The sequence below is a fragment of the Apus apus genome, chromosome 3 (genome assembly GCF_020740795.1).
Source record: "Apus apus isolate bApuApu2 chromosome 3, bApuApu2.pri.cur, whole genome shotgun sequence".
Lineage (NCBI taxonomy): Eukaryota > Metazoa > Chordata > Aves > Apodiformes > Apodidae > Apus > Apus apus.
Window position 1 is genome coordinate 85803839 of NC_067284.1, and position 144179 is coordinate 85948017.

General features: G+C 42.2%; 1 protein-coding gene across 2 annotated transcripts; it reads right to left on the reverse strand.

Moving 5' to 3' along the window:
- Nucleotides 1-7937: 7937 nt before the first annotated feature.
- On the reverse strand, nt 7938-77223 carry SLC35F3 (solute carrier family 35 member F3). 2 transcript variants are annotated; one of them, XM_051614225.1, is made up of 7 exons: nt 77204-77223; nt 58334-58658; nt 21938-22157; nt 15853-15978; nt 12379-12571; nt 10750-10839; nt 7938-9612 (listed from the first exon to the last, which is right to left on the reverse strand). In XM_051614225.1, exons 2-7 carry the CDS (start codon nt 58612-58614, stop codon nt 9368-9370), a joined length of 1155 nt encoding a protein of 384 aa, XP_051470185.1. In that variant the 5' UTR covers nt 58615-58658; nt 77204-77223; the 3' UTR covers nt 7938-9367. The 2 variants fall into 2 exon arrangements, with proteins under 2 accessions (XP_051470185.1, XP_051470184.1); XM_051614224.1 differs by lacking the exon at nt 77204-77223 and adding an exon at nt 75633-75778.
- Nucleotides 77224-144179: the final 66956 nt, after the last annotated feature.

The window sequence follows — 144179 nt, forward strand, 5'->3', positions numbered from 1 at the left end:
ACACCTGACCAGCCTCTTGGGACAGGTGCCTTTTTGGAGAAAAGTGAATGCGACTGCTGGTGTGCACTGTACAGTAAATAACACAGCCTGTCTTCTCCTCCCTGCCTTTTTGCTTAACCACCTCCTGTTTGTTGGGTTGTCATAGGTGAGACAGAAATACCGTAATTTGATTTCCAACAGAACAGGGATCTTAAGATGAGTGGAAGTCACTACAAAAGTGGAATTTCAATTATGTTTTTCTCTTGAAAAGAAATACAGAAGTAAAGTCATTTTACATTTTAAGACCCTTTTGTGCTCAAGCTTTTCTGAAGGACACTTTTACGAGCATGAATATTTGAAAGAAAATGTTAAGTCTCAGGACTGAAATAGGATGATAGGGAATGTTAGTTGTGTTTTAGATGTCAACATTTATGGGTTTTGTAATGTTGTTTAGTTACTGCATTTGTGAAACAGAGGGGATAATGTGGTTATATATAATTAATCATAAAACCCAAATAGCACATCTGGGATATTCGTGATAAATCGTTTATTCTTTAATGACCTGTAGCCCAAGAAACAGTCACTGGAGACAATTGTAAATAACTCTGTGTAATGGATACTATGGAAATTTAGTGATCTGGTTTTTGAAAGTTCATTAATAGAAAAAAAGATGGATTTATCTAATACATTTTTGACAGCAAGATTTCCATTTGGTTAAACTGCCATAAGTGTATTTTTGGTGTTGTTGTTAGTTAGCCAGTTCTAAGCATCTCTCTTTAGTCTTTTACTGTTTGGGAAATGTGCCCAGTAGGTAATAAATGGGATATCTACAATAGCCAGGCAGAGGCAAATGTTCTAGAAAGAGAGAAAGCTGAAAAATACCAGATTTGTTAGGTGCACTGGTTGCCACAGCTGAAGCCTTTGAATTGCATTTCCACTTAGTGGTTAGTGAGATAGATGTTAAAGAAATATATGCTCGTTATCTACTGAAAGTCTTGCCAGCAGCATGTTGAAGTGAACTGCATGGAGCTTATACAACAGCTCAGTTCTCAAATTCTTTTGTGCCTGTTCTCATTAATTGGGATACAGCTGTGCTTGTGCTTTACCTTCCAGTTAATGTCTCAGCAGATCTCACCTACAGCCTTGCTTACCCCATATTTAATTGAAATTTGCCCAGCAGACTCTGGATTGGCAACCATAATGATTTCTCCTTTCATTTTGGAAGCAATTAGCATGTTGCACGTATCCCTAGGAGTGCAAGCACTCCTTGATTTACTGTAGCTGTATTCACCTTTGTGCTTATACCAGGAGCTCAATTAATATGTTTTTCTTGCAGTGAAAGATTCTGATGTATGATCCTTATCCATAATAGATTTTCAGGGAACTGAATTTTTTTAAAAGTTATTTAAGCAGTATAGCCCTCTGTCCAATTATTTATTTTTCTGAAAATAATAACAAAATCTTACCTGAGGTAGTCTGGGGCATTCTTCCATTGTTGAGCACCAAGCAGCTTTTAAAAATATATATTTTTTTTAAATATGCAGTGTGAAAGAAAAATATATTTACTTTTTCTCTTTCTTGCTTCTCAGATGTCTGATGAGGATGTAACCCTTTGCTCCTTTGGTCTTAGAGTGTTTCTTGCTATGCCTGGTGAAAGAAAATAAACAAAAGAAAGCAAAAGAAAATTATTAATTGTGCCTGGTTTTACTATTTAAAAAAGGAAAAAAATAAACAAAGAATCACACCATTAACTGCAAACAGTAGCTTCTTTCTGCTCCTCTTTGAAAATGTTTTAACAGAGGTTACTTAAATAGTTCAACATCAAGCAACTCTCTGGGTGGATCTCTTGAGATCACCTGTGCCCAGATACCAGATTTCAGCTTCTATCCTTTTACTGGCTAAAGACCCTCATGGATTACTCTTGGCAGTAGAATCAGCTTGGAAGATGCAGTCTGCAAAGGTGAGTGTAGAAACTCTGGTGTTGTGGAGGGGAACCATTTATACATTTTCATTGTTTAAAGTCTTCCTTAAATTGCTTTCTGAGGTTATTTTTGTGGTTTATTAGGATTTGATGAGACTTAAGTTCTCTTTCGAGTAGGTCTTTCTTTAACAGGATAGGTAATTTTTATCTTCAAAATAGCTTTTCAAAATTCTTTTTGAGCGATAATTTTCTGAGCTTTGTAAGAGAATTGCTTAAGAACTGGCAGACAGTGAAGTCCTTAGTTAATCATTAATGAGATCATTATTTAGTAGCCACTGATAATACTAAATGATCTGTCCATGTTTATAAAGAAAACTTCTTTCTCTTTACATAACCTTGTGATTAATAACAAACATTGGCAACTAAAGATCTGAAATAGGTAAATTAGATTCTAAAAGTTTAAGAAATGTATACTGTCCTTTCTAGGGCCTTATCCAAAGCACTCTTCTTAATTATTTCATGAAGACTTCATGTTTAATTTTATTAATTTCCTTTTAACAAAAACATGCTTAAGCTGATTTGGATGAGTCAGCAAAAAGTTCCTTTTTTGAATGAATAAAGGAGGGGTGAATCATGGAATTACAGAATTGTCAAGAGTTGGAAGGAACCTCTAGAGATCCTGTAGTCCAACTCCCCTGCTAAAGCAGGATCCCCTAGAGCACATTACTCAGGACTGCATCCAGTTGGGATTTTAATATTTCCAGAGAAGGGGACTCCACAACCCCCTGGGCAGCCTGTCCCAGTGCTCTGTCACCCTCACCGTAAAGAACTTTGTCCTCGTATTTCAATGGAACTTCCTATGTTCCAGCTTGTGCCCATTGCCCCTCGTCCTGTCACTGGGAACTTCTGAAGAGAGTCTGGCTCCATTTCCCTTGCACCCACCCTATGGATACTTACAGGCATTAAGAAGGTCTCCCCTCAGTCTTCTCTTATCCAGGCTAGAGTCCCAGGTTTTGTTTGGCAGCTGTAGCAAATCCATTTTCTTAATCCCTAAGAAAATGTGCATTACCATTATCACAACTCAATGTATCTTGGAGCTCTTACCTTGATTTTCTCATAATGCTGTCTTGGTTGGGTGTTATGGTGAGGATCCCTGCACTAGAGAGTGCCAGTGTGACATGAACATGGAGAATTGAGCACCTGGCCTGGAACACTGAGGGAGAGACAGACACAGAGGTTACCAGAGCTTTCTGCATTAGTTCTGTGTGTGGGAGGGCTGGGGGTGTGGGTCCTTCAGCTAGCACTGGAGGGGATTTGTCTAGGAAGGACTAAGCTGTCTGTGCAGGCTGGTGTGGAGACAGAAGGAGAAAGACTAGACAGAACAATGTTTTTCGCCTTCTCCACATCTCTGTGTATCTGAAGCGTGCTGGAAAAAAGCTTTCTTCTTCTTGTGACCTCTCATGGCCATCAGTGGAGTACTCTGTGGAACACAGTGAGAGCTACTAGGCTACCTAGAGGAGTGGTGATTAGGATGAAAAAAGCAACTAGAGATTTAAGATTCTTTTCAGGTGATGAAGCCATTTGCATTAATTATAGGCACTTGTTTTTAATGCCAACATTCCATTTTTGTTCAGTTGTTAGGAAAGAAGACAACAGGAAAAGGAGTGTTTTGGGGAAAGAATGCCATGGTAAGGTGGGAAGAATGACTAATTCTTACTCTTCTCTTGGCTCCCAGTTGGCGAGTCTCCAAGCTTACCAAGGATGAGAAAAGCTTGCTTTGCAGCAGTGTTGATGCTCAGATTTTTTGCAAGAAAGCTAGATGGGAAACTGGGAATCTTCCTGTTTGACAGCCAGACTCCAATTTTCGAAACTATATAAATGGAAGAAGAAAACTAATCTTCTGAGTTTCGTTTGGCTGCCTTCAAATTTCTGCAGCATCTTATGTACCAAAAGCAAATAAGTGGTTCCTAGTTCTCTTCCAAGACTGAAACACGTCCTAAAATACTTTATTAAAAATCCAGCTGCATGCCTTCATTGAGGTGTTGTATTTAATAGCCCATCAGCTGCACCAATTGCCTTATGTTCACTATGAAGGTTGTCTGTGAAGCACAGATGTGCTGTACCAGGTGGGACTGCTGCCACATGCACAAAGGCAACATCCTTCTTAAACATGGAATCTTTTTTCTGAGCAGCCAAGCTAGCAAGTACCTTTACCAAATCCAAAATCACATAGTGAAAGAGAGATGGTTTTGTTTACAAGTTAGGAAGGCATTTTAGAGATATAATTGGCCAAAAATCACAAGGAGAGTATTATGCAACTTACTCTTCTTGCAGGGCTGCAGTCAGCTCCTTTTTTTTCTTATTTCCCTTTTTTGATGTTTAGGACTTAAGATAAGTTGCAGGTTATTATGGAAATGCCCTAGAACATGCCAGCTAAAGAAGAAAAATCTGTTGCTTCTCTTAATAACAATGAGCTAATTAAACTCATCCATCAAAATTCGTTACTGCGGGCCATTTCCACAAAGACAGCTTGCATGAGTACTGAACTGTGAAAGAAGCTTCTCAGCCTTGGCCTTTGCCAAGGAGTAGCTCAGATTTGGAGGCCTTGAAAGACCTTGTCCATTCTGCAGTACAAATCAGGGACATGGAGCCAAACTCCCAGTAGCTTATGACTACAGCATCTGCACAGACTCCATTTCTTCAAGTTGGAGTTGTAGCAAGGGGCGGGTGGGCATCTTTCCCTAGAAGGTGTTTCCCATTTCTGTTCTGATCCCATCAGCATCTATCCCATCAGCATCTCTCCTGTGCTCCTGCTTCACACCAGATGCATTGCTTCTGGCTTCTGTTCTTTCCCCATTGATCAAAGAAATGCCCAACCCCAACCTGCTTTCTGAGTCCATGTAGCCCTGGTAAGTGACTGGTCCTATCTCTAGGGCTTCTGAAGTGCTGGAGACCTGTGATATCCTTTTCAGCACAGAGGAGGAGTGTTCCACTTGTGTTTATGTTGTGGAGACTTGTGTGTTTATTTGGAACATGATCTAGAGCTACACAATTAAATTCAGACGTCTGCATTGACTGCACAGAGAAACCTTCACTTTCCACAGGTACAGTAGCAGAAAAGTTTTTGACCAGAAATGGTGTCCACCTGGTAATGTTACCTTTGCTGTAGGTAGATGATACGGTGTTAACCCTGACCAACTCCTTATTGCACCGGTGTTGTTACAGAGCACTCTGGAGAGCTGGGGATGGGCGACTTGTCCCAGAGCTTACAGGAGACACTAATTCAGCCTCAGAACTTGGTGATCCATGGGCCCTGCTAGTTTATGCACAGGCTCCAAAACAGTTAATTTACATGTTGGTTTCATTGTCTTGTGTTCATCTGTTGTGGTTGGGTTTCTGCCTTTCATAGATATGAATACAGCCATTCCAGACAGATCCAGACAAGCTTTTTAAAATAAGCCCAGCTGATGAAAGGCTCATGTAGTCACTGTGGAGAGCAGCAATAAAAAGTTATGATAAAGGTAGCAGCAGGAGACAACTACAGACAACAGGCCAAGGAGAAAGTCATGCAAGGGAGGGGGAAAACTGCTGTTCCTTCCTTGGATTCTTCACCACTCTATTGTGTGGCAGCAAGAGCCAGAGCTGCACTGAGGCCTGGTGATAACAATTACTTTCTGGACATTTTTTCAGCTGGCTGTTTTAATAAACCCACTGGCTCATTACTCTTTTCCCCCTTTGCTGGAAGAGCCAAGAAGCTTGGTGAGGGCTAAGTTGGGGCAGAAAGCTGCTGATGCAGGTCAGCTCTCAAGGGTTCACACTGGCTGGCTGGCAGCGCTCTGAGGGCAGGAGCCATGTGGCGATGATGCAGGAGGCCAGCTTCAAAGATGTCAGGCAGCAAGGCCTGATGCTGCAGGGACCTGCAGGTCTGTCTCAGGAGGAGGTCTGAGGTAGCTAAGGGTGGGCTAAAAGTGCTGATTTCAGGCTTGTGTTGCTCTTTTCTGCAGAGCAGGTACAGCCCTGCAGGGTTGTGGGATCCCCACAAGTTGTAGGGTGCTGCAGAGATTGCACACAGTGCTTTGGCCCATGAGGGCAAGCAGGGGAACCTGCCTCGGCTCAGCCCTGGCCGTCAAGACACTGATTTTGTCCTGGGATGCCTTTAATAGTCCAAGATCAGGAGGGTTCAATCGTGCTCTCACCTGAACATTCTCAGAGGGGTTTGCTCTCTGCCTTGTCCTTGTGGTGGGAGCCAACTCCAGTTCCTTTCATTCCTCAGCTTCAGATCTGGAAACTTTGGCACTCATAAATGCACACAAATACCAATATGGACATGCTGCTTTCTTGACATTCTCCTAGTTGCATCCTGGGCTTTGCTGTCTGAAAGGTTTTGCTAAACAGCTACTCACTGTCAAGTCAGGATTTTATCCTTAGGGCAAGGTGTTGCCTGAAGAAATATAGGTCACTTCAGCTGATTAATTTGTTTAAGTGTCATTTAGAATTGTGTAAATCTAGTTTGCTTAGCTCCTACTCAGGAGAGAAATTGTAGTAAAGTGCTGTTTGAAATCTCAGCCCTTTCATTTGTCTGGCCTGTTCTTGGGAAGGATGAGCCAACTGAACCAATGAAAATTGCATCTGGTAAATCACGGAGTTTTACTGATGCTGCTCTCTATTCTGGTGCATAAATTGCCCCATGATCTGTACTGAATGTTAAAAAATCTGTTGCTGTTTTAGTAATAAGCGCACAGGGAACTGCTTGAAAGAGTCCAGCACAGAGCCACGAAGATGATTAAGGGAGTGGAACATCTCCCTTATGAGGAAAGGCTGAGGGAGCTGGGTCTCTTTAGCTTGGAGAAAAGGAGACTGAGGGGTGACCTCATCAGTGTTTACAAATATGTAAAGGGTGAGTGTCAGGAAGATGGAGTTAAGCTTTTTTCAGTGATGTCTAGTGATAGGACAAGGGGTAATGGATGCAAACTGGAGCATAGGAGGTTCAATGTGAATATCAGGAAAATTTTTTTTACTCTGAGAGTGACAGAGCACTGGAACAGGCTGCCCAGAGAGGTTGTGGAGTCTCCTTCACTGGAGACATTCAAGACCCACCTGGATGCATTCCTGTGTGATGTGCTCTAGGTGACCCTGCTCTGGCAGGGGGGTTGGACTAGATGATCTTTCAAGGTCCCTTCCAACCCCTAGGATTCTGTGATTCTGTGATTAGTTGCAGCTTTTAAAGTGGCATTTAGAGCCTTTTGGATACCTACCAGACTGCATCAAACACAGAGTAAAATGGAGTGCAGAGATGGCAGAAGATGCCACTGCTTGGGACTGTGGAAAATGGAAGGGCTGTTTGTATGTTCTTCTCTAGCCTAGCCTCAGACAGGGGCCTGGGGGGAGGGGGGTGAGGTACGTTGAGGATGAAAAAAATTATAAACTGGAATATGGAGAAAGCTGGGAGATTTGAGATCAAGTCTCTGTGTGTGCTTTTAAAACCAGTTACTAGAGTTGTATCTGTGCTCCTGTACTTGACCCTCTCCTGTTTCCCAAAGAAATGTATTTAAAAATTCAGGTGGGTAGTTCTGAATGGGAAAGTGGTTGTGAGCAGATTCCCACAGCCTCAGATTTTGCTTGTGTGTGCAATCTGTTGGCAAGTCTTCGGTGTCTATTTGGCCATGAAGAGATATGTAGGGAACAACATACACCCTGGACTGAGGCCTAATTATTAATGTACTAATTCATGTCGCATCCATAACCCCCAAATGCCTGTTAGCATATGCATTTACGGCTGCTCACCAATAGTTTCAAAGGAAGATGAGTTCTTCCTTTGGTCTGCGTTCTGCTTTCCTGAATGATACCTAACACCAACCCTCCAGGAAGCCTAAAGCTTCTCCTGTCAAGGAGACACTGGCAAGCAGCGGATCAGTTGCCACCTTAGTTGCTTTAATGATCTTGTCTCTCCCTTCTGATCACTTTGGCCAAATACTACCCACAGTAAAACAAATAAAGGTGCAGTCAAGAGAAGGAAACAGCATCGACAGAGGCTGCATTTAAAATCTTTTATTAATTAGCTTTGCCAAACATATAATGGAATCTGAAGTTGATTTGCTAAGATGTTTAGAAGTGGATGCCACCCCTGCCTGAGACAGAGGGCCTCAGTGGCAGCAGGGACCCATAGGCTATGGCAGCAGTTCAAAAGAACACTTTTAATTTTGTATGCAACAATGTAAACTTCAAAAATAGTAAACTATAACCTTCTTCCCCCCTTTTTTACATAGCATGTGATCTATCACAGATAGAAATTTAATGGCGAACCAAAATCGCATAAGTAAACATCCTGGTGCTTACAAGGTTCATAAAAAGTGTTACATTTGATGTAAATATCTTACATTTTTAACTCTTGACACTCACAATTATGGAGTAAAAGCAACTGGTGATTCACCCCCTTAGTCTGTGCTCTCAGACTGTACATCAGCAACCACGCTCTTGCCAGCCCCTTTGATAATTTTCGGTCGGGTTGTTGCACACATGACCAAGATTTATTCCCCACCCTGGTGTTAATCAAGCGCAGCTCCACACAGGGGTAAAACCTGTGCAAGTGAGGAGAGAACCAGGTCTCCTGTGCACAAACTTGCAGTCCCCTGGGCCCCACGTTCCCCCAGAAGCCACAGTGCATATGGGAGGCATGTCCTGATGTCAGAGGGAATTTGGGGTCCCCTGGGGCTGCAAGCCTGAGTCCTGCCATTGCAAGAGCCTTATGGCAGGACCTGGTTCTGCGTGGATAAAGACAAGAGTTCTGTAGAAGGCACTGGATTTTCTCTTGCATGATTTTAAACGTGTACTACAGTCATGTGCAGAATAAGGAGATTTGGGCTCTACACTGCTTTCTCTCTTTCTCCCTAGTGCTTTAGTGCAAGCATTTTGGCTCTTGAGTATTCTCCTGGTTGCAGCGCAACATGCACTCATCTACATAGAGTGATATCCAAACCTCCTCCTTTCCACTCTTTGCCCCATCTTCCCATCCTCGAAAAGATTCCCTTTTTGGTTCCTTGAAAACTTTCAGATTACGGCTCTGGTCAAAAATAAATGTGTGATGTAGCATAGCATTTGTTTCTTTTAAATCACAGTGTGCAATGCATCATTCGGTACCTAATGTTCAAAATGTCTGCCCTGCTTTTCATGAAAATCATTCTTTAAAATAACCTATGCAAATATATTTGACTATATATTACATTCATTTAAAAAGAGAAGAGAGGTTCTTGGTTTGCAGGTTTTTTTCAGTGTACTACTTAAGTGAAAGGTCTGATGTGAAAAAAGTACAAGCAAACTGGACATGCCAAGACTCGATGCCTTAGATGGTGATCATATCAAAACTGTACAGGTATGTACACCATGTTGGACAGGTGTGCTTCTTCCCAAGAAAAGACCTTTGCATCATCATATACAAGGTTAACCACAAAGTTTTGGTAAAAAGAGCATTTAATGAGCAAAGGATGACATGGAAGGGCGAGTTCTCCGGCTTTTGTTAGGCAGTCCTGAAGCAATGTCTCCATTTCCTTCGGGGATTTCTTCCTTCTTCCGGACTTTGAGACGCGTGAGGAGCTTTATTACCCAGACGTCCCATTCCTCTGGCAAGAGCAACAGGAGGAAGCCCAGGCCAATAATGATGATAGCGATTACTCGGACACTGTTGAAGACAATTTCACTCGTGTAGTGATCAACAACTGTGTGGGACATGGAACGAGTGTTATTACGTGGGACAAAGCATTCGGGCAGTATCCCCTTCCCTCCCCCTTGCCTCTTCAGCTCTGAGGCTGGCTGGGGCAGAAGAACGTGATCACAGAGGAGATGGTGGCAGGAAGACTACCCTTCCTGCTGGTTTAACACACAGCAGGATACAGCATCCTTCAGAGCAGGCAGAGCTGGCCTGTGGGCTCAGGGTGCAAAAGGAACCATTGCCTGCAGCTGCACTGATCTGCAGCAGCATCTTGGCCCTTGCTCGCTGACAGTGCAGGAACTCAGAGAGCACAGGCTACTCAGAGAAAGGGGCATTGCCCTTCCCTGGTGTGGCAGTTCCTTTTTGCAAACTTCCTTTTCAGCTTGACTGTCCCACTGGATAAGAAACCCTGCACACCCCGAGCATTCCAGTGGGGATCACATTGTTTGGTATGAAAATCCGCCAGGGCAGCCAGCCATGCCAGCTCTCCATGCGCTTAGTCAGCACCAAGCTGGGAAATGCTGCCTGCGCCGTGGCACCAGTTCAGCATGTTGGGTTTTAGGAGCATGGCCTGGGAGAGGTGCTTCTGGTTTGGGCCAGGGTTGCCTGTGCACTCCTCTACCCAGCCCTCTCGGGCTCTGCAGTCTCTTGGCTTTTGCTACATTTCAGAAAACTGTCAGAAAAATCCAATGCCCAAAATTGGATTGTCTCAAGATCTTGATAAACACCTGTTATTTACCAAGGCAAGCAGAATTAATAGTACATACTTGTTTTTAAAATGTAAGCAATTGTATTTGTTTCAATTTAGTGTTAATCCTGCCTTGAAGAAATCATTAAGAATTTATTTATACTCCATCCATGAGTTTTCACCCAGCATGGAGATGGATGACTTCAAATTTACTTTGTTTCTCAGTATGCTGGCTTCTTCAGACAGTGACTTAAAAAACAATTCTAGAGATTATAAATATTTATGTAATATCACACAATACATATTTAACACACAGTATAAATGTTCATCTCTGTAAGGCTTTGAGTGAAAATGCAAAGCATGTTTAATAAAGCTATTTGCTTTTATTCCTGTTGTGTATTTTAAAAGCCACAGATTTAATGTATTCATTAAGATGCAAAAGGCAGAAATTCTTACCTGCATTCACTGGGACACTCAGTACAATTCCAAGAGAAATCAAGGTTGGGTATGTAATAGCAATCCCAAAATTTAGTAGAATATTGAATGCTGAAGAAGGAAAGAAAAACACCTTTTACTACTGTGAAGCTAGGCAGAGGGAATGTCATATGACATTTTATTTGCTTTATTACTCCCTCAGTATGTTCTTCAAATAGAAGGCATATTAAACTTCTGTTGTTAATCGTGGAAGATACCTGTGGATGGATGTCTATCTGCTGCATGTCCACCTGCCTGAGACATTGCTGTTTCTGGGGAACTCTACATCCTACAGGAGTCCAGTGGCAGGATCAGGTGGGTACAACCTGTCTCCCAGCGTAACGTGCTGTGATTCCCACTCTTTACACTAATCCACCTGGCCCTGCTGAAGGACTAAACACTTTTAATCTGGGAGATTTCAGCCAAACATTGCTGGCTGGATACTTTTTAGTAGAAAAGCTGCCTCCATCTGCAGGTGGACAATGCTGTAAATCTAACCTTCTTCCAGACAGGGACTTGCTAAATAGTATTTCATACAATGCAATTATAATATCATTACAACCGAATTATTATAATTCCATTGTAATACCATACACTGTTCATGGAGTGTCTCATGAATGAATAATTGCTTTGGACCAACTTATCCCTTGTTTTACAGTGATTAGCTTTAGCAAAGTCAGGAGAGTCTTGCCAATGCTGAACTCACCAGCAGCTGGGCCTCTGACTGTCTTCTAGTAGCACCTATAGATCGCACACCCCAGCGGTCGCCTGCAAAGTTCTGCACTACTTGCTCACAGAAACCTTTCATTGAGTCCACTCATAAGGAAACTGGAACTACTTCTAGAGTCAAGTGTTGTGACTGTTCAGGGTAAAAAGAAGCTTGGACTTAAGACAGGGATGAAGACAGGCTGTTTCCAGTAGCAATGAAAGGAATGTTTTAGGAGATGTGATGCCATTATCCAGTGTCGGGACCAACTGTGGCAGCATAGTCAACACATCTAGTTTAACAAGAAACAGCATCACATTTCTCATGACTATGAATCATTAAAGCTTATGCTTGTCATCCCTCCCAAGATGGGTTCCCTTGGTGGCACAGCATGGCAGTAGGAGTGCCACCTACAAAATTCCCATCAGCACTATACAATGCTACATTTTCAGAAGTTTCCTGTTCTTTAGGAATAGCAATTAGCTGTTACTGAAATCAGCAGAGGTGCTGGAGGCTGGCCTTGACTGGCCTGGCCTGGGGGAATGCTGGTCAGCCTTCCCTGCAGGAAGGAAGGGCTGCTTCCCAACATAGCCGAGCTACATGTCACTTGTCTCCATGAGGCTGAGTTCATGAGCAGGATTTAGGACAAGCTTTCCAGTTTAGTCCCTCAGCATCTTCTAATGACGGCCACAATATTTTGACTTGGTAATAACAGCAGGAGTGGGGTCTATATTGCCATTTAGGAATGGACCCTCCACATAATTTTTCAAGCTAGTAATTAGGTTTAGAAGAAGGAAAATCAGCTCCAGCATGTGGGAAGCCTACAGCTTCCCTCAGCAGCCAGTTTCAGGCACCCTCCTCCACCCCAAAGAGTGCATGAGCTCCCCCACACCCCATCTACTCACTCAATAAGAGAATTGAAAATCCGCAGAGATTTCCCCAAGGAACGATGTCGAAAGAGCTCCAGTACTCCACTTTGGTAAAATAAAGGATGACAGGAATACAGGTAACAAAGAGGACGTTGAAGACAGCTAACATGGAGAGGAATAAGGCAGCTTCCCCAAATTTAGCACTGCCCAAAAGAAGTTTGAATAAAACCTACAAGAGGAAAACACATGGGTTTAATTCTCTTGCACCCCTCCTCTGCAGGGCTGGTGCCCTGGCTCCAGCAGCTCCTGGAGTCCTGACCCACTGGCCAGTGCTTGTTGTGGAGGGACTGGGTGTTGAGCAGTGTCAGTCAGCACCTGTGTGGTGATGCTTGCTGGACACTTGAGACAGCCGCTGGCGAAGCTGTGAGGAGCACCTTGTGTGTGCCAGACTTCTCCTTTCTGGCACCCACCCCTGGAGCACAGGCAGGGGGAGTTGCCAGATGAGCTCATGTGGGAAGGGGACTCAGGACCTTTGGCCATGCATCTCCTGAAAGGGAAGATTGCTCACCCTAGTCTAGACACTTTGGTCTGTTTTCTGCATGCTCCCTTCAGGAAAACCACAGGAAAATTAGACCTTAAAACCAGAAAATTGGTGGAGCAGGGTGGGGGGAGGAGAGAAAGCAACATGTTGAGATCCCCATATGAAGTGTCACTGCTCACAGAATCACAGAATTACCAGGGCTGGAAAAGACCTTTACAATCATCAATATCCAACCTAAACCTCCCCTGGAGCAGGTTGAGGCTGTGCCCTTTTGTCTAGTCACTACTTGTCTGGGAGAAGAGCCCAGTCCCCACCTGACTACAACCTCCCTTTGGGTAGTTGGAGTGATAAGGTCCTCCCTGAGTCTCCTCTTCTCTAGGCTAAATAACCCCAGCTCCCTCAGCCTATCAAGTTCTGCACCCCTGTCTGCCAGAGAGAAGGAGGTGGCTCAGAGGCTGTTCCCTACCATCCTCCTCCTCTTTGCTTTGACTGGCCCATCTGCCTGGGAGGTTCATTATTTTATTTTTTTTTCTGTGTTGTGAATTTCTTCCTCCTCCCAGACACCAGATGGGGAAAGCTGCTGACACTGGGTGCTGCAATGGTCCAGGCAGGCTGCAGGGCATCTGGGGATGGGCTTATGGACACCATGACCAGAACTGTCCCAAGCAGCCCTGGACAAACCACCCTTTGTGGGAGCTGAGCCTCCCTCTTTCATTCCTGACTTTAAGCTCCCTGGTGGGGTTTGTGGGAAGCAGCAAAAGGCAAAATTACAAACACTTAAAACGCCCCCCGCCTCCCCCCCCCCCCCAAACAACAAAACTCCTTCCCCTTAAGTATCAGGTTCTCTGATACCAGCTGATACCAGCTCCAGCAGCCACACAGAGGAGCAGCTCCTTTCCTCTGCCAGATGCTCACTTCCAATGTGTTTTTTAGGAAGATAAATGATATTTTATAGCAATGCATAGCAGGTCCGCTTTCCCTGAAGGTGGGAGCAGCTCACTGTTCTGCAGACTCAGGCAGTGAGGACAGCAGTGTCTGGCATCTCCCTAGGGTGCCAGCCCAGCCTGGGCCTGCCCACACCTCTGGGGACCCTCTTGTTCCCAGAAAGCAGATAGCACAGCAGCAGCTCTGTAGCCTAGAACACCACTGCAGCCTGACTAACAAGGCCGTGGGCAGGGATTTTAAAGCTTTGGTTTGATAGTGGGAGAAAGGGCAAAGAGTGGGGAAATGAGGGGTGTGAGTTGCCCCTCTGGGCAGCCCCCATGGACTGGGCTGGGGTCTGCATCAGTTTTGCACCACAGAACTGCAGAGGATCCCATGGCAGCTTTCCCTGCCATGGGCTGCAAACCAGGAGAGCCGATGGACTCTGACCTACTGGCTTGTTCTGAGATGGCAGGTCCCCTCACCAGTGTCACTTGTCTCTTCCCTTTGCCTAACTAGCACCTGTCAGGCAAGGTTGCAGGGCTGCTGCCAGGTCCCCCCATCTTGCAGCCATCACTGGACAGTGCAGCTGTGTTGCCACTCAGCATAATGGAGCAAAATGGCCTGAAAGACATTTACTCCTCATTGCCACCCAAGGATGGCATGTTTCCCCTGGCAGGACAGGCAGCAGGCACAGGCAGACTGAAATGTCCATGTCTGGGGTGAGAGGGCAGATGGAGCTGGCTCTGGTGCACGTGGTGCAGCTTGCCTGCCTGCAGAGCTGCCCTGTATGAGGCACAGCTTGTCTGCCTGCAGATCTGCCTGCCTGCTTGGGCACATGCACAACTCATGGAAACTGAGCCAGCCCGTGGAAAGCAGAGTGGCATTTATTGCAGAACAAGCTGCACAGCTCCAGCTCTTTTTGCTCATGGGGTGCTGAGTAAGACCCTACCAGCACTGCCACCATCACCTCCCTGTGCATGGACTCTGGTGGAGCAGCCCTAAGGCCTTCTGTCCCTCCAAGGAATGAAGGTGCCATGGGAGAGGGAGCAGAGCTACACTCTAGCCTTGAGGAGCCCTCCCTGCCTGAAGATAACTCCAGAGCCATGGCCCTTCCTTGAGTGTGGAGTGCCATATCTCTGGTCTTGCAAGGAAATGCTCTCTTAGAGCAAAGAGCTGCATGAAACTTCTTGACTTCCCTTATGTAAGACATAGAACAATCTGAAAAAGTGAGCAGAAAGCATTGCAGCACAGTGCTGAGAGACACAGACAGATGCTTCTCAGTTTGGCGCATCTCCCTGGATTGTTTGTGCTAAGGCTGCAGGGCTTGCCTGCAATTGCTCCAGTTTCTATTGGAGAACTGCTATGGTGCAATTCATTAGACCAGATGGAGACGCCTACACCTCATCCCAGCCTCCACATCTGAGCTAGGGTGGGTGAACCACAAGTGCTTATTCGTCCCTGAGGACTGTGACTCTGAGCACCATGAGCAGCACAGAGGCAAATGCCCATATGTGTCTCAGACCAAAGCAGAGAAAGCTGCATGTCATCTTACACTTAGTGCAGTGTGCCTGGCTAGTCAGGGTGAGACCTTGGTTCATAGACATGTGCTTTGGTTTTGAAGCATGTGATTAATCCCACGATAAGCAATACTTTCAGTCCAACATAGAGAGGGAGGACTGGCAAGGATGACAGTGACTTGAAAAAGAAGCTAAATCTCTGCAGGGCACTTCCAGAGTGAGTAATTAAATCCAGCACCTATGGAAAAGCAGCCTCATTCTTCAAGTAGGTGGGTTATCTCTAAGTGCTCCCATGGCCACTAGAGAAGACTCTTCCCAGGAAATAGGAGTTTTTGTCCTAAGTGAGGGCAGACATCAAAGTAAGCGGATATCTGAATGCAGTGTGGCAGAGTCAGCGTGTTTCTGGCAGAACCCCTCAAAGAAGGGCAGGTGGCACTGAACTGCATGAAGGTTTGCAATTAAGAGGAGCAGTTTGAGTGACAGGGGTGATTGGAATCTTTCTGGGCATGAAGATCCAGGCATGCTTACCTTGTAAAGAGCAGACATTGAGGCAGACCCCACAACCAGGGCTATACCAATAACAGAGTGGCTGTGAAACCCATCAGCATACGTCATCATAACTATCCCTGCAATAGCAAATATAGCAGCCACGATCTGGTTGGAGACAAAGAAAGAAAGCAAGTGTTACTGGACAACCCCCAACATGGAAAGATATGAGAGCAGCTTTAAATGAAAGGGCAGTGCTGCTGCATCATCTGCTCCCTTCCTTATGTAGAAAATGAGTAGCAAGTCCAGGCTGACACCCGTAGGGCTGATCCTGGATGCTGACTCCCCTCGTGGCTTCCCTGGCTGTGGAGAAGCTGCAGGCAGAGCTGGGAAGGAGCAGCTGCCTCAGGGCAGTGTGTTCCCAGCCAGACTGCAGGGTCTGCATCTGGGACTGAGCTGAAGGGGAAATTTCATCTGTGTCATTGAGCTTCCTCATCTGCAAGTCCCTGCATGACAGTAATACACAAGTAATAATTCACTAGTGGTTGCAGGGAAAGCTCTGAATCCTGAGGAGTTTTGGGAGGAAAAAAGGTTTTGGAAATAAACAGGGAAATAAAACTTATGCAACAACTTTCCTGTTTAGCCATGTCATTTTGGAGAGTAGAGGGAGGCTCAGTTGGCCAGCCAGGCCCCCAGCAATTCCTGAGGAGGGTCATCCAAAGGATGATAGCATTTAGGAATGAAAGGGACAGGCTGCCCCTGCTTCAGCAGGGTCAGGAAGAGACCCCTGGCTTCTCTGGGACTGTCCTGTCAGATGCTTCAAGCCTTCCCAGGAGATAATTTGGGGGTGAAAAGGGCTTTCTGCATGCTCCATGCTTCCTGGCTCTGCAGTGGTTTGAGGAATGCCCTGCTCAGACCACATCTCCTTTGGCTGCACAGTCATAGTGATGCTTCTAAGATTACTGGGATGCCAGCCAACTGTCCACTCTCTTGGAGCATGACCAGGGTTTTAAGCCTCATCTCAAAGACTGCATAGGCTGTGGCTGCCTACACATCCAAGAGCAATGGACAACTCTCACCTTTCCCACTCATCACCAGAGATGCTGGGGCTGCTATGAAGATGCAGACCAAACTCTGCTGCTACCTGATGAGGCAGCTGCAGTGGGGGGGAACCCACTTGACAGCTGCAGGTCCCCATCCCAGCAGCACCTTCCCTGGGTTGAGCTGGGGCTGGTGCCAGAGGTACTTAAAAAGCTTCCACAGACAAGCATCCAGCAGATGCTGACATTAGCACCTCCAATTTCCCCTAACAGAAATGTGACATTTTTGCAAACAGAAGAGGATCAATTTCTCCAAAGGTGTTGCTGTAGAATGGCAGGGTGGCCTAAGGGTAGAAAAAAACTCATATTGGCAGAAGCTGACACTGCCTGTAAAATACAGATGCTAATAGCATCTCAACATGGGGCTTAAGTCTAGAAATTTCTGTACTGCTGTTCAGAATGCTGCATGAGTCCTGCTTTGGCAGGTTATGGAGGGGCAGGGTTTTCCCTCAGCCCCTTGCATGGCCCAGCCGAAGGGCAGCAGATTCTGAAGAAGCTGATTTATGCATCTTTATGCTGATCAGAGTGGTGCCCAGTGCTTGCTGCAAAGGCTGGGTGTGCATGCTGCAAATCTGGGGCGGTTCAGATATGGCATCTTGGCATGCAGCCCTGTCAGCATCAGATCTCTCCATGCACAGCCGTGGGGTATAATTCCTAAAATGAAGCTTGGCGGTGGTGTAACTGGGCCCTGTGGTCCTGGACAGGCTTCTTTTTAAGACAAGGAGTGAGGAAACCCCAATGCATGGCTCTGCAGCAATGTGGGGCTCTTTCAGATAGGCAGGATGGAAGGAGCATGGCATCCCTCAGCAGTTCTCTCACGTCATCATGCTTGTGCTTGTCAAATAAAAATTCACACACTGTGTGGCTTCAGAGGCACAAGAAAAAAAAGGTCATCAAATGAGACTAGCATGAGACAGGTGCAGAACAAACAAAAAGAGATTTATCTTCACCAAAACCATAATTCAGCCAAGAAAAGCTTTGCTGTTGCACAGTGTGGATGTGAAAAGCTTGCAAGGATAAACTGATTGAAGAAAAAAAATAAAAATCCATCAAGGAATACCAACTATAGGAACATCACTTCCATCTCAGGAAGTCCTTGAGCTTCAAATTGCTAGAGGCTGGAAAGTCTCATGAGGAAATATGACTATAGACTTTTCCTGTTTAGATTTTTCTGGGTGTCCACTACTGGCAGCTGCTGGAGCCAGGCTCCTGGGGCAGATGTATCATTGCTCTGATTCAGTAAGGCTCTTAGTAGAGCTGCAAGATACATGGATTTGGCTTATATGAAAGATAAGGGCAACTCCAGCCTTTCATATCGTCAGACAAAGAGTGGTAGATGCAGTTTTTCCTATAGTATTTAGTTCCAGGCATGGCCCTCTCCCACCCAAAATGCATGGTCATTGTCTAGTCTTCTCTGGAGAACCAAGGGAGACCACAGCCACATGCCAATCTGTCGCAACCAGCCGGTACCTCCACGCACGTTGGTGAAGGGAGCCTGTCCAAGCCCCTGCTGGTGGCAGCAGCTCCACTGCAGTGGAAACTTGGGAAGATGTATTAATGAACTGCAGAATAAAAAGCATCCAGTTTGGCTTTCTCTCAGGGGCTGGCTGACTTCAGAGCACCTCCCAGGAGGCCAGGTCTATGTCTGGTTGGAAAGGAAGACTATGATTTGGGATTTGATAGTATATTTATTTCCAAGTCCCACTGGCAGGTGTGCTTGGCTCTGCATTAGGCACACAGGAAGTACTTGCAAGTGATGATTCTCTTGAATCCTGAACTCTTTAATTAACATAGCGTGGAGGGAAACACCAAAGTCCAAGATCAAAGCAAATAAATGCAGTCTGCAAACAGTTTTCTGGGGCAGAAGTCCTTCCCTCTTCTATCAAGCATACCACAAGTGTCAGGTGAGTCTTGGCCTTGCCTGTTGACAGGTCAGGCGTGTCACATACACTTTCTCTGGAAGCCTTTCAGCCTGTCTATCAATCACCTCGTTAGCAGCAGTGACAGGCTGCTTGCTCTATGCCACGCCATGGCTACCAGCCCATGTTTCCTTGCAAATGCCTCAGCACCACAGGGCTTGCAGGGGCAACATTTCAGGCACTCACAGCTTCACTACATTTACATGTGAGGGTTTTCTGAGAGCAATACAACAGCTCAGTTGGATGGTTGCTCTGAACACAGTGAAGGGAAAGGAGGAGAAGTGCAGCCTCAATACAGCAGATATAGGCACTACCTACATCCTACCCATGAGGTGATGATGGGATTTTGTAGCTTGCTCTTACATTGAAATCCCAGGCAAATTGTGATTTAAGTGCTTGTAGAGCTACTAGTTGCACTTGCCAAGTAGGATACTTCTACATGCTTAAGTACTGCCTTTCTCACCTATCCTCTCCTGCAGCAGGTGTGAATAGGGACAAATGTGTGGTTAAAGCTTTGCTGTGACACAATCCATCTTGCTGCGCTGCTAGTGGGATAAAGTGGGAGTGTGGGAGGACTCCTACTCACCACAGGGCAAGGCAACGACCCCCTGCAGCCTTTTCTGCCAAATACCCTTTCAAAGGATGCTTCTAAAAGGGTCAGCAGCTCTGACACAGTGTGACCCTGAGGGATCGAGCTTTGGGGCTGTGCTGCGTGCTGGCTTGCAGTCCTAGGTGGCTTCTGGAGAAGCTCCTCCCAGCCCCTCCTCCTGGTTGGCAGTCCCAGGAAGAAGGCTTTGTTTTGGGGTCTTTCCCAAGGCTATCCCACAGCATGCCAGGCAGTGCTGTTTTTCACCTGATATGCACAGAAAAGGGAGATAAGGGGGAAGAAAATGCGTCTTGCCAGGACATTCCACACTACAGCCTTCCACAGCCATGGGGCAAACAAAGCTGGGTGGCAGGACTGTTGTGCTGCCCCATGCCCTGCCAATCTCTAGGGACAAACATCTCACTCACATTTTGTCACCAGTCAGGATAACATGCCTACCTAAGAGCAAATAGAGCAGTCCCCCTGAAAAGACCCTTCCCTGTGTGCGCAGGCCCCTTGCTATAGCCTGTCACTGGGGTAGAGAGAGGTCAGTGCTCCTCCCTGGGCATGGAGATGGCTTCTCAGGAAGCAACTGCTGCCACCTCTTCCTAGTGCCAGGTACCACAATGAGGGGCTGGGATGCATGGCAGAAGCATCATATGACCTTCATCGTCCTGGCCTCTGTTCCGGGTCTCTGCTTCATAGCTGCTGGGTTTTGTTTGAGTCAGCCTTTCCCAAGGCAGTGCTAATAACAAATGAAGGACAGCTGGACATGGCTGAGACCACCACTGGGGGCTACTTCCCTGCTCCCTCCCCTTCTTCTACTGCTTTGGGAAGGGGGAATCCAGAGTACGATTTTTTCCTCAGCACATCATGGCACAAGACCTGGCCTTCCTGGGATGCTACTGGGAGCCCCTGACCACCCTGGCTCTTCATTCATGTCCATGCAGCCAGGAGAGCATGAGAAGCATCTCTGCTTCAGTGTGTGCATGCCAGTATGGGTATCCCTATGTGCAGGTTAGCTTCTTTCCCTTCAGACCACAGCCATATCCAGCAGTGAGAGATGGCATGTGCATAGCAAGGACCAAGCTGCACGCACAGAAGACCAGCGGCCAGCCCTACACATTTCCTCCTGGTACTACAGCGGACAGTGCCACAAGATGGCTGAATACCACAAAAGTATGTTGTTGGTTTTTTTCACCTTTATCAAAATGGCCAGCATGTCCAGCTATGGTAAGTGTGACACTTCCCTGCCTCCGGGATCATTTCAGGATACCCTTGCTTCTGTACTCAAAAACCCCAGTTAATGTGTTCTCAGGGTACAGCTACCTGGGCAGGTGGGTGGGCAAGTGCAGACACCAGCTGGCCAGGCTGGGCTTTTGGCAGGTACACTTTGAAACGACTCCCTAAGCAGCCTCTTGGCATCCACCACTGCAAGGCTGGCCAAGCATTCCTGCCTGAGAGGAATACTTCCCAAAAAGTTAACTCTCATTTGCTCCAGGCAACAAGGGCTAACAACCAAGAGGCTGAAAGCATTGTCTGGATGAGTAAGCAGAGGGCTCCACGAATGGTGTGAAGAAAATAGGTATTATTGCTATTATTACTATTAATGTTGATAAGCACCTACTGATGCAGTGAGGCAGGAAGGACCCACCAGTGCCTTTTCCTTGCAGTTACCCCTGGCCTTGGCAGGACTGTCTTGGTTCGGAGGCAGTGCATTACCCACCCACCTGGCTCTGCTGTCAGAGGACACTGCATGCTGAAGGCCACCAAAACTGCAGCAGGGCTGCAGGGGTTTCTGATACCCCATTGTCCTGCATACAGCTCTGTTGCCATTGTGGAGTGGCTGTTCATGTGGGATGCAGGACTAAGAGTGTAAGGAAGTATTTGAGATGCCACCAGAAGAGCAGCCCTGGAGGAGCAGTCCTGCCACCCTGCTGCCTGCCACACTGCCTGGCCCTGTGCCTGTAGCTGCTGGCCAGACAAGAGTCCACATGTGTCAGCATTATGCCAAACCTGCACCAGCAAAGCACACACACGATTCAGCCATGGGTGGGCAAGTGCTGTTCCTCAAGCCTGCTGTTGTGTGTAAGAAAGGTGAGTGCCCTGTAAAATTCACAGGCTGGGACAAGAAACACTTCAGGTGCAGCCTGGGCTTGCAAGAATGTGCAGTTTGAAATTGATTAGGTCTACTTCCACAGCCTGGGAACTGTCACTTGGAAGGGGTAGGCAAAGGCTGATGCACATCCACAGGAACATGGAGATATCATGCTATACTCTGGAGCAAGGTACCTCTTTTTCTGAAGGAAAATGCACAAAGGCAGCAAGCTGGGGGAAACTGGGAGCTCAAACATGCCTGGGCAAGCTGCAGGGAAGGATTCCTCCCTGCTCCACAAGGATTTCTATGCCTGCTCATCTGTCTGTGTGGAGTGCTGCTCAACTTGGCTGGTGGGAGGGAAAGGGAAAAGTAAAGGCAGAAGGGCAAGGGGGAAGAAAGGAGACAGAGATAAGGACTCACTTACCCTTACTCCCATGAACCTGTCCCTCAGAACGATCCATGAAAGCAAGAACACAAAAGCTTTGTTGCAGCAGAACAACACGGAGACATCCGTAGTGTTTATTTTCTTTATTGCATGTAAGTAAAGGTAGTTTGTGAGTGTCCAAAGAACACCAAATGGTGCTGCCTTGGTAAAAAACACCTTCAAAGTCAAGCCATTGTCTCCAAAAAATTGGCAGCACTCCCTAAAACATGGAGAGAAAGAGAGAAAGGCGGCATTATTGCACAAGGCAGTCACAGTCTGCAGAAAATATACAAGTTTCTTTTCTTTCTTGCTCCTCTTCTTCTCCTTTGAGGGAAGAGGTGCATATGCCTTAAAGGGGAGAAGAAAAGTTTCAGCACCTGTTGCAACAGCAATTTAACATGCATGGCTGCAAACGTGGGAAGGACAGCAACAAAAAAGAAGGGAGAGGTGAAGCCAGGAGGTGAAATTTTGTGCTTGCCTTGAGCACCTTCACAGTGGACATCTTGAAACCACGTGGGGTCGTCTTTGTCTTTTCATCCCTGTGGGCACTGGGATGCTGAAAGGCCAAGGCTGGCAGTAGAGTCCCTTGCTCCTTGTTCCTGCTGCAGCCATCAGGACTAAATGGAATTTGTGTTTGGATTAATTCTGGGGACAAAAAGTTCCTCCTGCCAAAAATCCTTTCCTCATATATAGAATTGGGTATCACTATTTCATATACAGTACAAACATGCTTCTACTGTACCATGGGCCTGATTCTTGTTTACCAGATGTCACAGGATCCATACAGTAGCACAGCCTGGCACTCGCTCCCTTCTCTGAAGCACCCAGCACAGTGCTGCAATGGCCCAAAGAACAGCCTTGACCTGGGACAGATCAGGAGTCTGAGCTGAATGCCCCCCTTTGGGAGTCTCCTCTCACTGGCCTTTATAACAAAGCTTATTTTTAGCTATTTTGGCTGATTTCACCAACTCTGAATCACTTCTTGTAGGCTGGCTCCAGCCTCCAAAAGTCAACCTGCTTATGGCAGAAGTTTCCACACGCAGCGTGGGGATGCTTCTCTCTGAGGACACCTGGGGCTAGCAGATGTGCACCCACATGCACAGCAAATGCCCTTGTCCAGAATGGGTGCACTCTGAGTGGGCTCTGGGTGTGGGATAGCAGATGGGTTAGATGGCTGTCTTGGACTTGGCATCTTCAGTGAAGTCTGAGGAGCATTAGGGGAAATGTGGTATGTTTTATGCACCAGGATGGCTATATACCATACAATAACCACTTCACAATTAATTGTCTCCCCAGGCTTGCTACTGCTTAATGGAAAAACTGATTTTTCCTTGGTGCCATAACACAGCTTGTGAAGTGGCACCAGGAAGCATTCGATGAAGAGCGTTGTCAGTGAGTAATAGTAGATGACAGTTATGGGAAGCAAGATGGCACTGTGACACAACCTACACCATAATCCCAAAATGGTTGGGGGACAAAACTACTCCAGAAAAAACAGCCTTCAGCTTTAAATATTTTGACAGAACATTTTGGACAAAGTTGCTCCTGCTGTCCAGTAATTTCAGTTTTGCCCACACGGGAACATTGTACCCAGTGAGTATCCTGATGTTTTATAGATACTCCTTGGCAAAGCTAGAGCTTGTGTCCTGTGGCGCTCCAGGCATGTCTGACTGTGGCAGGAGAGCCTGCTTTTGAATAGTTTAACAGTCTCATCTGCTAATGAAAATGTTACTTTTTTTAAAAAGACAAAAAACACTCTACCTAGAAGAAAGTCTGCAAGTATTAAGCATCTTTTGGAGCCCAACTCAGCACTGTGGACCCTCGTGTGAGGCCTGACACCAAGTCTCCCAAAAACACAAGACAGACAGGGAGCTGTGGTCAGTTTCTTGAGGTTTTACAGGACAGACTCTTGCAAGCCTACCTGCCCAGGGAAGGACATGGATGGAGTCCTCTACTTGCATCAGGATGAAGGAGGAGTTTGCTTTGGTAGATGAGGATTGGGTTAGGGATCAGTTAAGCAATCTGGACTTCGATAAATCGGTGGGTCCGGATGGAATACACCCGCGGGTGCTGAGGGAACTGGTGGAGGTCATTGCTAGGCCACTCTCCATCATCTTTGGTGAGTCATGGGCAACAGGAGAGGTGCCTAAGGACTGGAGGGTAGCAAATGTCACTCCAGTCTACAAGAAGAACAAGAAGAAGGACCTGAGTAAGTATAGACCGGTCAGCCTCACCTCCATCCCTGGAAAGGTTATGGAAAAACTTGTTCTTGGCACTATCTCTAGGCATATCAAGGATGAGGGGGTCATTAAGAGCAGTCAACATGGTTTTACCAAGGGGAAGTCATGTTTGACCAACCTTATAGCCTTCTATGAAGAAGTAACTAGGTGGATAGATGATATTAGGGCAGTAGATGTAGTTTATCTTGATTTCAGTAAATCATTTGACACTGTCTCCCACAGCATCCTCATAGGTAAACTGAGGAAGTGTGGGCTTGATGATCAGGTAGTGAGTTGGATCGTGAACTGGTTGATAGGAAGTCAGAGAGTTGAGGTCAATGGGACAGAATCTAGTTGGAGGCCTGTGACTAGTGTAGTCCCTCAGGGGTCGGTACTGGGACTGGTGCTGATCAATATTTTTATCAACGACCTGGATGAGGGAACAGAGTGTACCCTCAGCAAGTTTGCTGATGACACTAAACTGGGAGGAGTGGCTGACACATCAGAAGGCTGTGCTGCCATTCAGTGAGACCTAGAAAGACTGGAGAGTTGGGCGGGGGGAAGCTTGAAGAAATTCAACAAGGGCAAGTGTAGAGTCTTGCATATGGGGAAGAAAAACCCATGTACCAGTACAGGTTGGGGGCTGACCTGCTGGAGAGCAGTGTAGGAGAAAGGGACCTGGGGGTCCTAGTAGACAGGAGGATGACCATGAGCCAACAATGTGCCCTTGTGGCCAAGAAGGCCAGTGGCATCCTGGGGTGCATTAGAAAGGGTGTGGTTAGTCGGTCAAGAGCGGTTCTCCTCCCCCTCTATTCTGCATTGGTGAGGCCTCATCTGGAATATTGTGTCTAGTTCTGGGCCCCTCAGTTCAAGAAGGACAGGGAACTGCTTGAAAGAGTCCAGCGCAGAGCCACAAAGATGATTAAGGGAGTGGAACATCTCCCTTATGAGGAAAGGCTGAGGGAGCTGGGTCTCTTTAGCTTGGAGAAGAGGAGACTGAGGGGTGACCTCATCAATGTTTACAAATACGTTAAGTGCAAGTGTCAGGAGAATGGAGCCAGGCTTTTTTCAGTGATGTCTAGTGATAGGACAAGGGGCAATGGGTGCAAACTGGAACACAGGAGGTTCCATGTAAACATCAGAAAAAACTTCTTTATTGTGAGAGTGACAGAGCACTGGGACAGGCTGCCCAGAGAGGTTGTGGAGTCTCCTTCTCTGGAGACATTCAAAACCTGCCTGCACGTGTTCCCGTGTGATGTGCTCTAGGTGACCCTGCTCTGGCAGGGGAGTTGGACTAGATGATCTTTCGAGGTCCTTTCCAACCCCTAAGATTCTGTGATTCTGTGAAGAGCTGCTGTGGAAGTGCCCTGCTTCAGCAGAAAGACCACCAGCCTCCTCTGACTTTGACTGCCAGGGCTAGCAGTCAAGCTATCTCATTTCCAGGATAAAAATATGCTTTTTGCCTCAGTTTATCCAGGCTTTGGTGAGCTGGTCCTGCTGTACAGCTAGCTCCAGCTTATCCAGGGTGAAGAGGGAGAGGTACCAGCTTCAGTCTCTTCTCTTTGTTGGGTTCATCTCTCAGACTAAGTTCCTGCTGTTTGGGCAGAGGTGTCAAAGGCATGATTTGCACAGAAAGCAAGCAGGGATCCTGCAAACAAGCACCTCCCTGTGGTCCAGGTGCTCACCCTTGTCCTGTGTGCTGGGCAGCCTGATGCTGCTGGCAGGCAGCAACTGTGTGGGCAGCCCACAGGCAGCCCCACTTTCAGGAGGGGCTGTGTCCAAGGGGAGCAGTGGTTTTTAGCAATATGCAGTGTTTGCAAGTGGCTGCTATGGGCATATAGCATTTGCTAGGCATTTGCTTTAGGTATGTACAAGCAGCTGCTTATGTTTGAGCAAGGACCCCAGGCTGTGTCCAGATTTGCTGGAGATGCAGGTCCTTGAGCTGCTTTTGCTGCCCACATCAGGAGGTACCGAGTCCAGCAAGAAGCTATTTCTGTTTCTCTCCTTCAGCTCTAAAAGGCACCCCAGGGCAAGGAGCACAGACACAGGCACTTCCTGTGCACATCTAGAAGGAGAAATCCTACCCTCTGTGTTCAAAGAGAAATTGTCATAAAAGACTGAGCAAACCTATTCCTGCCCACATTACCAAAATGCTCCTGCTGGTCTCACCTACCACCTCAATCTGAAAGGTGCCTTGCTGCTTGCTTGCTGACATTGGTTTTTTTTGCTGGGCTCACCCTGCTTTGCCGACAGAGCAGTGGGTCTTTCAGTGTGGAAAACAGCCGGAGAGAGCACAGGGTAACACTGATGATGCCTGATGCTCAGGCATGCCCTAGCCCTGTGCATGCACGGGTCTCACCAAGAGTGGCTCCTGCAGAGCCACCCTGCTGAGACAACCCCTCCTCAACTCTGTATGATCCTCCAGCATGAAGAGTAAACTCCTACAACTGTTGGACTGTTTCCAGCAGACAGCAAGGAGCTTTGGTGTTTCAGGGAATAATACCATATGTTTGAGACAAACCAGCTTCCTGCCTTATTTTCCTCAATTCTGCTGTTATGCGCTAAAGCTCCATTGCAATTGCAGCAGTTGGTTTAAAAAAATTAATGCAAGGCATTAGGGAAGGCAGCAGCAAAGGCCTATGTAAGACTGGAATGAAAATGTCAAAGGAAGGATACTGGAAGGAAAATGTCCTGGTTTAATTGGTGCGCTAGCCACAAAGAAAAGCTTGTTTGCACTCAGAAGTGTCATATCCATGTTGACAGACAACCTGAAGGCTCATGACTGAAATAAAAGGCAGGATTACAGTGCTGGAGGGAGGTCCACATGCAGACTGAGAGAACTGCAGCCTGGCTACACAGGACCCTTGGGAAGTATTTCCAGAGAGACGTGACACAGTGGATGTGCTTGCCAAGGTGTGCTGCTGAAGTGGCTCCTGCAGCAGGCATCTTTTCTGTGTGTCAGGGTAATGCAGATGAGAAAAAGGGGCACATGCTTGGTGTGGTTGCTTCCCACTTCCTCAGGATGCCAACTGGAATGGTTGGCATAAAGCCCATAAACCTCAACCAGGAGCAGAAGTGGTCACCTGGCTTTCAGGGCATCCTCTGACTGGGAAGACAGTGGTAGGGACAAATGGAAATGTAGGTATGAAATAAAGCAGTGGGCACTACACAGCACCACTCAACCCACCTTGCTGCTGCTGTGGCACAAGTTTCCCCCCTGCAGTAACAGCTCCCGAACGTGGGTTAGCAAGTCCTGACCGGTGCTGGCTGGGCTAGAGGTACCAGCAGTTCCCCCTCTCAAATGGGGATTCTGGTCCCCCATTGCTTGTCCTCACAACTTAGTGTGGCCTGATGGAAATGTGTAATGTCACTTGGCAATGGCACGTAGCTGCTATGACACTACAGGAACTGTGTTGGGATGAAAGATACTACAAAAAACCCTAAGGCACAGAGATCTTACTGTTTGTATTTTTACTGTAAATTGTTTGCTGGTTTCTTAATCTTTCATGCACTAATTCTTTTTTTCCCTCATAATCTTTTTAGTGTGTATCTTCATTAACCCAGCAAATGGCAAATTAGCTCTGCCCCATTAGGCATGTCACCAGCACAAGATGACTAGCAAAATACCTCTGTCACTGGAACAAAGCATCCCCAGTGAAGTAAATCAGAAGTAGTTAGTGCCAAAATTGCATGCTAAGAGATAATCATATTGAAAGCAGGTGTTGCAGTCAAATAGAACTTGCAAATAAAATATGACAGTAAAGTTCCATTTTTTCCCCACTGAGCTCACAAGTATATGTTTAACACTACTTTCCACTGCCTGTTTTGTCTTTAACCATTGCTAGGTAGTTGGGATGTGTCTCAGCTGCTTTGAACCTCATACAAATGAATGTATAAAATTCTGCTAAGACTGGAAGTGCTTTTTGCTACCATTTTGAAAAAAAAAACAACAACCACCCTCCTATGATGAGGAAAAGCAGACAAGAACCAGAAAAAGCACACACAGTGTGTTGCCCCAGGTCAGGGATTCTATCTCGATACTCACTGCAGAACAAACTTGTGCCAGAAAGGTTAATAAGCTATTGAAGCTGCCTTTATGTCTTTGGGAAAGATGCAGCAAAGTAGAAAATATATGAGAGAAATACACATCCTAAGGGAATACTTTGCACAATCAGTTATTTCTCCTTTCCAGACTGTTAACTTCTGTTACAGTTTTCTCATTGTTGCAGTGTTCATACTAAGCCTTTTCCTCCAAAGCAGGTTTGGATCCTAGCAGGTGATATTTTTTCTTTGTAGACTCTGCCTCTTACTTTCACCTTGCAAGGTCTGTACCTGTAAATTGAATTTGGCTAAATTGCTCCTGATTTTCAGCAGAGTGAGCATTGCCTCTCTGGAGCACAGCAAAGCCACCTCTGCGCCAATGAATCTGGCCTCTTGATTAGAGATTGGCAGGCAAAACATGTTTTGCTAATCCCTGCACCCACTAGGTCTGCATAGATAAATCATCTGCAGATGTGCTGTAACAGTCGTACATTTTCCCTTCAATGGATGAAAAAAGACACATAGACTAAAATGTCATGCCATGTCTTCTGAGGGGACTTGCAAGCCAATTGCAGTAAACAAATGCAAAGAAGACAGACATGATGCCCTGGCTATAAAAGGAGGGAAGGAAACCAAAACCAAGTCTAATTTCTCCCAATGAAAAAAAAATACCTAGGACTTTTTTTTTCATAATTAAATCTGTTAGTGCCAGAGCATCCCTCATTCATTGTACTCACAAGTGGAGGTAGGCAGAGAACTGCTATGCAGATAGATGACACAAGTTAAGCAAAAATATTCATAAATACTCTCCAGGAAAGTACATGATGTTCTTCCCAGAAAACAGGATCATGCCTCCAGCTCTGCTTCTCTCCCTCTTGAGCCAGTGCTGACCTGAGGGGCAGTCATGACAAAATCAGCTGCTCAGGTGGCCAGATATCAAAGGAGCGCAAGAGCAGGGTGAGATCATGAAACCCATCTTACAGATGCACAAGCTGGGGCACAGAGATTCAAAGTCCCTGGGTGCTTGGAAGAGGCAGGATGAGGGCTGCTTGTAGGCTGAACATTCAGAGAGCTGGGGATTCACTTTTCCTGCATGTTTATTTTATAGCCAACTCCTGTTACTTACCAAGGCAGCCCCTGAGCGCCTTTTTCCTGAGTCACCGCAGGTTCACATGCCAGCAGAACAGTTGCACGGAGGCTCCTGTGGCTTGTCCCAGATCATAAAATGCTGGGAATAAATCTGCTGGCCTCAGCACTTTGCAGGAAAGTGCCTGGAATTCCTGCAGTGGCTTTTATTGCCCCACTGTTCTGAGGCTCCTACAACAAAACCCATAAATACCTGTTCCTTGTGAGCACCTGCAGCAGCTCAGGAAAGATGCTTCCCAGTGCTGGGGGGACACAAGCTCCTCTTTGGCTTCCACCAGGCAGAAGTAGGAGACCTGCCATGGGTGTGCTAGTGCTCCTCACCTGCCCTGCTGTGTGCGTGCTGCCTGCTGAGGTATGCTGTGGCCCGGTGGCCATTAGCCAGAGGACCAGGCCAGGGGAGCAGCCATGTTGCTCCTCAGAGATGTCCTGTACTTACCCAGTGTGGTCTGTCTGTGCTGGGGACTGAACTAGGCCTGCAGAGCCTGGCCCTTCGGTCTCTCGTTATATCCTGCCTGACGGGAGACTGCAGCCCCACCAGCCCTGGTGACAGCAGCCATTTCTGAACTTGAAGGCCCTTTTTTTTTTCCTGGAAAATGCCTGGCATGTTTCAAGCAGCTGTTTAAGTAATGCTGCCTACAGTAATGGTTGGCAATGAAGAACCATTAAGCTGTTTAGTGAGGGGTTCATCACGATCAGGCATTTTTCCTTTATCAGACCTGTGCCTGAGAAGAGATGAAGAAACACTCGGCTATTGTCACAAAATCTCAAGCTTCGAGCATCCTGTCCTTAGAAAGGTCAAGGTAGCAAGTGCATCCTCTAAAAAAAGCACCATTTTTGCAGCTGATTTCACAGGGAAAAGTTTCTTAATTCATTGTTCCTGTCTTTGGAGTCAGGTCAGTTTGAAAGCATGTCTACAAATCTTACTTGGCAGGAAATCTAAACAGCAGGTCACTCATGGACCATGCTGTATTGGTGTGCTGGTCCCAGCCCAGCAATGACCTGAGGTCCATGCCAAATGCATCCACCCATGGTCACAGCAGGGAGGATTACACCCCTCCCCCCAATGCCTTAGCAGGGATTTCCCTCCTGTGCTGTCCATCCATGTGCCTGGGGCCCATGCTTAAGAGCAGACAGGGATGCAGAGGGGAGCTGCCATAGGGTGTGGGTGCTGGCTTAGGGCTGGACATGACTCCATGGTCATTGGCATCAAACTACCTGCAAGGAGGCAACACTGCCAGTGGGGCTTTCCCCCACAGGTGGAAATGGCTTTTATGTTCCCTTCCTCTAGCACAGTTCAGTGGCAAAATGTGATGCTCCATCATAATGTATAATTTAAAACATTTCTTCCAGCTTCATTTAAGCTCAAGTGATGGTGTCTCAGGGCTCTGCTCAGTTAACACAGGACTCAGGAAAAACAGGCCTTGGAGGACAGAGGTGGGAGATGGGGCAGCAGTGCCTGCTGCCAACTCCAAGTAACTGGGGGCTCCCTTCCAAAGTACTGTGGGGTGCAGGTTCTGTCATGCCCTGCAACAGCTTGTCCCACCTTTATTGAGATGTGTGAGCTGCAGCTGATGGTGCCTGCAAGGAGCTCCGTGCCTCTTCAGAGCTTCCATGTGTGGCTGGCAGCAACCCTGGACAGGGAGTCTGGAAGTATGGGGTGGGGCAAGCGTGAAAATCACACCCCCTTCCCACTACCTGTGCCCCCAGATGGCCCCTTGCAGAACTTTCTGTGGGAGAGAACGGGGGCAAACCACAACCCACAGCCCCTTCCCAAGCTTGTAGGGTGGACAGATGCAATGACCTGGCCAGGGAACGCCAAACCTTGAAACTTCAAGGATGGAGAAGTTCCTGGTATCAGGTACACTATGCCTGCTTTCCTCAGCTCTAGGGGTGAATTCATGCAGACTCAATGCATAGAAAAAGGTCTGAACTGAAGCTTAAAGCAACAGGTAGATCTGGGGCTTATCACCAAACCTACCGGATTACGTGAACTGAAAAATAACTGTTCAAGGGATTAAGTAGTTTCTCAAAAATGGATGTTATCTAAAATAGTCTAATGGTTTGTTAATGCCCATCATCCCATGCATATTTTTCTGTAAGCATGTTATTAAATGCAAGAAGTCACCACAGAAGTCAATCCAGTGCCCAGCTGCCACTTTTAAAGACCTGTGCCTGATGTTTACCAGTACTTGTTTCTACACACAATTTGGGGCTGTTCTGCCTTTAAAGTTTTATCTATTCTGGGAGTATCCAGCTCATTTGCAGAAAACACACTCTGAAAGACAACAAAATGAGAACACTGCTTTCTCTTTAACGAGATGAAAAATCTCCAGGCTGATCTTCTCTCCACTAGAGAGATGGGAGCAATTGGTTTTGCTCAACACTGTACACGTGTCAAACTAGGCATATGCACAATAAACGGTCCCAGGAAATGCTTAGCTATGGATTTACATAAATGCACCAGTATGGCTCCAGAAGAAGCAAATAATACAAATCTTACAAACCACCTGAATACACATTTCCAAGACAAGCCTTGGTGCACACTCAGAAGCCGTAATGAGACTCGGTTTAAACTAACATTTAAAAAAAAAAAAAAAGTAAAAGAATGAGACCAAACCACAGGGGAAATTCACACACTGTAAACTGCCTTTGCAAAACACTGTGGTGGGAGTCTCAGGCTGCAGAAGCACAGGGAAAAGTCTGCAGCTCATTCTTAGGTATGGTCCCCCAGCCAACAATTTGCTGCATCAGGGGCACAAAACTTGCTCCATTTGCCTCCATCCATTTCCAGGGAAAAGCAGCAGTCCTAGGACACACTCCACGACTTTTACATACATGACTGCAGCAAAGACTGCAGGAGGTGGATCACATTAGGTTGACTTTCATAATTTTTGCACCTGAACATACTGCAGGGTTTTTTATCTTGGTTGTTTGTCGTTCTGAAAGCAGGACCACCAGCAACCCCTGATGGGGCACAAGGGAAAGTGACGAGGAGAGGGTAAAGTCTTGTGCTGCTGATATTTTAGAGGAAAAGCACCAGCTGTTGCAATGCAAGCAGACATTGGTGTGAGCAGACATTGCAACGGATTTACCAGAGTTACATCTGTCCATGAGCACCAGAGGGAGCTAAGCTCACCTTGGGGCGTGCTATCATAGTGACAGGATGGTCCCTCCAAAGTCCACCTTCAGCTTGTTAGATGGAGCAGGCTGACATTTGTGGGTCTTCCACCAGGCCAGAGGGGATGTGCCATTTCAGAAAATGCAGCAAGCATTGTTGGCAAGAAGCAGCTTTTAATGTGACAACATGCACCCAGCAATCAGGCAGTTGAAGGTATCAGATGTATTATCCAGCATTATCCTTTACACCTTAGATAGGGTCTGCATTGCTTTATACTCTTCTAGATACTCAGTGTTATACAAATAAAATGTAATACGCAAGCTTCAAACACTCAGACCTGGCGGAATGTACACTTGGAAGTAGAGATGAGCTTTTTAGTTAAGCTCAAAGACTACCTCACGAAGCAGCTGGTTCCTGAGCCTGTGAGGAGATGCAGACCTTGACAGCACACAAGATCATAGAATCACAGAATCATAGAATGGTTTGGGTTGAAAGGGACCCTAAAGATCATCTAGTTCCGAGCCCCCTGCATGGGCAGGGACATCTCTCACTAGATCAGGTTGCTCAGAGCCCCATCCAACCTGGCCTTGAACACTTCCAGGGATGGGGCCTCCAGAACTTCCCTGGGCAACCTGAGGAAGGGAAAGGAGGGGCAAGGAGTGGCAAGAAAGGGCAAGGAGGGGAAAAGAGGTCAAAGGAAGAGCAAGGAAAAGCAAGGAAGGGCAAGGAGGGGAAAGGAAGGGCAAGGAGGGGAAAGGAAGGAGGGGAAAGGAAAATCACGGAAGGTCTAGGAAGGTCAAAAAAGATCAAAGAAGGTCTAGGAAGGTCAAGAAAGGGCAAGGAGAGGAAACGAGGGGAAACAAATAGGCTCAACTACATCTGTTTCACAGGTGCAGAAGCAAAGATGACCGAAGGGACCTGAACAGTGCCACCAGGGAACAGGGGTAGGAAAAGGGACACAAGCAGCAACATCTCTCGCTTTAGTCTCTCAACAAGCAACACTATTGTTGGACAGGTGTAACATGCCAAGACAAATTCTTCGGCATGTCAGCCTTGCAAATGCCTCCCCATCCTACAGCTTTACAACTTCAGGGAATTTCCCCTTCTCTTTCCCAACATACAAGTAACTCACCCAACTGCTGCCACATTTACCTCGACCCTGCCAGACAGACAGGAGGTCCATAAACAGCAACAAGACCTCACCAGATAACATCATCTCTAAAACCTGTTTAAGGGCCTGGGGGAGGACATTTGCTCACCTGCAAGATTTTCCTGCCCATCTGCTGCAGCTGAGGATGCCCCTCGCTCACTGCTGCATCTCAGGCATTCAGACACCATCCATGAGATTTGGTCCCAAAGTTGACCTTTCCCTTTGGAGTTCCTCCAAAAACACCCTACACCCTCTCCCTTACATCTTAGAGGCCACCTGAGCAGTTGCCAGAGGTACTCAGACCAGACATTTGCCCTCCATAGCAGCAGTGGCTCAAGCTGGAAGGGGCAGCAAGAGGATCAAAAAGCTTCATAGGTGCCTGGGCGTGCCCACAGTGCACACAAGAGGGCCAGTCCCTGCTCTGTTTGGGGCAGGGCTGGAGGACGAGCAAGAGTGAACTGGCCCATTTGCACGGTAGGGTGTGAGGGAGGCAGGTTATGTTGGGACCTGATGTCATGTCCAAATGAAGCAAAAGCGAAGGACTGTCAGCTCTAACAGCGCCATGTAAAGCCATGTGCAGACAGGCCAAGGCAGAGCGTAAAGAGCAGTGGGTGAGGTGCAACCAAGGCTAACCACAGTCCTTAGAGAGTTAAGGAGCAAACTGACAAAATGAGCAGCCATGAGTTGCCAGACAGTATTTATTAAAGACTTCAAAGAAGCCCAACAATGAAATGGGGAACTCCTTACAGGGCTCTATAACTTCACTCTTAAAACTGCCTTCCTGCCAAAAGCAAATTTCACATTGATTCTTTAAATCTCATTACCGCTGTGATTGTGGCTTGGCCAATCTATTTTGAAGATGATCATTGCTGGTTAAAGACTGCACCGCATCACCTCTTCCTCCTCCTGGGTTCATCAAGGAGTGATGATAATGGGGAAGGCCAGATTCCAGGAGCATGCTGGTACAGCCAGGGAGTTGCTGTCACTTATAAGGATTTTCAGCCCAGCAGAAGGGCTGGTGAGCAGATACCTGTAAAGCCTGACTCCAGAAGGATCATCCCTGCTTATACCATGCAACTAATACTGCTGGCTTCAAAAAAGGACACTGACTGCTTGGAGCAACTGAATGCTGATGAGTTCAGACCTTCCTGAGGATCTCCCGCTGCACCAGTCAAGCAGAAGTGGCTGCTCCCTTGGAGGCTCTTGCTCCTTACTCTTATCATGCACAACCAAAATTAAAAAGCCCTTCAGTGCTCAGCTCCACGGCCCCTCCGTGCTGCTGCCACCAGGTGCCACCGTCACCGCCAGCCTTCAGGGACACTCCTCTGTGGGTGCAGCTCTCCCTGGGGCCAGCAACACCCTGGCCTCCCCAGTGCCTTGAGGCCACGCAGTGGGCTGCACCTCAGTTTTTGGGAGGGGTACCCCAGCTGTCAAAGGAGCTGCTTCAGGGCCCCCTTCCTCACCCAGTGTGGCTGGATGCTGCACCAAGGAGCAGGGGCTGTGTCCAGGGAGATGCAGTGCCTCTGAAGTCACATCTAGCTTGTGTCCTGTATGGCCCAGGCTGTCGCATGAACATATTTGTAAATACAGGCCTTCAAAAGGTGAATTAATTGGGGTTTTTTTTGGAAAAAACCTCCAAAGCACAAACCTACATTTTTTTAATAGTATCTAAGCAGATGAGGCACTTCCCTGCAGGTCCCAGCAGTTTGGAGAGGCACCTTAAGCCATGTTACAACACTTCTGCTACTAAAAAGATGAAAAATTTTCCAGTGAAAGTGCTGCAAAGGGTCCTAGGAGTCCTGAATTTGAGGTCCATGGTGATGTTCCACCACTCACACCCATTGTGAGCATGGCTGAGTCACCCAGCCAGCCTATCCCACCTCAGCTTGACAGCGGGGCGTGAGGGTACAGGATCCCTGTTATTTCCCAGGGCTGTGGTGAGGCAAATGCAGGCAAGAATTTGTGAGGCATTCAGCATCTGGTGAGGGACAGCATATACAAACTAAGGCAAAGAAAACCTAAACATTAGTCTCTCAAGACTTTCACTGCCGGAGTCAACATCGTCACTGCTCTCCGTCATCATGCAAAATTTCCATTGACGTCAGTGGACGTTCTGGGTGTGAAACACCCTGAGTCTGAAACTGTGCAGCAATCGCTTGCAGATATCTTAAGCTTGGCCTGATGCGATTTATATCTGGCTTGTACTCTTCAGCTGTGACCCAAACCACTTATTACTTTTTAGAATAGTCAAAATGAAACTTTTCGGAGAAGCTGGCCAGCTGGCCTCCTGTAAATCGGATTTTTGTAGCAGTTGGTATAGGCAGACAAAAAAGCATGCAAGAATAAAATTATTTTCTATTAGCTGCTGTCTTGGATTCTGGAAACTGAAGGTTTTGCCTCTGCTGATTTAGAAGGACTGTGCTGACAGGAGGGGGAACAGTGCTGTTGTGGCTTGGGAGAGTGAAGGAAAAAAGCAAGAGGCAATACAAGAAGGACAGAAATGTCTCAGTGATAACACTGGCTATGCAAACACCCTGCGACAGCTATTACTGAAAAACACACATTTATATGTCAGAACATGTATCTAGAGTACACATATATACATTTCTGGAATACACATATATACATATCTAGAATACACATATATACATACACTCATAAGTGTATTTACTTTGGATCTTTATGCCTGTGGGTTGTCAGAAAGACTGCAGGGAGATACAGTTCCATTTGGTACAGCTGGCCAATGCCAGCCCTAGGCTGTGGGCATAAACTATTTGCTCTGTAAATCCTCACTCCATAGCAATACCATGCTGTCATACAGAAAATGAGGGTAATATATCAACTTCGTAACCTAAGTACTAATTGTTTAGGACCATGACAGGATACTGGGACAGCTGGGAACAGGAAAGCACGTGAGTCAGGAGATACCAAAAGAGACACCATCAACTTGGCAGCTAGTCAATGAAAAGAAAGAAAGTTATACAAAAAAGAAAGCCAAGAGCTTGCTGACATAACAGAGAAGCTGACATTTACGACGCACAAATTGCCCCTAGATGCATTAAGTAAACCAGGATATAGAAAGGAAATAATCTTTTCTAAATACTCATATTTGTGGCCATTTTTAGAGTACCTTCTATCAAGAACAGGTGAATCTTTTCTGTTTGAAGTTTGTTTGCCTTTTTAATTGCACTGCTGATGTCCATTTAACACAAAACCAGAGCACTCTCTGCCCTGTACTCCCTTACTCTCTGTCCTTCTGCAATGTCATCCCAATCCCGCACACAGCAGCGCAGTAGGGCGGGGAGCGAGCCCTGAGTGACCCATGGAAATGGAGTGAGGAGGTCTCAAGACACTGTGATGGCACCTACCCTTATCCCAGAGCCCGACTTAACAGCACCCTTCAGAGTCTAGTGATCTTTGAAGAACAGCCTGTCAGAGATTAAGAAATGTGGCAGTCTCACATCACATGAAGTGAAGGAGTGCAGCTAGCCAGTTTGGAGCCAATAGGGTGATATTATATGATGTACAGCACTTACGAGATCCATATTTCCAAACAGCTTTCCTTGCTTTGACCATTCTCCCAATAGGCTAATCCTTGAGAAAACATGTTCTCCAATAAGTTGCTGTTGCTGGCTGCATTAATTTTGTGCAAGACCTCAGTATAAATGGTAAAAGCAGAGTGGCATGTAACCCAAATTGAATAGATTCTCTCTGCATTGCTGGAACATTTAGGTCTCTCAAGTGACATCAATACCAGAAAAATCAATTACCTGTTGTCCAAGAGAAAGATGTAATTTTTGGCTCCCAACTTGAGCATTTCCTTGTTTGAACAGTAAACAGGCAAAGTAAAAAATACTTGCATTCATTGGGTTTTTAAAGAAGGATTGGATAGCACAGAAATGGAGTCATAGAGGTTGAAACTCCAAAAGACTGTGCTCATGAAAGGTTAAGTAGATATGGTTCCAGTGAAGAGTTGTGGGAATTCGCGTAGTTTGTATCTTTGAGGATCTGTGCTACAAATGTTGGTCAAAAAGTTTGAAGATCTTATTTTTATCTAATTTTCAGAGAAACAAAGTGCCCATTGACTGAAACAGAAGCTTTGGAAAAAGGACACAGGTTTAAAAACTTTTAGAAAAAATACTGAAAGATGTTTTGAAATCGCTCCACTTGAACATTTCAAGTGAAATCTGCCTTTTTAATTAAAAATTATATATTACCCTCGTTTTCTGTATGACAGCATGGTATTGCTATGGAGTGAGGATTTACAGAGCAAATAGTTTATGCCCACAGCCTAGGGCTGGCACTGGCCAGCTGTACCCAATGGAACTGTATCTCCCTGCAGAGTCTTTCTGACAACCCACAGGCATAAAAGTCCAAAGTAAATATGCCTTGAGAGCTGTGTCTTTTGCATGGGAGAAAGGGCTGCCTATGAGCTGGGAATACGCAGGGCATAAAAAGGTGTCTCCAAAGATCTGCCATGGGCAGCCACATGCCCATATCCATCTTCTCTGGGATGTGGGCAGTGAGAGAGGAGAGCTACGAAGCAGTTCATTAGCAACAGATGCTGATGCCTCCCAGCTGTGGCAGGACTGACAAACTCCAGCAGGGATTAGCTTGCTGACTCTGATATGAACTTGGGGTCCAGAAGCAGGAGAAACAGCAAACAAATATCCCTATTCAGAGAGCTGCAGTGTCCCCTTATGCATATTGTTGTACTGGATAGATCAGGTCTTTAAAACTGGTGTCAGATGCCAAGGCCATTAAGTGTCATCTGCTCATACAATTCCAGAATAATGCAGCTTTATTTGCCTGCTCAGTTACTACAGGAAAAGTGGAGTGGCATGTATGTGGGTTAGCCTTTTGCTCTCTCAGTTGGCTATTAGAGCAGCCACATTTGGTGCTGACTTTTCTTCTGGCTGCTGTTGATGTTCTGCTCTGGACTTTTCAGCCAATATCCTTGTTAGAGACAAAATAAGAACATAAATACCTAAAGTAATTACTAGCCCTCCATCACTTCATTCAGAATGAAGTAAAGCAAGCATGATATTAAGAACAGAGATGAAAGATAAGAGGGGGAAGAGAGAGATCAGATAGAAATTGATTCATTCTACAAGTAAACAAAGAGATTACAGCACTGAGGTGATTCTGCTGCTTATAGAGATTATAAGAAAATGAGATCTATCTCAAGTCCCTGGAAAGACCAGAAATGAGAAGAGTGGTGAGTGATACTCAGGAATTTGAAGGAAGCAGAAATTAAGGAGGTTTCAGATTTGCCAAATTTAAAAACTAGACTCAAAATGGAGATGGTGGAGGAAAACATCGCTTGTGACTAATAGTTGCTGGAAGCTGTGAGCGCCCCTCTGAATGGGAAGCCAGCCATCATTATTTATGTGTTTGGATCAGATAAGTAGCTGTTCTTCAGAGGCCAGGAATAAATCTGCTTTGAATCTGAAACCTTCTGCAGACACTGTGCTTCAGAATGCTGATCTCTGTGTTTTAAAAATGTTAAATTATTTATATGAAACACTTCATATTTTTAGAAGGTTTTACTTCCACATGGTAAAAGATGGTGGAGCATCGAAAATCTTTGGCCAAAATCTGGTGCCACAGAAGTAGGAAAATACAAAGGAGTAGGGTCTTGTCATTATCATACATGTGTGGGGGCAATGTCAGTGTGGTTTGGATCAGGCTGTTACATCACACACTGCTCTTCTTGTTTGTGACATATTTTATGTACTTGTTCCTTTTTTTCCCCTATCTTTTAATTGCCTACTAAATGGTTTCTTTTGGCTCTGCTTTGTGTGATCCTCAGTGCAAAGAAAACAGTTCTGTTCAGACAGGCACTCTGAAAACTGCCCCAATGAGAAGCGAGCTGGTGCCTTGCTAGCATCTAATGCACCATCCTGATCCTGGCTGTGAATCCACAAACTAGCATTTCAACCCAGTCATCACTGACTGACTTTGTGAAAGACTGGAAATGAAAAAGGAGCCTTATCTGCAACAGTTAACAACACAAGAACTTTTTGGAACAAGATGCAGAACTCTTGAGTTAATGAATTGGAAAACCCATCTGCTGTACTCATGTCTTCAGCAGCAAAAGTATTGAAATAATAATACAACATAAACCTTTCCCTCTGCCCAGCCTGTGTCAACGAGGCATTGTCAGAAGTGCCTGTGAAGGGATGGACCTGGACCACACAAGAATTACCAGCCTGGGTACAGCCAAGCCCTGTCTGTCTGTAGGAGCTGCCAGCAGTGGAGGCACTGGGACACAGCACATATGAATAAAACCTTCCTCTGGGACACCCTGCCACTTTCTTGTCTTTATCTTCCTGCTCTTCTGCTTCATCCACCTCAGCTGCAGTAGCCACGTACCCTCACTCAGCCTGTAAAACAAGTGTAGCTCCCTGAAGTTCAGGAACAGTGAGAATAAATTACCATTTCATTATTTAAAATGCTCTGAACCATTTAGGTCTAAGTGCTGAGCCAAAGTACAGCACTATTGTCATTGACAGAATGATATGAAGCACTGTGATAAGCTCAGCTTGGACTCTGCCAGCCATGGGGAGCATGCTGCATGTGCCCCGTCTACCAGCTGGCCCTGCCAAGTTGAGGACCTCTTTCTGTGACAAGGAACCACCCATACTGGCTGCTGTGACGGCACTGAGATTCACTAGGATTACATTTCTGGAAAGAAAACAGTACAGCTACCTTCTGGGAATTAATGTAGCAGATGGAAGAGTCAGGATTATCCAGAATGGAGATACACTGCCTAGAGAGAGCACCTGGAAGACTTTAGAGAAGTGCACTTTTTGACATTTAAGTGGTGGAGACTGACTGCTGACAGTAAACCCAATCACTGAGAGTGGCTCAGGAACACGGCATCTGGATTTGTCTCAGAAATGTGACTGTGACATTTGAAACTGCCAAATGAAAATGACAGCTTTTAATGTGGATTTCACTTAATCGGAATAGATCATGCATTTAATGAGAGAACTGTTCTGACCATTATCTGCCTCTGTGTTTTTTTACATTTTGATCTGCCTCTGGTAATGGCTTTAATAAAGTGTCTGGAATAGAGCCTGTTAAAGAGCTTTGTTACATTCAGATGCTCAGATACCATGCAGTTGACCACAGCACAGATGAACATCCTTTTATGACAGATGCTTTCTAAAGTAAAACATAAGAATGTCAGGAAAGACCCTCACCTAATACAACCTGATTTAGGGTTGAAAAAGTGATTTCTGCTCTTTGACTATTCTTGACTGTAGGAATCAAACACCTTTGATGTACATCAGCTAAGTGTGCAGCACATCTATTTTTACAGCACTGGCTTCTGGCTAAAACGAAACAGGTCTGTGACACACAGCTGCAGTTTATGGCATCTTTCTGGATTTAATGGGTAGAAGGAGTTAACAGAGGGCATGCAGGACTGTGATTTTCTGAGCGAGATGGTAAGGGCTGTGCAATGAGCCTCCCTCCTGCTTGCTGGTTCTGAAAGCCGAGATGCAGCGAGGGGAGCCAAGTATTTGCCAGATACAAAATTACTGGGTTCATTTGTCTTCCACCTTCTGCTCCTGTGACATGCTTATTCCTTCCTTCATTTCGGAAAATGACCTTGTGATCCTTACTTCCAGGATCACTCTGCTTCCAGAGCAGCTGCACAGACAGCAGTGAAAAATCTGCTCTCTGCTATTACAGAGCAAAAGTACTGTTCAGGCAAAAAGTGTGAGGTGTCCTTGCCACAGGAGTGAGCTCCTGTTGAAACCTTGCAGCTTGGCACCTGGGAGAGAAGTGGACTTCATCTAGTCATGATTAATGCCTGCCTTGTGGGTGTGCCTACTGTATTTTATTATAAAATTTTTTTAATTTTTTTTTTTTTTAAATAACAGATTTATAAAGCCCATGACTTAGACTCTAATTGCAAAATGGCCTTTCTGGCCCTCTCCCAGATCTGTGGCATAAGAGGCCAATATCAGAACGTGCTACATAATTTGGATCAGATACCATTTGGTTACAGTTATGGTCAGTGCAATTGCAGCCACAGAAATTAAAATGGTTGGGTTTCCAGCAGAAAGCATCCAAGGAGGAGGCACAGGACTGTTCTAAGAGTGGTTAAAAGCAGAGGAGAGGAGCATAGTAAGTTGGCCTGTTTTGGTGTGCCTGCAAATCCTTACACATGCATAGCAGGGGGTGTTGAAAAATTTTACAGAATTACTGCTGGGGATGTATCACAGCCTACATATTCTGTAAGCACTTATCTCAGTTTTAGTTCAGACATAGATTAATTTAGCCAGCTAACTTGTTTGCTTTATCTGGAAAAGCAGGTTTACATCTTTCTAAGACCCTAAGACTTCTTTTGACTTTGGATTTCATAATTGTATTTTGGTTAAGTCAGTTCAGTCATGCTGGGCTCCTCCACAGGGCCCCAAGCAGCAGCTGCAGAAGTCAGAATCATCAGCTAAATGGAAAATATCTGATCTTAGCAGATACGTGCCTCAACCTTGACTGCAGGCACTGGCACAGACACTGTGTTTGCTTCCTTGTTGGAAAAGCACCTAGAGCAAGATGCTGGTGCAGATCAGGATTTGCTGGGTGCTAATTTAATACAAATATTAAGCAAAAATTATTACTTACATGGCTGTGTGAGCTGGGCAAAAGAGGCTTAGATAATAGAGATTTAATCTAGCGTGCATGCTAGGAAAGGAAGGTAATTGGAAGTCAATAAATAGAGAACAAAAACACATGAATGAACAGTTCAGCAAGGAAAATGAGCATGGGCTTGACTTAAGCCAGTGCTGGGCCTGAAAGAAAGAATAAGATACAGACGTTTAAGGTTAATTCTCTTTATTGCTCATGGCACTTGAAGAATGTGTAAGATGATGAATGTGTTAGTTAGCTCACTGCATCTTGGTACATGAAATAGTTGGTAGGTGGGCTGAGCCATAAACCAAAATATTCCCAGCATGTGAGAGAGGCTGAGCAGGCAGCTTCAAGATTATATAGGAGAAAGGAGCAAACAATGTCAGCTGCCTAACAGGAAAACATGGAATAATACTTTGAAGACACATAGTGGATAAAAAATTTCTACCTAGCAATTCTTGTTCTTTGGTTTTAATGTGAATTTCATTTCATTGCCTTGTTCACCCAGTAAAAATATTTTTTTTCAGGATCAACAGCACATGTAACAAGGATAAACATACCAAGTTTAGGGCACATGGTCAATGCATTATTAAATGAGAGTTTTCCCTAATTACAGAGTATAATTTATGAAATAACAAAAAACCTAATATCTTACTAACTCCCCATAACCATGTTTACTCATGTTCACAGTCAGAATGGGGTAATTGCGTTTTAAGTGAGACTGTTATTAAAACTTAGAGCATCCCTGGAGATCTTTGAAAATTGAGGTTTACATGTGTTAGGAAATGGTTTGCAATCACATTTAATGTATGTGTAAATCATGCTACAAAGTAAATCAACAGAAACAAATTATTTCATGGTGATGAGAGTCATTACATTTCTCATGAAGATAATATTAAAAGAATTTGACAAATCATCCACAGACAGAGAAAACGAGCGAGCTGCAAGGAATTACTGGGTTTCTACACCTTCACACTGAAATCCTAGGAGGATCATAGTAAATTAAAAACATAAACTTATATTCAGGTACCCAATACACTGACTTTTCCAGTGGGCTCAAGACTGTCACCACCCACTGATTTCAAAAGGAATAATGGGTAATCAAATTTGGATTTTTATAATAGGGGTAGGAAGGTTAAGAACAGTATCTCTCACGCAGAGCATCAGCCATGGAGTTTCTGGCCAAGGACAGCTGAGAAGTGGGGGGACTTGCTCAAGTGGGGGACTGCATTTTGGAAGTGAGGAGAGTATCTGTGTATGGCTGTGGAGGAAGAAGCATTTACCACAGGTTAAGGATTTTAAAACATTTGTAGGGGTATGGAGAATGAAGAGGGTTGCTGAGGGCATTGGTTTTACACTGAATGTGAGTGGGATGGGAAGCAGTGTAAAAGGAGGTGAGAGCTCGTTCCACACCCCAGTCTCCCTGCACAGCCAGGGCTCCGCCTGGGGTGAGGGCAGCCCAGACTGGCCGTGGGCCTGATGACAAGTTGGGCAACCTGTGCTGCTGGCACTGCCGTGCTCGGGGGCAGGAGAGTGCTGCCGGGGCTCCAGCTCTGTTGGCTGGGGGGAAGGGATTTTTGGAGCAGCACCAGGCAGTGCTTGCAGACAGATGCTTGAGAATAAGCAGTCTTCGTGCTGCAAGAAGACAGGTGTCAGCTCCCTCAGCAAACAATCTAGGGCCTGATCCTGGAGACTGTGCTTTCCCACCAAGACCCACAGGGAAAGATATATGTTGTGCCAAGGGAATTTTTCACCCCAGTCAAGGGCACGACCCTACATTTACCCTAGATCTAGAAAGTACAAAATCTGTGGTTTCATTTTCATTTATTTTTCAACAGTTTGTACTTTATCAAAAGTAAAACAGCCTGTTAGCCCTCTGGGACATCCTTGCTCTTGCAGAGTAAACAGGCTCAGCATCTCTATTCAAACGGTGCATAGATTCACACATACATACACATGCATACGTATGTACATGCATAGATATGTACACACATACACACACAAACATATGTATACAAGCATAAGGTGACATTTCCAACAGCTTTCACTACTGGTTCACCACTCCTTCCAACTGAATCATTACAGTTTCACCACAGTCTTCAGTAAGAATAGAGAATCCAGCAGCAGGACCTCAAAAATGCCACCCAAAATATTGTGACACTTCACCAAGCCTCAGCAACAGAGTAATTCAGAGTCACAGTGAATCAACGTACACAATGCAAAATCTGGCTCATTTTACTGTAACTATGCACTGGGAAAACTGTTGAATTTGGCTCTGTCAGTACCACATCTACACAACTAGAATAAAGAGTTTCAGTGGTTGGGCTTAGCCCTTTCCAAAAACTTTATGCTCTGTGATGAAAATGAGAGATAGAGATTTTACTCAATAAGCCTAAGTTCTTGAGAGAGAGAAAAAAGTACTGAACAGTAGTTCATACTGTTACTGATTTTAGTGTCACACCTGAACTTCTTTTCAGATTGTTTCCCGGGAAGAGTGACAAAGAGCAGCAATGTGGTTTCAACTTCTGAGGTGAAGCTATTAATTCAGCAACCTGGCAAAGGCCTTGCTTGTTTTGTTACTCTACTTTCTTCTGGATCTCTAGCAGTGAGGGCGCTGCTCCTCTGGCAGAGCACTGTCAGTGCAGGGAAGGGACCCAAAGACCCTCACTGATACAGGTGTGCAGAGCACCTTGGCAGTGTGCATGGCTGTGCAGCTGTAGAGCTGCAAGGTGATCTGACCATGGGGGAGGCAGGTGGCTCTTTTGCTGAAGGGATCCCACAGCCCGAACGACAGCTCCTCCATTCATGCATAAAGACCAGTGCGATCCAGTGGCAGAAAGCTGGTGATCCTGTCATCTAGCTGGAAATGTTTTCCACCCCGTTATAAATCATCTGTGCTTGGTCACGTAATAGGGCTAGGCTAGAATGAGCAGCCCTAGTTGCTGCATGAGAGCATGGGAGAGGCACAAGAAGTGTTGTGAAGACTGTAAGACAGCTATTAGGAATCAGCCAGGCATACTAAGGAAGATCGTCAGCATGATTTGTATCAAGTCTAATGGAAAAAGAACTAATTCATTCTCGGAGGAGCATAAGATAACAATGTTGCATCAACAAATCTTGTCTAGTCAGTGCTGTTTGCATCTTTAATTGCCAGGGAAAGGGAGAGCACCAGAACATGGGAGCAGTCACAAACTGCATCCTTACAGAGGAGAGACTGACCAGGTAAGCATGCACTTAAACCAGGGCATGTCTTTCAGCTGTCTGCATATTGTCAAGCACGGAGGGACCATGTTCAAAGCCCTGGGTGAGCTGAGTCCATGCTAATGAGCTTATCTGCAGGAGTAGGTTAGATAAACCATGATAAACCTAATTAAGATGGGCTTACATCTCACCTGCTGGGGTCAGGCCCACAATATCCTTGGTGTGTCTGTGTTTGTGAGGATGGATTCACTCAGGCTCTACCTCTGAGAGAGAGAGGCTCCTGATGAGGGGAAGTGTCTGCTGGAAACCACATATAGTTCTTTATTCTGTTTGCAGGAAGGGGCACACGTCTCAGCCCTTTTGTGGATCTGATCCATTACAAGCCCCACCCCTTGGGAAGGAGCACCATTCAGCATCACTGATAATCAGTACTGGCACACCTAGACTCCAGTAGTTATTAAAGATACTGAAAATAACACTAAGAAGGAATCAGGAGGGTTTGTAGATTACTTTCTTTCATTTTGGTTCATAAATGTTGCTGGGGAGCTGGGAGCCAATTTCAGGTATCTTACACTGTTCCAGATTCTCATCTTCACCAACCCCAGAGCTGCACTGACATGAGATATTTTTGGTTTGAAAAGACTGTACATGAATTGAGAGTTTGGCTCATGGGGTGAGGACTGGATAACATGATGACAGAAGGGCTTTATAAACATTTATTATTCAAAATCTCGTCTACGCCTAGGCAATTATCTCACTTTAGCTGCAGATGGGCAATTTTGATGCAATTATTATGCACCTTCAGTACTACTAAGCTTTCAGTGCCATTCCTTTTGAAAATGCCTGAATTCAACAGTGATAAAACTAATGAACTATTGCATCTTTTTCCTGTCAGCTGCACAACATCTAGTAGGTGCCATCAGCACGTTTCATGCGGAGGAGCCCCGTGGTCATGGCTGTTAGCTCAAAGGCATGTAAACACCAAATGCCTGCTGAGGGCAAACCCATCTGTAGCTCCCAGTAGCTGAGTTACTTGAGTAAGGATGATTTGCCATTGTACATTTGGATCATGACATTAGATTGATTCCAGGACGTTATTTGTCATCTCTCTTTCAAATTTCCCTAATGAGATGTTTCTATGTGTGCCTGAAGTCTGTGGTTATTTACTGTTCTGCGATAGACAAAGTAGTTTTGGGTAATGAGACTCCAGATACCAGCAGCATAACAGTGGAAAGTGTCTGAAGCCACATGGACAAAGAGAACAGTTTGTTTTTAGCCCAATTGCTATGGAGGAAACATACTTGTCTCCAGTTTCTTGAAACTACTTGTCTCTGCTTTCTTGCAGCAAACATATCCAGGAAGCCAGCTGTTTTGTTTTGGTTTGGTTTTTTTAAAACCTTAAAACAAAACAAAGCTCAAGAAATACAAAGCAGCAGACAACATTTTGCAACTCTGACAGCTAAAATAAGGTCCACAATTAACTATACATATAACCTGTACAATTTTCAATAGGAGTGTCCTCATTATGACTCCTGTTTACATAAAAATAAAGCCAATTTGATGCTCACTTTTGAAAAGATCCCAACAAAATAGCTTTAGCGGTTTGGCAAATTTTACTTGTACATTCATTCATGTTAAGAAACAAATCTGTTAACACATGAAATAGCTGTTGCTGGTATGTTTAAATCTTCCCTAGATGCTCCTGAATGACCTGTCTGGAGTCTGATAATCTGGATGGTTTTGTGACTGCTGAGCTCTGGGATATCCCAAGCTAAGAACCTGCAGCCAGCCACAGGCCTCAGCACATTAGCAATACTATACTCAGCACATGGTCTGTTCAAATCACGTAGGATTTACTGATTTAGCTCAGCTTGCAGAAGAGCTAAAATAACTGTATCATTTGTGTGAGTTCTACATTTTAGCAGAGCTCACACAATCTGCTCCCTAAACAGGCCTTATTTGCCCCACCATCTCTGATTGCCAAGCATGCACTAAGCACTCTTTCAGGCTCCTCCTGTTTTTCAGCCTCCTGACAGCTCAGCTGCACACTGTTAGAAAGTTTGTACCTTGTTTCAAACACCTCACTCACTCCACTTGATGCCGCCTAGCTCCTTTCTCACCTTCTCCAATCCATACATGATTTAGCTGGCATGTCCCTTTTACATGATGAAGAGTGCAACTCTACTAAAAATGCCATGTTGAACTCGGTAAGGCAGAAAGTAGCAGCTTTATAGGAATTACCTGGAAATACAAAAGGGCATGGATGATTGTTTAAAAAAAAATATCTATGAAATCAATAGAGCTCTTTGTTAACTGCTACAAGACTTTTAGAAGGTTGGCCTTAATTGCTAAAACTTTCATGAGCAAGTGCAGGTCTGCAGGTACATTAATGGAAGGCAGGTGATCATTCAGCTGTATGTCACTGTATCCTCTTCTGGGATACTATTTTTCAACATGAAGTTTTTCTACTTCATTCCTCCAGAATCAAAAGACACTTCTAAAAGAATAATGTGGGGAAGTAGGGTGAATTTCAGCCCGTTCAAAGCCTGAGTTCCCCTCTGAAAGAAGAAAAGACAAAATACATCTAGTTATTAACTTGATTTTTTTAATATTCACTGAGCCAGACCTTTTTCTGACAGCAATCAGCATGTTGTCATACACGACTCAGTGGAGCTGTGCCAGCTAGGGTCAAGTGCTGACTGAACCCACCACATCTAATATAGTGAACTTCATGAAATACTGAAAATCATAGAATCATAGAATCATAGAATCCTAGGGGCTGGAAGGGACCTCGAAAGATCATCTAGTCCAACCCCCCCTGCCAGAGCAGGGTCACCTAGAGTACATCACATAGGAACGCATCCAGGTGGGTTTTGAATGTCTCCAGCGAAGGAGACTCCACAACCTCCCTGGGCAGCCTGTTCCAGTGCTCTGTCACTCTTACAGTAAAAAAATTTTTTCGGATATTCACCTTGAACCTCCTATGCTCCAATTTACACCCATTACCCCTTGTCCTATCACTGGTCATCACTGAGAAGAGCCTAACTCCATCTCCCTGACACTCACCCCTTACATATTTGTAAACATTGATGAGGTCACCCCTCAGCCTCCTCTTCTCCAAGCTAAAGAGACCCAGCTCCCTCAACCTTTCCTCATAAGGGAGATGTTCCACTCCCTTAATCATCTTAGTAGCTCTGCGCTGGACTCTTTCCAGCAGTTGCCTGTCCTTCCTGAACTGAGGGGCCCAGAACTGGACACAATACTCCAGATGCGGCCTCACCAATGCAGAATAGAGGGGGAGGAGAACCTCTCTTGACCTACTAACCACACCCTTTCTAATGCACCCCAGCATGCCATTGGCCTTCTTGGCCACAAGGGCACATTGCTGGCTCATGGTCATCCTCCTGTCTACCAGGACCCCCAGGTCTCTTTCACCTACACTACTCTCCAGCAGGTCAGCCCCCAACCTATTCTGTAGGTGAAAATTTGATTATTAAAAATAAGTTAAGCAGAAACACTTTATAATGGGTTAACACTTTTTTTTTTCCTTTTTTTTTTTTTTTCCCCTCCAGGGTCAATAAAAATTAAATCCTCAGGGTTTGAATCCACACGTTCTTGCCTCAGGACAGACAAATATTGAAGGTGGCTCTCGCAAAAAGGGGCAAACAGCAGCAGAACAGGTACCATTCGTGCCAGCACATTCTGATATATGTAATTTTGGAGCACCTAGAGACTGCACATTAAAAGAGGTAAAGAAGTACATACAAATTTAAATAATAATAGTTATGTCTCATCCAGTGTTTGCAGACCACGAACGATTAACAGAATAAAACATTAGATATGATGTGGCTCTGCACTGAGCAAGTTGGACTAGAAACCTCACTCCCCAGGTCCCCAGCAGCCAGAATTACTCTACATTTCTATGACCTGATGTTCAGGATATCATGGTGAGACGGTCTAACAACAGCACCATTTGCTAGATGGTAAAAATCTCAGCATTACAGAGCTGTAGCTTCATTTTTATTCTAGGTACTAATAAGAGGTACCGAAAGTAGAGGTGTAATTCTCACTGTTTTCTAGTGTGCTATTTAATAGGAGAGCTTTTCATAGCTGAAGAACTATCTTTCTGTACTTGGAAATCTATATGTACTCCAGCTGAAAGCATAATAAGCCAGACTAGTGAAGAAAGCTGTAGTTGTAGTACAGAAAAAAAAGCAGGATACGATTTTCAGTTGGCCTGGCTGGCCTCTACAATAGATACCATGAAGAGAAGTAAGTTAAAAAGCCCCATTCTTTTGGTGAAGAAATACATTTGTATATGTAATGTAAGGGCAAATGCCAGATGACATAGAGGAATAGAGTCCACTGTAGCAAATGGAGCTGGGCTCATATCACTCAAGGAGAACTTCTGTTAGCAATGCAAAATACAGAGGTTCATATCGTTCTGTCGCTGAAGGGACATTCACAATGACTTGAGATCCCTGGGGTTTAACAGCTGCATCTGCTGCAAGAGGTGGGATATGCCATCCTTCATGTAAGGCTTCCAGAGGCCCATTCCCCCCGTGGGAGTCTGAACATTTAACTGAGGCAGTGGGAGGCTTTCAAAGACACAAAGGAAATGTTACAGTGGGCCCTAAGTGCTCATGAAATAAGCAGCTTCAGTAAAAGAGTCAGCAAGCCCCAGCCCCAAAAAGAAGGAACACGATTTATAAATTAACAAACCATGATTTATAAATTAACAATGGACTCCACCTCCACATGGGGAAGTGCTTGCTTGGAGATAGGAGGAACAGGGAAGAGATTTTGTGGCTGCAGAGGACTCGGTTAATGTAGGCTTGCTGAAAACAAGAAAACCAATTGATATGGAAATGACATTAAGGCCATAAAGTAAATGAGATACTTCCATTTAAACTTGATGAGTTTGAGCCCTGACTTCAAGGACTGACAAACAGACTAAAGGAAGGTTATTCTTTTTTACAGCTAGGCTGAAGAGATGTGGTCTTCACTAAGTGCCCCCAAAGCAGGTGAACAAGTTAACAAACTCAGATTTTTTTTGTCTTCCCCATTTTGGATTACATTCACTGGCAGAAAGCTACTATTTGGAAAAGTGTTTTAGCACTGGAAAACAAAGAAATAATTGTCTATGGGTGTGCGAGTACATATATGAACCTGTCTGCCCATCAGCTCATATCTTACCAATTTTTGCTTCCAAAAAACCCCCTGAATTTTCACAGACAAACAGCTGCTTGACAGGATTTTTCAAGTTATGATGCCCTGTTCATATACCTGTGTTGCTGCCAACCTTCACCTTTGGCTGTTTCTCCCTTTTTACCAGCTATAGCTTTGACTAACAAACAAGGGCAGCCAGTTCCTGCAGACCGGGAGTGAACAGGATCTTCAGCCAGGTACTTGTGCATTTATATGAGGCTGCTTTTTCATACAAACACAAACAATCCTGGGAAATCTGGCCACAGTCCATAACCACTAGGCAGCTGGACAAAAAGGTTTTTTCCACTTCTGTAGTACTGCCAGCCTCCAACACTTCTCACTGTATCATCCGTCTTTATTGAGAGATGTTAATTATAGCTACCAAGTCTGTTGCCATACAAGCACTATCCTTTTTTAAACTACCTTTAAAGGTAGCTGCCTTCAAGATATTTTGACACAGATCTGGGCTGAAAAAAATGCAGAATTCCTTATCACTCTTTCCTGAGTTTTGTTGTTGTTTGCATTGCTGTTGCAAACAACATGGGAGAACCTGTCTAGGACAGTCCCTGTTCAGTGAGCTTGTGCACTGAGTGTCAAGGTACTTGATATGACAACCAAGATAAAACACTTCTGCAAAAAGACCAGATGTGATGTCTGTGTTCTTCCATGTTACAATGATCAGAAAATACAGCATATTCATGCTCACCTCAGCTTTCTGCTTCTTTCCCCACACAGTAAACATGACCACACACTCTTTTCCCAATCTCTCTTTTCCTTTGCTAGCCATAAATGCAGTTACTTTTCTGTTTGTGCCTGTAGGTCATGCCTGGAGGCTGGGAAGTGAGGTGACCCATGAGGTCCCTTCAGCCTTGCCTGCTTTAGTTCCACAGTCTCAGTCAGCACAGAGGTCAGGACGGCTGGCATCAGTGTAGGTGGATTTCCTCTTCAAGTCTCCTGAGAAATGTGCTAGCAGAGCAGAAGCCTGGCAGCTTGCTTTACTAGCCAGAGGAAGAGCCAGTTAATGAAATGCAGTTTAACTACTGACCAGAGATTGTTCAGTGCTGCAGGACAGACATTTTTTTCAAGCAAAAACCATTACCTAAACACATTGTTTCATAGCACATGCCCTGTCTTCAGGTAACAAGAACAATTACTTCTCTTTCTAGTCCTTGCCTCAAGCACCATTTCCTCATAGGAGGCTTATAATGTAATTATTTTAGTGCATCTGTTCAGGCCATAGCAGAGCAGACAAAAATAATGGAACAAGAAGACAAAATTACAGGACACCACTTAATTCAATCATCCTTGGAATGATTTTGTAAAGCAGGTTCTTGATTAAAGAATATGTGTTTCTCCTGATCAGGCACTACTCAATTTTTACTCTTCATTAGCATTCCACAATGATCCAAAAGCCAGAACAGGTGATCCTCAAAAGATGAAGGATGTTCTGATTAAACTTTTCACCAGACACGACTGTTCAGCTCTTTTCAGAATGTCATAGTCTGAAATAGAAATGCAATCTCCAAGTATAAACTGGGAAGCTAAATTAGAAAGGATTGGTTTCCTAAAGAAGGAACCCTGACCATTTTCTCACAGAAGCTAAGACACGAGCTCTCAAAGGCAGTGAAAGGAATTAGCAAACTAGTCAAACAGAATGTGAAAGTTTGGATAGATTTAGAAAGGGAGGTAGGCATACAAATGCCACCTTATGTTCCTGAGACCCATCTGCAGACTTTACATGGTGAGATACCTTCAGAGAAGTTAGGCCTCTGGCATTAATTCTGGACTGTTCTGCCAGCCATTCACATCATCAGCCCAGTACGAAGCTCCCATGCCATACATTTGAGGAAGGGAAAAACTACCATCTTTAACATGGGTCTAGGAGCAGTTTTTAAAGTTTCTCAACGGAAAACATCAGGAGGAGCATCACCTCAAGTCTAATTAGGCATCTTAATCTAGGATGGTGGAGGGCTTCCATTAACAGATTTTCTCTTTCTCCTCAGCCTTTCCTGACACTTAGCTTACATGTGTCCTCCCCATTGCCTCAAGTTTGTGTCTCCTCTGCAGGTGTTTGCTCTCCCCATGCATGTCAGGACCAAACTGGATATTCTGCTCCAAGCTGGCAGTGCTGGAAAATGCAGTGTGGAACTGAGGAGCCAGCTGTGTCGAATCTCCTTGCTAATCTAACCCCTTGGTACTGCCTTCAGTGTGTAAAAGAGACTTACGTGAACAGGAAGATCTCTAGAAATACTCTGCAGCTGGAGGACAACTTATTTTCTCAAGAACAAGTAGCCTGTGGAGAGTGTTTTTGACAGCTGGCTAAGAAATTTTTTGTTTGAAATTCTCAGAAGCCACAAAGAGTGAGAAACCATTACTTGGGCTAGGGGTGCAGCTACCATAGGTTACATCAGGAAGAGGTAATCGCTTAAGTTTGAGAAACAGAAGTTAACAACAACATCACCCTGGGCTCTCTGGCTTGAGCTTCACCTGGAATGAGCTCCAGTGAATGCTCCATGCCCAAGCTTGACTGTGCAGAGAAGGCTGGACATCCAACAGATGGCCACCAGCACTGCCCCTGTCACAAACACCAGTACAATTTGGCCTTGTCTTCAGCTAGAACCCCTGGAAGAAAAGTGCAAATTCAGTGAAAACAGCCTGAGAAGTGATGCCATGGCCCATCAATAACACATCACCAGCAACAGTTCAGATAGCTGCAGGAGAGGCATGGACAACCATGATAAACCTCTTGCACAATATCCGTATCTCCTTTTAATTAATTGCTTTGATATCAAGCACAAAGCGAAGCCCAGACAGGCCGCTTTAGAGATCAAAATGATTTAATTTGGAGTTACTCCTGGGTTGTATCTATCTAACTTGGGTAAGAATCAAACACTGTATCTTTTAATTTCAAGGGCTCTTTTTTGTTCTTTGGTGTGTTTGGTTTTTTTCCCCAACAAGCTAACAGGAACTTGTAAGTGATTTTATCTTGAGGAACACAAAGTAAATAGGTATTATTTTAAGGCTAATGTACTGAATTAGACAAATAGAGTTTATAAAGTAAAGTTTTTTGAAAGAAAACATGCTTCATTGGGTGACATTTGCTAAAAACACTTGCACTCATCACATCTTGATGCCTTTGTAGCTTATTTATGACTCTGTTGATGCTGTTTGTTTTGGTACTGAAGCTCCCACCTAAGTAGTAATATAAATCAGTAGGATGACAAAAGACAACCACACGGCAACCTTTTAATGCTGCTGGGTAAGAGAGATACATGAATACAAACCACTGAACATCAATAGTAAAAAGTATCCAGTCATGCCAAATCAGGCTCTGACCTCCTTCCCCATTAGAGTTTCATTGTGGCCAGGTGGGTGGCTCCCAGCTCTGCAGGGCTGGGTCCTCCACCTGCTGCAGAAGAGGAGGGCAGCACCACGCGAGCATCCAGCAGCACTTTCCTATAAGCCAGGTTCAAACTCATGGACCCAACTCCTGAAATTTCTGGGGATGCCAGGCTAGTGCTAGCAGAAACACATGTGAAATGCATTTAGAAACTGGCCCACATTCTCCTGGACATCATGTGAAGCTATGGCACTGATGCTCTCTGGTCACTGAAGATCTAAGACTTGATTCTGAGCCCACATGCATATAAATCAAAAGTGACTCTTCCTGTGAAGTTAATATGCTGGTAAATCAGAGTGAGTACATCTTTTCTTTCTCTTCAAAGAAAGATCTCCAAATTCTGAAAGATTAATGGCAGCTAGTTCGGGGGCAGGATGGAGACAAAACTCTGATTCAGTGAAAAAGAGTATGTTGAAACATTCAGATGTGGTTGTAGATCAGTGTATGTGTGATGATATTTTCATTCATCCAACACATCAGCTCTGGTCAAGATTATGGAAAAGATCTAGTTTTAGCTTCTGCTTTTCTTCTTAGCCCTAATGCTTTATGAAAAAAAAACAACACAAAAAACTAAGTGGTAAATAAATAAATAATAATGCAAACCATTCTGGAAAATCCTTCCCTTTTCTTCTCAAAAAATCATTAGGTAAGACAGCACTATCAAAATAAACAAGCCTTCTGAGGTATTTTCCTGCTAAAATGTGAACAAAATACCTTACAGAGATTTTAATTTAATCTTTCATGCAGCCAGGGAGCTTTAAGCTCTAGTGCTTTTCATTTATGTTACCTCATAAATTAATAATGTAGGTATGATGGAGGGTAGCTCATCAGATTCAATGTGTCATTTTAGAAAGAGGTTAGGAAGCAAAAAGTATAAAGCCAAAATTAAGTAGTCTTAAAAGATCCATTAGGTGCTAAAACCACTACACATGTTATTTCTGGGCTAGACAATGGTTGAAATTAATGACAATTTAGTTACTGTAATTTTATTTTAAGCTAGTGAGCACTTGCACAAGAAGTAAGAGAGCGGTGCTGACTCTGGCATGCTCTTCTGTGGCCTGCCAGAGTGCTCTGCATCATTCCCCATGCACATGGTCCTGTGCCAAGGGTGGGTGGCACCCTTGGTAGAGAACATGGAACGAGTTCTCCTTGACTGGTCTACACTTGAGCACAGCTCTGGCATTTGATGGAGCTGCACAGGGAGCCTGAAGCAATTTTGACATGAATATATGAGTTTTGGTTTGCCTTGAAGAGTGACTCTCTGTGCCTGAAGACACAACTGATAGTCTGCTCCAGCTTGAATAGAAAGTTCCTTACCATGCAATATGGATCAACCAGAAATCCTGAACACTTCCTGTTACAGCCTAATATTAAAAAATCTTAAAAAGAAACAAATAAATCTGCTGTTGAATTTAAAGTGCTACTATAAAATTTTGCTGCAAATTTATTACAATTATATGTGTTATAAAATGGGAAAAAAAAATCTGTGCCACTTTAAACTGGTTTGTATCCATGATAGGTACGTTCTTCCATGAAACTACAAAACATACAAATTCACATATATATAGCATAGTGTGTGTGTGTATGTGTGTTTGTATAGGTATAATACAATAAGAATTTAAAACTATAATAAAGAATTTAATCTGTACAGGAGAAACTGTACATCATCTATTCACTGTTCATACATTTTATATTCCCTCTTTTGCACATTTTTCCCTAATTGCTGCTGTTCCTTACATTCTTTTCAGCTGTATTGTTATTTCAATGCTTGCCTGCTGGCTCAGGCCCGTGAAGCTGCCCACAGTGGAAGTGGAAGTGTGAAAGCTCTGCCTGTGCCATGGTGAGGAGATGCTGAGCTGCCCAACCCTGCTGAGGGGGAGGCAGCTGCACAGGTGTCCTTGGGGAGCTTTACTGCCAAAAAAATTAGGTGCCTATAGATTTTAGCAACCTGTGTAGGTAAGATCTGAGAATCCCTTCCTTTACTACCTCACTGTTAAAGTGACTTAGATATCATATTTCTACCTTCTCCCACTACCACCTTGTCATTTATCTCATTGAAAATTCCTGCTCAAGAGCTTAGACAGCGATGACAAAAGAAGAAGCGATGAAGCAAGTTGCTTGTTAGTGCCAGGTCAGAAGTGTCTTACTTTAACTATGCAGAAGCCCATGCAATGTCTCCCTAGGAAGTCCAACTGTGCCTGGAGCACAAGGTTTCCTGAAGACGGTAATGAAGATGGTAATGCCTCATACAGAGCTGCAATGTCTCTGCATATATATAATATGCAAAAAGGGGGAATAATTAAGAGGGGATGCTAGAACTCAACACTTGGGTTTTCAGATGTATATGTATGTGACATCTCAGCCATAATGGAGCAAGCAGATGAACAGCAATTCTTTTTTATAGTAATTCTTGATGCAGGACCATTGAAAGGTCTCAGTGTAGGTAAGTGGACATGCTGAAGCAGACACTACATAAATGCATGGTAAAGTACAGCCCTCCCTCTGAAGGATTGTCTCATCCAGATGGACAGGGAATACCAGGAAGTCAGAGGTCTGTAGCGACTTGCTCAAAAACATAAAACAAATCTGCAACAAAGCCATATCTCCCAACGCCCAAGTCTACCCTGACACCAAGAAAAAACTATGTAAATTAACCCTATTCAATCTGCCAGCCAGACACACAAAATGTATGTTCTTCATTAAATCTGCTGCAAGCTTACTTGTAATGATGTCCTCCTACATCCCAAACAAGGTGCAGGGCTTGTACCTGCTCTTCAACTCAGCCATCACTTAATTAAAGGGAAGACATAAAACTATCAACCACAACAATTAACTGCAGCAACAAAGAGCATAATGCTCTGGTTTTAATCCCAGGGATCTGGCAAACCACAGCTGCTCACCCCAGAATTCATCCGTATTTAAAACATTATCTGAGAACAGGTGGAAAGAAATACACTTAAAAAACAAATAAATGAAAAGGTAGTTTGGGGCTAGCATTTGTTATTGTTTTCAGATTAAACCATTGCTTTCTCTAACCTCTATACTGCTCGCATCTCTGAAGCAACCACGTATGCTGTGGAGTAAACAATAAATATAAACTGAAGACTGAAGTGCAAGACATCTTAAGAAAGTACCTTTAAAACTTCTGGATACTGCTCTAGGACCTGCAGTGATCAGTGAAATTCCTTTATATGCAGCCCCCAAATGATTTAGAAGATGAAGAAACTGTAATAATGGCTAAGCAGCAAACTTTCAGCACTTAAAATCTTAATCCTAGTCATCTGAGATTGAGCATTTCCCAAGTACCCTGGTTTTTTAGGCTTTTCCTGTAGTAAGTTTCCACCTCGCTGCTGCACAGCTGGAAGCTGAGAAATGTGTACTTCTTACTGTTTACTTTCTGAGCTACTTCACTAAAAGACTGTGAGCCCCACTGTGTAACAGAAGGAGAAAACATTGTTCACATCCTTCCATGTATCAGGGAAGCTCTCTGACATAAGACATCTTGATGGCTGAGTCATCCCATCTGTCCCAGACACCTCTCAGGCCAAAACAAGATGAGATGAAATGAGATGAGATGAAGGAGCCTCACCAAGAAGCAGTCCTTCAAGCAGCCAGAATATCCTCAGCCCCTCATGGAGGACAGGCACTCAGGGTTCTCCATGAGTGCTTCAGGCTTTGTGGGCTTGGCTTGCTGCAAAGACTAGGTGTGCTGAAGACAAAGTGCCGCCTTTGGTTATGAAAGTTCTTCCTCCCGGAAATAAACACAACAGCTCGAGTTTAACCGGGATCAGGGCTTGGCCTTTGATGTCAGGGGCATAATGCCAGGAAAATACTGCACTACTTTTTACTTGGCTATTCAAGGCACTGCAGTAGTCCTGAGTTTGTAAAATAAAAGCTTACTTAGCTTACTCAGAGACTGCCATAAAAGTTAGCTGTGGGCAGAGGAAGAAGATATTAATTAAAAAAACTTGTTAACAGAGGTTAGAACAGAAAACTCCAGAGAAGCAATTGCAGAAAATGTGGACTTCCATTACATGACATGTATGCATTGGAAATAAACCTGGATTTCTTACTGTTGGAGTGAAATCACGTTAAGAGTAATAACATACCACTTAGCACAGGACACAAAATTAAATCAGAACATCCTTTAACAAACCTGGAGAGGAAAGAAAATGCAAGTTTGATTTAACTGACTCATCCCAACATCTGCTAGCGGCCAAGCAGCATGCAAGAACCACAGAAGAGAAAAGAAAAAAAAAAGCTCCCATACCTGTATCTTTGTTTTGGAGACTGTTTTTCAGCTGACTTAAAAACATGTCCAAGATAATACAAAGGAAAGAATAAAAAGTTCCAGTTTGTTGCAAACCATGTTAGAGTGAAGGGTGCATCAAATTTCTTAAAGGTCAGTTTTGCTAGCTGGGTTGAACCCGACCAGGAGGAGCAGACGCCCAGAACCACAGCTACACCCCAGAAAATCTTCTTGAGTTGTGTCACGGAGCATTTCCAGCAACAGCGGTTCACCCTTCCACCACCTTCCGCCCCCGCTTGCATCTGCGCTTCGGCTGGGGCTGGAGACTCCCGGGAGCGCTCATCCCCTGGGGAGAAGGAAACACAAGGCTTACTAAAGAAACCCAGCCTGCACTGTAGTTTTCAGACCCTAGGCCCTTTTGTAGTCACAGGGAGCTCTGCCAGCAGAAAAAAACCCCACCAGATCTTGCCACAAAATGTCCTTTGTTTTTAGATCATTGCAAAGCCTCTGGTTCAATGGAGTCATGACTACATTGCAAATAATAATTATCACCTCCAGATTTGGCACCACTGTCAAATGGAAAGGGAATTACATGTTGCTCTGATGTACGTAGAAGGGCATAACACACCACTTAAAGTGATGCTGTTTGGACACATAAATGAAGGGAAAATATGGCATTGACTTCAATAAAACAGCAAAGGGGATTACAATAACTCTTGGGATTAGTATTGGCTTGGAAAATGCAGAATTGGGCACCTTATGGAATACGGTGTTTCTTAAAGAAGAGAAGGGACAATGTACTTAATCCTGCAGTTAAGCTTGATCACTGTAACATAATTAGCACAATTAATAATGAACTTAGATCACCAAATATTTCAGCAATGCCTTGCAGAACAGCTCTCCAGAGGCTGTAGCCAGATGGCAAAATTTGACCAAAGCACAGGCTACACTGAAGGGCATTTCAGACTAGGCAACCTGAACTTTTTTTTAGCTTGAGTCCTGCACCAAATAAGACTGAACTGGAACTTTGTTCCTGTATAACTGAGCCTAGCATGCTGCTGGAAATTTCTCTCCTAAAAAACTTGCCTCTAAATCCTTAAACATTAATTGTAATAGCCCTGCTACTGTACCACTATTGGCAGATACTGTATCCCGCTTGTGAATGAATGAGCAAAGTGAGGTTAGGTGGTTCAGTTCCTGTGGAAATCAAAATGGTGGCAGACCTCAGGAACAGGCCACTCTCTTCAGGGCTTTTGCCCTATCTGTCTTAAATTCACCCTGTTCGACATCTGCTAAAGCTGCCAGTCACCTGCATGCAGTACTAAAGCAGTGATTTCTGTTAGAGGCCAACTTCACTTTAAGTTGGTCCTTTCATTTGAAGGATGCGATAGCAATTCATGTTACAAGTTCAATATAGGAACAGACAACTTCAAAAGTGTCCAGATGTCATTGCATGCATTGAAAGGTGGAAAGATAAATTGCAGATAATATACAGGAAAGATAAAATACAGACAGAACAATGAGAGACTGCATTATTGCCAAACATTTATATATGCTGAAGGCAGACTAAGAGAGATCCACACACAAAACACCATTCCTTATCCTCGTAAGAATCAGTATTTGGAATGGAAAATCTCTTAAAACCTCTTATTTCACATTAACCTAAATTGTATTTACATGAGCTAATACGTTATTAAGAGAAAAGTTTATTCCAATAGAGAAAACAATTTAATTATTTCTTTACAGATAAGAAATGAATGGTCTGAGCTAAGAGTACCATTAATTTGCCTAGTCAAGCTGTATTTTGTAATAGGAAAAACTGTGGGCTCTGAAATCTTGAAAACTAAAGAGCATGTAGACCAGTAAAGGTATAAACACATAGGTTTTTTGAGCAGCTTTAAGGGAGATGAGGACATTGCTGATCTCTCCACTTATTTCAGTTTTCAATAGAAGACTATGTGGGCAGCTTCCCACATAACAGGAGATGCAGCAGCAGGCCAACGAGTTACCCAAAGTTAATATGGCTTTGTATTAAACAGATATTGAAAGGTTAGGATCTACCTGCTAAATGTTAGAAGAAGCTAGAATGGAAAAAAGGCTGCTTGTGAACCCTTAGCTCATTCAAAATAATTTTAACATATCTTCTTTGCAATATACTGTTCGTAACTAACGCTTCTTGCCTCACTCTCTGCACAGACCCATCAGCGATCAGTTTACTAAACAATGATAGATTAAATTTTTTACCTTCACCACACCATGGGCAGATAGATGCCAGTGATCTCTTTGCTGTCCACCACACAAGTTCCACAGTGATTACTGAATTTTTCATTTCCTCTCAAGCTTTTATACTGGGCATTGTTGCTCTAACACCAAACACTTCACACATCCTAATGAAATCCAACATCCTTCCCATGGACTGAGGGGAGAGCTGGGCACAGAAAAAAATAGTGCAGGCAGCTGGGGTGCCAAACAAGAGCTTAGGAGGGGTTAGTGCCACTGGCAATGCAGGGAAGAGCCTCCCTCCACTCACAGTTTGCATCTCTGAAACTACCTGGAGAGCTAGGCAAAAATGTTCCTCTTTTTAGAATATAACTAGCAGGGTACCTGCCATCTCCAGCTTCTCTGCAGTTTTTCCCCTGGGAAGCAGGAAACCAGGGTTTAAACCCCTCCTGCTGAACATACTTAACACTAGGGAACATGCCTTAAGCCACTAGGGTGTATGGTATCCCAAGACAAGTAAGTGCTCTTTATCACAACATTGAAGCCATGCTATGCCTTCTAAAATAAAAACTGGTCACCGAGACAGCAAGATAACATCTGGCCCTCTGGCCCAGGAGTTTTGGCAGTCACTGAAACATGGGAAAATCACAACTATACCAATCTGATCCACCAGACACTCAACATAAAATAATGCAGTGCTTAGTGGAAATGCCGCAAGAGACACTGGTGAGGATCTTCTCCACACCGTGGGCTGAAGCCACCCACCCTGCTCCCACTGCACTGTGCACAGACGCATGAGTCAGCAGCGCATTTGGACAGCTTGCACGCGCGTCACTGCCTTTCAGCTCTATTCCATGGTAAATACTCCCTGCAAAATAAAGCTAAACTTGTTGATGTTTTCTCTGCTCCCTAGGTAACGTGACTTGTCCAGGTACATTTAATTTTGTGTTAAATACACCAACAGAACATACACTTTCAGCAAAATACAATACTACATGTATCACTTCTAAAGTGATCTTGCAGCTCAAGGCTTACACATCTAGGGGTGCTCATTCTTTGGATGCGTTTACATGCTGGATGGAGTAAAAGCTTATTCTAGGCAGGATGGGTTTCAAAATGGTGGCCCCCATATTTTGGGATAAAAATCACTGAACCACTGATTAGCAGTTACAAGCTGAGACTGTGCTGCCAGAGGGCTAGATGTCAAATGGGCACTACCTTTCCAAGTGGATGTGGCACTGTCCTGGAGGATGCTTGGGACTTAATCTGTCTCAAGCCAGATAGCAGATGCTATAGATGATATGCACCCATGTGGTCCCATCCTCCCATTTACTGTGTTGGGCACTTGCGTGCCAGCTGGCATAACACCCAGGGCTGTACCTTTCCCTGCCTGGTCCCTACATCCCCATGGGGACAGGTTTTGTCACCCAAGTCACAGATGCACAGATGGGGTAATATCAAAACCTGCACATGGATGAGAAGCTCCACTCTTCCTTTCTAATACTGCTCAAGGCCAGCTGGCAATGGAATGCACATTAATTTAAAGATAGCAAAATGGCTTTTCAGAATGGATGAGGCAGGACACATAAGAATTTTATTTCTGGACATTCTCCTCCAGACTTCTAATGGATTTCTTCCTTTACTCCTTCCAGCAGAGTGCTCTGTATGCTACTGTATCACCCAAAGGAGTAAAACAGGATGCTGAGATTGAGGGAAAATGCCTATCTTGCTTTTACTAAATTTGGATTTTCATTCTCCCTTTTGTTTATTAATTTTTCTGTTTCATAAATCCCAACTGGAACCACTCCTCTCCCCTCCCTTTAAGCCAGCCTCTCTTCCACGGCATTCAGAGGCAATGGAAGGAAATCACCTCCACTGTTACTGCATCCCCAACCCCAGGCAAAAGTCATCCTTCTGTTTCCTCCATTACGGGTGAAACCCCTGTCAATTGACTTCAGATACCTGTGGTAGAGACATCTAAACTCGAGCTGTTCACTCCACGCCCCCAGCTGAGGCCATGGAGAGAAACAGTGACTTGGAGGCACTACACACCCCATATAAGGTAGATGTTTTAGATCGTATGTGTGGCAGTGCTCCCCTCCACCTTGCTTAAGCCATAAGCATCAGTGGAGGTTGTCATGGCTGCATCCAGCTTCCCCTGACTTTGGGGGATGGATGGCAACATGGTAGACAAAGGGCACCTGGAAGAGTAACCCAGACGTCTTGCTGGTATGCAAATATGACTGAAAGTCAATCATCCTATAAACAGTGGACAGCCCAGGGCCCATTGAACTCACCTGAAATGACAGTAGGCTGCACACCAGGATCTCCCCTTGGATAGGGATGCCACTCAAGGTTACCCCTTGAGGTTGAGAAACTCCTTAGTGCAATGGATTCTTGGTAAGTGATTAATAGCATGCTAACCTTTGAAATCTTAGCTAAGTGTTTTAAAGGATTGATTGCACATATACAATCCTTTAGACATAAACCATTGACCAAATCTGGGACTACCACTGGATCCAGTCACACCTAGACTCCCCTCTGAGGAGTTTAGGAAGCAAAGAGGTCTATTCTGAACCTTGTGACTCAACAGGAGGGCCTCCCTGACAGTTTTGTCTAACCCTGCCCTTTATTCAGTAAATAATCAAGTGTACCGTGCCATCAAAACCTGTTAAACCACTATTGCATTTACTGTTTAACTTTGTTAACTCAGTGTTTCATACCAATACATATATAATTGTTTTTCTTTTACGAGTAAAATGCATCTCTCACTCCATCCATGACAACATGTCCTTTCTTACTGACTACAGATGCTTGCACTGCTTTGGAGAAAAATCCACTCCAGCAGAGATAACACCTGTCCAGACCACTTCAAAAGCACTTTAAGGCTTAGGACTCCTGTGCACAGCTAGACAGTTGAAGGCTTACTTACCACAGGACCATGATGCACCTCACTGTATAAGTTAAAATTTTGATGCTGATAAAAAACAAGAGTGGCATTCAACTTCTCAGTTTTAGACATCTGCTGTGCAGATTCGTATATCGGAGACAGTCATTTACACTTTCTGCATAGTTAGTAGACAGAAAAAAGGCATTTCCATAGCACAATTCATCTCCTTCTAAAGTAGACGATTAAAACAAGCCAGATGAATCACCCTCTCCTAGTGCTTGTTTCTCTCCACCAGCTCTAAACAGTCTGGGGAGACAAGCTCAGAAGTAGGTGTCTTTAGTGTAGGTGTCTGAAGCTGAGTAAGCCCCATCTCTCCAACGTTGCTGTCAGGAACACAGAGTAAAGCCACCACAGATAGCACTGGTAGGCTCTGAGATGGGCCCCACCACAAAAACACATTTAGCTGCCACCAATGAACTGCTTTAGCTATTGCCATCTCATCAGCAAACCAGTGATAGAAGTATTACAAAAGTGCTGGGTGCCCTTGCTGACCCTTCAGAGTGAGGAAGCGACCTTCACAGACTGAAGTCCTGCCTAGTAGGGACTGAAACATGTGCCTAGTGATAATGCACAATACGCCAGCTTCCCCAGGCTATGAACGTGCTTCACCATAAGCTTATTCTTAAGCAGCTCTTTAAATAAGGCTTCTAGAAAAAAAAATTCTGACAAAAGGAAGAATCCTCACAGGTCTCTGTGACAATTACAAATGAGCCATCCTCAAGGCATTTCCATTTTGTCAGCCTCTAAAATGTTTTGTAGCTGCTTGGGCACTGTTCTGAACAAGTTTGTGAAGCTTGCAAAAATACGACATGCTTATCATAAACAGGGGAGAAGGAGCTAAGGGAAGTCCTGTAAAATGGCACCTGACCCATCACATGCAGAGGGATCAGAGCTGGGCACTGAACAAGGTATATTTTCACAACCTTCCATGCTGTATTACCAACATACCTAAGAACACACATGATGTCTTTTGGGAGGTGATTTATCTGGACACACAATACTATTTGCCTTAGTATCAGACTCCCAAACTCCTTGTAGTGTTTTTATCCCATTCCTGTCTACCACACTAGCTATGTATTATTTAGTTGTCCTGGATTTTTGAGCTAAGCTGTCAAAAGACAGTTGAGGCATCACCCTGTGAAGAGAAGATGAAATGCCAAATCCACAAAGTGATTTACGTCTCTAATTGTCACTGTAGTTGGTATTTATTCAGAATATACCTGTTGCCTAGGCATTTTCTTCACAGTTGGTCAGGTTAAAGAGTGAGGTCTTAGGGACAAATTGTGTCATGGCAGATTATCAGTACCTAAGTGCAGTTTTCTCATGCCATTGTCATTAATGACCTCTCCTTTCATAGGTCATCCTCATGGCTGGTTTTAAGGAGCTGTTAATATTTCACTTCAGAAGCCAGTTATCTCCTTGTATCAGCCCTTCCAAAGGCCTTTGTGTCTGCTGCACAGAACAGTAATGAGAGTATGTACAGCCTAGCGTGTGCATCAAGGGACATTCCCTCCTCCAAATTAGCTTTAGCTTTGCCAAGCTGCTTGCACTAGCTGTGTCCTCCTCCCAACCCCAGCAGCCAACCCCTCACATGCCAAATAATCTGTTCCTGGGCATGCCTAAGTGCCACAAAACATCAGCATTTGTGCTTCTCTTAGACCCCCAACCCTGTCAGGATTCAAAGACACATTTGAGAGTTTTCATCTGTCATTTAAGATTAATCTCTAAGAGATATTTCCATTCTGTATTTGAAGCAGTCATTGGAACAAGTCCTAGAATCTCACTTTTTCTCCTCTAGTTACATTACCTCTTCACTTCATACTTTCCTGATAAATAAGTATGTCTTCTACTCTGAGAACTGGATTTGCTGATACCTGGGTTCCCCTGGCCTTGGAGGGTCTGTGGATTTGGGCACCCTTTGGGGCAGATGGGATCCCTGCTCCTTCTATCACAGGGGGTGGGAGGCTGCTCTATGCAGTGAGCTACTGAAGAGGAGCACACACTCCACCTCCACTTTTTGAAGGTAAGGGTTCAGCCACTCAGCTGCCACCTCAACTCTACCACAGAGTGCTAAGTGCTAGAGCAACAGTGAGGAATGGGCATCCTGGCACAGTGTAAAGCTCAGGACTCTGCTTGATGCTTCCTACTGGGCGAGCCTAGACCATTCATCTGGCAGCCTCACTGGTGTCCTCTGACAGGGGTCAACAGGCACCTTGACAAAGGAGACAGAGTTTTCCTTTCTAGTTTTTTAAGAGGCTTGTAACAAAAATCCCACTCCAAGGGGCCTTACAGAAAAAAAGCATGCTGGAATGGATAAAAGGCTCAATATAAAATAGGAAACCAGTGAGGAGTAAATACAGCAACAGGGGAAGTAGCTGAAGCTCTGCAGAGGTCTGCTGTAGGACCTGCACTCTTCACCATAAGCACAGGTAACATGAACAAGGGGATGAGTCTGGTGACAAAGTTCCTAAATTACATTAAATTAGGCAGGTCAGTGGGATAAGGGCCAGCTGCAAGGGATGACAGGCTACCTGACTGGGTGGACTTCTCCACACAGGTGGAGAAGTGTGCTGATAAATAGGTGTAGGTGAGAGTAAACAATCCACATGCTGCACACGCAGTGATGGGCTCTGGCCATTGCCACCAGGGATCCTGAGACCTTCACAGGCTGCTCCACAAAAAAGAGCAACGCAGTGTGCAGGAACAGTCAAAATAGCAAAATAACTGCCAAAAATTACTAGGAACAAAGCGGAAAAACAGAGAAAAATGTCATTTCTACATCTGGGGAAACTGCAGCTGTTAGCACACTCACACTGCAAGAGATGCATCTGAGGCTAGAAAATACACCTTCCTGATCAGTTCCACTGAGCTGGAGAAAGAACCAGATGGACCTTTGGTCAGGCCTCATATGGCAACTGTTCCTGTGCTTTCTGAGGAATTTGCTCTTGGGTTCCTATGGGGAAACTGAGAATATTCGTGGGTGGCTGGTGGGTGGGACTGCAACACTTAGTGCTGCAATGACTTTGGGTTTGCAGACATCTGCCCAGCTTTCCAATCATGCTCAGTGCTGAAGGTTTAACAAACCAGTATTATATTTTTAATGAATAGCAATTAATGTATTGTAACGGAAAAACTACAAAACCTCATAAACCTTTATTAAATCAGTTTTTAAATGAGAATATTTGGTCAAAATGACATCGCATGTATGGATTTTTAGACACTATTTGGGAAACTGAAAGTTTAAAGCACTTTCTTTAAATACTTTGCTTCTACAGTAACAGATAAAAATAATTTTACTTTGTCTGATCATGGAATGGCATGACTAAATAAAGAATAAATCAATACAGCAGATAGTTTAAAAATACACAGTAGAGGTTATTTTAAAAAACAGAGAGTATTAACCTATTAGGTCAGAAGGTCTGAATGTGCTTGAGGCTACAGAATAAGTGATGTAGGTATTTGGAAATAGGGAAAATTGTATGAACACAGATTCAAAGAAAGATGAATGCAGTCTGAGTTCAGATCCTCTTGCTATTGGAATTCACAATATAAATTAACTAATTATAAAAAATGAAAGATTTATAATACATGCTGGATATTCAAATTTATCTAATAATCTTACTTTAATTTCAACAGGATAGGAAAGAGGTCTAATTGGCTCACAGGCAATCAAGAAGATTCACCTGTCCTCTTGTCTGTGGAAATCTGTCCCATATCACTGATACCACCAGATGATCCATACCACTCAACTTGCACTAAAAAGGCCTAAGTTTCTTGTGAAAGATATTCCCAAATCCTAAAATATTACTCACAGATACAGTATCTTCCATCACTAACACGTAACATGTATCAATTCCTGTTTTATCCTGTGCTAAATATTATACTTGAACTTACTAAGCATTGGAATTAAATAACCTGCACATATTTGCTGAAGATACATGCAATTCTTCTTCTTAGCACATATATGCCTTTCTTCCTCTGCCAAATACTCAAGCAAGGCTTCCTGCAAAATATATATTCTAATTCCTGTTAGTGATACAGAGAGAACTGAAAAACTCTGAACTCCATACTGCAGCAATTTAGCCTTTAATTTCTCTACAGAAGCCACTGCTTAGAAATTCTATTAAAAGTGCTGCATTTGAATGGGCCTCGTTAAAATATTTCATTTCACTTGGAATTTTGTATAGTGGTGAGTTCCCCTGAATACTGTCCTTTTTTTTATTAATCAGAATGTATGACTGAAGTCCAGAGTGAAAATGGAAGATATTGAGTGCTTATTACAGTACCAATAGTGTGGTACTGGAAAGTGAGAACCATAAAGGCATGTAAAGAATAACCCTTATTATGACATACATATTCTTGGTAGAATAGGAGATATTTTTTCCATTATTCTGCATTCTACTATTGAATAAAAAATGGACTGAAGCTTACAGTGAGTTACCTTGCAAGGTCACTGGGACATTTGCCATTTACTTTGAGGAGACCTGCATCTCTGTGGAAGCAGAACTTCCATTAGAACAAAAATAAGCTATGACCAAAATTGTATTCTGGGCAAATTTTGAGGAGAGTCTGTGCAAATTTCACCCTGAACAAAGGTTTGAGAGATGACTGCCTCTTCCAGTGAAAAAAAAACAAAAAAACAGACTGGATCCTCTGCAGGAAACTACTGTATTAATTAGCCAGGCATTTAAGTGCCAAGTGCCTTTCTTGAGTAATGGTTTTATCTCCAAGGGAATTCAACTACACATATAAATAGCACATTTATATCAGTACATATGTACAGGTATTTTTACTAAGAGGTGAGTGAACACATACTAACTGTAGAAACTATGCTGGCTGCATTTTATCACAAGCAAGGCAATGTTCTTCCTCTTTTATGGAGCCTTCCAAAATTCAGAGCTGCTTGGCTCTCAAGCCAAGCTTTATACAGAAGACGATGCTATAGCCCATTGTTTTCTTGCATACTTAATTTTAACTCCAAATGACTGTTCTCTTAGAAATCAAAGGGTTAACATTCCATTGAAGCTCAAACAAAATGGCTTTTTAGGTCCTAAATTAAGAATAAGATAGTGGGAGCATTTGTTCTCTGACAATCAATAACCAATGCTCAAAGTGGTTGGAGTAACGCATATATATGCAGAGAAGTCTCCATGTGATTTGTTGCTTAAGGATCTACCAGAAGAAAGAAGATGTCTCCTTAACTCTCACCAGCATGCTCAGCATGAGCTAGGTCTCATCTGCTAACAAAGCTAGGTTTGGCTAGACCCATGTTGGCATCAAGGCACTCAGCATAACTCCAAGCAAACATACATGATGTGCAAAAATTCTAGTTTCTATTTGCTCTCTTGATACTTGTCTTTTCCTTTTTTCAGTAAGAAAGGCTTTTGCAACTCACTATTCTTCACTTGTTTCAATCAGCTACAGGAGACAGACTCATGCCTTCTTCAGCCATAAAAACTGTATTTATTAGACTTACACCAGGGAATTGGAGGTGATTGTGGAACAGCCATTTCTAGACCATGCTTCCTCCTTTCTGTGTTCTCCATGACTGAATTACAAAGCTTATGGGGCTCATGTTTTTGTTTTTTTTGGGGGGTTGGGTTTTTTTTGGTTGGTTGGGGGGTTTTTGTTGCTGTTTTGTTGTTGTTGTTTCGGTCTTGTTTTGTTTGTTTATTTTGTTTGTTGTTGGGGTTTTTTGTTTGTTTGAGTTTGTTTTATTTTGGTTTTTGTTTTTTTTTTGGTTGATTTGAGGAGGGTTATGGCCATAGACATTCTGGGCAAAACGTATACCTGTTATTTCAAATAAAGTCAACGTATAACTTTTGCATAATGACAGGGCACTATGGCAGATGCCATGGTCAAATTCATCCCTCAAGTTGGACTCACAAACTTCCAGGTTAGGTTCTTCTGCATTATGTTCAGGTAGAATAGATTCAAGTTCCTGGACTGGGGCAGTTAACACTGGAGGTGGTATCTGGCTTCCCCAATATATACTGCCAAGACATTTGGTGGGTGGCTCTGCCTAAAACCAAGCCATCTCTGCCCTGCTAAAAACACCTTGCTTCCTGATGCCTTTGATCTTATGCTGCAGTGGCTGTCAGCAAACTCAGTGAAAATTAAAAAGTAAATCTACTGCTTTATTGGCCAAATTCCTGCTTCCGCAGGATGCTATCCAGGTCTGCAGTGGCATCTCAGGGTTTATAACTAACAAAGATTAAGCGGGCTGTGGACTAAAGGTTGGTGATGGTATTCCAGCCAAGTGGAGGGAGATGCTTCGTGTACAAGTGAGCACTGAGTATAACGCGCTAGGAAAGCTACAACACAAACAACACTACACATGAAGCTTGTAAGTGGGAAATTGCTGGGGAGTACAATGTCGAGCTATTATAGACTTCTATGTTCAAGTACTAGTTTTTCCGGAACTCTGGCTCTCCTACAGAACTGCTTGTATGCCACAAATCCTCCTGTCTACAGCTGTCAGCCATTAGGAAAGAGGGACAAAATTTCCAGCAGCCAAGAGGGCAAACTGCTTCCTGGGGTGCAGCAAACACAGCACAACCAGCAGGTCAAAAGAGGTGATTATCCTGCTGCATTCAGCATTGGTGCAGCCTTACCTTGAGTACTGTGAGCATTTCTGGGTCCCACAGTTTAAGGAGAATGGGAAGGTCCTTGAGAGTGTCCAGGACGGGGCAACAAAGCTGGTGGAAAAGCTGGAAGAAATGTCCTATGAGGAGCACCTAAGGACTTTGCGCTTGTGTAGTTTGGAGAAATGGAGGCTGAGGGGTGCTCTCTACAGCTTCCTGAGATGGGGAAGTCATGAGGGAGCTGCTGAGGTCTTCTTCCTGGTATCTAGGGGCAGGAGGCATGGATATGGTTCAAAGTTGCACCAGAGGATGTTTAAACTGGACATTAGGAAGCATTTATTTACCGAGAAGGTGGTCAAACACTGAAACAGGCTTCCTGGAGAGGTGGTCCACACCCCAAGCCCATCAGTGTTTAAGAGGCATTTGAACAATGCCCTTCATAACACACTTTAACTTTTGGTCAGCTCTGAAGTGGTCAGGCAGTCAGACTGGTCCCATTCAACTAAAATAGCCTATGATCTACAAAAGTTATAAAATTAAAACAGGAGACAATGAATGACACATTCTGGTGACTTAATATATATTTTTTATGAGTTCTTGTTCCAGCTTCTCCTAGGAGAAAGCTATAATTAAATAGATGGATTAATAATCTACTTATTTTTTGAGAGCAAATGCCTAAATTGGTTCAAGATTACTAGAAGATGCCCCTTGCTTGATTTAGGGTTAAGTGGGTAAAATGTAATGGCATATGATATACAGAAGGTCTGAGAAGATGATCCAATGGTTGCTGTTATTTTTAAGTTCCGTCACTTTAAATGAAACTATTGCTTGCCCATAGTGTGTACAATTTAATCATTTCAGCCACCAAAGTAAGGAGGCTGGGATAAATCTTTAATAACTTATCTTTCTGCTTCATGATGCATTAAAGCTCCTGCTCTGGCATTAGTTTAGTAACATCAAAATGGTCTCATTTCATTTTTCTATCATTTAGGGAGAGGACATACAGTGCAGATGTAATGAGTCACCTCCAAACCTATGGCTTATGAGTCTGCACAGGTAAGATGGTATATGAAATAATCAGTGGGACATGATCAAAGATGAGTTGGTGAGAATCCCCAGTGAGTAAGCCTAGCATAGCTAAGATCAGCTCACTTTCAGACTTTAAAGCCTAAGACAGCACGGTGCCATTTGGGAAGACAGCCAGGTGTTATGCAAAAAGAAACTCCTCCCGCCTTTTGGAACAGGATCTTGGATATCAGCTCAAATATGCGGTGTGTTAACTGAAAATATTGTAAGAAATAGGAAAATTGGGCAAAAGTTGAACTGGAGCAAAGCCAGAGTGTAATTACTGCCTATGTGCACTTGACACACACTCACACAGTAAACATGGAAGAGGGTACAGCTTTTCCAGTGGGGAGTAAGTCATACTGACTGTGCCTTGCAATAACAGAGTGGCTGCTGGCAGGTACCACAGAGAATCAGACACCCAGCAAATTTACACCCCCATTCATTCTGTTACCTGCCCACAAACTTGTTACCATTCAGCCCTTGATCATTCATTCCGTCCCAGCTCTGGTCAGGAGTGAGTGAAAGCCACTACCACAGCAATGGCACAAGCACAAGGTGTGTTTGATGGTCTCAGCCCTGATCATTAACAGTAACATCCAAGACCTTCTCCTGTGTGGGAAGACAGGCCAATCAGATGTGAACATTTTTGCATATTACTCTTGGCAGAAGCCAGCATGCATTCCTTGTGAAGGCCACTTCAGTGGGGAAGCACACACAAACCCACAGCTCTGGCTCAGCCACCAAAATGCTGGCCTCTCCAGCTGCTTCTGTTTTCCAGAAGGCATAAGCACTGCATATTTCTATAATGTACAGCTCTCACACAAAAAAAAAGACCAGTGGGCACAATTCTTGCTATAAACACTAACTCATGGGTGAATTTTCCACAGGGTCTGTCCTAGTGGGCAAAGTACATACAAGTGCTGCTTGACTACCAAAACCTTTAGATACCAACAGCAGAACACTGCTAATAGTTACATAGCATTTCTCCAGAGACATATTTATGCAGCACTTTATCTTATTTCCCAAAAAGAAAGTTTTATTAGGAACCTGAAGTAATTGACTTCAGTAAAACAAGCCCTCTCGCACCTCTATCACATCCATTTGTGCCAGTGCCATCCTGTGGCCAGAAAACGTGGGATGCTTGGGGGTGCATTCCTATCTAGTGTAGGTCTCTTCTTGCCTGGTCTGTGAAAAGATGTGCTGCTTGTTTTTAGACAAGTTGCTTAATTCTGCAGTTTCTCAGCTGCTTCATCTGCAAAATGAGGATATTAAGAATGGCATCTCTTAAGGAAGCAGACTGATACTCATGGAAGTTTTTGCTGTGCTTGGGATCTTCAGTTTGTTCTTGCTGAAGAAACGAAAAAGATTTATTATTTGAGCGATTACAGTGTTGATACACTAGTGATGAGTTCCCTGCAGGCATGCAAATGTATTACAGGGCAAATTACTTTCTTATTTCTACTTATACAAATTTTCTCCAACTCCAGTCATTCAGACAAGGTTACTCCAGCTGAGCATGTGGCTGTATGGGGTTCCACAGCAACTCAGTTCAGACACTTCTGTGTAATAAGTAAAAGAAGAGAAGTATCATTTGCCTTATAAACAACTTTGAATATCACCAGTCACCCTTCCTGACAGAACAGTGCAGAGGAAATGTCCTATATGGGAAGGGAGCAATATAATTTCCTTGTTACTGGAAGCCTGGGAATAAGTAGATCTAAGTTCTAAGGGCTAACTAAGTGGAGGATGGATTTACTCTGGCAAGGTGATTGCTCTGCAGCTGCTCATCTTCTATCTCTGGAAGATTCCAAGATGCAGAGCAGGGATGGAAGCATTGCCTTCTCAAAGAAGGGAAGTAATTCCTCAAAGTGCACTGTGCTTTCACATAAAAATACAGTGAAACCAGTCAATTTGGCTGGTCTGAGAGGAACAACCACTGTGGTATGGATGGAAAATGGTGAGAGAAAAACAATAACAGAAAGTTGAACAAGCACAAATCAGACACTGAGCCTACGTTGCTCAAAATAGGAAGCATGTGCAATGGTACCAGGCACAGAAAACACACACAATAGTTACTGCCTGCCTGAGTGCTGCATGTAGATACAGTTGTCTTGAAAAGTGCTGGTACAACAGGCTCAGAGCATACTGATGATTCAATCTCTGAAATAATTAAAAATGGCAGTCACGCTTCTGAAGGCGCACAAAGTCCTTATCTCCCTTTTAAAGCAAAGAAGCTGCTGCACTGACAGGAAAATAGAAGGAATGCTGGAAGCCTTTACAGCAGCGCACATCAATGAAAGGCTCTTCTTGGCTAACTATCCTGGAGTGAAACATACTCCTAGTAGCTCTGCCAATGATCCTTGAATTGCTTTAATGGCAGTTGATAGGGGAGAAAATAATTGTAACTATGAAGCAGAGGAAAGTTTTTGCTGTCTCGCTCTTGCAGCATTGGCTACGCCTCTGTAAGGGACTTGACCTACTAGAGAACTTTAGGAAGGCGAATCTTTGCCAGAGGTACAGCAGCTGGACCAAGGGAAGCAGGCACTCCACAGCATGCCCACTGCTTCACTTTATTTTTGCCTGTAACTACATCTTGGCTTTTTCATATGGCTCTAAACACCAGCTGGCCAAATTAGTGAATACTAACCTGAAAGGAAATGCTGTCAATTGGTTTGGAAAGAGAAGCTCTCAAAGCTAGTCTGTTTCATGAAAAGGAAGCAACAGCCAAGGAAATTCTTACCTGCCTCTGTACAACCTCTAGGCCCTATCATACACCATCAAGGCAATTTAGATTTTGCCACTGATGATAAAGGAAGAACATCTCTGAAGTAAAGAAGGAAAAGTCCAACTAGGTCAACAAAGTCCCTGGTGGGTGGCAACAAGGTATCTGAGAGCTGGTATACAGAGCAGAGATGGGAATGCTTGAAAGGATTCAGTTTTATAGCACAGGGAAAAATTGTGCTGCTTTTCTTTCTATATAAGGCAGGTAATAAACTGTATTTGAACTGATAGAAGAGGAATGAGATGACCCACATTTCAAAGCTGGAACCTGGTAGGTTATTATTATTTATGATTCATAAAGCATGTGCAGTGTACCAAACGAAAGGGAAATGTGCTCCCTGCCCAGAGGAACCTCCAACGTGAACTCTGAGAAAAACACTCTGCTGCGCATGGAACTAACTCCCAGGGCTTTAATGAAGATCAGGCCTGCTCTTCTTTACATCAGAAAACTAAGATCCCTTTTCCCATCTCTACAGCAAGTGGCTTTTATGTTGGGAGAATACAACAGCTGTATTCTGCATAAACTGAAATAGCACCCTTCAGGTGCACCTGATTTTCTACTTTTACTTGCTGATGTTAGTTCCTTTCCCTCTCTTGGGCACTTCTGTATTTTTTCATTTTCTCCTCCACAGAGCCATTGCTACCATTTCTTCTTTTCTTTCTTTGTTCCTCTGTTTATCAAGATTACTTTTTTATTCTTCATGAGCTTTCTAAGGAGCCTCACATTCATATTTTACCTCTTACTGTTTAATCATTCCCTTTTCTGAGCTGTTCTTCCTTTTTGCCCCATCTTGCTCATCCCTTTCAGCCTCTCCTCTCTCCATTACTCTCAGTCAGCCTTTTGCCTCTCACCAACCATATTCCCCAGTGGATCCCCCAAAACGGTGGCTTCCTCTTTGCACTTCCTTCAGGAACTCAGCTACATACCCACTCCTCAGATGGGCTCCTCTTCCTGACTTGCAGCCTTCTTCAGTTTCCTCCTGCCTCCACATCACCATCTCACCTGCTCTGCCTCTCTAGGACACGGCCTACAGGTTTCTACCCCAGATCACAGCTCCTCACCCCAGACGGCCCCACTAGCTACACCCAGAGCTTCAGAGCTCTCTGGGAAACCCTCCTGAGCACACAACTGCCCTCTTCAAGGTCCTTAGCCATAGTCCCTGAAAGTCTTCAAAGGTCCCTGCGGTCCCTGAAGGTCTGCCAATCTCCCACTGCCCGTTGAGCTCCTAATGTCCCTTCTGACCACAGAGCCCCAACCCCACCACTACCGTGCAGCTGGATTGGCAGCAAGCGGTGAGGACAGACAGTTTGAACACGGGGCAGCGTCCCTTGCATCGGGGCTCAAATTTGTCCAGCATCCTCTGTCCCTCCCTGCTGCCAAGGGTCCCGCCTGGCAAGTACTTGCTAGGGGGGCTTGGGGACTGCTCCCGAGACCCGAGGCGAGCTCCAGGAGAGAAGCTCTGCTTCTGGAGCGTGGGGGAGGAAAGAGCCGGAGCAGAGCGGGGCGGGGGACAGGTGTGGGCGCCGGCGATGTCCGGCGGCGGGTCCCCACCGCCCGCCCACGGGTCGCGCAGCTCCCGCGCCGCCGAGCATCGCCCCGGAGCATTCCCTGTCGCGATACTCAGTCTCCCCGCAGCAGCCCCCGTGGCGGTACCCAGCCGCCCTACAGCATCCCCCGTGGCGCTACCCCCGTCCCGTTCCTGGCGCCGCCTTTTACCTTCCACTTTGGTGAGGGTGAGGACGGGGCTGTTGCAGGCGCTGAGAGGGGCCACCCTGGCCGAATGCTTCTTCATGGCGAGTCCGTCGCCGGCGGCAAGCTCCCCCGCCGCCCCGCGCCTACATCCTGGCGCCGCCGGAGACCTCCTGGACCAAGCTTCCCCCCTACCCCACCCGGTTACGGCTCCCGGCCCGCCGCCCTCTGCCGCAGCACCGGGCGGCGGCGGGGGCTGGGGCTCGCCCGCCCGCCCGCTGCCGCTCGGGGCTGCTGCAAACTCGACGTCACCGGCACGGCCCCCCCCGCCCGCCCCCAGGGCTCCCGGGGCCGCCCCCCGGGTCGTGCCGGAGGAGGCGCCCGGACGCCGCGGTGACGGGCGCTGCCGAATTTCGCGCCCCCCTCCCCGCACCCCGGGCCGGGCTGGAAGCGGCGGTGGCGGCTCCGGAGCTGCGGGCGCCTTCCCCGGGCAGCGCTCCGGCAGAGCAGGCGGGGAGAGCGCGGACCGTAATGCGGCTGCGGACACGGCTCCCGCTCCCCAGCGCTGTGCCAGGGCTTCCCCAGCCAGCCGGGCTCCCGGCACGGGCGACTCTTGCTGGCGCTGGGCGACTGCACCGCAGCAAAAAGGGCTCCTGGCTTCTCACGGTCTGCTCAGTTCCCTTCTTACTGCCTTACGGGAAAAGATAATGTACGCTCTGCAAACGAATTTTTCTTTGACCGCACTATATCCCTGCTTCATTTGCCTTCAAGCCCAGTCACTATTCCAGGTCGATTTTCATCCGTGCCTTCAGTAATTTCTACCACCCTTTCTACAGCCTTTCTGTTGCTGCTGCGTCCTTTTCTAAGAGGGAGATCAAAATCAGACACAACAGTCAAGATTAGGATACACCATTGATTTATCCATAATATTCCAATACTTGCAGTAGCATGCTCCACAGCTTTCTTAACACAGCTTACCAACTTCTTTTTGAGGCATAAAACAAAATACCTCCGTATCTACATGCAGGTTAGATAAAATGTGGCATTTCACAACTGGATGCTGCTCCTATTGTAGCAACTTCTTATGGTGGGTTCTTTTCAGGAATAATGTTAAGACCCCCAGTCGTGACACACCAATAGTGTGTGGTAGATTTACCCTTCTATCAATACACAAAAGTCTAACCGGTATTAATTAACAAGATTAATGCAAGTGGATCCAGGAGAGAAGAAATACATCTCAATGAATGCATATGAAACGTGTAAAAAAGATTATCACTGTAAGCCAAGAGCCAGGTTTCATAAGATGCTGAGCACGGTGAACTCAGCCCCCTTTACTCCTAGTCATTTCTTCTGTGGATACGAAAATACTCAGCACATTTTACCAGGTTCCAATACAAGAGGCGTCAGGAGACAAAGACGCAAATACTCAACATCTCTTAAGATCTGGTGAAATTAAAATGAGCGTACTTTGCAAACAAGACTGGGCAGCCATCAAACTCCACAAACATTCCAAAGTATTTGTTAATTACATAAATAGTGGCTATTGAAAAGCAGCCCCGACAGACTGTTTAGCAAACCGTGGGAAAACAGCACCTTACTTGTGCCGGCCGGACAGCTCTACTTAAGAGGAGAGCTTTCTTGGTGGGTCACATCCAGACTATTTGTTTGCACAGGTCTCATCTGGTGATCTGTAATCTGATGAAGCTCAGGGGTGGTTTGCATTTCCCATGCCTCTTCTGTGTCAGCCTTCAGGAGAGCTTTATAAAAAAAATGTATTAGGCTCCCTTCAAAGTGATCCTTCTGAAGAGTGTATTCATGTGCTCAGCACTAAGACCACAAAAGCTTGGCTTGGTGAAATGAAAAAAAAAAACAAACACTGGCTTTTATGGTTGTTTCCAGGCCTTCTTAATAGGATTATCTAATCCATTCAGCTCCCTGTGATGTTACAGATCACAGGCACAGTAGCAACTGCAGGTCCACCTTGTTCACTGCACTAGTTCATCTTGGAGTCCAATTAGCTTCTGACCTTTGAAAGAAGTTACCTAAAAAGAGGCAGATCTCACCTTGTATGGTTCTACCCATGAAACATTTTGCAATGTCGCACATTATAAAATATTAATCTATTTTACACTGCCTCTGTGAAGAAACTTCAGGTTCACTGGTGGGTAAAATGCAGCCACAGAATTTAAGTGACTCCCTCAGATTCAGATGACCAGTAACATCTGAACCCATATAGCTCTGGCTGGCTTATGCTCTGAGCTTAACTTCCAGGATAATCTGAGTTTCTGCTATGTAAGCAGGAAAGTACTGAATCAGCATTTTACATCCAAATTCCACACACTTTTCCCAGTGGTAAATGGCTGTTGCAAGGCAATCAGACTTCTCTACTGGCTATATCCTGTAATCAATGAGACATTCATAAGAATTAAAAGGGTATTTATTTAAAAGTCTCTGTTGCTGGGCATTTTTGCTCTTTCCATTCTGCAAGGTTTATGCTCTCTTATTTTTTAAAGGAAAGACAGAGTATTATTTTACTTGAGAATCACATTGAAAACAAGACTTTTTTTTTTTTTTTTTAAATGGCATATTATTTTAACTCTGCATATATTTAATATTGCAGGATTTGAACATGTTTCAGGTTTGGGATGTTTTATTTAAGCCTAGAACTCCGAATGTCAAAGGCTTGTATGGCATTAACTGTCTCCCTGCTTGCCTAGATGAGGATGGTGCCCAGGGGCGCTGCTTAGTGGAGAGCAGCACCTCTGCAGCTCCCTCTGCGAGACAGCCAGGAGGGGATATCGGCTGCATATCATAATAACAAAAAAGTTGTGTTTATTTAATGAAGAACAGGGTGCCTGAAGACTCTGTTCCAGGGGCTATACAGTAAAACCTGCAGCTGGCAAGTAGGCTTGTTCATCTCTGTAACTTGTATCATGCTGCAGCCTCCCCACCTCCTTAAGCCTTCATGCATTTGCTGCTGGATTACATTTAATTTACACTAAGCACCTTACGGTATAAATGCAAAATTGATGCACTCAGGGTAAAACATCTAGTTAAATTAATGGCTTTTTTCTTTACAACACTACAACACTATTCAAGAGGCAATGGAGAAAAAGCTGGTGGATGTCTGGGGCTGCAGACAGCTTACAAATCTGGAGAGGAAACTCTCAAAGCTTAAAAACTGGAGAAAGCTGATTTTCATTTCCAGTCAAGAGCAAGGATGCATCATGTGAATAAGGCAGGGGAAGACTGAAAATACTGGATGAGAAAAATCAGAATTTGCCCAGCCAGGCTTCTGCATGGTAGTTTGATCGAGCTGGTTTTGTTGCAGTTACCCTTTTTCATTTTAGATCAAGACATTATAGTTGTTGGGTTGTTTTTTCTTACACATACACAGGTATGCTAGCACCTAGCTATCACACTGCTTTTGAGCTCATGTACCATCATCACTTTTCTGAAAGACTTCTTATTGACATAGTAAGAGATTCAAGACAAAACTAAATTCTCACAGTTAGGTGTGCTATTACCTCTGACTTTTATTCTATTAGCTAGTTTGTTGAATCAACATGAAACATGCACCCAGTTGGTAACATGCACAGTTGGTATTTTTTCAGTTCAGATATTTTCATATTTAGTGTACTCATTAATAGGACATTTATTAATTTAAGTGCTTACCACTGAGGGCAGTAATTGTTGTGCTCAGCAACCCTAAAGGAAATGGAGTGTGGACTTTTATTTCCTAATAGGCTCCAACTCATGCCAGAATGAATTCACCTGCCAGGAGTCAAATACATGCATGAAACCTACACTGCCCACAGTCTGTCAGGAACAGATCAACTCTTCCTCTAGTATTTTTGAAGCTACTAGGTGAATATTCTCCACAAATAACTATTAGGCTGTTTGTGAAGAGTTTGTTCTGCTTGAATGCCATGCTTGTTTTGTTTGGCTACTGTCTCATGATTTTTAAATAGGTTTTTATTTCCCAACTTAAAAATCATAGATGTCAAGCACATTTCCAACACAAAGCCATTTTGGAAGTGATGCTTGCTGTCCTGCAATCACTTTGAAATCTGCATTTAGATGTACTGTTTGGTGACCATTTGCCACTATTCCACTTGTTTGCACACCTCCTACGTTTAGAACCATTCTCAGAACGAATTCATATTTTTGTCAAACTTACATACAATCTTTCTCTGAAATATTTGCCTAGCTGTAAGGATTACATCTTTCCAGTCTTCCCTATTTCAAAACAGTTCAACTACTTTTGGTATCATGTCTTGAATTCACAGAACAAGGTAGTGAGGAGAAGAGGAAGGATTAAAACCTGCCTGGCTAGAGGTATTCACCTCTAGCATTAAACAGAAACTGTTGTTGGAATTACTGATATACCTGAATGACTTATCTCCAAATTTTGTCATATATACAGCACTACAGGTACCAGTCAAATCTGAGGTGTCCATAAAGGCTGCAGATCGTATATATGACCATATATCCAACAGTTCCTAGACATGGATGCAAAGTCCATGTGAGAGTATCTTCCTCATCGTGTTTTTTTTTTTAACCTTCTATTTATATCTGTTGTAAGCATTACCGGAGGAAAGCACTAGTGAATTTTGTTACCAAACCTCATAAAACATTAACTGTTTTCAATCTTTTCTGATAAACTCTCCAGGTTTTGTGCACAAAAACCAGCAGCATTTCAAATAATACTGGGGAATTCCACAAAATGGAAGAAAAAAATGTATTTTAAGTTCAGCATTTCAATACCAGACTATGTCACTTAAATTTTCCAACTTGTGCCTCAGGATTTTGAAAGGAAACATTCATGTCTTAACCATGTTGTGAAAGGGAAATATTTTGACAATTTTTAAGTCACTTTCAGTTTTAAAGAAAAGTTAATTCAGTCCCCATAGGCAGGTATGGGGAAGCACTACATTAACAAGAGAATCAGACAAAAGGATGTTTGTCAAGTTGCTGCAAATGCATCTGACACTGCTGGGGATCTAGGGCATTCCAAAGCCACTCAGTATCAGCCTTCATTGCCTTCAGTAACACGGGGGAAATAAGCACTGATACTAGCCCAGGATAATACTTCCTCAAAAATGGACACAAAAGGCAAACATGACAGATTACTCATTTTTGGAAGGCCACTAGGCTTCCTATGAACAACAACAGATTGAGAATTAAAAGGTGTTTAGGATTTTAAAGGCGAATGACCCATGAATACAATGCAGTTTTCCCCTGCCCTTGTCACAATTACTCGATGCTCACATAGCTCCTTCAGCAGACGGGCTCTGCACCTTTGCCTCTCTACAGCTGCAGGTGAAGGGAACTGCCCACCTTTGGACCAGGTGGCTCAGAAACAGCCCATCATGTGGTGACTGTGATTGTTCAGTGAGTCCCCTGGCAAGATTTGCCTTTAGGGGCTGTGATCCACGATGAATATAGTGATCAGACTGCCTAAATGTACAGCATTTCTTGGTATCGGTGGTGTTAACACAGGAGAAACTGAACAGGAATAAGCCAGTAAACCAAATAAGATGCCTATTTGTCTTCCAGCAGTTTGTCACTCCCTGGGAACTCCAGCAGACTAAACAGCTTTGCCTGGTAGAAGCTGCTCTTTGCTAGCTGCTCCTGGCAACTTCACCAACTGTCTTTCTGTCTCCTGTCATTTTTCAGCCATTCCAAATGTCAATTCCCAAAGCTAGAAGTTCCCTGCACAGTTGTGCCTGGGGATGAGAAAGTAGTGTTCTCGTATCCTAACAGCTTGGCAGTTTTTCTAATGACCCTCCTGTGTTTATCAGGCAATTGCTTTTCCTTGCATATTGGCTGTTGTTTAACCATAAGACCTTAATGACCCCAAATCATACAAAATGCACCATTATGCCAGTAATACAAATAATTCAGTAAAAACTGAATTATGAACCCTCTCATTATCTAGGATACATACAGTATTAAAAATAAGGGCATCACCTCCACATTCTTCACCACCATCCCACTCCTGGTCAGTTGTCTTTGTAAGGCACTGGATGTGACGTGCATTTAAATGCAGTTGTGCATGTTTTCAGACATCAGAAACAGTGTGTAAGCTGTGTTAAACCTCTACTGCTGTCACGTCCCAGCTTAGGAGGAACTGACTTACCTAATAAAGAAACAAAAGCCAGGAGATCATCTTTGGCAGTAGCTTATACTTCTAACATTGTAAAACAATAGGTTAAAAAATTTGAAGTTAGAACATATGAAAACAGAATTGAAAAATCTAAAACCTAAAAAAGGAATTTAAAAAGTCTTGTTCAGACTCTACTCAGAAAGAAATAAGCTCAATCTGTGAGAAAATCTTTTGTCCTCAAAGAAAAGGTTCTTTAAGAGTAGACAAATAAGTGTACGCTCCCTGCTTCAAGCACACAAGGAGAGGCCATGAGAACTGAAGAGTGAATTATATTTTCTTTCTCCTCCTGAATATTTACAGAACTACCGCCCAAGTAGTAACAGGCAGTAAAAAAAAAAAAAAAAAAAAAATTAGATGAAAAAGGGACATCCAAAGATCTTTCAGAAATTAGCAGTAAAGACACTTCTGAGAAAATACATTCTGTATTTCAAGTCACCCTTTTTATAGACAGTGCTCTGGGATGAAATTCACAACCTCTGTCAAACTTAAGTTTTACTGCCAGCTGCTTGAACCAAAGATTAGGTAGGATGTAAGCACTCCCAGTGGGCTGTGGACTGGAGAGTTTCAGCCTACCTAAATTACTTGCCAGATATTTGCCTGGAAGAAAACTGCTGCCTATCTAAAATCCAAAGATGTGTAAGAGCCAGCAGGTCCAGACTGATTCCTGTGTTGCCCTTCTACCAGGAAGAATGATTTTAAACATTTTAAATAATTACATTTTTCCTTTTCTCCTTTGTATACTCTGCACTTTGTCTTTCTTACTAGTTTTTGTCAGTATTTCTTTTGTACTTTTTTCTTTGTGCTGTCTTTTCCTTTCCCCTTTCATGTCTTCCCTTTGTCAAATTTCTCCCAGTGTTAATACTAAAAAGCTTGCAACATGAATGTAATGCCACATCCACTTAAAGACAAACAGAAAAAAAAAAAAATTCTACTGTGGTTATCTTTTATTTATTGTTCAATGCCATCAACCCCCCTAATAGCTAGTACTGGGATTTTTGGAGGTATCTTAGACTTCACACTTCACAACTTCAAAGTAAGTTCTTCATAGCTATCCAGAAGCTATGCACCTCTAAAGCTCTCCTGCCCTTTGTTCTGATATTTTAAGTTTCTGCCTGTGCACCCTATTGGCGCTGTGTCCAGAAGGATTCAAGCTAAGAATGAAAAATAATACCCTCCCCAGATTTTCCAAGTGTACTCTGCTTTCTTGCATGAGTTCCAAGTGAGGACCAGCAGAGTGGGCTTCTGGGTTAATTCTCAGGAAGCAGCAAGTCAGATCCTTGGAAGCAACAGGTTAATTTTCGTGGGACCTCCCACTGAAATACTTTTAAGTAAGTAGCTGTGCTGATTGCCCTCAGAGAGACTATTCAGTTTAGCACACTGAGTTCCTCCTTCAAGCTTAGATTTTATTTAAAAGGCATTATACAGGAGGAACCTTTTAGCACCAAGTACTTTGTAATTATATCCTCTCTACCCTGCAATCCTAATCACTCCAGGTTCCCACTCTTGGAGAGGCTAATTGCTTCTTCTTGAGCGCACTGGCTACTCCTCTCTGCCTTGGAGGTTTTTCCTCTTGCTTCTTTCAACCGCTATTAAGGGATATATTAATACAGTTGGGCCCAAGCTATTTTATTATGAGACAGCAATATAAGCCTGCTTCCTAGAAGAATATCTGCCTTCAGATACTGGGAAAAGGAAACGGGAGAGAGTGCTGAGCTGGGAATGTCTATTATGAAGTCTAAAAATACCTACTGGTGTGTGCTAGGAGCAGTGGCAGTGAAATCCTCCCACTCCATTTCAGGCTCTGCCATTACCATGACACAGGCCCTGAGTCAAGTTTCTGCCACAAGTTACTCATGAGTACCCTGGGACATAACTTAGCTACTTCCTGAAGGTGCTTTTGAGATCCTATGCTGAAAAACCCTGAGAACAGCCAAGCACTATTGTTATATAACACCTGGAGTATATCTAACAGGCTTACTATTTATAATTTATCATCCTTTCTTAATAAAGAGGATGAGTTTATTACTAATGCAGAAGATGAATGCATTGTTACTGCTGTTTGTCACCAGTGCAAGAATAATTCAGATCTTTGGGTCATATCCAAAATCTGAGTTTTTGAAATGACAGCACTTTGCAGACCAAGAATTACTTCTTTTATTATTATAGGTTTTCATAGATTGATTAATAATCTTACATGTCTTTACAGAATGAATGATTTTAACCTCACAAGCACATTACTGAACAAGACAATGTCAGATGAATACCTACAGGAAAGGTATACTGCCTCATACTCAAGGGAAACACCATGGAGAAAGTTTAAGTACTCTGGGCTGCTTCAAGGCCATGGAGTTTTGATTAGATAGTGGGTTAAAGATGACAACTGAGCTCATGTTGTGGCTGGAAAGTTAGGAAGGCTGCCCTGTCCCCTTGGAAAGGGGGTACTTTATACGGAAGGACCATGGTTACAGTCAGGAGATTCCTAACAATGAAAACTAAAATAATTTCACAGATTTTAGTCTAGCCATGTCAGATGAAAGGACAGGGAGCAAAGAGTATAGTCCACCCCAAATATCACTGAATTCAGTCTTTTACTTAGACTATCACATTATGTTCATACTAGCCCTCAGAAAACAGTCATGAAACTGTGGAAAACTGGAAGTTTTTTCCAACAGAAATACTTGGAATAAACCAGGCAGGATCATAATGGTATGTTCTCCATTTGATGAATTTGTCTAATCTAAAATAAAAAAACACTTTGAGGGCTTTTAAAATTATTTAGATTGGAAATTGAGCGCATATCACCTTAGCTCTAAAAAAAATTGCATACATACTGACTAGATACTGATGAGATGGTCCAATAGATTGCCTTTTATCTCAGCAGCTATCAGGGAATTACAGACTGAGGGGCTGTGAAGGAGGCTGGGAAAGGACCAGGGAGAAAAAGATGGTTTCTCGTAGTCACTCTCATGCTTCCCTCTGTCTTTAGCTGGGCCTTTACTCTGGCATGCAAATTTACTCCATGTATCTTCTCCTCCCCCCACCCACTCAGGCACATGGTATGTGTGCTGTTTCTGGAGGTTCTGTACAACACACAACTTCTATCAGTTGCCAGCTTGATTCCTGCCAACTTTCAGGAGTTTGCAATTTGCATATTGTTGCAAAAAGCAAAGATTTCTACAATCTTCTTTGGGATGTGAATGTCCATTTGTGGATCTTTTCTGTTTTAATTTTGCAGTACAAGAATAAAAGAGGTTATAATGGTCCTTATGGTCTCTTGCTGGCCAGTAATTGCTAAATCTGTACAGATTTTGTTAAAACAGGCATGAAAAGTTTTTAAAATGCTGGAGTAAATACTTCCATTTTCACATTTATGTGACAATGGCTGTAAGCACTGAAGATGTGTCATTCTGTGCTATTAGCCCTGTATTTTACACAGTAACAAGACAGCTCTTCATAAAGACCTTGTGCTGCTTATCATTAATCCCTCAACTTCTAGACTGGATTTGGTTAATGCTTTTGGGGAATGAATCTGGATCATTAATTAACAGTACTAGGGTTATGTGTAATAAGATTATGCACATGGCTTTGCTTTTGAACTAATGGGAGCTTTGCCATTGCATTCAATGCACTCAACACTGGAACTAGAATTGCTGATAAAACAGTAATAATAAAACAGCTAAAAAGGAAACTAAATTTAAAAAGTAGACAAATTAAAAATATTATGGAATAGAAAGAGGGAGGGTCACAATAAGCTATGAATCCATAGGAAAGGTAAAAGAGGGCAAAGCATTAGGCAGAAATACCCAAGATAAAGAAGGAAAGACAGGATCACCAGTCAGGATAAGCCAAAGTCAGATGGACAATAGTTCAGGTAAGCATCAGAATACAAATACAAAACACACTTGGAATCAGAAACAAGAAGAATATTGAGTTAATTTAGAAACACTAAAGCACCTGCCTATTGTGAGGAAAGTCCATGTATGCTTTGCATAGAGCATGGGAAGTCAGCAGATTCTGTTCCTTTCAGCTGGAATAAAAAAATAGGCTACAAAAAGCACATACTTCTGTTACAAGGAGGCTCCTTGTCTTACATCGTGTTGTTTGGGGTTAATACATATCCTTGTGCAAAAAAGACATCCAACTTGTTCTTTAGCTACAGTTTGATCCTTTCACCACAGCCACCAGGACAGATTCTTGGGAGAACCCACCTGCTTCATATCACTCCTGTCATGCAAAGCAAACCCATCAGATATGGCCACAGGAGTGTTCATTGGATGGCACATGGATATGAAGTAGGAGCAATGGGGAGAAGACTGGCATTTCATCTGATGCTCCCCTGGCTGATACAGTATGGTCTTAGCACAACCCTGGGGGAACATCCGCTTCTGGTGTCACTGCAGGATGAGGCATGCTCTGATCTTCATTAGGAACTGGACAGGTGCCTGGATGATGGGAGGATAAGGGACCTGAGAGCAAGAGACATCCTATCCATCCCCCTCATGACTGCACTAATCTTTATTAGAAAGGCTCCTGCCTCTGCACTATTGGCAGAATCACTCTCCAGAGATCTGGAACAATGACATTTTGTCTTGGGGTGGCTGTTTGTGTTCCTCTTTCCTCTCCCACTCCCAGATGCAGATCTGAATCTCAGATTATATTTCCACTGAACTGTGAAGCAGCAGGAAAGCAGATTTATATCCTGCATATTATTTCCACCAGCATTCCCCCAAGTGCATATAAAACACTACTATAATTCTGTCCTAGGGTTCTGCTGATATGAACAAATCAGTTGAATTTTGATCTAAGTAATTAAAATTACAAGTACCTTTCATTGCAGTCACAGGCAGGAGGCAAATGCGGCTGGGGCTTTGCTATTCGTTTACGTGTAACAATTCAGGCAGCTGCATGTATTTCTTCAGCTGCTTTTCTTTCATAGAACCGTCTAAAGCCTTCAGCAATGCAACATACAGCTCCTCAAAGCATCATAACATAAATCTAGGTCTCATACCACCTAATGGAAATAAATAACACAAGTGCCAAGCACTTTTTTTTCTGATTAACAATGTATAAAACACCTTGCATGTAGTAACTCGCTGAAAAGAAATAACTCCTCAGTGTCAATTTAAACCTGGGTTGGACATCAGCATTTCCAGTGCAAAATGTAAAACAAACTGAGTATTGTTCATGGAGACCTAAAGAATAAAGCTTTCTGAGTCCACTATCTTTGATTCAGACTCCTCTAGGAATAAGTCAGCACTTCACCAGAACTGAAGACTTGCTGTTTGCTCAGTCTTTCCCCCACTGGTGGGATTTCTGCAGGACTGACTTTCTAGAGAGGATTAAAACAGCAGCAACATAAAACACCTAAAGAAAAGGAGGGAAAATCAGTAAGCAAATGCATTTAGAGGAGACTGGAAGGTTATAAGGCCTCTCAGGCCCTGTTTGCTGCAGCTTTTAATCATCGTATAGTAATAGCAAGTGCATGTAAAGGAACTTTAGAAATCCTAATTGGAAGAAAAACTCCCCAGGCACAAGATTATGTATGAGGACTGAGAATCTTTTTCTTGTTTTATTTTTCCCATCAACAAGCTTATCTTGTGCTCTCTTCCAGATTTTTCGGATGAACAAGGCAGCTGTGAGTAGAGAACCAGAATCATGCCTGGAAGGCTTGTGTGAAACAAAACACAGCTCTAAATCTACAAGGAGCTAAGACCACTGCATGACTAAGCTTGAGGTAACTTCTTGCCAATCAAACAGGAGGAAAGTTGTTTGGTTTTGTTAACCAGGAGCTCAGAAAAGTTTTTGTCATTCCAACATTTAAGAGCTACTCATCTAATCACTGCATAAAATAAGGTCATAGAAGGCATATCTGTGGGAGACATTTTTTTGAATGATAGTTTTGTGTCTGACAAAGCAAACAGGGCATCAGCTGAAGACAACAATCCAAAGGCAGAAGGCATGCAGGAGCACACAGAACTTACTAGTGCAATTAAGGCTACAGAAAGGGAGGGCATGAAATACTAAGAAGGCAAATTTGGGAATGCAAGTTGGCTTTGCTGACATAAATGCTCAATCCAAAACAGTATGTAAGCAGATATTCACATATAGCCTGCATCCATCTCATTATTTCAGGAGTGTAAAGATTTACTTGAAAATTACTTTTAAAAATAGGAATGCTTCTGCTGTCTGGACGGGATCCAGACATAGAACTCTTAGGTCAATCTCTCTCCATGAACTGCAGAAGCATTGCAGTGAAAATCCCCAAACTACAGCCTAAACTTTTAGAGGAATATCTTTATATGAAAGGTGGCTCTTAATTTCTATGTTTCTGTAAAACAGGATTAATAATAATAACAACAACAACAACAACAATAATAATAATATTCATTGCTTCATCTAAGTTAATGCTATATTTAAAGATTTCTGAGTTTGCTCTCTCCCTCTTTATGCAGTGTATAATATACATAATGGTTGGAGAATAAGCTGTTACCACAATAGTCAACCTATAACACCTCCATTAAGCTTCACTCAGTTTAACTGCCAGTTAATGCCTTATTGCTGTCTAAATCCCTAAGCAGCAGAATTGGTTTAAGTCATTTTGCTTGAAAAGCAGTCTTCATCATATTATAGAGGATTATACAACTGCTCCAATAGGTATTATTTCTCAATGAAGACAACACCTAGATAAAGACATTTTATCTGATCATTTGAAGCATGTTAGCATTGAGCCAAGCTGTATGTTTTTCTCTCACTACATCCTTACCTCTCCTATATATTATCACACGTAACCTTGTCATATTCTATTGCTAATCAGGGAGAATTAGGAAGAATCTTAAATAATTCACCCCTAAATCGTAGTATAATCTGTTCATCTGATCCAGTGATCTGTTCTGATTACTGGATACTACCAGAATTAGTATTCAGCCACACTGAACAAGCCTTTACGTGTGGTGTTGATATTCCAGTTACAGCTATCATTCCCTTCCTGGGTTGCATGCAACATAAAAGAAACCCTGTATATTTTATTTCACAGTGATTTTTACCGCTCCTTCTATTAATTGTTTTGGTTTTGGTGTGTTGTTTTTGTTTTTTGTTTTTTTTTAAATAATACTGTTTTGGACAGAAAAGGGGTCTTTAACTGAAGACACACCATGTCCTATTGCATTACAAGCAAAATTACTGTATTTCAGTGTGTAGAGCTGCATAACAAGTTCAACCAGCCTGGTTTTACTTCCAGTTAGTTTGTAGTTTCAAAAGTGTGTTCTCTGCTGCAGAGGAAGTCACTCTGAGTGACCAAGGACCTTGTAGATACTGGCAACAACCAAGGTCATTATGGTTGGCCTTTCCCATCTCTATTTCATTCTTTCTATCCCATTCAGCATGAGGTTTAGGAAAGCATTTAAATCTCTTGTGGTTTTTTCTGTTTCAACTGGAGAAATTATGCTTTATTTTGTATTTCCAACCCCAAATAAGTAAAATGCAAAACTGCTACACAAAATGATTGCCAAAGACTGCCTGATCAGCGCTGAGGGTTTTGTGTTTCTGTGTGATTTTTTTTATATACATATTTGGAAAACTTTGGGGTGAAAAGCACTGAAGATCAAATAGAAATCAGTACTGCTTCTCTTGTCACTTAGATACTACCTTTCTGATATTTTCCAGCCTGCCTGTATACTGCACACAAACACGAATAAACTACATTTTGAAAGAGCTTACAGAAAAGTGGTACCCATGAATGTACCAAACGGGAGAAGGGAGGTTCTTTGCAACTCCACTGGGTGCAGAATGCCAAATACTTAACAATTTGCCTGTAATAGAGGGGAATGTGAGATTATCTGCTGCTGGAATAGGACCATCTCAAAGAAGAAATAAGATCATTTATAAAATGTTAATGACTACAGAAATTCCATCATTAGAATCATTGCTACTTCTACTGCAGACAATACAGATGGATTACAGGGAACAGAAAAGATCCTCCAGGCTTGCAGGAAAAATTTCTGCTCTTCAGCACTTAGGAAAATTATGAGAACCCAATGCCTAAGCAAGCAACTGAATAAGGAGGAGTCAAAATACACTTGGAAGTGTGGATAATACAGAAGATAAAAGACTGTATCAGAATGGTTTATTATTAATCTAAAACAAGGGGTTTCATTTCTCTTTTCAGACCTTCCCATGTCAGTGTGTATTACTATGGGAAGAAGCCTGAAGGATTTGACATGGATCCTAAGAATTACTTGAACTGAGACTCAGATTCACAAGAAAGAAGGAAAGTGAACATAGCACAACATAATTTCTATTATAATAACATAAATTAGCATATTGTAAATCATCTGTTTTTATCTCCCATGTCAGTAATGTGCCCTGATTGCTGACAATAACCATATATACCAGCAAGACGGATGTTTCACCCGCTGAGGCCAGGGCAATGGTGTTGGAAAGATTGCTTTCAAATGTCAAGTCTTTTGACATTTATGATTAAGGTGTTTTTCTGCTGTTTTGCAGGGTTTATAATTTCATGGATAGTATGCTCGGTACTGACATTAGCATCAGCATGTTTCATTTATGGGCTTCATACTATAGAGAACTGCCCAGACACATAGTAAAAACATCAAATAATGAAGCTTCAGCTTCAACTGACTTGAGCGCATCTTCAGAGCTCTGTATCTACTTACAAAGTGATTGGCTGACTAGGTTTAACTAAGTATTTAAAGCTAAGAACATGCATCAGTGCTTTACTGATGATGATTAGCCCCCTTCCTTTCACATCACTTATTTGGTTTAACCCTAGAGCACACATATTTCGTAGTTGCTGCCTATCTGTTTTACTGGGCAAGTAATCAAGAACAATTCCTTTTTTTTTTTTTTTTTTCCTGTTTTATGAGAAAATTCAAACAGGAGAAGTCCAAACATGGTGCCTAACCATTTTTTATTTTGCCTGCACTCACCTTGCTCTCTCCTATTTAACACTTCTCTAAAAGAAACAAGTCTGTATTTCCATCCTTTCTTTGTCCTGAAACTTCTGTCTGACTCTGATCTTTTCTGCACTTCCTGCTGAAGTTGGTCTGTGAAAGGTTGGCCAAAACCATCCACCACAGCTAAATTTTGTGTAATAAATTATGGATTTATAGTCATGGGGAATTATGCTACTTCAGTGTGGAACCCAGAAAGACTCTGTGAGAAAAGTATTTATTTAAATTTGGTGGTCTGACTCAATGTGATTAGTCCTGCTAATAACTCTGACAAAAGCTAGAGAAAGAAAAGAGGGAACTCAAAATATTAAGTCACATTTTAATGTTTTTTAGTGTTAAGGGAGGCAGAAAACTGGCTATGTTTCTGTCTCGTATTTGTGATACCAAAATGCTGTACAGGTATTGCCTTTCATAATATGTAAATCACATCTTCCTACAAAAAGGAGGAGATGTTCACATTACAAATCATTCTGCCTAGGACAGAAAGAGACTGCAATGTAATTAGCAGGAGGATATGGCTGTTGTAAAGTCACGTCTTCTGTGAAGAGAAGCTTTGCGCCTTGACAGGTTTGAACAGTATTACAAGCACATTCACTATATCCATCATAATGTTTCAAGCAAATTTGTGGCCAACTCAAAGTTGCAAATAAAATACGATTCCCTAAATGGATTAATAAGAACGTGGAGATCCTTGAATTGCTATGACATATAATTTGTACACATTGACATCCTGACAATTCTAAAGTATTAGAGAAACTCCAACACAGAGATTGTGTGCAGAGAGCCCATAATTCATTCTAGTCTACAATGCAGCATCCTGGATCTGTTGATTAGCCCTTGGCTATAACAGCTAAATTCTGGAAAAGTTTAGAAGACAGAAAGAATATTTCACATGTATCTTTGGTTTTATGTCATGTATTCCTTTATCAACATTCTTACTTATGTTTTTAGGTTTATGATCAGGAGTATAGCTAGACAACACTTGTTTTCACTTACTTTGTGCCTGCCCACCCAGTTAAATCTTGTAAGACAGATACTCCAGAAGCAAAAGGTTCAAATAAAGCAGTACTACAGTCAGGCTCTGGATGCCCTCAAACTAAGACACGGCTTGGACTTCTAAACAACACGCAGATGAGGAAAGAGTGCACTGCTGTGGATGAACTGTTATATTTGGAAAACCGTGTGGAAATAAATGACAAAAAATCTGCATGGGCACTTTACACTGTCTTTGGAAAGCCTGTTTGTAACAGAGCATAGGTGTCCCCCAGCTCCCCAGGCCAAGCATGGGTACCTGGCACAGGCACAAGCCTCTCACAGGCATCATGGGAGGGGGAAATGAGATGCATGTGGTTGGGCACCTGGAAGCCCTGTAAGCACAGGGTCTTGCTCAGCTGTCCTGGATGAAGGCCTTAAGAGTCCTACAGCATTTTACAGTGATTTTGGTCAGAACTTGTGAGCAAATACTTCTCTCTCTGCTGCTTCTGTGGATATGATCAAAAAATGTCAGTGTAGCAGAAAGGCTCTGTTCTCCACTTTGGAAGCTTTGTTACCTGCATGAGGAGATGTCCTGACTTTCCTGGGCACACCTGCACAAGCCTACTGTGTGAACTATGTCTATTGACCCAAGGTATCTTGCAGTCTCATCTTAAGGATAAGATCCAAATCTCACAGCAGCCAACAGAAAGCCTATTGCAGATATCTGTGGAAATATCACTCCTGGCTTAGGTGACTTTGGGTAACTCACCAAATGCTAAGTTGGTCTACTCCTACTCCTACTGAAGCCTATGGAATTGTCTGTAACAGAAGAGAAAATGTCCTAGAGCAGGAAGAAACTGATAAAGTCAACAACTTTTCAGCAGTGAATTGGAATGTCAGAAGTGCTGGAAAGCACAGATGGTTTTCAAGTGGAGGTTGAAAGAACCAGAGCAAGGGACTAAAAATCCTAGGCTTGTCTCACCTGTGAACAGCTACCTGATCTTCAGTTAAAATCATATATGGCAACTACATGAAAAATATGTTTCTATTCCAAACATCGTATTTGTAACCTGTACATATGACATATTAAAATGTATTGTAAGAAAATCTTCACATAGGCACATTATTGCTGATGGCATACGGCTTAGTGACCTATTTTGCACTTAAGATACGGCCTATCTCAAAATACTTTGGTTTTACACATGCCATAAAAGCAATAGAAAATGCTGCTCTGCCTTTTATAAAATGGATTTGTCAAAGCACTAGAATCAAACTCAAAGTCACCAAAATGTGTTAAGATTTTCACACAAAGCACAATAGGGCATTTCCTCCTCACTCAGCGGCTTTGGCCAGTTGTTCCAATCACTTTGAGATTGTTCTGATTTGGCTCTCTCAGTTGTGCCTTTTAGAGCTCAGACAAGACATTCTGCTTGCAGTTTTAGCTTGCAGGTGTATTTGGCGTTTGTTGCACTCAAGTATAGTTGTTGTTAGTGTGGAGCCACAAAAGCAAAAACTCAGGAGAGAAAGGGCTATAAATGCTGTGATGGGAGCAAGTCCCTGACAGAAAATGAGGGGAGGATGGTGCATGGAAAGCATACTGGTAAGAGCATAATCTCTATGGCTGCATTTTGTGTGTGCTGTCTTTGAATAATCCCAAACAAACAGAAAGCTTTAAGTTTGTGTTGTAGCATAAACATTGTGACCATGCCAGATATGTGATTGATACATATGATACAGTCCTGGAAATGTAGTTACTGTCAGTGACCAGCACAGTTGTTCTTTCACAAAATGCAAGAATGATTAAAACTTGAAGGAATGTGCTAATTAAGAAACACGGTAGGATTCCAAAATAGAGAAGTCTGGGGAGAAAGAAAGGTCCCACTAACCATATTTGCATTTTTTCATTTCAGAGCTTTTTGCAAGGGAAGAGGGTAAAAGGCTGCCTCACCACAGCCATTTGCTGATAAGCACATAATTTACCTGCTGATTGGTGGCAGGACTGAGATGACAGATCAGAAGAGGAAAATCCATCCTAAAAGAGGGGCAGGGTAGATACAAACTGTAGGACAGCTCCCAGAGTAAATCCGAGTGGCAAACAAAGTTGCCCACTCTGCTAGGTAGTTTTGGAGACCCAATCCATGGGCAGGGGATTGCTGCCAAAAGGATACCTTGGCTGTCACTGCAAAGTCCACACTCTGAGCCCTGGCAGCCATGCAGAGGTGGTATTCTGACACTGCAGGCTGTTGTTTTCTACTTCTGTTTTTGGTTTTGTTCTAAATTTTCCAAACATGGTGTTTGTATTTTAGGCTAATATTTGAAACATTTGGGACAACCCAATGCTCCTTGGTTTTCCTACTTCCTGAGTAGTCAGGAATCCATACTAAGAGGGATGTGCAGAAACTCCCCCATGCCTCTAGCCTGCTATCTATGAAAGGACCTGCAGGCACTGGGGTGCTTATTGCCATGCATTAGGGAGAAATCAGCCCTGCTATATATTATCTGCTGCTTCACAGGCAAAGCTATGCAAGGAATCATTTACCACTTAGGTGGCCCTCAGGTTAACAAAAATCTATTTGTATGGGAAGACACATGTATTCCAGAAACCCAGAAAAGAGACAAACTTGTAAGGCTGGAATACAAATGATTACTCTCTCCTTCCAAGGGTAGACTCAGATTTGTTAGTCCAAACTGTTACAAGGTACTTAAATAAGTTTGTAGCAAAGGGCAGAAATACTTCCATTTCATACTACAAATGCTGTAAAGTGGGATTTGAGTTTTTGTTATTCTGAAGAGCTGTTAGCAGAGGAAATTACCTCACTGCTGTCTCACAAGACAATCTTTTCATGCAGTGAGTGTGATCTAAAGCTAATTAGCATAAATGGAAGAAACTGTTTGGTTAAACTTGTCCACAATTAAGTGAAAGTGAAATGCTTTAGTCCTGGGGGAAAGGATTTCATCCAATGAGCGCCCAGTGAAAGGTGCTCACCCACTGAGCACTTCAGACAGGAATAATACATTTCCCTTCTCTGCCCCAGACAGGAATAATGCATCTCCCATCTCCTCCCCACCTCTTCTTTCAGCTGTCTTTCGGACATCATCAGGAGCTTCTTGAGAGCCTTCAGGAGCCTTTTCTTGAGGGTGACAGTAGGTGGACACTTGCAGTATGGTTCTGGGAAGCTTTCTCTTACAGGTACAAACAATCCAGGTTTGGGTGAGCTATAGAACTGAAAACATTTGCACTAAGAAAACTATCTGAGGAAACAGTCTGTAAAGTGTAACTTTGAATAAGCAGTCTTTCCTTCCACTCTTTAAACTAAGAAAGAGTTACTCATCCACATATTTTTAAAAGTAGGATATTTTTAGAAGCAATATGAAGCAGAAGTAATTTAAGCAGCAACATTCGTAAGTTTGATGGTTTTTATAAGGTAGGGAAAAAAAGTAATGTGAAACAAATACATGGGATAGGAATAAACCCCCAAAACTGCCTAATGACCAGCTAAAAATATATTCTGACTCATACTTTTCATGGCCTAAGACAATCAGAGAGATTTCATTAAGAAGGTATTTCAACTGCGCTATGAAGTCTGTAAAATAAAAGCTATCAAATAATGCACTGGGTTATGTTGTGACATTTTGAATACACTGTGATATGTTCACCTATCATAATTTGCTTAATTCTATAGTCAGCCCCAAAAATGCACATGTTCATAAACAAGTTCTGCTTTTAGGAATGAGTACATTTGCAAATACCTCAAGCTCACCATGTATAGTAAGTGTCCTTCATTTTGTTCCCCATCTCCAGGCCATGGTACGCTGCAGAGGTCAGAATTCAAGTGCATCTCTAACTTTCCTTACCCAGTGTTACTGACACACAGCAAAGCGCTTTAAAATACACATTCCTGCTCTATTCCTCAATCATTTTAGGTGAAACTTCCAACCCAATATTGTATTTGTCTTAGCTCTACAGAGCTGGCAGAGCTTCAAGGGCAGCCATTTGAGACTTTCTTCTGCCTTGCACAGTATCAACAATTCTTTCCAGATAAGTTCCACTTCAAAAAAATCTTTCTAATGGGTAATTGTGTTACAGGTAATTGTGTCAAAATCTTTTCTGCATAAGATCCTCAGTGACTTTATAGTTCAGAAAGAAAACAATACATTTTTCCTATAAACTTACTGAGTCTGAACTTAGAAGGCAGTTTCTCTCTCTTGTGTTTTGTGCTGAAAACTCTGCAGAGCTGGGGGCAGACACATGGATAGATTAACACAAGCTGGGTCCCTTTTAGGTTTTCAGTACTTTGGAGAGGAGGGGGAAGGGAAAACTTTCACTGAAAGAGGGAATAATTTGTCCTGACTTGCTCAAGTTCATGGAAACCCAAAAAAAATGTTATACTAAGTTAAAGCTTTGCCCAACAGTGTTAATCCTGCTCTCATTTTAAAATACGTTCTTAAACAATTAACCTGCACCGACCTGGATTTTAAAGGATTGCCAACAAATCCTCAGACAGAAACAATGTCTCTTGGACTTGCTGTATGAAGTTATCAGGTTTGGGATTTGAGCCAGTGGGTCTCCTTCTCTCATCCTGCAAGGATGATGCAAAAGTTGCCTTACTACCAAAGGAAGGAGTTTCTTTTCCAGATGAAGTTCATACATGAGAAATGCTGCTACACATATCAGTCCTTCTGCTGCACAAGGATCCAACTTACTGAAATGTCACAAGACTCCCTGTCAAAAATACAAAGCTTATTTGCTGGTGATATCCTCCTACTCTGCTGCAGCCCACAAAATGCTTAAAATAACCGACCAAAGGTAAGCTTCAAAGCCTTCTGCCTTGAGCTTCAGTTTCAAACAAAGCAACTGAAATTTAAACAGAGGAAGTAAATGTTGTTCTGTTCATGATTTCACCCTTCAACCAGAAATAAATATAAACCCCCTTGTTCCTTAACTATTTAATGAAACTGTGAATCAGATGAGTTTTCAGAAAGGTGTGAAGCATTGTTAAAAGTTACCATGATGGTGTGATCTTCAGCATGAAAACACAGAGGGCATGGATCATCCTGCCACCTTTGGTCACCTTTTAAGTACAGGAAAGGTATCAGAACAAGGTTTTCCAATGCATTTTTGTACTTTCTCTACAATACTACTAGAGGAGTACTCAATACTGGAGACTGTAAAATCCTGAACAATCTTCTACCATAAACTGCTGCCTTCGGTTATAGCTGACCTAGAAGGCTTTACCCTTGCACCCCTAGACTGAGTAAAAGAGATAAAGAAGTGCCTATGTGGCTGTCCATAACATGGAACTGTTTCATACTGGCAGATTTATGTGTTGTGGTTCCCTGTGTCTCTTCTTTTGCCTGCCCTTTCTGGCTTTTTTCTCTACTTTTTGATCCACATGTCATGGAAATGCTGCTCCTACTTAACTTTCCTTTGGATTGTCTCATGGCAGGTCATGGCTTGTGCTATGTATCTGCTGGGTGACCTCTCTGTGCCTTAGTCTATGACTAACACAATTCTCCTTCGTTCCTGTCCCTTTCTTCCACCCCACTGCTCTCTCTTAATTTCAAGTCAATGATTTTGCAGCTTGACCCTCTCCTCCTCCAATCCTTGCCAGGCTACAAGGGCTGAAAAGCTGCTTTTCCTTATGTCTGAGCTGTCAAGAGGCACTGCTGAATGTGCTGGGAAGCACCCTTGGAGATCAGATCTCAAAATGGAGATTATTAAATGTCCAGGATACAGAGCAGCATGAATGAATTTGAAGAGGTGAGCTCCTAGCTGTCCTGCTAGTGACATGAAAAGAGTTAACTGCAGTTTGGGCAGCACAGAGGAACAATTTCAAAGAAAGCAAGCCTGAAATGTCAAAGAACAGAGTTATCAAAACAGATCATTGTTAACAAATGGCTGTTTATTGCTAACACAAAGCAAGTGCATGATTTGAAGCTGGATTCTTTCTTTAAGTGTTTACTAGAGGAAGAGAAAAAAAAAAAAGACATTTGTATCCTATCAGTTGTTCATAAAACTCACAACTGTTTCCATATGGCCCACTACTATACTGTTTTAATTCAGGTTTTATGACTTCCAGTTTTCAGTCTTTAACAACAATTCACTGAGTGAAAGACTCCTGCAGTATTAGCATTGATACATCCTATTTCTCAAGACTAATTTTTTAGAGGAAAATGAATTTGAGATAGTGACTGGAATAAATCCCATGCACATGAAGCTCTCATAATGTCATGCATGCCTGGACAAAATTTAGCACTTCACAGTGGATTTGTAAAACTGTTGGTGATTATACTACTCATTTTGGGTTTGCCACCTAAATTTTCCTGTTTAAGTTCATGTGAGTATGTGTGTGTCTTTCAAAGTGCCTCGGCATCTCTTTTGTGCTAGGAAACAATCAGTAATACATAATGCATGGTAGCAAAACCACACTGCAGACCAGGATGTCATGAAAGTGCCACTGCAGAGATGAGCGACTGAAGTTATTTAGTCAGTTCAAGGAAAATACCTCGAGACTGTTTCCAGGATGAGTTTCACCATAACTAATTTTTGTTACTATGACTTTTTTCTGCACGTGTTCAAGCAGCTAAAAAATGGGCAACAAGTGCACACACCAGAAGGCGGCCTCATTCCCTTGATTCTATGCAATACAAAGGGTGTTTGGTTTGGCATTTCTGAGAGCTGGGCTGTCTGCTCCCCTCTACCAAACAGTGGGAGAGTTAAATGTAAGAAGAACCCTGTGCTGCTCACCTCAGCTTTCACTGGCAGTCATGCAGATACAACACTACAAAGCCACATATGTCCTTATCATAAACAACCTTTTTTTTTCTCTGGCAAGCAACCTCACCTTACTCAAAGTGTCACTAATGCATTAGTATGTCACTGAAACAACATTTGTAAAGCCATCTGAGAAAAGGCTTCAGCTTGAAACTTATTAACAACCTAAGGATGGAAAAAACACTTGAGCTATGATTCGAGGGGTGGGTAAATATCCATCAGACTTTGATGGCAAAGCAGGTGCAAAGGATCTTATCACCATTTGGCTTGCTTTGTGAGAAAAGAGAAAGCAAACTAGAGCAACCCTGCCTGTGTGCAGTGAAATGCATAAGGAAAAAATCAGCTACCCACAGGGACAGTGTGACTTTGCAAATTTTTAAAAGGCACCGACTTGGAAGTTACAAATTGCTGCATAGCACAGGTGGAGCAGAGGCTGTTTTCCCTCCAGGCAGGGTGCTGAGGGCTTGCCAGCACCTTGGAGCAAGAGCAGACTCGGCCAGTGCCAGGTCACCCGTGCTAGCCTGGGTAACTGGCAGGGAAGGGCAGGGCAGGGGCTGAGTTGGTCAATGCTTGCAAAAGAAAGAGAGATCAAGACCTTGCTTTAAATTCCAAGCAGAGGAAGTCCATTCAACTCACTGGCCACAGAAAACCGGTACACATGACTGCTGGGGGTAGGATTTTGTCTCTAGATAGCAACAACTGAGGACTCCAGCTAAGATCAGTCTGACTTGAGAGTGAGGTGGGAGTAAATGCATCAAGGCTGGTGTCCAGACAACAAGACAAAAGCTTTCTGAGGTGAAATGTTTTCCGTATGGCAACATTACAGGTGTTCATGCAACCACAAAGTAAATGCACTCAAAGTTTGCAACTTGTATAGCAGTTCTAGAACTTGCTTCAGGTTGAAAAACCAGAGTTCACCATGATCTCAGGCATTAGGGCCTCTTCTCAGCTGTTCTTTGAAAATGATGAGTGGCAGGGAGAGCTAAACCTCATTGCACAGCACGTGACATCAAATGTTTGAGATCTTACGCAGTTTTCTACATTATTAATTTCTACCTGATGGCAGTGTGTTCCTATTATTTTTGCCTCCCACTCTTGTTCTGTGATTAAAACCCTGCAGTAAAAATACAGGTTAATTCCTTTTATTTTTCTACCTCCTGCTGCTGTTCTGTCAGCTGCTGCAGGGAAGAAAAACTGTAGTGGAACAGCCTAATAAAAACATTTCTCTACCCCTTGTGATATTAATATTGACAGAATTCCACAGTTCCCTGCCTCAGACAGTAAAGAAAACAGCTCTTGATTTTCATGTTCCAACTATGATTTTCTCATTGTTATGGGGTAGCAGAATATCAAAATCATCAAAACCACCAAAACCACCCACCACCTCTTGCACAAAAACCACCCCTGGAGTTGCACAGAGAACACTGTCATCTTCCAGTAGCTTCAGCGATGCAGTTTTCCTGACTTTCTTAATTTATTTTTTTTTTCTTTCTACATAGCTATTGCTGTTCAATGCAAGGCTAGAGACAAAGCAAAATACCAGCTTCCACCTGTTCTGTGGCCAGCAGGGAAAGGTGAAGCCACCTCTGCGAAAATTCTCCTCCAGCGCCTGCTCTGAAAGCACAGTGCAGAAGAGGATGAGGTCAGAACCAGCCACAACATGAAAAAGAACAACAATAAGAAAAAACCCCATGATCCTTCTTTTTGCCTTGTCCAGACACAAAAATGTTACTTAGTAATGTATTTTGTAACATAGAACCAAGACTGAGTGTCCTTTGTAGCTAACACCAGAGATGTGTATGATTAGCAATGGATGGATTGGTAAGAATTCAGATGAGCACCTACAGATATCAATCCCTTTTATGAGCTTCGAGCTGCAGGCACTAGTATTGAGATTAAGGAGACTGGATTACTGTATTGCCCTCTAGTGTCCACAAGCATGAGAGAGGATATTACTGCTTCATCTCCGCACTTCTCCTTCTGCACGGAAGCTCACAAGCAGGTTTGCTGCTGAAGGGCATGCAGGGAGTTCACAGCATGATGTACGTAGATACACACTGCTCGGCCATCACATGTGCCCAGCCTTTGCAACTGCTGTATCCAGGTTGTACTTTCATTAAATCAAGTAAAAACTAACAGAAACACTGTCGTTTTAGACCAGGCTGGCAGACCCAGTTTATTTCCATCTGTTCCCCTGCATAGGGACTGACAGGTAAGGCCCCAGTGAGTGTGGCCAGGGTGATGCAGATTGCTGAGACCTGGGGCTTTGCAGCAAAGTCCCTCAGGAGTCTAGGCCTGCCTGGTAATCTGCATGGGGACCTCAAAGTGGATGTGAAAGGACCAAACATCAGCCTTGGAGCAGCCAGTCCATAAGGAATGTCCAATCTAAGACCATGCAGTCCCATAAGCAGCACTGCTTGTATAACCTCTTGAGATTAGAAACAGGTTACAAGTCCCCTCTCCACATTCCCCTCCAGCACAGAGATGCCCTGGGGACACATCAACATCAAGAAGGAGCCCTTAGGTCATCTGTCCTGGGTGGCTGGGGACTGGGTAGAGTATGGAGAAGATGCCACAACCTCCCAACAGGGAGGAGTGGTATTTTCTCTCAGACCCTAAGCTTTGGAGTGACGTGGATAGAAAGACGTGGATGATTCATGTGCATGCAGGGTGACACTTGCTTCTTGGAACAAAGACATATATAACACTGCAGTTGAGCGTATGTCAACTCGGAGAGGTTACTAGCACTGACTCCACATGGAACAAACCCCAAACTTTCTCCTACTTGTCCTTCTAGCATTCCTATTGCCTTGAAAGCAGACACTCTCAGAAAAGTAGTGACTGCAATAGTAACACTTTGCAATGCTTTTTATTGAAGCATAGATATAATACCAGATGTGCAGAAGCTCAGAGGTCAACCTGACTTGTTCAAGGTCACGGCACATGGCCATGAATAGATCCAGACCTCCTGGCTCCCAAGCCTGTGTTTCCACCACAACAGAGAGCCTTCCACTCTGCAAATGTGCTGAGAAGTTGCACAACCTGAACCTACTGGTTATGCTTCTTTCTGAAGTTCCTGACAGCAATCCATAAACAGATACTTCAGACTCAGCATTACAGCTATGATCTGCTGGTAGTGACACAAGCACTGTCTCTGACTTTTGTAAATAAGTCTGATGCTGTATCAGGTCTCTTTTAGACAAAAATCCAATCCATGATTAACAGCTGAGGTGCACTGTATCCTCAGAGACATATAGTGATTGTCAGTATTATCCATGAGACTTAAAATCTGTTACTTCAAGATCATTTTATTGCCACAAATAGTTCAGGTTAGGCAATACTATTTATTTTAACTTTTGAGTTGACAGAGTCCTATTCACTTAATTACTTTTGGTTTTCATCTTAAGAGCTGACAGATTAAGTTTCCTGGTTTTCTGTTTTGGTTGTTTTTGTTGTTTGTTTTGTTTTGTTTTTTAAATGGGGTTCTCCCTTTAATGCAGTCTGCTGACAGAATAATTCTCCCTCCTCTCACTGATTTTTCATTCACTCCATTTTTACAGACACATGCAAGAACTGAGCTGCAGCAGCACTTCCTAGCTGTCATGAGAATACTATTTTGAACCTTGAAATCTATTATATAAGATTGCCTCTAACTCCAAGTTTTGTTTTGTTTTCTGATTTCACAGAATTGTGTGATAGGAATAATTCCAATTCCTTTTCATTTTTTGTTTGGAGTTGGAGGAGACCACATATTACTTGGGTTCTGGCCTACTGAACTGCTAAAAGGGGCTTGCTCTTAATTTAGTAATAGGAAATGACCAAACCTCAGGGGAGGAATGAAAGGTCTAAGCAAGCTTTCAATAGCATTGGCTTCTGATGTGATAGCAGAGACATTTTTTTTTTGATAATTCAACACAAATGAGCCACTGAATGAAATCCAGTTTTACAGTAGAAAACATATAAATGTGTTTTACTTCTCAGCATATGAGTGTGCCACAGTATGAGCAGGGATGATCTGCAGCTGCAGTGAAGAAGAGAGATGGACAGTTATTAAAATTGCCTCTGCACGGTAGGCAATGGGCTGAAGCATGCCAGTGTGTGCTCTGTATAGAATACAGATGGACTTTAGAAGGAAAATGTATTTCACCGTCTTTTCTTAATCTCCCCACCACTTATGCTGTCTTCTTCTCCTCTCACTTCAGGGGCTCTGAACCTGTCAACACGGATCAACCTGCCAGACAGGTACAGACTACCTCCCAAGGACAGGAGCTGCTTGCACTGCAGTATGAACGTGTGCTCCTGCAATACCTTCACACCTGAGAGCTTGTTCTCCAGGGCACAGCATCCTGGGTGAACAGAAATCAGCACCGTAGCATGTGGGACTGAGAAGGACATGCAGAGGAAAATCTTAGTATTGGTGTCTTAGTATTTCACCTTCCCATTGGGAAATGCAGCAAGATCAAGTAATTGCCACCTTAATGCTGATCTTGCTGAAAATAGTTTAGAATGGCTAAGTTCAAGGAACAAGTTACAAAGTTTAGTTAACTAAACACAAAGTACTTTGAGGGCCAGATATTTATAAGTCAGAAATCTGAAGGTACTGGTATGTATAGATTAGAAACTCGAGAAGCTGGTAATGTGCCCAGTTTACACTGACCTTAATGGAAATCAAAGAGACTTAGGATCCCAAAACTCTCAATAAAAATACATGTCTCTCTTCATCTTCAGTTGCTTCACTAATAGGCACACAAAAGCTTTTCAAAATATTTTTACAAAAATCATTCAAACAATTACAATGAAACACATTGTCAGATGTTCCTTTACTACCTCAGGAGTCAAATATTCTTTTACAGCAATAATAACCAAAGGGCATGGTTTTCAAGGGTATGTAGGGATATAGGTAGGGTATATAGGCAGATGCTTATAAAATTAAGATAATTGGGTTAAATCCTATTTTTAGAAGGAAAATATCAGCACAACTTGATTAACCTCACATAAGCACATGCACTCCTCAAGTAGGAGGGACTGTCCCTACAACAGGCTAGTTATTCTAATAGTATTTGCCAGCAATATTCCTCTTTTAAGTGTTTTTGTAGACAAATAGTCCATTGCTTCAATACACTTGATATTCCAGTTAAATGTATTCCAGAATCAGCTTTATTAGGCACTGGTAATAGTCTAAATATTGACTTTCATAATCCTCTTTAACAATTGCTGTTTTCTGCACTTCAATTAACCTTCATCTCAGAACAGAGTATACCAATGACTATTCTGTTTAGAAATTATTTGGGTTATTTAAATGCTAGGATATACTACATAAGATATAAAACCTGAAATTAAATGTAAAAGACAAAACATTAAGCTTACCAGCAATATTTAGCTATATGAAACATTCATAATTTATAAATATCCACATCACTTCTCAGCTTCTTTCCCAATTAAAATTTCAAATCAATAGTTTTAATTTCATGCTTTGCATGTATCATCTTAACGGACTTGCTATAGATCTGATATACATTTCCATAAACTTAAAATGTTTATTGCAAAATCATACTTAACTGATGAAAAAAGCTCCAAACACAGAAAACTTAAAAGAAATAAAGAATTACTGAGGTAAAAGAAATGCTGGATTTAATCTTGTAAGTGGATTACAACATAAGCACTTTTTACCTGAAAGCAGTGTGAAACCACAACCTGGATGTGATTTTCTGCTCTTCAACAAAGCAGGAATAGTACAAGCAGTATAAATTCCTTGCAGTATTCTCCACAAGACTGTGGTCCGTAAGCCCATGCATTTGCCAGCCTTGCCACTGCTCACCAACACAGATGCCCCTGCCATCCTGGGAAGAGGAAAGTGGGGAAAGAGACCAGCTAGGCTGGGAGTGGATGTTCCTGCTCACTCATCTCTGAACTGGAGGGCTTCTGGAAAGACACTAGGCAGCAACACATTTCTGCCCCATATCAACCTCTGCTATATGTAACTAAGTCAAATTACTTTCTCCTTCAAAACTGAGGCATGGAGACAAAGACAGAAACAAGCTCCTCAGTGCCAAAGAAAGCAATTCTTACCCTCTCTCCAAGCTGCTACCAAAGTAGCTCAGACAGTTTCTGGAGCTCAGCAGCCAGCTGGCCATGACTGAGGCAGCTTGTCCATGCTGGACTGGTAATGGCACAGTCTTGCATCTTCTGTTGTGCACACGGACTTTGTTATGATGGCAACCTTTTTAAAAATTAAGAGCTACTACAGAAAATTTTTATATCAAAACCTGTTTGAAGTAACAGGAAAACATGGGTCAAATTCCAACTGTGGATATTCTTTAATTATTAATTTTAAAACTCAAGTTTGTTCTTTGGACTCAGGATTTTCCAGTTTCATTAAATTAATCCATGTCAAGCTGAAATGTATTCAAAATAATTGGCTTAAAGACCCAGGTTGTCCATCACCTTTGGACAAAGACGGCCTTATGCTCCCAAGGTGCAAAATTCTATTAAGATTTACATTTGTATTTTAAAAGTTTATCTATTTTTTGCTTGTCACTTGTTGAGGAGGGACTGTCATATCTCTCAGTGGAAAATATTGCCGCAACTTTACTTTTAAATTACCAAGATTATAGCACCAACAAGAGCCTTACATTTTTTTTTCCTGTCAATCAGAAATTATTGTACAACTGGAGTTTTGACTGCTGACAGTGTTCCTTTTAGGCCACTACAAAAAACCTCCACATCTTTAAGACGAAGGTCAGATGCACATGTATTGATGCTGTACAAGCATAAAAACCATAATTTATCTGTTATAAATAATACTTCTAAAAGGATATCTGCCCTTTAAAGTGAGCCAGATGTTTGGTTTTTTTCTTAGACAAAATATTCTTGGTTTATCTAGTTTCCAGGTAAAGAAAGTTTTCACAGATAACCATTTCTGAACTGTCCATGCCAATAATGGCACAGGATAAAATGACCTTGTTAATGTTTCTAAGTGGAATTATGGACAGATCACATCCTGTCTTCTCTTCTACACATACCAGTGGTGTGTTGCATAAGCAGACCTTTATTTGCACAGTTCATTTTTGCACCCAGTGAGAGATTATCTACTTAATTACTAAAGTAAAATTTACCTTTCAGTTCAACCACTGAGCTGAGGAACAAATACCTACTTGGATGCTTGGATTCAAGCAGATGGGATCCCCCTCTGGAGCACATTAGAGATTTCTATTCGTTTGACAGGGAATAATGGGATTTTTCTTAGGAGGCTTTCTTCACCAGGCATCTAAAATTCAGATCCAGGCTAGACAGACAGATGAAGAGTTGCAATACCTAGATACAAGGTGGGTTAGGCAGACTGGATCTTATCCCATATGATTAACATTTTATGAAAGCAGGATGGCCTCAAAGTGAAATCTCTCTCCCAGTGGTCTGCTTTCAAATAGGACCACTAAAATACTGACCTATTTTTAGTGTTTCTATATGATTTATTAAATATTAAAAATGTAAGTAGGTAAGAAAAATTACTGTGCATCACTGTTAACCTGAAAAAAAAAACACCTTGATATGAAAAGTTTTGGAGTTTGAAATTCAGAGCTATATTTGAATCAGCACAAGCAAAGTAATGAGGCAGCTTCATCCTGGAACTAGAGACAGTAAAAGGAGGTCAAGAAGTATGAATGCCCAAATGAATGAAGGAGCAGACACTCTGCAGCTCAGAGAAAGAGAATTAAACAATTGCAAAACAAGAATTTTGAGTTGAAATTGGAAGTAAAGTAAGTTATACAAACTTAGGATGAAACAATCCCATCAATGGAGCATAAAATACCATGACTGCAGTAAAAAAAATACGCTAACCTTAAATGCTAAAATAACAAAATCAAAGGAAACACTTCACTATTAATAAAACAATCTTTTTAGTCAATATAAAAGTACATATATTCTGCACATTGCACAAAATATTTTGGTTTGGCAACAAGAAATTACTGTATCAGAGGCTTTCAGCTGACCAGTTGCTAATAAGATGGTAGCAGATGACTAGATTGCTACTAGATTATCCAGGCCCCTGCTCTACCCCAGCTAATCCTTCTGCAGAGCATTATCCTAACATGCCCTAGCAGATCACAAGAGGTTGCACTTGCCACATGCTCCCATTTCTCTTGAATGTTATGCTGAACACTTAGGTTGAATTTATGCTCATGGAGTCACAGAAAGAAGGGCTATGTACTTTTAAAAAGGATGAGTAAATGGTAGCATTGGTATCTGTATCTTAAACTGTTAAAAAGTCCTTATGATTTCAAATAATTTGAAGCAATGGAGTGCTGAAACATTTTACAAAGCAACAGAAAGAAGTATTTGAAAGTGTCATTAATTACAATTGATTAGAGTCAATCAGATATCTATAGTGCTTTGCAGATAGTTTTGTCAAGCAAAAGCTGCTATGAAATGAATACATCTGAATATACTTGGCACTCGGTGGTGAGTTTAATAATGATAAATTGTGGGAGATGCAAAAATAAGACTAATCACTTTGTGAGAAAGAAGCATTACTCCCCAGAAATTAATGCATATTCTGGGAAACAAATCAATCCTGCTGTACTTTCTGAAATACAAATTAGTAGACTTGCTAATTTTGAAAGTGGCTTTTCCATGATACAGTATTCAAGCACATAAAGTATTTGCTATTTGTCTCTTATAAAAACAGAAACATTTATGGCACAAATGATATAATTGAAATCATCTCCTATTGTTGGTAAACTTTGAAAACTTAAACTACATGGGAAGGGCTTTCTGGAAAGCAGTTAGTTTTGTGTAAGTAAGTAATCACTGGAGCAAGAAGTTAAGCAATAATGAGAACAGTTCAACCTAAGGCAAGCCTCCTAAATTTGATATGATTTGGAGAAGGAAGTATCTATGTATTTGGGAGAACCAATATTAACAAAAATATTAAAAAAGTGAAAAGTAAGTGATACAGAAATTACTTATAAAAATGAGAGCAGTACAGGGCTAAAAAGGTCAACATTTTACCTAATTAGCAAATTACCTTCTAAGGAAGACTATGAGAGAAGAGAACAGCAATCCCAGAAAACTCAAAGAATGAATTCTAGGGTAGGGAAATTAAAATATATATTATAGACTTCTTTAAAAAGCTTCTTAAGAGTTGCTAATTCACATACTTTTACTCTGCCACATTTCCTCTGTGTGCAGTATTTTGAAGATTAAAGCAAATATAATGGAATAAATGCCAACAGGATCCTGCTCTTTAAATTGATCAACCAAAAAGCATATGTTGCACTCTAGCTCCTGAAGCTGCGGAGTTTTTGGTCACTAATATTTTTTCCTTTCTCTTCTTTCTTTACTATTTTACCTTTTCAGTTGCCTATTACTGGCCACTTCCTCAAAACCAATCTTCAGCTCCATGTCAATAACAGTAAAGACATTGTAATATTGTTCCCTGCATACTTTGGAAAACCTGAATAGACTTAGATGAGAAGCACATTTTAAGAACTACTCCCTGCCAACTGAGATGGAATAATCAGATTGGTGTACATGGTCCTCTTCCATTACAATTCAATTTGGCCTAGACAACAAGTATACAAATGCAGCAATTTGTGTGCTTATACTGCATGAATGGTGAAAAAACATTTATGCTTGAAAGTGAAAACAAAGTAGGATGTCAATGTCTTGGGAGCAAAAGAGAGTTGGATGGTTGCCATATAATCTTATAATACAGGGACACTGAAATGCTCCAAGTCTGCAAAGTCTAACTACTTAATTCTTGCATGTAAGTCACTCATTGGGTTCATCAATATCAAGAAAAGGTAAAAGTTCCTAGCTGCATCCACAGGGATTTCTCTGGGTGACTAGAAAGAGAAGACATTGCCAGCATGAGCAAATAGCCATCAGACCTTCATGAAGAGCTCTTCAGTGTAGTTACTAACCAAAAGCCGATGTTTCTAGTAAAATTTTGGCTGCCTCTGCTTCGTCTTTGCTTATTCACCATACCCATCTGTGGGTGATCTTCCTGTGATACGATGTTGCAGTTTATAGGTTTTACTAGCCAGATATGAAAGATACATATCCAACATAGGATTTTAGTTACTACTTTACTAATAGGCAAGCATTTTCCTTTTGTAAAAAGAGCTTGGTTAAAACTGTATTTCTGCTATTGCTCCTAAGATATGCACAATGTGACAGTTGCTAGTGAAGTGGTTTCATAATTCCACCAGCACCTGTGCCTTGAGTGTTCTTCCAGCTGCTGAGAAAGAAGTTGAACAGGCATTGATAAACGCTGAGACTGTTGGAGCAGCAAGTCAAAGCTACTTACTACCAAGTGACTAGTAAAGCAGAAAACAAAGTTTCTAAGACCTTAGAAGGGAATCTTAGAAGGAAGATCTGTAGTACCAGAACAAACTCAGGGCACTGAACAGGAGCATCGCTCACTCTCTGAGAGGTGAGTGACTAGGAAAGAAACAGGAAGAGATTATTCTCCTCACTGTTCAGAACCCGATGACTGTCTGAGTAGTTCAAAACCAAATAAGCTGTAACATCGGTATAGCTCTTCAGATGCAAACATTTTTAATACTATTTACTTTTAGGAACGACATACACCTGCAGTAAAGGCCTACCCAAACACTGCAGCTCCAGTTACTTTTTATGACTCAGAGCCTCCCGAAATTGATTGTTGATTCAAGTTGTACAGATTGAGTAGCCACTTGAGCAAAAATGGGCTAATGGTTATTGCTCTAGGAGTTAGGTTTGAATATTCACTTGTTTTGCTAAACAGCTCCCACTTGTGTTGTGCGATTCTTCCAAATAATTTATCTTGGTCTGCACTCCCAGGGATAAAACCACAGTTTTGGCTCATTCTGCTCTGCTCCTCTATTAAAGAACAAGAAGCATTTGCTAAGTTCATTCAAGAACTGACCCTGTTTTACACTGTGGATACTACTCTTGATAGTGCTGCAGCACTAGGGAGCTGCACTGACAGGCAGTATGAGACCTAGGCACTGAGCCTCACAGGGGGCAAGACAGAGCCCTTGCACTGTATTGTTACTCTGAAATAAGTGTTCTCCTTCCAAGCAGAGTTGGCTCTAACAAGTTCTTGTTATCCTTTCCTGAATTTTCGAGTAAAAAGTCCGTAAGAAGTTGAGATGACTGAATACAACTCTAAGATGCCAACTGTAATCAACAAGGTTTCAAACATTCTACTTCAATATAGGGAAAGGGAATATACTGGCTGCAGGTTATCAGGTTGGAAGGGATCTCAAAGATCATCTGGTCCAGCCAGATGATCAATCAAATACATTTTTTCTTGGCAAAAGGTTGGACCAGATAATCCTTGGGGTCTCTCCCCCCAAAAAAAACACAAACCAAACCAAACAAACAAAAAAACTATTAAACAAAACCTGTATTGCTTCGCCATTAGTCTCATGTTTTGAAATTGTTGCTGACAAAAACCACATGTAGATCTTATTAATTAAAAAATTTCAAAGCCATTTACCTGAAGAAGTGTGAGCTCAGGCCAGCAGAACCATCTTCATTTGCCATAGCTGAGGTTAACTTGGAAGTGGATGGGAGAGCTGGCTTAGAGAGCTGACTTTGCAACTTTCCTCTTCTCAAGCTTCCTGAGTGCATTTGTGGGCTGTTCTAACTGGGTTTGCCATTGTGGGACATTTGACAACAGGATGAAGATGGGTGATGTGGTTTCAATCTACAGGGCAGGGCAGGACATTCGGAAAAAAAAGGTCTGTGCAGCCACAAGTGTTCCTCTGTCTCCTGTGCCCCCGTGCAGGCATGTGTCCAGCTAATGCTAATGGGGCGACAAGTGCAGCCCCCCTGCAAATTCACATTTGCTCTCTCTTTGGTTTGCAAGGGGCAAAAGTTACAAAAACTCTGATGGAAGTCAACAGCGTTTGTGATGATAATCAGAAGAGCTTCTACTAAAGTGAATCAGTTTTTCAGGATTGTGAGTTTTGTCAATGTCTACTTACGCCAAATTGCTCGCAAAATGGCCCTTATTAGCTGCCTGGAAGATAATCTCCTATGAGACTTTTTAGAAATATCGTGAGTGCTCAGTCCCTTTTCTTTACTGTAAATGCCCAGAGACATCACTAAAAAGAAGTTCAATAAATGATGGGAATACATTAGCAGGTTGTGACCCTTTGTGTCATCCCAGTGAAAACAATTATTGCAATATGAAAAACAACCTGTAGCCTTTCTTTACTAAGAGTACAAAGTATTAAGACATTATGTCTCATGTTAGAAGAGCGAAACAGCATCACTGTATACCACTAACCACAGGCATACTGCTAATTAGAAATCACAGCTGCAATATATCTATTGAGAAATGACTGGGGTGCTTTACTGAAACAGAAATAAAACCTCTTGAGCAATTTTTGCAATAATTTAACTATTTCAAGTAGGTATCTCACTTTTTTTTTATTTTAAATTCCATCTACAAGCTTTCCACTTCAAACTTAAAATATGAATGCGCCACGACTTTAGGAAGCTGCTTGGCAAAACATCTTTTAAAAATTACTACGCATATTACTATTTGTACAATTAGAAAAAAAAAAACCCAAACCAAGCAAAACAAAGCAAAAAACAATCCCAAAACATTGCTTTTCAACCTCCACCTGATTTTTATATATTTTTTTTTATTATATTTTTTAATTTTTTTTTTAGTTTTTGGGCACATACTTTGCACAGGAGCTCTGGGAAGCAGTGAAGGAGAGGGTGTATATACAATTATACCTCTGATCTATACTTTTGCCTTCCAGCAGTTTAAGAGCTTTGTGAGGCAGAGACTAACTTCTTCTCTTTGTTTGGCAGTTCAATCCCTGCTCCTCCCAGGAGTACCTAAAAGTAAACCATGACTAAGAGTGTTGTCCAGATGATGGGGCTTCTCATATCACGTATTTATTTAATTTCAAGATAGGCGTCTTGACTTGTGTTGCCACAAAAATAAGTACTTTCCAAGGGAAAAAACCTGAGTAAACAGTGACCTTATTACCTTGAAGAAGAACTTCATAGTCTTCTGGACAAAACTTAATGTGTTTTTAAAAAAGGCTAATTTTAGTAATTTATTTCTTAACTTTACTCTTTCCTTGCCTTCCCTTTGTTTTTTTTGTAGCTGCAGTGTACCCAAATGTTATGGGAAAAGTGTTATGAGAAGCAAACATTGCTCTGGTTTTCTAGGATACAGAACTCTGAGGCAGTGGGGTGGGGGCATCTCTGTGCCAGAAAGGGAGAGAGGAGGAAAGAGTATCCTTGAAACACAAGGATGGAGCTGCTATACTTCAATTTATATATTGATGTCTAGATCCTGAAAAGCATCAGCTGCTGTAGTTAAATACAGTCCAGAAACACACATTCAGGTTTAGGGGATGACTTGGGAAAATCAGGCCATGGGTCCAGCTCCAAGTCCTTTGGTCAGGAGGACTCTACTGGCAGACATTCAGGCTGGCACCTGTGCCCCAGGAAGGAGCTCAGGTGCTGCACAGTGGCAATGCAACAGGCTTCAGTGGGAAGCCTCACCAGCATCACTAAGGACAGTTGCAGAGGTTCCTGACTACAAGAGAAATTTTATCTTCTCTTACCAGGAAGTGACTGGCTTTTTTTCTTGAAACATGGAGCTTCTTCTTACACTTCAATTTTCATCTTTTGAAGTAATGTACCATGAACAGATAACTACTAAGGATCAATTCAAATTACTATAAATAGACTGGGGATGTACTTCTAAATCAGCTCCCACCTTCCTGCTTTCCAATGTCTTTTCAACTTGCCATGAACAAAGATGAGGAAATCTATCATTCATGAATGAGATTTGGGCTTATATTTGATAATTTTCTTTCCACATAGATTGACTAACACTAAGAAACCTTTGTATCATTGAGCATTTCAGATCCGAGCTGACAGTGTCTTGTGTAAATCAACAGAGTCATCAGCAGACATTACTCAAACTACAAAAAAAGCTGACTGATTCAAAGTATGTTTTACATAACGAACAAATAAATCCTTCTCCCACAGCTATTCAATAAGAGCATCTGCAAGGCTTTCAAGAGGCAACTGTAAATATTTTTTTTTGCAAGTCTTTATTCCTGTGACATGCATTTGTGCCATTCATGCTATTGCTCTGTACCTGTATGGAAACCACTGGGATCCACTGAAATGCCATTAGCAAACTTAATACACTTTTAATTTTCATTATTACATTTTTATGTTACTGATATCTAGGAATGCTCCAGGTAAGAATCACTACAGTGTGATCACAGGTAAAAGGTTTAGGTACCACCTAAGCCACAAGGGTCATTTGAGACTAATACTCACACAGTTGTGCCCACACTGTACCTCCCCACCAGCCCAGTTGCTGCACCTGGTCAGGTGTGCATTCACCTGGATGACAAAATGCATTAGCTTGGACCCCAGTGAAATTTCCTTAATGTGCAATTGTTCATCTGGCAGTTACTGTAACTCAACTGATTGGCACTGATTCATTAAGCCACAATGCTTAATGAATAATAAGCTTCTGTTGCTGCCCACCCCCTAACCTGGCTGCTAGCCCAAACAAGGAAAGAAACTAATTCACCCCATTGTTCTGACAAGCTTTCTGTTGTTTTCCAGGCACTCTCAGTTTTGAGAAGTTCTGATTGCTAGCATTTTACCTATAATTTTATAAAACCCTGTAAATTAAGCCAACCAATGTCACCTTTTGAGCTTTATTATTTAATAACAAACTGTCTCCTTGTAAACCAGAGAGGCTTCTACTTCACTGTCACAGAATCTTGATTTGAGCACAGTGTCCTCAGGACTAGTGCCACCTGACAGCAAATTAGCTGCTTTGAGATCCAGCATTACCTAAATTTTGTATTTTATATTTATAGAAATATCAAAGTGCTTATTGGAAGAGGGATTTGATCCCATTTCTGAAAAAAGTGCCCAAAACACTAGAAAATCTGAGTCCTTTTCTCTGACCGAATGAAGATATTTATACAACATAAAATAGCTTCAACAAGAAAACCAGCTTTCTCCTGTATATCAGAAGAAATACAAGCATCGCTAGAAAATACCTGTTTTCCCAGCATAATATGCACATATCAAGAGGGTCAGTTTTCTCTGGCCACTTGAGCCAGGAAAATTCCTAGTGCGAGGATACAGCTTGCCAGCACCCAAGATTATTTCTTGAGAGAAGTCTCTCTGATGCCTTTCAGCTGTGAGACATTCTCAGCATGCTGGTGGCACTGTACACAGACTTGGAGAGACCTGTTGACACCAGTGAGTTTTGGCTATGGGACCAGCTGTAGCCAAGAAATGGCTTTGAGGGTCTCAGAGATTGCCTATTGGCAATCTGGTTGGCTCTGAGGGAGGCTTGGTTAAGCAGTGCACTAGGACTGAGCTGGGAGGGCTCAGCATCTCCTTGTAGAAAGACTCTCTTTCCAAATTATGAAATACAGAGATGTTGTAAAAGACAGCAGTGAAGACCAGAAGCCTTCTGGATCAATGCTCAGCATTCCAACTTCCTTATGGAGTACCATAAATCATTTTTATGAATGCTTTTCTGTGAAAATCACATAAAACTTAACTGATAAGATTATCTAACATGGACTCACTGACATGTTTTTAAACCACTGACCAAAACCAAAAGGAAAGTCTTTAGCTTTGTTTAGTAGCTGGACTCCAATCTTCCTCAGTACTAACTGGAATGTGTTATTCCCTGGAAGATATTGGCATCACATGGCAAGGGGTGTTGCTTTTAGCCATTCTGCTGATATCAGCATTGTGTGATGCCATGATTAGATGGCAGTGCAGAAAGAGGTGGGACTAAAAAGCGATGGAGAATTAAAATAGCCTCTAACTGTCTGAAGGCAATCAGTCATAGCTAAAGCACATTGTTAAGATGACACAGAGAAACTCACAGCTCCACACTTCAGGGCTATGGCAGTTCTGTGAACAAAATCCTGAACATCTGTTTCCAACAGTTATTATTTTATCATATATTTTCTTCTGCTAAAGTGCCAGCTCTTGGTCCAACTGATCAGATGAGCTTTTCAGATTTTTCAACAAAAATGTTTATAGACCATCACGCTGTAAAAAAAAAACAACACAAAAGCAACAAACACAAATGGAACAACCATCTAAGCATAACTTTACACTCCCAGAAACCAGGTTAAAAAAACCCAAACAACTCATAACATTTAGAATCAGGACTGTAAGAAGAAATGAAAATTATACCCCTAGCCCAATGATCATAGAATTAGAGAATGGTAGAGGTTGGAATAGACCTCAGGAGATCATCTAGTCCAATCCCCATGCTAAAGCATGTTCACCTAGAGCAGGTGTCATAGGATAGTGTCCAGGCAGGTTTTGAACGTCTCCAGAAAAGGAGAATAAACAACACTCCTGAGCAACCTGTTCCAGCACTCTGACACTCTCAAAGTTTTTCCTCATGTTCAGATGGAACTGCCTGTGTTCCAGTTTATGCCCATTGCCCCTTGTCCTGTCATTGGGCACCACTGTAAAGAGCCTGGCCCCATCCTCTTGACACCCAATCTTTAGATATTTATAAGCATTGATAAAATCCCCTCTCAGTCTTCTCCTCTCCAGCCTGAACAGACTCAGATATCTCAGCCTTTCCTCAGAGATGCTCCAGTCTGCTGATCAACCCTGTACCCCTACGGTCTTAAACTTCATGTGCAGGACAAAGTAAAACTGAGAGGAAGAGGGAGATGGATGAGAAAGAACATGACAACAAGTCCATCTTAGCAAGTCAGTAAGTTAGCCAACACTTTTGGATGCTTTTAAGTCTCTGCATTTTCAAATTTTTGTAAACATTGAAGAACGAGAGAGCTCTCAGGATGGGGAAGGGATTAGTATCTGCATTGTGTCTGCTCAGATTTTTCCAAGCTAAAGTTCCAGGGTCTGTGAACATCTAAGCCATGCTGCTGGTTGATACCTATTCATTCATATGCCCATACCAATTCCTGGAAACTTAGATATGAGTGCAAAAATACTCTCTGTGGCCTATTAAGAGCACCGCAAAGAATGTTAACTCAGATAATGAATTAAGCCGTATACAATTAATTCCTGCAGTGCCATCTTGTGTTCAAATACAACTCCTAATCCTAACAACTCCTCAACCTTTATTTCTGCCAGTGAAGCCTTTCAGCCCTGGAAACTGACTCACTCTAAGACTAGTTTAACAACTTGGACATCGGAGAAGTTGCTTCTCACATGTTTTATCACTAACCTCTGTCCTGGAACTTCCTGGAAGCCTGGGACCTCAATTCAAAGGCCAGAGACTTCTAGAGCTGGGCAACACCTTAAGCTGCAGCAGTACCTGGTGGTCAAGACATTCCACGATAAACTGGGAAATAGGAAAAGTCCTTGTAAGATGGATGACTTTCTGGAATATTGAAACTTTCAAGAAAATGATATTGGAGAAAATATTCAAGCAAATTACATTTCTCTGATTACAATCAGTCACAAAGATTTATATACAAGTGTAGATCCAGATTTCATATCTCTCTACACATAGGACTGCTGGAATTGATAAGCAACTCCTTTCTAGCTGCAAAATCAGTGGTCAGAAAAGGCAAAGATTCTCTCTATGCAGTACAACACTAAATGAGGTCACTTCTATTCTGTAACGGAAAACTTGCAGAATTCCAGGGTATCCCACAGAGGAAAGCATAGGAAATAATTATTCAAAAAGCCCCTGAAAATTAACCAAAAACTTGCAGCACAAGGGAGAGAATTCCACTGAAGTGGAGTATATTATGGTAATTTCAATACCACAAAGAACTAGATGCCCTTCTCAAACCCAGAAAGCAGCAAATTTATTTATTTATAAGTTAATTTACATTTAGATACATATTTAAAGAAATTTAATAACCACAGCTCAGGTAGTTCCTGACCACATAGTTTCCATAGACCGCACAGATACTGATGGTGCATCTAATCTGGAGCTTATGAACAGGAGATGCACCTACAAGGAGCTATGCAGCCTTGGGAAGATGAGGGTGCACACGGGGCCCCGTCCAAACACAGGGCTCTGTTTCATTCCTTGTAGTATGAATGTCAAACATGCAGCACTACTTGCTACTCAGATGGGACTGAAGAAGCTTAAATGCAGTTAACTGCTCTGCCACACTCCTCCTAGTGAGTGTCACTAGGCAGTGCTCATTCCTGCAGTGTTTCATGAGGCTTCTCCAGAGAAGGGACCTGAGAGTATCCCTTCCAGGGCACCAAGGTCACAAGGGCATTGTCCTGGGGAACAATGCATACATGAGGCAGAGACTTCTAAAATTCATATTTTACCAAACTCATGAGTACCTTCCCTGCCACCAACCTTCCAAAACCCCAGACAGGAATGCCTGACATGGCCTGTTAGCATCCTCACTGACACTGCTGTGACAAGCTGTGATTTATTAAGGATGAGGAAGGACAGAATACTGAGGTTCAGTGCAGCTTGAGAAGGAGTCATGGAGCTGCTATCCCAGGAGATGGCAGCATGTTGCAGGATCATGAGCAGCACCAACACCAGCCTTCGGCTGTTACCAGGTGCCTGAACAAAGCACTGCTAAGTTCTGACTTGCTGTGCATCAGTACTTCTGAGCCCACAAAATGTCCTCACTCCAGTGACTATCTGTTGGATGCCATTTCCAGCCAGGAGGACTTGAGTTGGGACACTAATTACAGGTTGTGAAAGGCCACTTTCATCAAAGAGTGACAGAAAGCTAAGGTGGGATGGTATCTCTGGAGGTCATCCAGTTCAACTCCTGATCAAGTAGTGTCAGCTAGACCCGGTTGTCCAGGACAATATTCAGATGTCCTTTTAATATCTCCAAGGATGGAGGCTCCATAACCTTTCTGGGCAACCTGTGGTTGAAACAAGCTGTTCAAACACCCTCTCCAGGGCCTTTGTCACCTCTACCAGAGGGGTAGGAGCATTCCGAGCCCAAGCAGCTGAGATAACACCCAGAATTTGGCAGTCCTTGCTCCCCTCCACTCTAGAGTGCAACTTACTTTCTTAAGTTTTAAGAAGAATTCAAGTACTCGAAGTGTGAATGTGTGAGCCTTTCCTTCACCAAACAAAACAGTTATTTTAAAGAACCATGAGATTAAAAAATGTAGTTCAAAAAGCAAGATGAGAAGAGGTCTGGAGGCAAGATAAAAGATTCAGAGCCTTCAGCTACTTTGAACTTGTTTCCTGTGGGATCCTGTTGCTACTGGTGGAATTCCATTAATATTTGCCTACCTGAATGTTGAACTAAACATCCATAAACACATTCTCCTTTGGCAGATCAAGTCAAACACTAGCAAACTCTTTGCAAGAAAGCTGCTGTCTTATCTCTGCCTAAACTCAGATTGTGGCTGAAAAGAAGCTGTATTCCTGAAGTATGAAAAGTCTCTTGACATGTGGTCCTCTCAACATTCAGTCATGCCAAAGATTTTGCTATCCTGGGCTTCGTGATTATTTTTTGACCGGTCACTGCCTGGCCATGGCCAGAAGAGGGAGCACAAACCCCTCTGCTTTTATTCTCCAAGCTCCATCACCCGTAGAAATGTTTCTTTGCTTTCATTTTTTTAACATGACATGTTCGGTTCTAAATAATTTATGGAATCTGTTTGGGAACTCAGAACATTCCTCATCACATAATGCAAGAAATCTGAAGATAAATGGATGGTGATTTGGGGCCTAAGAAATAGGAGATCAGAATAGGGCAGGATTTATGGTTGCTTCAGAAACACAAAGACCCAAAACTGGAGTTAGGACTAAATTCTTGAGCAAAATAAATTCTGGATTACTTAGTGTGTAAATATATGCATGCATATATCTTTTGTATATATGCATACATATGTATGTTTTCCTCCATCTAAAAGGACAGTGAACATTTCTACCCCTTTACAAAGAAAGATAAAACTCTCCCTTTTGCAGGTGGGGTTGCTCAGACATCAGAGACACACTGGTGATCTGAGGCCAGACAGCACCAGTGACAGTGGTGGCAGGAGAATCTCAGGGCTTATGCTGAAGGCTGGATGCAGACCCTCATGATTCCACTGAAGGGCTCAGCTCAGCTGACTGTGGTTACAGTTTACAGGCTGAACCATCTCCCATTTGCTAGGCGCTGAGCCCAGCAGAGCAACTACCCGGCTGTTTGAATTGCCCAGGGCTGCTATAATCTGGAAGGCTTGACTCCCAATCTGTTGTCATAGCCTCAAATCCATATTGTCTCAGTGATGAGAAGGTATTGAACTGTCTTGTCCAGTTAGGAAGCACACATGCGAGGTATATTACAGCAAGGAGAGCATCCTCATAGGATCCCCTTAGGCTTACAATATGTGGGGGCCAGTGAAGTGTACCTTTGGAAAGCTCAGGTTTTTAAGAGAAAAATAAAAGAAGATTACTATCCACTAGCTAGTCTACAAAGGAGAGGGAAGTATCAATGCATCTACGGGTATTGCAACACAATACCAAAAAAAGAAGCACGTGCTTTTGGCTGCAAAAAAACCCAGTAGAGTGATAAACACAATGAAAGTTTTGAGTGAGGAATCATACCAGTTTCATTAAGCTCAGACTTTGATGGAAATCTATAGTATTGTCAATTTTCCCAATCTCATGGAGATTCTCAAGACACCTGCTATCCTGCTTCCACCACAGCTGAGGTTGTGTTCCTGAGAGAATCTGTGATTCATCGGTTAGATGACAAAATGAAGAGCAATAAAATGTTATTTCATTATTACATCTACAGATTTTCAAGCCCTCTCTCTCACAGGATTTTTGACTGGCAGTTCTGGAAAGCTTAGTAATTAAAACATTGAACATCCAAGAAAGTAGCAGATGCAGGTACTGAATTTACTAGTGCAGTATAAAGTTAAACTGAGGCCTGGGTATATAGCCCCAAAAATCTGAGAAACATCTGACTAGAAAGACTTCTGCCCTTCAACAGAGGAGTAAAAAAAACAAAAACTGCATCTCCTCTTTCAACACAAGCCAAAAGGTGAGAGACCTCTAAGCTCCTCAGAGAACCAGTTGGCCAGAAATGGAAATGAGAGACCCTACAAGCAGCATGCAGGCCTTCTCATCAGTGGCATTCACAGCATCCCAGCTAGTAAGTACCAAGAAATGGCCACAGCAGGAAAGCTAAGTTCCTTAATAAGTCGCAGACTTCAATAAGATGCTAACAAATCCCACTCCTCTCATCCTACTTAGCTCATTCAGTCTTACTGCTAGAAGTTAACTGGAAAAGAATTTAAAATCCTGCATCACTGTATGCATAAGTCTCACAATACATGGACTAGCCCATTTTCTCATTTTTTCTTGGACTGGCAAGGTGAAACCATGCAACAATCCCACTGCAAGGAGTAGTGGGGATTTAGTGAGCATGCCATCATGAAGCAACCAACTGTCAATTTTCTCAGAATGAAAGAAAGGATTTGGGGCTTGGAAGGGCACAGTATTTTGGTTCTGTTTTACAGAGTAGTGTTTGTCAGTATTCAGTGCTGCTGTCCTCAGAAGAAAGAAAAAATCTCTTTTCCCGCAGCTGGTGTCCAGGAATAGAAACAGGAGCCTTTGCTGTCAGTGTCAGATTACACATGACCCATTTGGCTGCCAGCTTCAGGTATGGAGAAACATACTTGACCCTGAGTCACACTGAGTTCGTTTCCAAGGGCTCTGGTAGGGTGAAAAAGTGTAACAACAAACAAGAACAATGTTTCCATAAATTTTAAGGAGTTATTGAAACTGCTAGGATCCTGTAAATTCATCTCAGCATAAATCTCAATGGACTGCATCAAACTACTTTTCCTGGAACTGCGGAGTCTTACATTTACCTACCTGTCAATGTTAAAGCAACAAACTTGAGTGGCAGAAAGGTGCTAAAAGTTTATTGTTATTTCCTCCTAAACACAGTCTTCAAGTCCCTTCTTGTTGGCTTCTCCCACTTATCCCATCCTTACTGCTGTTTCTTCTCTGTCCTTCCGTCTACCACCTCTTACAGCTTTGCCCCAGCAGTTTGGCACACTGGTCTGCTTTCAGGCCCTGCAGCTGCTTTACCAGCTTCCAAAGTCTTTACAGGAAACGTGCAGGTAGAAGGCTTGAAAACAGAATACAGTTCTTCCTCATCACTGCCACTTCTTTGGAGCACACAGCTTGAGCTACCAGCTTGTCTTTAGGATCGAAGAATCTATTAAGTTGGTTTTAGTGTTATACATTGGTCTATGAAACACCTCCAAAGCCTTTTGCTCACAAGAGCTTGGATAATTTATCCACTGAAAGTCTTAACTACATTAATGCCACATCCTTTCATACAGTATAAACTATATGTAAAAACATTTTCTAATGTTTCTTCCCATTGCTATCATTACAGAAAGAGGTTTTAATGCAAATGAGAACAACACTCAGGCTGCCTGAGTGCAAATGTTATATGCTCCTTTTAATAGGACATAACACATTTTGTGCTGAATTCTGATCTTTCATATCATCATCGCATACCAGCAACACTATTTGTTTTGAGAACACTACTGTGAGATTACACAGTAAAACGGAAATTAAGGATCAAAGAGATATGAAACAATCCTATGAATTTCAGCACAGTCTTCAAGGTGTTATGACCCTGTACTCTTGTCACCTGCCTCCTGCTCATCTTCTAAGTTACCTACTAGCAGATTGTGTACACAACCTCCCTTCAAGCACTGCATGGGAAGTCAAAGGAAGGTCTTCAGTGAACTCAATGTGGGACATCACACTTGATAACAGATCACTCATTATGCACTGCTTTGCTGTGGCAAAGGACTAAACTAAAAGCTCTCTGTGGGTATATCTCAATTGAGTGGTGAGCACTGTTTTGGGAATACCTGTGTGGGCCAGTAACTCTATACAAATGGGACTCCTGTACAGATAGATACCTGGTGAGACCAAAAAGTACTGCATCAATAGGTTGATTATCAGCTCCATCCCTCAATGAGGTCACATAGGTTGAGTCTGGGACTGTGCTGAAACTATTTCAAAGCTCCTGACTCTGGAGCAGACTCCTTCAGGGCTACTGCATTGCCCCAAACAGATTTCCCCTGTTAGTTTCAAGGTATGAAGTACACCTTCACAAACTTTCATTCCTTTACTCTCTTTTGAAGAAGTGTATGTTATCAAGACCAAGATATATTGAAGCTGTTTTATTTTTAGATTGAATGTAATATTCCTAAACTTAAAAGCAGGCACAGTCACCTCAGTAAGTGTCAAATGACAAAAGAAAAAGGGAAGAAAACTGAAAGCAGACTCCTAGGAAATCTCCCAATGCCACAGATTTCTGTGAAGGCAGCAGGAAAAGCAACTCAGAATTGGGTCATGGTGGAAAAATTGTTACTTTTAGCTGACATCAAAAGGCAGGTTTGAGAGACTTAATATAGTATTAAAATCCCAGAGCACATGTCATTACTAGAACTTCCAGGAGAGAAAGTAAGGCTTTTCACCTGTGAAACAGTTGCACTTAGTCTCTACTATTAATTTGGACAGTGACAATATTTCTCAGAAGTCCTCAGGATGTACAGAATACTCATCTCCACATAAAAGTGCCATCCTTGAGAGAGAGCATGATTTCTTTTCAGATCCACCAAATGCATTATCTCCAAATGCATTATCTCTCATGAGCTGTGGCTGGGAACATTTGCTTAAAAGTAGAACTCAGGACTTCACAGTGGGTGAATAGTTCATTGTCATTGAGCCTGCTAGTCTGTATCTACAATTAAAATCTCCAGCCAAGCAGAGGCAGTGGTAATTAAAAATAACACTTAATCTGCTGGCCTCAAAAACCAGCAATTATTAACAAATCTGAACAACTTCCTTCTCATGCAAGTGCCATTACTAAATCCATTTGCTGCCACGAATGAACACAAAAGTCAAAACCAACCAATACTCTTGAGGGAAGGGAAAAACATGAACCAAGCACATTACTTGGTAACTCATGTGACATTTCATCACAAGAGAAAATTTTCAACTCAGAAGTACTCATTGGTTTGCAGATGTACGCCTGCATCAAGCAACAAGAAGAAAACTCCTAGGACCATCTTAATAAAAAAAAAAAAAATAATAGATCTACAGTTCTGTCTCACAAAACCTATACAAGAGTCAAAAGAACTACTACTCCACATGATGGAGTTTAGTGGTGACACAAGAAATAATTCTTAATCAGCTGAACTGGGTCCTGGGCATGGCATTGGCACTTTAATATGGCACTTAAGCCGAATAGCCTGTCTTGAGAGGCAGGGTAAATTAGCCTAGATGGACCACTCTGTTAACATAGCTGTAGGGCTTCCAGGGCCTACACTAAACTGGCCACATGTGCACAATTTATTTGAAGCTGAAAAGATATAATCTGACTCATGGACACCAGGAAATCTGATGTGTGGGCGAGTGTGCCAATAGCAGTGACCTGAGACCCTGGAAAACAAATACGTCACCTGATAGCAGGGTAAGACTTATGTCAGATAATCCCTCTGCTTGAAACTAAAAGGCAAAGAAAGCACAGCTAAAAGTTGTAGCTGCTGTAGTTCACTGAGTGTTCCCTGGGGCACTGTGTTCTGAAGCCTGGAATAAAAGCTATCAGTATCCTGAATGGAGCTGTCAAGCCACACTTGTTAGCAAAATTAGTTGAGAAGATGAGAAATCCCTTTTCACTTGCAATTCATACAGCCAATAATTCAGGCTTGCCAGAAGAAGCTTCTAACAGTGATGACATTTGAGGCAATTTGAAACCATCTAGAACTCCTTGATGGGCTTCTGTGAGTTTAGTTCCCAAGGGAGGCTCAGAGATAAGCAGGGCCATGTTTCCATGGATGAATGCTTACATTGCACAGCACAGAACACAGTATTTCCTCAGTAACAGGTATTCTGTAGAAGCCCAAGAATTTGGATGAGGAAGACCTTGACAGCCAACACTCATCTGTTTGCCCCAAGTCCCAAGTTTATATAGAGTTTTTTCATTGTGTGTAGGGGTGGTTATTAAAAAAAAATTTGGAGAGGACCCGCACAGCTTGGACAAAACATGGGAATTCAGGATGTACACCACTACAAAAAAGCTTCTTGCCACCCAGTTCTAGGCAGCAACAATTAAAATCCTTAAGGCTTTGTTCTGTTAGGAAGATGCTTTCTTATTGTTGTGTCTTAACTAGATGTTAAAAGGTGCCAGCAGAGGCTTTTACATCCACTGGATGTACAGGAGTGTTAAATGTATTTCTGTAGACAGAGAAATGCATTTTTACCTGTTTATGTCACAAATGTAAAGGTTCCTAAAAAAACCCCTCAACTCCTAATGGAGCTTGAGGAACTTAGAGTGTTTTTTCAGTAAGCCACAGGTAAGTAAGCTCTCATCTGATTGCAAAACCATGAAGAATCTCTTCTTGATGACAGGCTACTCACAGTATACATCCCAACACAGGATGCAGATGCCACTTGTAAAAATTTACACATTTTCTAATGGTGTTGCTGCTTTTGTTGTGGAAGCTGACAGTTCTGCTTGTGAGCTGTCTCTGCTACAGAACCCAGTTCTACACCATCTAGTCTACAGACAGGATGCAAAGACCAGAAAGGATGCAAAGCACATAAATATTGTTCTCAGTGGAGCAATTTCTAGCTTTTCTTGAAGGATGGGGACTCAAGATATTCTTAAGAGAAGCCAAAGCACCTAAAATGCTCAAGGGCAGAAGTATTGCAGGACATTTCATGTTATGCATTTATTTTTATCAAAGGTTGCTGATCCATGCATTGGACACAACCTATTTGCCTCAGTGGCTGAGGTTTATTCACACATATTCCTCCTGCAACACAAGCACAGAGACAATTTTTGTTAGAAGTGTTTAAAGAACCACAGAAAAATTATCATACTAAGAAACTGAAGGCACCCCCGGCTCATCACAAGAACAACAACAAACAGCATTGCTGGAAATCTCTCCTGAAGTCATCCCAAAAACAGTTCACAGAATCCAAAGGTCAACCTAAATCTCCAATTATTGGTAAGTAATGCATCTAGTCAACTGTAACTTGCTGTTGGTCAGCAAGACAGGCAGTAGCTACACAAACTAGCCACAGATGTCTTTTGCAGAAATGAAAATGAAAGAAAGCATAAAGGTTGATGAGAATGAAAATAATGAGGCAGTTGGCAGCTCTGAAACATGGGAAGAACAATGTGCTTGTCTGAAAGATGGTAAGCAGTGGGTGGATGGCTGGTCTGTGCAGCTGACTAGGGACAGAAACAGCAACTCAATACCAAGAAGCACTTGGGAGTCTGTTTCATCACCATTCTTCCTTAATATATAATCTTATAGAGAAGCTTCATTGTCAAGACAGTCCTGCTAATGTTTTGATCATGGATACTACAGTAAATACATTTCTATTTTTACTTGCCTTCATTAACTGTGTGTTTTTATTATTTCACAATTAAAAAACTACGCTGAGCTAGTAAACAGCTCATATCTCTGTTGAAGTCCTAAGCAAATCTCCCACAAGCCTGGGGCAGAAACTGAGCAGCTCTGCAGTATCTAGTTTTGCAGGAACTACAGGGAGAGGTGTTTGCTAAACATAGTCTATTTAGACACCAGCTTTTCTTCCTTTAAGGAAAAGTGACATCTGGAAGAGTCACATTTTAAGGAAGGCAGCCTAAGGCAATTCATTGTCTTAAAAGAAGTCTAATCCAACACAAGAAGCAGCTGAGTTTTGGTGCAAAATTAGGTCTCAAATGTCACAACTGAGCCCTTCAGGCATAAGAAGAGATACACTCAAGTCAGAGAACCTGTCTGTCTAGAGAGGTCCTTGACCTCACTGAAACCTTTGAAAACTGCTAAGCTGAGAGATAATAAATCTTTTTAAGCCTTCTCCTCTTGGGTGAGCCTCAATACCAGTTTCATTAATGAGGTTTCTAAGCCCTGATTCAGCTTTTTCTTTATCAGTTGGCATAATCTGCAGTCTGGTTTCTAGAAAGATAACTGTCAGTTCACCGCCAGAGAAGTTGTTCTGAAATCTAGCTGATAAATTTGCAGCTATTATGACCAAATGCTGACTAGGAATTGATGATACAAATTTCTACTCCTAACACACCTTTCATATTATCAAATTCAGCACATATTCTCATTTCTAATGACAAGAAACTAATCTCCATCTTACAGGAAGATCAACTCTTTAGCTGGAGATCAAGAATTTACACAAACCTGGCCATTTTCTCCAGCACCAGCTCCACTTGGGAGTTAAGTGCAATATGTGAAGTGCAGATTAGTAAGTAAATTATGAGGGTAAAACCAACCCACTAACTGGCCTGAAGCACTGAATGTAATTCTTAATGTTTTTTCGCCTTAGCAAGACTCTTGGGTCTCAGAAGCATAAGCACTTAACCTGAAAAGACAGATGCCAGCAAGTTAAACCAGCCGCATTTTAAGTCTACAGTAGCACATTTTCTCAGTGGAATTCTGCTAAAATCAAGACCATGTTAAACTGGTTTCCTCCTTGCAACTTAAGTTATTGCATTCAAAAGTAAATGTGTGTTTACTGTAGCCTTGAAGTATATACCTCCTGCATTGAAAACCCACAGCCATTTGATTTCAATTCTGTTGGTCTGTTGTGATGGCATTTTAACAGCTTTTGCTACCTCATGAATTGCCTGATGAGAAATCTAGCATATGATTTATAAGCTGTAAAATATCCTTTCCGTACTCAAGAAGGGAACACAAGTTAACAGGACACCCCATTTTAGCAGGTATTTGGTCCACTTAGGTGACTGTAAGACATAACCTAAACAAGGAAAAAGTGCTCTTACTTTCCCCCTTAAGGCAACAATTATCAGAATTTCTTCTTGCATGTTTCCTCTCCAGGCTATTTGCAACCCAGTTCTGAGATGTCATCCAGCTATCTGTCACAACCTCTCCAGGGACATGGTGAGAGGAGTCCCCAGCACTGGAGGTTTTTACGATGCGAGCGGACAGGCTCGCTCCCTTCTCATGAAAGGCTGGACTAGATGATCTTCTGAGGTCCCTTCCAAGCTGAGCTATTCTATCATTATGTCTCACATCCAGTGGCTTCATGAATCTGAAGAGTATGAAGTTTTTCAACTTTTATTTACCATATCCTTTCTGTACTTTTTAGTCCCTTCATTCTGGAGAATTTGGTACACGTGATGGATTATGCATAAGGTACAAGCAGAGAAGTGTAAAAGCACCACTGAAGTTCTTCAGCTAAGTATGCATGAACTACTTGCATCAGGATATTAATCAAACGCAGATCACATTAGCATATTGCCAAATTTTACATAATCCATTTCACCACTTAAGCACTTGGAGGCTCAAAGAACAAAATATTTTTTCTGTTTTCTGAGTTACTCATATTGGAGGTTCCAGATGAAGATTGATAGCTCTACATGCTGTGTAACAGTGCAATTTTTCAAATAGGAGCCTGCAAGTGACAAGACCCACTGTTTTTAGTACTCTCACAGTGGACTTAAGCTCTCAGATAGTGCAGGAGACCTTGTAAAAGACTGTGATTTACAGACTCGGGGTCTTTTGAGGAGAGCAGAAGATGAGATATACAGAAGGAGATGATGCATTAAAAAAAAGCAAAGATAAATGCAGGGCAATTTTAAAAAGGACTTGGCTTGAAATAGAGGTGGTGCTTTCTTTCCTTAAATGTGTTCAAATCCCAGTGGTGCTTCCTTGGCCCTAAATGGGTTTGAGTACCTTTTGCAAATACATCCCAGTTTTCACGAAAGATTGAAAACATATAGCCTTCGTGGTCAGCTAAAAAACGCTTTTGGCATTATCTGGTAAAAACGGCCAGGATCCTTTTACCTGGCAAACAGTTTTAGCAAACTACATGATGTAAAAACCCAGAGGGTATTATATATAACACTTGCATGAAGATGTCACAGACTGCACCCTTTGGGCTTGGGGCCACATCTTTGTTGTCTGGCTTCCTGCTCATATGCAACCTGCAAGTCTGCTTTAGCTGGGGAGCTGCCTGATGCAGGATATTTTGTACCACCAAAGACTTTTCTTCTTGCTCATATCCAGGATTACATAAATATATATACACACACATATTATTAAAAATATTGCACATTATGGAACAATTATCCTCATTATTTTAGACATCTATCTACAGATAGATGAAAAGAAATGGATAAATTAGATATACCTATAAAAATAGAAAAAAATAATCCCACAAATCCGGGTAATGCCAGGAAGGAAATAAGTCATTGTTATGCTCTTTCTTTAGAAAAAAGCAAAGCAAAACAAACAAAACCCCAAACCTAGTATGTATGACTTGGGCACTGTTCTCTAAAAGTCATCTACCATTCCCATTTCATATCTTAGTTTTCTCTGACTCTAGCTTGCATGAAAAATCCTGTAGCTCTGTGAGTAATTACTACTTGTGCTAGCTCTCCTATCAATTGTTTATTTTTTTTTTCCTCTTGTGAGCAGTGACTGATTTCCTGTTTCCTTCTCTCTTCTTTCTCCTTTCTGTTCTTCCTCCTGAATGCCCTTTATCATGCCACCAGAGCAGTCTGTTTTTGTAGAAAAATTACTGCCAGTATGACCCTGTAGGAAACAGTGACTTAAAGATTTCCTGTCGATGTATTAAGCTGCTATGCTTCAGATACTAGAGATAAGCTACAAACATATTAGGGGGGGGATCAATAAAATAATGTATTTTATAGGTGTGACATCATAGGCATGATATGGCTGAGCAATAAGTCACAGCATGCCAGACTTTTCAATCGAAAGAATGTGAGAAGAATGCTCTCTGAAATGGTGACAACCAATGACTTGATTAACAAGAAATGAGTGCCCAGTGTAAGAGTTAGGGTTCAGCTAAATGAACGCAGCATCGTGTGACAGGTATGCATACAACTATTATTTTGTTCTAAAACCTTTGTCCCTGTCTTAAAATCTTGGAAAATAAAACACGAGTGTGAACCATCACACCAATGTCAACAAACGCAGCAGCATCTATGCACATGGATCAGGCCTCACAGTGATTGACAAGGCTCAGCAGCCTGCTCTCTCCTTACCCACACACATACATGTTTCCTTGTAGGTTCTAGCACTGTAGGTTGAGTGACCAGCTGTGTCCTAACATAATGCAAACTCTCCTGTAAGGCAGATGTCCAGGCAGGACTTTGTGACATATTTACAATGCCCATCAAAGGCAGGTGAACACAAGGATACACTGTATGTCCAAAAGTCCCCAAGCCACAAACCCTGGGAGGTGGGGAGAATACTCTGGGGAGCTACATCTATGTGTCTGCCCTGTCTGCAACTCTGCCCTCACAGTCTGCTGCTAGCATGGTTTGAGATAGGACACTGGGCTGGACAGACCTCTGGTCTGAACTGGCACAGCCATTCCTGTGTCCTAACGCTGTGGCCTCAAACGTTCCACACTCACTCATCTATTTTGACAAGGAATTTTTCTCACACTTCAAACTTGAAAATAGAATTTAAAAAAAACAACAACAAAACCCCCACCAAAACCCAAAACACACCCAAACCAAACAAAAAACCCCACACCAAAACAACCACATTGTAAGCCAAGGAAATACTCCTCTTGCAGCTCTGGCTGATTTTAGCACTGCAATAGTTGGAAAAGAGATCACATTTTAAAATTTTCCTTCCCACTGCTGACCAATGACCTTGTTTGATGCAGTGGATGGCAAGTTAAAAACCAAAAATGGGCAGGAAAAAGCAGAAAACAGGGGTTTAGAAGTTTAGCCCTAAAGAAAGAACACTTCAGAAAGTTCCACAGGAGAGCTGATGGGGGCACTGCTTGGATAAGGCAAACAAACCATAGGTGTCATTAACACTCAGTCCACAGCAAGGCAGATCAAGATGAACTCAGCCTTCCCCCTCCCCATCCTAACTCCAAAACAGCACATACATATAGACACACTCAGCACCCCCACAGCAAAAAGGCACAGCATCAGGGCTGGAACAACAGCCACAGATTTGTGCACCTCAGTACTGCCACTGCAAAGGCCAGATGCCCCTGTGCCACTTAGCAAATAAAGTTTTGAGCTACAGAGATTATGAAACCTACTAAATTATCAGCCTGAGAAAAAAAATAATCTCTTTTAATTCAAAAAGTATAGCATAATTTCTACTGCTTTTGCTTGCTAGCTACAGCCTAAGAGTATCACTTTGGAATGACTCAGGTTAGGATGCAGCCAGCTTTTCTTCCCCTAAATTCTGGCTGAAAAACTATCCAAGCAGCAACATTAAGGACAATGCAGTTGTTCCATGCATTAGAAAGATGTCCTCCTTATTTTTGTAACTAACAACTGGATAAAGGTTGAGACATCCATGGAAACCTGTATTTAGGTTGATCAGCCTCGCAAAACCCTAAAATTGCAAAATGTACATTAATTACAAAATACACTAACAGACTCAGGCCAGTTTATGACTTAAATCCTGGTACAATATATGAGAAAGAACGCTCTTTTGGAAGAAGAGAGAAAATTGTTTAAATATAAGTCTGCTTTAAAAGGAAAGGTGAAATTTAAGTCTTACAGATAATTTTAGAAAAAAAAATAAAGTTAGCTACAAATGAAGTCTAACTCCTCCAGGCAGCATCTGCAGTTGTACTGTTAATTTTCTCATTTTCTCCCTCTTACCCATTTCTTTGGTAAAAAAAAATCATAACAGAAAATTACTGAATGCACAGGGCAACCTTCTTATAGACTGTACATGCAAAGCTCTGAATAAAAGATAAGTTTATTTTCTCCCTCACTACCTTTGATCACAGGTGATCTTCACTGATAGTTGAATTTATAACACTACCAGATAGAAAAATTCATTACAAACTGGGACTGCTAAGTTGCATATCTACTTCTAGGTTTTTTTTTTTATTTAAACAAGTTCAAGACATCGCTACACGTAGGAAAATATTTTAGCCAGAAATATGGTCTTTAAGCTAACAGAATTTCTCCAAAATAGGCCAGATGAAAGCAATATTAATCAACAGAGGTCTTGCTGTGGGTTTTTTGGTGTTAGGTTTTTTATTTATTTCACCTAGAACATGTCAATTTTTAATAGAAAGGCTTATAAAATAAGGTTATCTAAAAAAAATAATCTAATTACTAAGGTCACTATCACTGGAAATAAATTAACTTGCATTCTGTATTTCAGTGGAAAAGCTTGCTTTATATCCTCCACACATCTTAATGGGTTATTTTCTAAACATAAGGAAATAAAGCCTAAGATGAAAAATTAACTTTCACCAATACAAAGTTGTCTTGCCATGCAAAGGAATAAGGACATTAACATCTGAGTAGAATTACAAATCAACACACTAGCAGCTATCATTAACATTTCAATAATCTCCAGCAAAACATTTCAGTATTTTCAAGCTAGTTTCCAATATTTTGTATTAGCAGGTAATAAAGTGTGTATGTGCTAAAGATAGTATTTTTTTAAAAGTTTTGAAATAGTGAAGTATTTAACATTTCCTCACAGCTTACAGCAGCTGAATGCTCTGATGCTACATTTTCAGGCAGAATAACTTTCCTAATGGTCCGAGAACAATTCAAGTGATCAAAATGAGGATCATTTCCTGCAACTGCTGGTGTTTCATTTTCCAATAAAAATTAAAAACAGTTACACAACTGCTTATTCTAAGAGGCATGATTTATGCACACACACAGTTACAACAGGCTCAGAGTGACTAACTATACATAGAGGCTAACTGTTTGGATGCCTAGAGTTACCTGCTCATACAGCTGATAAAAACTATTGTTTGATATTAAGCCAACTCACTTGCAGGTTGTTGGACTCACATTTTAGAACACTAATTCCACTAATAAATTAATTTTAATGTAACTTTGAAATGAATGTCTCTTGAATAACATTATAAATCAAGAGGTAACGCTTTGCTACTTCAGCGTCTTATGAAATAAGGCTTTTGGAGGCTGTTTGACACAGAAGTTAATGAAATAGACCCTCAGCTACTATATGCTGTCACAGATGCGTTGAGGAAAAAGACTGCAGGGGAGACAGGGTCATTTTTTCTCCACACCTCCACTTCAGACTTCATTTTTGCACTACTACCTTCAGCTGTTAACCTTTTTGGGGTATTCGGGCACAGCTCATAAGGAGTCTCCTAACACAGATGGCACTCACAGCCAAATCACGCATCGATAAGTTAAGTAAGCTTATGCATCCAATCACAGATATGATCTATCATTAATTTAAGTTTCAGGAGATCGGTGGTAAAATGGCCAAGAGGGTAAAACTTTAAGGGGTTTAAAATTTGACCCAAATCAAGAAAAACTACACGGTTATCAGGTCATTCATGTTAAAAAAAAAAAAGGACCTTTTTTCTTGTCAAAAGACTGTTAAAAGCTACACCTTCATGCAGAACAGGTAAATAGGAGGGTTACTTCATGGATGTAATTTCACTTACAGGTGGAATAGCTTTGGCCATCTAGCCAAATATGAAATTATTAGACCAAATTAACTTTTGTAAAAAACCTCCCCTGACACTGTTCAGGTAAAAAATGGACACAAGATAAATCACATGGCCCCAGCTGTTACATCAGTATTTAAAATGCAAAAATATAGGACAAAGGCAAGAAATATTCCCCTAATGTGGTTATAATAATAAAAGGATAGAAAATATAACCAAGATCTGGCACTTAGACAAGCAGAGAATTACAAACTTCTACCTTCTCCCTCTGATAAGAAACAGGTTTGTATCAATATCATTGTATCCTGATACAGAGACACTGTTGACACAAAGAAAGCTGGCAGGGTGGGCAAGTAAATTACTTTGAACCATGAAACAGAAATTAGGACAAAAAAGAAAAATCTAGATTTTTCTTGCTTTTATAATTTCCAGCCACGTTTCACTCTGAAGGACTGAGAATAAAGATGAGGAAGGTCAATGGATTTTGCTATCACTGGCAGCTGAAACAGCAGCAAAAATATGAAGACACATTCTTGATCACTAACGAGAAACTATGGCAACTCAAGAAAAAGATGGATGTCTCTGAGAGGTGGACTTCAGCAAGTTCTAGCATAGGCTTTGTGGCTTTTTTTAATCCCCGTACTGCTTTTCAAATTTACTAAAAATTCCAGCAACAGCATGAAGGTCAATACAGGGCCTACATCAACCATTATGCAGCTGTTGTCTTAAGTGCTGCAATTTAAAAGATCACACTCAAGAGGAAGCCCAACAGATGTTTTCAATGCTTCACTGCAGGGAAAACATGCAAATTAAAATCCAGTGAAGAAGTTTCTCTAAAAAAATGATCCTGACACCAGCATCATCTAGTTAAATATTAGGAGCATGCTGAAGAATAGCTTCCTAAACAGCCTAGAGGTAGGATCTTCTGGATAACAATGCCATAAGTGACTTGCTTTCAAAAAGGGAATGAGTCCATTCGAGTAAGATGTGAACTGTGATTTCACTTATGCAGTGAAGGAGAGATAGTTATCTCTTTGTTATCATAATCATTGGGAAAACACTAATGAAAGGTTTCTATACGTATTTAATTATTTGTAGTAATTAAAATGCAGCTGTCTGTAGAAGGCAGTTTTCTATAGTAAAATGACATTGAAACTTTCAGTAATATATTATATCATTTTGAGTATATTTAAAATGACATAATTGTGGGTGAAACCTCTGTTTTCATAGTGTTCGGAATTAAGAGAATTACACAGCTATCTGACTACAGACAATGCAGTCTTGGCTGTACTTTCACAAAGTATCTAAAGTAAATAGAGCTACATATAACATTGGGAAGCAAATTGTAGAGATTCCTGAACTGTGACTCTATAAACACAAAGTAAATCAGACAGTGTCTGTGTGTATAGAACAATTGTTTCAGCTTTATGGCACTGTCAGAAGTGAATCATGTTTCACTGTCTTCTTTCAGTGAGGATGACTGCCCATGGAGGAAGAAGACAGACTGTTCTGTACATGTAAATGGAGGAAACAATGATTCCAGACTTAGTAAGAACTTTATCCTGTCAACTAGGAAGTAGTACAGTTCTGCAATACATAAAGTTTTTTGTGGAACAGGTTCTTGCTGCTGTTAGTCTGATGTAACCATGTATTTTGTGTGGAAATGACATTAAGAGAATTTTGTATAGAAACTTAAGCAGAATCTCCCAGAGCTTTACTTCCTTGGAAGGGAATTTTATGGCTGGAAGGGGCACTAAAGAGGCCCATAACCACACACAGCATGGTTTCTCCTGTTTTGAATAAACTCTCTAATCACTCGTCTGAATACAAATTGTTGGGTTTTTTTGTTTTGTTTTGTGTTTGGTTTTTTTTGTTTGTTTTTGTTTGGTTTTTTTAATGATGCTGTCAAGGATATGTAAAGCTACTAAGTTATAATAATTTATTCATTTTCATTGTTTTCACCTGCACTGCAACACCCTTAAGTGCTGTGCTGAGCATACCTCATATTTAATAGCTATCTAAGGGTACCCTTGGGTGCTTTGCTTCCAGAGACACAGGAAGGCATGCAGCCCAGAAATTGGGGACTATGTGGCTTAAGAACCCTTTGGGGGCTTTTTGATGCTGCTAAGGGGCCATGAAAACCTGCTGAAATAATTGATAGAGGTGGTAGCCTAGAATTTGAGCCAGGGATGTCATCACCAGAATCTCTGTAATACGGCCCAGAAATCTCAACAGGGCTCCATGCTGCCCTTGCCCTGGGGAAAAAAGCCTATGTTTCATTCCTCCTACCAGATATGAGTATGCTAGAGAGGAGAAGCTCAGCTCACAACAGTATGCAATAACATAATCCAGCCACTAGTTTTCACTGCCTTCAAAGACCATGCTGCATTCTGACCCCAGCTGGAAATACCTCAATGCAAACAATTATTCATGCATGTTGCTGCCTGTGCAGCTGCCACAGTGCTTACAACTTGGAGGGCCACATTACCTATTGTTTCAAGTTATAAACACACCCATTTCAACCCTAGAGTAGTAGCACTACCTCACAAGAAAACAGAGTGACAGAGAAGAGAGTCAAGTGGGAAACCTTGACATGGGTGAGAAAGGGATGCTTACTAAGTTTTCGTCATGCATAACAAAAAGGCTTCACCTTATTTTTGATTCCTGGAAATTTAAATTAATTATATGTCCAGAGATTTTTTTAGCTCCTTTACTGTCTACAATGATGACACACATTCTGTACCAGCAGAGTTCACATCTCATCCCTAAGAATTAAAAAAAACAAAACACAACACCTGTGATCAATCTACAGAATACAGATTGCCCGTTATTAGCTATTTGAATGATACATGAGATACCATAAATTGGCACAAATATTCTTGCTTAGTAACAACCACACAAGTCTGACATTACACGGAGGCTTTAAAATGTCTTTAACCTGCACTTCTCCACTTTCAGAGATTAAAATATAGTTAGGGTTTGCTTCACAAAAGGATGCTCAGTATCACGATGCTGAGCGTTCAGAGTAAGATCCAGCCCATGTCCATAGAGAGGGGGAGGAGTGACAGAATGGGGCACACAGATTAGCAGCAGCCCTGGAATTAGGTAATTAAGCAACTGAAAGGGAGGAGAGGACACAGCAGTGTTGGCTCCCAGTGGCACAGCTGTTACTGCACTTTTAGAGTAGCCAGGGAGAGATGGCTTCCCAGGGCACATCCCAGAAGAGGGACCTAACTTTGGCTTACAGACAGTTCTGGAATCAAGGTGAGGATTCTCCATTCCTACTTGTAAAATGTTAACATTTTGTGGAAAACAGAGCCATGTATCCTTGAGATACAGAACAGGGACAGATACATGGATGCCAGAAACTATTCAGATTCACTTTGTTGTTCTTCTTTCCAAATATATCAATCATTCCAACCAAAGCCAGACTATTTACTATTAAAAAAAATAAGCAGTCCTAGAAGCAGAGATGAGTAGCTTTACTTTGATCAATAGTCCTAAGGAAGCGAGGAAGATGTAAGAGCATACTCATGTGCCTACAGGCTTGGGCAGAAGAGCATTAATGATCTACAGTCTCTTGTTTTGTTTCTTTTCAGCAGAAAGTGTTAACACATTTTCATCATCCTTTTTTTTTTTTTTTTCAGTCAAACTTCACTATAAAAGACAACCCAGATAGTCATCAAATAACACCATTACTTTTTTGTTTGTTTGAATGGATGCCATGCACCAATATAACAAAAAGAGCACACCAATCAGTACGACAAATTTGAATGCCACTAATAAATGAAAATACATGGGAGAGTTCAAAAGCTTGAAAATTACTTGCAGATGTGACTAGGTACTTCATGGTAATGGACAGTTGTATCTGTAGATATATCAAAACATATAGTGAGAAAGTGAAACAGTCTGTCCTAAAATACATTCAAAAGGGAAGATTTTTTTTTTTTTTATGCTCAGTTTCTGCAGTTTCTAATGAGACCTCCAACAAAAAAGTGTACATGAAGCAAATGAATAGCAGTAGTTATTTTCTTTTAGAAATCTAGGCCATTCAGAAATGGCCTCAGATTGTGCTTAAGAGTACAATTATACTTTGTCTTTTTTGGTTTTCAGACATGGATAAATAATAGTCTTCATTTTTATGTTCAGAGTTATGTGACTGACTGTCACTTATGCCAAAAGCATTTTAAACAATAATAATGGTAGAAAAATGGGCATCAAATCACATTTGTGCTTATTTTAAGCCTTTGTTACACTAGCTGAATGGTGCAATATGGATTTTGAATGAATTAGAATTAGGGTCAAAATACATTTTCAAAAGTGAAAAACAAGAGGTCATTCTTTTTCTCAATTAAGTCTGAAATCATTGCAATGAAATACCCAATCCATGGTACTTCACAGCAACCAGTGGAGACTTTAAAAAGATAATCACTTCCTCAGCCAGCAACAGAAATTACTTTGGGGAATGTTAAAAGGGTCTACCCAAATAATAAATTTCACTAAAAGACCGGACAGGGATTGGTGTCCACTGCCTCTGCCTGTGCAAGAACCAACAGGCACCAAATGAAGCTAGAAGAAGCCAGGTTCACAACAAACAAAAGGAAGTGGTTTGTCACACACTACATCGTAAATGTGCAGAAATCCTTTCCAAAGGACACTGTGGAATGTCCAAAGCTTATGAGAAACTGAGTAAGCTCATAGAAAAGCTGAAGGTTATTAGGAATAGTAAACAACATCTTGCCTGGGAAGTCACTGAGATGCAGATACTGGATGTTGGCAGAGTATTGGAAAGAGGTGTTAGTACAGGCTCGTTCTGATCTTACTCCTCCTCCATACAGTCATTGACAGAGTGAGGATACTGAAGGACATGGACCTTTGATATAACTTAGTATAGCCCTTCTTGTACACAAAATACATACTCAAGAAGGTTTATACTATGCAGGGCATGCACATGCTTTCAATCCCTCAGATCTGGGCAGAAACAGAACCACTGAACACTTAAAAAAAAAGTCCAATACTACATTTAAAGAAGTGAGTCTTTTGTCAAGTACTATACATTCAGATAATAGTGAATGCCTTCCTGCTTTTCCCTGAAGCTAAGCTTTAGATCACTTTGGTTTATCCCTTTTTATACATTTACTATCCAGCAGCATTTACATTTAATATCTATCAGCATTTGAGAGACTATTTCCTGATGAAATGTAACTAATCCTGTACAGCTACAATAAAGAGAGCAGCAATTATTTACTTGCAAGACATCAGTTAGGCTTTTGCCTTTGTGGAAGCTATAGCACATAAGAAGGACTCAAGAGAAGAAGTTATGCAAGAGAGAAAACAAATTGATTTAAGATTATATTGTTCTAAAAAGAATGCATAGGCATTTTTTGGCCTAAATTTGACCTATTTAGTGATCACTGTCTGGCTGGAAATGTATTACCAAGACTAAGTACCTACTAAAGAGATTGGATAGCAAGAAATATTGACCACTTTGTTGCCAGGAAACAGTAAAATAAAATCTGAACCAAACAGACGCCCTTTAAGTTATAGCTACAATATGTGGACTCTTTGCAGACAGAGAATGAAGCATAAGCTAAACCATACTCTCAGAGCTGTGTGGACATTGTTGGCTGCATCAATTATGTCGAGGCTTTAGGAAGGAAGTAACTACAGAATTGGCTGAAGTTTTGGCTCCACTGGAAGCATGGGAACAAATCAATGGCAAGAGAAATGTGAGTGTGAAGAATGCCATTTGGAAGTTTTCAAAAAGTAATTTCAAGGAAGGAAAAAAAAAAAAAGCAACAAACCGACCACAGAGAGTTACATATTAAAAATTCTGTGTCATGTAGGTAGGCCACTGCTTCTGGTTACAGAAAAATAATTGTGCTTAATGTGTGGATAGGTCTATGAAGAAAATGCAACCATGACTGTAAAATGTACTAGTACACTTGTGGTGACAATGGGGTCTCTGTTAGTGTGTGCTCAAGTTGTCTTCATCCTACCATTTCCTGTGACAGCACAGCTGCTGAGCCTCAACCACCTCAAACACAGGAGGTGTCCATGCAGGGAAGAGCCACAGCACTCAACAGTCTGTGGGGCTGACCTATACCCAAAGGGGTTCTGCTATCATCATGTTTTACCCAGCAGCTGCTGCTCACAGCCATTTCCCCCTTTTCACACCATCAAGCTGCTTCCCTTCCTCCCACTTATGTGACATAAGATACCGGTGTGATCTTCTTCACTGTAAAAATCCAAGACCATAAGCAAATATCTTCCATGAGCAGGAAACTCATTCCCTGTCAGGAAACCTATTTTATATGCCTGGTTCTTACCTTGTTCTCATCTGATAATGGCCACTCCAAGAAACAACAGAGTTGGTTAGATGGATCTGTGATCTGGCTTTTCCTACAATGTTCATATATTGGATCAGAAAAAAATTGACAGGTTTTTACAGGCTACAACATTCCTCTCTGTATTGCTCTAGAGGCTGTATTGCTCTATTGTTCATAATTTCAGTTATGTCAAATGGTTGAACAAAGTTTGCCAAAGTATCCTGATAGGTTAGTTTTCAAATGAAAGCTCTCAAAACATGTCATATACACAAGATTATTACAAAGCTTAAGGAATTTTATATAGTTACCTGAGAAACACTATCAGGAAGAAGCCAGACCTCTATTGAAAAATAGTTTGTTCTTCATAAATTTATCATCCATCTATTCGCACATTTACAGAAATCTATCACTGTCAGGTCTTGAAAGAAATTAATTTACTTAGGCTTATCAGAAAACTGAATAATTATACATAGGATGATGCAAGAAGACTGAAGCTGTCCATGATCCCATTTGAGAATTCTTCTGTTATTCAAACAAATAGTATTTTTCATTCCAACATTTCAAGATTTCAGTGAAATGTTAAAATCAACTATCACAATAACAACGAAAATATACACCAAAACATGATCTATAAACACTTTTTTTACTAACAGAGTAGAGTTTATCTGCATAGAGAAGGCTGTTTTCCCTTGCAGAAGAGTTCACTAAAAACACCTTAAAACAAATTCAGAGATTTCTGGGCTTTTTAAAGTTACTTTCAGTTACCCTGGAGTACACTGGGACACCCCTCTGAAACATCAGTGAATTAACGGCCATCATTATAGTAGCTATCAAAAATCAGTCTAATTATAAACATAAATGTGATATTAAAAACCTGAGGTTTTCCCCACAATTTTATTGGAATATCACAAAATGCTTTTTATAAGGTGTTCATCCACCACTCAGAAACACAGAAAGATGTCTGAAGCGAGGGATGTGTTTTTTTGTTTAATTTTAAGTGAGATTGTGTTTCTTAATCCCTAACCTTTGCACAGAAGATTTACTTATAAGAAAGAAGGCAAGCCGGGAGAACAGACATCTCATTAAGCTCAGTGGTGGCTACCAGTTAAGAATGATACTAGCCTATTACTCCTGACCAAAATGTGTTACTTCGAGCTCAGCTTTACAAACGTATTACTGACTGAGAAATGCATATGGCACTTCATGGAGGTGGAGGGGAAATGAGTGTTTAGAAACTTGTTGAGCTTAAAAGATTATGTAAAGATCAGTCCAAGAGATAAAACATTGTTTGCCCCGATTAATAAATCATATTCAGAAGAATCCTATCAAAGGTCTAATTTGAATTAGTCTTTGAGATATTTTACCCCACCTATTAGAGAATCCAGAGCTCATTAAGATCCTTGAGGTCATTCATGCAGAACTCAGACTGCCTCCCTGCCACTGTCTCTGCTCTCCATAGGTGATCACATCTACTCAACCCCTGCAGCATGATGCTCCTTAGTGGGGTTGGTTTGGCTGCCTGGTGTGTGGCTGCTGCTGAGCCAAACTGCAACACAGCAACTTCTGACCCCAGAGCATAAGCTGCCTCTACAGCTGCTGTTTGCCTCAGCCAGGATGTCCAGGCCCTGTGCCAATGATAGGCTCTTAGGAGCAGCAAGAAACTCTCAGGCATGTTTGTCCTGTGCTCAAGTTATCCTGGAGTGTAACACCTGCTGCACACTGACTTGTGCACCCACCTCTCACTGCTAACAAGTCTATACTGGATGCTTGAGCAGCCCAGATAGCTTCTCTGCATAAGTATGTATGTATAAAGAGAGATAGTAAACCTTCCCCACAAGAAAGCTGGGGAGGGACTTTTTACAAGGGCATGTAGTGGTAGGATAAGGGGTAATGGCCTTTAACTGGAAGAGGGTAGATTTAGATTAGATATTAGGAAAAAATTCTTCACTATGAGGGTGGTGAAACACTGGAACAGGTTACCCGGGGAAGCTGTGGAAACCCCATCCATGGTAGTGTTCAAGGCCAGGTTGGATGGGGCTTGGAGCAACCTGGTCTAATGGGAAGTGTCCCTGCCCATGGCAGGGAGGTTGGAACTAGATGACCTTTAAGGTCCCTTCCAACACAAACCAATCTATGATTCTACCCTATGCTGGTATTCATCACTGAAGCACCCACCAAAACCAAGATTACTAATCCAACATGCTGTCTGCCAAAGACAGCTGATTACACAATAATACTTAAAATCACTGACCTAATCTTATTCTCTGAGTACATTTTGATGTGCCTACCTCGTCCATCAACTTCTCTGAGATCTGCAATTCAGCCCTTAGTCTGCAAGTCTACCACCTTTAGGTTAACAATATCCAAAGCTTCTGCATTTGAGTTGCTGACTAAGTCAAACTTATTGAAGACCAGACCATCTTCCTGCTGTTTCGTCAGGGACTTAAAACTATCATTCAAAACTGAGGTGTGGCTAGGTTAAGGTCATTACTTGAATTCAAATAATTTCTTCTGCACTCTTCTCCTTTCTTGATTTCCTTTTAATTCCTCCACTGAATTGAATTATTTTTTAATTTTCTTATTCTCAAAGTTCTCCAGAAATTATCTACAGGTGGTTGGAGTGCTGCTTTTCCAATGTGTTTTCTAGGCTCAGCTCCTGCCACATTTTCAAGGGCTTGGTTTCTATCACAGAGGCTAAGAACAAGGAAATATAATATGGGGATAGAAATGAGAATAACTAGAACAAAAAAATCTCCATTCCCAGCCTCCTCTGCTATCCAAATTAAAGTAAACAAAACCTCTTTATTGCATTTTTAACTCAACAGCTTTTCCCGTGCACTGCCATGCATCCATCTAGTTCTTATGTTCTTATCCTTCCATTTCCCCTTAGCATTCACTTCAACACACAAGTTTCCATTCATATATACTTTCACCCATTGTACCTCTTGCTAAAATGCTCTGCTTACACTTTTATTCAATTCCTTTTACTATCCTGCAAGTTCGTGCTGTAAGAAGCACAGTAAATACACATGGAAATCCACTGTGTATATTTTTCAGTAATTTCAACAGTAAGACTCAGCATGGCTGGTAGTTTAGTGGACAGATCTGAAAGAGGAAAAGACAGAAAGATATGGAAATAAAGCACCAAAGGCAAAAAGTGTTTCAAGTAAGGGCAATGTTACAGCAAATACTTCCAAGGTCTCTTTAACATCACTTCCTCTCAAGCTCCCCAAAACCACTTTTTTTCCCTAGTCAGTTCAGAAAAAAAGGATGATTTCTTCTATTTGCAACATTTCAACATCCTAAACAATCGTTTGCTGCTACATTCTTCCTCCCTCAACTGACGTTTGTTCTCTTGAGTCTAGCAGAGGTCACAACGGTGTCCTCAATTTAAATCACACTTCCCTATATGCTCCCGTTGTTGGAAAAATCAGGTTATAAATATTTCATACAATTCAGAGGCAAATGGACAATACCAAGATAGGAAAAAATTTTGGGTATCATGGGGGGGTTGGTTTTGTTTATTTTAAAAGTGTGCTTCTAAATTGTGGATGCAAATTTGAGAAAAAACACTGAAAATCAAAATTTCATCCAACATTCTATCAGATTGCAAGTTAAGAAGACCTACAACACTAAAGCCAAGCAGGATTAAATAGGAAGCTCTTAATTTATTTTAAAGCTGGTTTGTATAAAGTATTTGTCTTGCTGACGTTCACAGAATGTCCCTGGCTGGAAGAGACCTCCAAGAGACCTTTTTTGACAAAATACACCCTTTGAAGAAAAAAAAAAAATAAAAAAAATCTTAATTTCTTCCTACATATATCCCAGTAGACAGAATAAAATGGATTCTTTGCAAGGATCTCTAACGGCATTTGAAGATGGCAGTCTGGTCAATCACATAACACATACCTATACGGGCTCCTATTCAGGGCTTTTTATGAAAAAAAAAAAATAGTAAATATAAAACATGTTTAAGTTGGTTTTTTTAAAAAACTTAAAGCTAAGAAGATGCTGTGGTGTACAGACAGAATGAAGGCTACTTGGTTTGCTAACCAAAAGCAACTTCCAGCTGCTAGCATCCAAAGCACAACCTGGACCAAAAGGACCAGGGCTTTAGTTCCATAAGGCATGCTTCTGAACTCCTGGGATAAAACTGAAATATCTGATTCACCTTTGAAATTTTGTTTGTAGCCTGACTAGATGCATGGTGTGGTTTGCTCTGAGCCATGTATGCCTACATACAGTTGCACAGTATGAGAAACAAGAGCTCCAAGGCGTGTATACGACCTCTTCTCATGCTAGCTCAGACAGATGCATTCTTTCAGACTGGAAAAGAAGAGAGTGGTGGCAGGGAGCATCCCATGTCTCTGCCTCCCTTTCAAGGTTCTGCTGCCAAAGTCAGAGCCACACGGAAATTGAACAAGCTTCTTGTCATTACCTTATGTGGTTTAAAGGGATTTGTGAACTATCAACTAGAGCTCAGGGGAAGGTTTTATAAAAGAAAAGGAAAAGGAAAGACATATGGATGAGAACGATGGACAGAACGCATACCTGCTCTACTGTGTGTAGACTCTGCAAGGCAAAAAGGAGTAACAAAAATTAAGAACATGCTAGAACTTCTAAAATGAACACCCAAGGCTGTACCTATCTGAGCCATATACTCATTTTTCCATGTAGGACAAGACTGAAGGCTTTGGATTTTTCCAAGCATGGCCATGGCAGTAACTCAAGTTCCTGAGCTGAAAAAACCCACAGATGGCTTTAAGGAGCTGACAGAAAGTTATCTGATGAACAAATGTAAAGTATAAACACATGGATTTCCAGGCTTTATTCTGTCCCTAGCTAGTTAGAGATGAGCTGAACATCAAGGGCCAAATCCTAGTTCCGCTCAAGTCAGCTGGAATTTTGCCATTGACTGTAGCTGAGCTGTGCTTACCCCTTAAGTCAGAATTCATCATCCTCTCTCTGCAGGAAGAGGGCTGTCATACTTGCTTGATGTTTACAATAAATGGAAGTGAGAGGTGATGCACAATATATGTGTCTTACTCTGTTTGAAAATACTTCGTAGGAGAATCTTGTAAGCAGGGACATCTATGAAAACAAGTACAAGAGAAGAGTTACACTGAGTGTGGGTGGGGAACTGCATAAATAAAGGTGTCACTTTGGTACCAGAACATCCAGCTCCTTCACAGTGCTGTCTGTGGTGGCCAAGCAGTGGACCTGAAGTCAGGTTTTGCTTTCGGAGCCTTCCAAATGACAGCTGCAAAAAGAGCATAAACATATTGCAATCTGTATGGCCTTCGCAACATTCAGAGAGGTTTAGGGAATGCTAATACAAGAGCATCAAACTCTCTTAAATTGTAATTTACACCAGACTGCATCCCAGGCAAGAATAAGAGAGAATCTAGAGCATAAACTCTGTTATTCACAGTAAGCCAACGTGCTTGCACTCAAGTTATCATTCACACATTAAAAAAAAAAAAAGATGGTAATAACTTCCTTATAAAGCATCAAAATATCTGTAATCTAGAAAAATATTCTTAATACTTTGCTTGTATAAAGAGGTCATAAAAGCTTCAGGCATTCTGTGATTAATGCAAAGTATTTGCAGATGTGCTCTTGGGAATATTCCTTAGTCTCTTCTGATAAACTAGAGCTTCCACCTCATTAATTTTCAAATTCCTCATTGTATTAGCTTGCATTTTTCAAAGAAGATTCTGTTTTCTCCTCCTATACACTTGCCTCTCCAGATAATAACTCATAGCTCCATCACCTAAAAGCTCCACAGACACAGGGCTTACTCTCTTCTTATTCAGCAGGATATTAAAGTTTTAGCCCTTTAAAAATTTAATTGATTTCTATATTATCTTCACTTGACATTTCTTCTGTGACAAGAAAACCTAAGAAATCTATGAGCAAGTCACAAAGGAGGGACATGTTTC

What these genes read in the sequence shown, in the direction of transcription:
- SLC35F3 (XM_051614224.1), bottom strand. Translation starts at nt 75,708, where the DNA reads ATGAAGAAGCATTCGGCCAGGGTGGCCCCTCTCAGCGCCTGCAACAGC. An exon ending in TCTCCAAAACAAAGATACAG is followed by an intron (nt 22,158 to 58,333) that starts GTATGGGAGCTT and finishes TCCATGTTTTAG; the next exon opens with GGAGTGCTGCCAATTTTTTG. An exon ending in GAGTGTCCCAGTGAATGCAG is followed by an intron (nt 9,613 to 10,749) that starts GTAAGAATTTCT and finishes TGTCCCACACAG; the next exon opens with TTGTTGATCACTACACGAGT.